The 144,179-nt window shown below is 39.8% G+C and overlaps 1 protein-coding gene across 4 annotated transcripts; it reads right to left on the minus strand.

Moving 5' to 3' along the window:
* Positions 1–5,906: 5,906 nt before the first annotated feature.
* Positions 5,907–78,475, minus strand: fat1a (FAT atypical cadherin 1a). 4 transcript variants are annotated; one of them, XM_041035335.1, is made up of 30 exons: positions 78,351–78,475; positions 71,751–75,040; positions 60,446–60,760; positions 49,910–49,971; positions 44,168–44,497; positions 42,921–43,137; positions 40,776–40,915; positions 34,163–34,438; positions 33,662–33,872; positions 29,006–33,079; positions 28,167–28,363; positions 27,905–28,058; positions 26,277–26,510; positions 22,266–22,652; positions 21,176–21,390; positions 19,139–19,276; positions 18,789–18,932; positions 17,229–17,426; positions 15,899–16,504; positions 15,010–15,232; positions 14,776–14,907; positions 14,535–14,692; positions 13,283–13,751; positions 12,360–12,513; positions 12,149–12,259; positions 11,401–12,044; positions 10,352–10,489; positions 8,920–8,979; positions 8,464–8,499; positions 5,907–7,260 (listed from the first exon to the last, which is right to left on the minus strand). In XM_041035335.1, exons 2-30 carry the CDS (start codon positions 75,010–75,012, stop codon positions 6,581–6,583), a joined length of 13,965 nt encoding a protein of 4,654 aa, XP_040891269.1. In that variant the 5' UTR covers positions 75,013–75,040; positions 78,351–78,475; the 3' UTR covers positions 5,907–6,580. The 4 variants fall into 4 exon arrangements, with proteins under 4 accessions (XP_040891269.1, XP_040891268.1, XP_040891270.1 ...); XM_041035334.1 differs by lacking the exon at positions 78,351–78,475 and adding an exon at positions 76,676–76,819; XM_041035336.1 differs by lacking the exons at positions 8,920–8,979; positions 78,351–78,475 and adding an exon at positions 76,676–76,819.
* Between the last annotated feature and the right edge of the window lie 65,704 nt (positions 78,476–144,179).

Consider the following 144,179-nt stretch of genomic DNA (forward strand, 5'->3'; position numbering starts at 1 on the left):
TTCCATGTTGGAGCCCACGATTCACTGTTTTCCCTGCTGTGCTTTTATAATCATCCGGAGCAATGAGACTTTTATCTAATGGATAATTGAAGCGGTTTATAAATCAGTAATTTCAGCGGTAGAGGAGCAAGCATAGAACATGAAACCCAACCCAAGACAAGTAATGAAAAGGCATCTGAAAGAGAGAGAGACATATCTGCAGGGGATACTGTGTTTTGTTTTGACTCTCATGCTTTTAGGGAAGCATACTGTCGCTACAAGGGTTTACTTTTATTAAAATGGTCTTAAAGAGTAAACCAGATTATGCTTTGGCACAGGATGCACCTATGAACACTTGCTTTATGCCACGTTGTATCATTTTAAGTCTTCAGAGGAAGATCAGGGGTAGAGAGATGAGACAGAAGTACTTTTTGTTGCACCTTTGAATTTAAAGTGAGTTTAACTGACAGAGGACAGGAGGAAAAGAGAAACGGAGGATTGTTATCTTATAAAAAATATCTTCAAAGGAGCTTTTTCACTTTATCTGCAAAACGGTTCAAAAAAAGGGAGGACAGCGAGAGATGGAGGCGAGATGTACAGTACAGTACATCACACCAAACAGAGAAACAGCTTTAAGGCAGTCGTTATGAGTTTTGTGGGGGGAGGAGGGGCACGTAAAGGGGAAGGGTGAAAGGGGGAAAAGGAGAGAGTGGGAGAGAGGTGCTGTGTGTGGGGGAGGGAAAGGGCAGATGCACCCGTGATGAGGATAGGAGGGTGCCAAGACACACACACACGCATTCACACACACTTGATCACGTCTCTCATTTGAGAGAGCTGTCAGCAAAATGAAGGAGAGGAGACAGAAGTAATGTAATGAGTGTGGGCTCGACACTGCCCCGGCATGTCTCTGCCGCTTCACTGGTCATCACTACATCCCACAGAGAAACAAGAGTGTTTGCTTTTATCTGCCGCTGTTCCCTCCTCCTCCTCCTGCACTCGGCCGGTTGCCATGACAACAGCGGAGCTCCACCCAGGAAAGAGATGTGTATGCTGGGAGAAAGAGGATTATTGGGGTCAGTGGTCTCCGCATGTATGTGTCTCTCTCTCTCGCTCTCTCTCACGCACATGCACACATGTTTTCTCACAGCATGTGATTATGCACAAACACATAACAATACAGTAACTGATTATTCAACATGAATGGGGCCAGACAAATAGGGGTTTTTTTGTTGTTGTTTTTTTGTTTGTTTTTGTTTATGTAATTCATCAACCCCCTGGAGAGTTAAACTAAAGATTTATTTTTTCACTGATCACTCACAGTCCAGTTTTTGTTGTTGTTTTGTTGCACCAGTATTACAGTGATTTACTATTGCACTTCCATAAAGCTGGAAGTTTAAAGCATTAATAAAATTCTGTCACAATGATGTATACAGTTGGTCTCCAGTGTATTACCTGACTGCGCTTGGTGCCTGTTTAAGTGTTTCCGAGTTGTTGGTATGTGTTTTTCTTTCATGTGTTCTAATTTGTGAATTAAATACATGCAAAATCATTCATTAGAAAAGTTTGAGTGAAAAGATTGAAAGCACTTTCATAAAATGAAATCAGACTCAGACATAAATGGCCTAATAGCCATTGATGTTCTTACTTTTCTGTTGGCTAGGCTGTAGGCACAGAGTAAACTAACTCTTGTAAATAGTTATTAATTTAGAAGCAAAATGAATCAGTGCCTCGAGCTAACAATGGGGCTTAGTGTTTGGTCATTAGGAGCACATTCACAGTTCATTCACATTTCTGTCTGGCTGTTGACTGGTTAATTAAAGTGCTGCTCTCTGCCACTCACTGAACACAGTCCATCCACAGAGGAATATTGGCGAGTGTCTTCAATGAAAGGAGCTAATCTCTCTCCAAAAGTCGCAGACTAGATTTGTCATGTGGTTGAAGGGGTCTTAAAACTTGCCAAACCAGTCCTAGACTCAGATGACTGAAAAGCATAACCATGACACCATCTGGGTTATTTTCTGAGACTTGACAAAGCTCCTCAAAAGTCACAAACAATATTATATACCTGTTTTCACAAGCTGAATAGAATTAACTTTACTGACGAATTAACAAATCATGGTAAAATTTCTGACCAAAACTGTTGATGTAAAAAAAAAAAAAACATAGCTCTGCAAAAAAGGTTCCTCCACAATGAAACATGTCTGTTTAAAACAGTTCAGATTGGCATGGCAGCCATCTTCGCCTTATTTTTACACCTGCTGCTTCTGTTGTGACCAGGCCACCTCAACAAGTGTCTTTGTTTTCCTACAGCAGTTCAGGGTTTTCTCCCTGTCTTCATTGTCTGTGGAGAATAATTTTGTGGCAGACAGCTGAGGCGGGTCGATGTTAATAGCAGCTCTGAGTCCCTCTGTATAGATCAGACATTTCTGGGTCTGAGGGGGGCTCTCAGCACAATTTGTCATGAATGACTGGGCAGATTTTCAGGCCCAGGAGGTTGATTTTTCTTTTTTTTTCTTCCTAGACATTCAGTGCTGTGTAGACATATTTAAACAATACATTAGCCTCTAGTTAATCACCGTCTTCCACTCTTTGCATTTCTCTCAGACACTTCACTTTGATCTGACTCAGTATTTGAGGTGTTTAATATTTGCATATTGTCCAAGAAATGAAGGCCTGCATTTGCATGAATGGTTTTGTGCACACATCCTGTGCAAACAGCAAATCATATCTTGAGGCATGAGAGATGAAAAACTAATCTTGCTGTCAAAAGCTCAGGATGACACTGGCTGTTTTAAACTTTCTGTGTGAACTGTTTTTGTTCCACGCATGACTTGCATGCATAAAAGATCAATGGAACAGTTTTTTAAATTTTTATTTCATAAATGTGCCTATTTGGCTTTGTGGGAAAAAGAGCATTAGAACTGATAGAGCTGTGTGTGTGTGGGGGGGGATCATGTAGAATTTGCAATCACCGTGCAAGTTTTTATACCAACTGATGTGTGAATTGGTTGATGTGGCTGATTTGTATTACTTCATTCAGCCAGAAGGATCTACTGAGTGAAATCATTTGATGAAACGGCAAATCTCCTACTGGGTTACTCCCTGTTTTGCCTCTCAGAACCATCCTGTCTTCCCACAGCTTTTATGAGCTGCCATATGCAGCCATCTTGTGGTCGTCACATTGTACTACAGACTCACGGCCCCCCAACTAAAAGCTAATAACCACAACCTCTGAAGCAGAACACCCCTTTCCCACAGAACTGCATTTGCGATTCCATAATATGAATAATGCATTAATAGGTATGAACATCTTCATTTATTTAAGGGAAAAACACCTGGTGCCATTTCCAGAGTTAATTGGATCCATCGAGCATGACATTAAGCGGCATGAGTGGTAACAAAGAGGTTTGATTATCCACCACTACTGGAGACTGGGACATACTTTTCTCTACATTATAACTCACAGACAGTGGACCTCTTTGAAATCTGAGTGCTGTTTCTGAAAATGTTTCTTTTTATCCCAGCGACCCAGCTGAGAAAAACTTCTGTCTGTTCCTGCTCTTTTTTTGGGGGGGGCTAAAAGAAGCACACAATTCTAGAGAACAAATGATCAGACCTAACTGAGCCTACACATTGCTGATCATTTTTAAATGTAATGAGACTTTCACCTTGCTATCAGAGTACTAAGGTACCTAGTAAGGTATACCTTTTAAAGAGTGTCCTAGTCTAGTCTTAACATAATGCTAAGTCGACTGTCTACTACTGGCTTCAGCTGCATGTTTACTGTAGAGATATGGGCAAGAAGGCGAATGAGCATGTTTCCCAAAATGTGAAACTATTCCTTTAAATGTTGAGCTGCAGGTTAGAAACTGAGAAATCTGTGATCCCTTATTAATGACATTTATAACAGCAGAGTGATGGCTCAAAGGGCCTTTAGTTTTTCATTTTATAATAAGCCATCGGTTCTGTAGTTATTATTGTTATAATGGGTTCTTCCACTACAATAATCCAGAGTCTGCAGCTCTCATCTTATTAAGTTAACTACTGTATATGTACAATTTGAAAATGTCCAACTTTGATGTCCCCCAGTGGTACTATCCCTAAAGACAGCAGAGTCCACCGCCATTTATGTGACTTTAGTATAATCGCATTAAAAATGTACTCCTCAGATCAGTGGAGAAATCTTCCTAATGAAAAGACATGGCGAGTTATTCTGCACAACTTAATTTGTCACAACCTTGCAACCCAAAAGTTGTTCTCACAAATTAATATAGTAGTAATAATTAGTATTAATAATGAATACCCCTATAAAAGCCACTAGTTGCTTAGTATTCCTCATTATAAAGAGGTACTGAGATTGTATTCAGTATGCCTCCCAGTCTGGACTAACTCTGGAGCCCTGTGCCACAGTGGGCACCACTATCAGACAGTCAGTCATATTGGTGACATAATAAGATTCATTAGAGGGAAGCTGACAAGAGATATATCTTGACAGTAGTCAGCCTATAACAGCAGAGTGTCCTGATTGGAGGTCAAAAGGTCATTCATTCACGACAGAGCCCAAGGAGGAAGAACAGTGAGTCCTGTGTGTAACCATGACCAGGTCAGCACAGTGCACTGTGCCAAACAGTGAGAAAACAAAAAGCACAGAGTGACTGTGGTGGTAGAACGGGCCTGGAGGTAACAGGGTCATGCTAGTTTATCAGCCTCGTGTGAGACGAGGGTTTATTGATACAAGCAGCGGCAGGGAGTCAGAGGAGGGAGGGGATTTGAGACCGTCAGACTTTAAGGTCTGAAACAAGACGTGGTGGAGGGTACATGACTTTTTTAACATGATACAGTTTCTTGTTTTGTTTCCCCTTAAATACTGAAGCTTTGTGATTGTTAATGACATTAAATAAGTTTTAAAGTAAAAAATGTCTATGTATTATGTTGCACTGATATCAGTTCTTACACGCTGCCCCTTTAAAACAACACATATGTTACTGTAAGATTATAAAAAGCTTCACTATGTAACAGTTTCACTGCAAAGCAACATCTGGATAAGCTACACATGGTCATTTATCATAGTGTATGCTATACTCGATTGTAGGGCTGCAACTAAAGACTATTTCCTTACTGATTAACCTGCCAATAATTTTCTCGAGTAGTCAGTTTATCAATTAATTGGAATATAAAGCCTTTTCTAAATATCTATAAATTGATCTATATAACAGAGAAAAATACGCATCACAATAAAGAAAAGCAACAGGTTGTCAGCATGTTCACATACTATTATATGAGATGGAACCAGTAAATATTGATCTCATTTTTGAGATCAAAATTGAGAAAACAATTATCAAAATTGTAGCAAATTAATTTTCTGTTTCTGTTAATGAACTAATTGTTGTAATTGAAGCCCAACAGAAATCCCATGGATTAAAGGTTTAAGTTTAGAAATACTGCCGCATTTTAAAGTAAAATAAAAAATAACCTGTTCAAAAATTTGTTTTTAAGTTTTTTACACAAATAAAACCCACAGCAGCTGTGTTGCAAACAAACAAAATTATTACTTATTACTTTAACTTGGTTCTATTCATACACATGATTTGGAAATAAATGCACACGGAGACCATAGAAATATTTTTTAGGAATAATTTATTGCCAGTAGGAAAGCGTGAGCTTGTGGCAGTATTCAATAAAAACCTTAACAAGACCATAGCATTGCTCACACACACACAGACACCTGAAAAAGTCACGTGTCCATGGATAACTCTGCACTATAAATATATTGGGTCCCATTTTCTTGGTGGAAAAATAAAGAGGTTCCAAAGTCAAAATTTACAAACAAACAAATAAAAAAACAACAACACAAGAATATGCAGTCGTTCACTGAAGACCCTTTTTGAAATGAGCAGGAGACGATAAACTTTACGAGTACACTGTGCGGGAAAGCCACGCTCTTCTCTCTCTTTTTTTTTTTTTAACATTTCTTTTTTGTGAATGTAAGCACAGTAAGGCTGATAATGTCACACCATTTAACTCTTTTTTTTGAAAATAAAAGCATAGAATATCTACAAAACCTAGTAAACTTTGAAATCAAAACTGTACATTTAAATTTACATTGAAAATGAGGACTTGTATAAAAACATTTTGCTTGGTTTTATTTATAGAAACAAAGATTTTGTGGTGAAATATTCTTTTTTTTTTTTTGCCATGATGTTTTTCTGGTTGTACATTGAAATGTTGATCCTTCAGACAATACACTTCCTGTGTGAAATGACAGTTACTTAAAGCAATGGCACCGCCAACTCAAAGGGGCAGGAGTTGGACTGAGCAGACGCAAAGATGCCACAGAGTCTCTCTTATAGCTTCTTCAGATCTTCTCAGCCGATTGGCCTTCACAACCAGTCTCAACAACCCCTGTGTTTTGACTTAATTCATTGTGTGTGTACATGTATGTCTGTGTGTGTGTATGTAGGTGTAGGTGTGTGTGTGTGTGTGTGTGTGTGGTGGTGTGTTCTGTGTGTCCACATACTGTGCGTGTTTAGTGTGGTTGGTGTGTGAGGGGCTAACATAAGGTGTAGGCTGTGGGTTCAGGCACTTTTGTTTGGATCCAGTGTCAGACTTCAGTGTGCTGCTGGGAGTCCAGCGCTGGGATGGCCAACCGCTCAAAGTGGCCCTCATCACCGCTTTCGTAGTCGCTTATCATTACCTCGGACTCCTCGCAGCACGCCGACATGTCCGAGCAAGAGGCTGTGGACGTGTACAGAGACATGGACATGTTGTCCAGAGCTGAGGAGTCAAAGTCCCGACTACAACCTAAAGGGTAGCCCCCTCTGTAGCCACTGGTACCCAAGGTAGAAGCTGGGGTGGTATTGGCTGAAGTGGAAGTAGCTCCTTGGCCCTCGGTGTCACCCCCGTCGCTTGGGTAGGAGTGCTGCGGCAGGTACTGGTTAAGAGTGTAGAGCTGGGGCAGGGCCGGACGCTGGCGGACCCCGCCCGAGCCGCCTGAGCCAGCCACAGACGGGTCCAAGTCCCTACCCATGGGCCGCAGTGTGTCACAGCGGTCACCATATTCTGGCAGAGGTGGCGGCGGCAGATCGTCGTTGGCAGGGAAGTCCTCTGGCGGTGGAGGGAAATCACTCTCAATGTCGAAGCCGCCAGGATAGTAGTCGGTGTCGATGGCACTCGGGTCACTGTACAGAGGGGCAGGCGACTCCACAACCTCATACTGTGGAAACTCCTGGATTCCAGGAAGTTGAACACTTGGCATCCAATCAGATGTGTCCCAGTGATATCCTGCCAAAAAGTCCAAAGCACACATTAGTGTTTTGTACCACAGCTAAATGCATCACATCCAGTTGTTAACATTCACCAAATGCCATCATGTTAATGTTAAAACCCACACCATGCAACAGGAACACAGTACCACACCACAACAACACAATGAGCTGTTCATTAATACACACTGAACTTCACACCACTTTGTAAAAGCAACTTTTTAAACATACTGCAGACACATTCACAAACTTAAAGACACAGTGAAATATAAATACATTTTCCAAGTTCTAATTCTACCTCACTGTTTTATTCTTTCAGTTATCTTTCATAAAATGACAAAACTATGTAGAAAAAACACTAGTTCTTTTCTTTCTGTCAAGCATGAAAATATTTTTAATGACTCGCAGGGGCAGGGACGTAAACATGGATGTATCCAGTCAAATATAATTTGGGACTTAACCCCATGCTTGTGGGTCTTAGCAGCTAGCAGAGCGATATCAGGGGTCGCATATCAGTTGGCAAGAGCTATGTTTACATTTTCTAAAGAGCATGATTCGATCTAACAGCACGGGTGTGGGAGATGTGGGTGAGATCCCACAGCTCTGTATCTCATTACAGCTCCAAATCGATCCAATCAAATCTACAGGATCTGAGTAAATCGCTCGTAATAATACGTCGCCCGCGTATTCTGATTCGCCGAGAAATACGTCACACTACAGTAGCTAAAGACGTTCTAACTTCTGTTTCACTGTGACTTTAAGGCAGAGTTGTCCTCCCCTTCACCACTTTAGAGACATGTTTAAAAAAATATTATGGAACTCTGAGGTTAAATGAACCCGTTTAACAAACAGTACACCTGCAGATCCTGTGACAAACTCTTCACAGTAGTTACACAGACACACACATATACAAACACAAATGACTGGGGATTTTTTCAGTTAGTTACTGAGATAAACCTTTGATCACATATCACTCTGATTAACATTTCCTCTAATGTTGTCACCACATCAAAGCCATGCATGTTTTTGGGGTGATAATAATAATCTTACAGAGGCAGCTTTAACACCTTATGAGGCCACTGATGCAGAAAGTGCTCAGTATCACACCAGCTTTGCCTTACTGAGGAGGTTTTACCCTCCTCATTAAGCTTTGGGGTTAGTGGCTGAGAGTTAGAGGGTGGGATCGGGGTAACATCAGGCAAACAAAGATGAAAAAAGTCACCTCTTGGGTTCTTGAGATCATGAGCCAAAAAAGACTCTTTATATGAGGCAAGAAGAAGAAAGAGAAAGAACAAGTCACATTAGAAACCTGAGAGGAAGGAACAATCGGCTTAAGAACACAAATGAAATGAGGACAATGAAAAACTAAGAGACAAAATAATGATAAAGAGAGTGACAGATTAATTAATAGACAACAGGTTTGCCATTTTCTTAAACAGACGTGAGGTGTGTAATCAAAAGTTGGCAACGATCAATAGCAAGGCTTGAAGGCAACACTTCGGTGCCTGTTTAATTTAGTATTTGCATATCTTTTTAATGAGCAGCTGAATCTAAAAAAGACTCACATCTGGGTTGGATGGGGTTTGTCAGTGTAAGATAATGGCAGCTCTGCAACCTACACTTCACATCCCAACACCAACGACAAAACTACTGGCAGATGGAAGCAATAAAAGAGTACCTTCTCCTTCCACCGTGTCAACAACAGAGTTGACAAGGTGGATTACTGTCACTATGGAGGCTTGTGAGAGGTAAGGGAGGGGAGAGTGGGTGGAAGAGATCTAGCATTAGTACAAATGGTTTCAGAATTCAAAAAGAAAAAAAAATACACATATGGAGTGCATGGTGGTGGGAGTTCTGCCAACACAAGCGACACTTCCCACAAATTTTGCTGTCCTTGTTGATGGACACACTTTTTTTTTTTTCCCTTTTCTGTGTCGACACTGAATGTCTGGGGGGCTTTCATGGCTGGGCACAAGACAATGGAGGAAGGCAACACAGTGTGGAGGAAGGTCTGGTTTTGTTTGTGCAAGATAACACACAACAACAACATACTGAGATGCTACGGGGTGCCATTGACAGTACAGATGGAAGAATCAGTGAAATTCCCTGGAGATATAAACGCATTTCCAACCCTAAACACAGAGAAAAAGCCTGTGTGCATTTGGGAAACAAACCGAGGAAACAGAATTACCTGTTGAGAACATATCCAATTTCTTATTTAGGATTCATTCGTTTTAGGATTCATTCTCTTTTTCGAGGGTGCAGATGCAGGTTTTGATGACTTATGAGCAGCAACAAACCCAATCATGATATCCCAGTGATGACACAGGGTAATAAGTATGACGTGGGGAGGGACTGGGAGAACATAAAATATGCATATATACCCTTGTGATATGTTCCTTGATGTTTGCTTTAAACATCCATTTGTGGCTTTGTTTTGAAGAAAAAAAAAGAGACATGCAAAAGAAAAAAAAACATGCTTTAAATGAAAAAATGAAAACAGACGTTTGTCAAAGTCAATGACCTTTCAAGTGATTTTCAAACACAACGTAACTGCAGCCTGAGAAAGTCATCAAACTCCTTTTGTTGAAGCTGAGCACAGGTAAACTGAGACTGGCTGAATGGAAAACAGGGTCAGAATGCTTTTTTTATATAATCCCAGGAGAATTACACAGTACAAGTTGTTGTGATTGCTTCCGTCTGTACCGGCAGTGATTGAGGACTTACAGGCTGGACCCCCCTATTTAAAACCTTGTTCTGGATCTGTGGACTGATTTGATCCATATGGGAGCTGAAGCCCCGCAGCAAAAAGAAAGAGAAAAGAACATGTGACCCCAGAGCAACCATTTGGGCCATCCATTCTGAGCATGCAAAGAAAGATTGTTAGCATTTAAATCAACAATGCTCTACAAGACAAATCAACTGCTGCAAAATCGTGCACGCTGATCACACCAAAGAAAAAAATACAAAACAATAATTCATCACAAGTGCAAAATGACATTTCCAACATGTATTTGTACAGTGTTTTTCCAAACTATCCGTTGGCTGTCTTGTTAGTTTTTCTCCATTCACTAAGAGGAATAGATTTAACATACTGAATGGCGCCATACCGTTATCATCACAGGACTCTGACTGGAAGGAGCTGAGGGAATGGACCTCAGACATGCTGCCCCTGGTGTTATAGGGGTGACAGGCACTGTCCTCTACAGGCTTCTTGGTCAGACATGGGTCCAAGTCCACCACTTTAGCTAGTAAAGAAAGCACAGTACAATTCTAGTGTAAAACCAACATATGAAAACATCTTGTGTACAGCATAGTAACGTGAAATCCATGAGTAGAGTATAACATGTGGGATGTTGCTGCTTTTCCATTTTTACGGGATATTTCTATATTTAAATAGTTGAAAATCAGAATAAAACGTATATTTTTCTGGTTGATGTTAATACAACGGCCTGGTTCTGGTTTGTTTATAATCAAATTTATATAACGTTTATGTAATTAACTGTGCCTCATGCCAAACAGAGGAGCACAGTGAAACACACAAAAAACCACAATAATTTTCTTAATTTTGGAATCAACTTGGACGACACTTTATTTTAAGTGTCCATTATTTCTTAACAATTTCCAAGCTTCCTGGAAAGAACTGCATAATTTGGAGCAAATTAGAGAAAATGGAGGCAAAGTTCTGTTATTTTGGTTATTTAAAACAGACTTTAGTCAGTTGTATTGAGTTTATAAGCAGCTGTAGGCTTCCAGAGGAATTTCCCTCAAAGAACTGCCCCATAAAAAGCAAAGTAAAATATTCATTCATTATTTATTTATTTATTTTTAGAAACTTAATCGTCCGCACAGTATATACACTGAATTGTATGCTTGCCCATAGGAACATTTACAGGTTAAACTAGCAAATAATTGCAACTAGAAGTGTATAAATTTAATTTCTTCTATAATTGGTACTAAATTACATTGTCCTTTACAGGAAGTCTGCTAGGAGGCTGGCTGACACTGGGCCACCCACATACAAAAAATATGTGCATCTATAATAAAAGCACATTCTATGCAGAATATTAAATGTTTTAAATGCAAAAAATGTTGTAACAGTAGTAATTTATAACTGGTAAAGGTAAGTGAAACCACTGCCACCTGGACGCAAACTTACCGTCATAATCATAGTCCCAGTTTGGCTTCTGGATGGAGTCACTGTCTGAGACTGAGTTGGAGGGAGGGGGTGGGGGGAGATTGGGTGCTACGCTGCACACAGCCACAGTCTTGCGGTGACCATGCACAGAGTCTGGGTTGAAGGTGCTGAACTCAGGATGCTCTGGGATGGCTGAGCCCTCAAATGAGTTCCTATCCAGGTTGTTTCGTGAGTCGCTTGGAATGCTGGGAGTGTAGGAGATGGGCCGCACAGGGACCTGAGGCGGGATGTCGGAGTAGATGTTCTTGTTGAGTTTGGTGTCAAAGTAAGATCTCTGGAGGAAGGAGTGAGGCACGTTTGAACCTCCAGGATGTTTGTCGTCATTGTTGGTCTTTGACTTGCTGCGGCAGGATTTCTTGCGGATGATGATGAAGAGGAGGACCAGGATGAAGATGCTAGAGACAAAGACCACAATACCAATCACCTCCTCCAGGCCGATGTTCCAGGAGGTGGAGATGAATTCATTGCGGATCTCAGCACGGAGTTCGCACATCTGCCCGCTGAAACCCAGCGAGCAGTTACACTTGTAGGAGCCGTATGTGTTCTGGCACTGGCCTCCGTTGGCACAGGGGTTCTTGATACACTCATCAACATCACTAAGGCACCTGGACAATACAAGTGAAGTTACAAGAGATCAGACTTGTCAGGTTGGAAACATTAAATCATTTAGTGAGTACAGTTCATGAATTTGGACTCAAAATCAACAAACCTGTCTCCCTGGAAGCCTGCTTCACACTCACATACTGGACCGTCCAGACTGTCAATACACTTTCCACTGTTTTGACAGGGGTTGTCTCTACAGTACGGCCCCAACTGGCACCTGAATTCATAACAAGTTTATGTAAGGAACGCAGAGAAATTCCATTGTTGAGATGTGTTATACAGTGCGAACGTTTTGTATTTATAAAAAGTTACAGTACCTCTGTCCTGAGTACTGCCCTCTGCACTGGCAGTAGAAGTCATCTGCACGGGGGACACAGGTGCCTCCGTACAGGCAGGGGTTAGAGGCACAAGGGCTTATGCCGATCTCACAGTGGGTGCCCATGAAAGAGGCTGGACACTTACAGAAGTAGCCTGTGGTATGAGGAAGAAAGCAAAGTGAAGACTCTAATGCTGAGCAAGTGTAAAATTCTGAGTTACAAAAAAAAATCTAAAACAAAAGCTTTGGAAATAATAGCTGGGGCTGTGTTGTCTGTTAAAACAAGCAAAGGTAAACCATGAATCAAGGTCAGGGGAAAAAAAAATGTACTGGTACTTTCATTTTAATGGCTCGCTTGGTAAATTCTGCATAATTTACAATTTCTTAGAATAAATGTCAACAGCACAATAACATAGCTATTATGTGCTTACCAAACTGTTGTTTGGGCTTTTATGTGACTAATGTGATGATAATGAAACTCAACACATCCTGCAGATGTTTTACAAAAAAAGCCAGGGGATGGTAAGGGATTATGCCTAGCAGGTTTTTTTTTGTGTGAAAGAGATGCAGATGTTGAGTTTGCATTAACAGCAAAGACCACAAATGAACACTTTCTTACTATAAATTATGCTGCAGCTAGTTACGCATCTTGAGTAAAAGCCTAGCTTAAAACAGATACATTTTAGAGAATTTATTCTACTCCTGTTTAGAAAAGATTTTCTATGACTGATTTGCAGGTAAAAGCAGCCATACACGCTCAGGTGAAAAATTTAAGGCACAATTTATATTCCTCTTAATCTCCTTCAGAAAATGCACAAGTACTCAAGTGTTACAGTTACAAAAACAGGAGGACCGGAAATTCAAATTAAGCAGCTTCAGTGGAAATCTGAGTGAGAGCAATGAGCTGAGCAGGACATTATGTACCTCCATTAGGCAGCGAGGTGCAGCTCCCTCCGTTGGTGCAGGGGTTGCTGGAGCAACTCTCAGCAGGTGCGAGTGCACAGCCTGGAGCCACGTCCACGATGTCTTCCAGCACAGCATGGGCCCGGTGAGCTTTGGTGTTGAGAGGCAGCTCCTGGCCATTCAGGGTGATGGCCTCCATGCAGCCGCGGAGCCCGTTGGTGACAGGAAGGCTGCGTCCGTGGCGAGAGGAGGCATGCTGGCGTACGTGACCGCCAAAGTAAATACTGTTGTCAAGGTTGAGGGTACGCAGGGTGCCCGGTGCTGTGCCTGAGGCGGCGTGCACTCGGTCCAACACCAGCTTAGCATAGTTACCATCCACCTCTAGTGAGACAGTGTGCCACTCCCCGTCGTTAACCTGAGCACTGTGGACTGACACGAGGCCGGGGCCACTGCCACAGTCAAACTTGTACTGCAGGCGGCCGTTCACAATCTATTGCAGAGGCAGAAAATACAGAGTTGAACAGTCAGTGAATATCAGACTTGATTAACATTCCACAAGATCAAAACTTTGGTGGAGAAACTGTAATCAAATCATCAACTCACTGTTATAAATCAGCCTATGACAGTGTCATAAATCACTCCCTATCAAAGGATGTAGTGTGCATCTTCATTTTTTTTTTTTATTAATATAATCACACAATACCAGCTTTACAGAAAAACAATAGCTTCATATAACAATGTAACTTCTGCTCACACCTCAAAAATAAACATACAAACTGTAGATATTAAAAGCCTTACATGGCAGTCTGATAAACAGTAACTGCCTCCTAGTCAGCCAGGTTTTAGTCTAAAGTTTGGCATGCAGACTGCTGTACCAGACAGACTCTAAAAGGAATGTGTGGAAAACTGCTTTCTGTTTCCCTCCCAGTACTAAAATAGCCCTTGTGTGTGATTTTGTCAACCCACCACCACATTCCCATAGTCCCTCATGTGAAAGGAGTTTTAAAATGGCTTTCTGAACCCTTCAGCATCATGGTACACATGACGGGATGGTCTCAAGGGAGGGCAGGTCAGTTATGTGTTTATTAAGCCCTTCTGATATGGAAATACTGGGTGGTAATATAAATATGGGCTAAGAAATGCAGAGGGACAGTCAGTCTAGACTTAATGATAAGCAAGGTTATCATCATCATCAGTATTAAAGAGGCTAAAGGAATAATTGTATAATTACTTCTGAGTAATAGGGGTGGTTTACACACACACACACACACACCTCGAGGATGCTGTAGTCTGTTCCTTTAGCATACATGACAGTAGCATGACTGGAGAAGGTCCTGAGCCTCAGAGAGAGTTTCATCAGCTCCTTGTTCTCATTCTCCATCAGATGATATTTCACGTAGCCGTTGCCACTGAACGTCAGAGAGTGGCCATCTGACATAAAGTAAGAGACATTTATTAAGAAAAGCATGGACAAAGACATCCAGGGACACGGATAAAGAGATGGGTGGTCTTACCAGAACATTTGGTCTTTTTGCCCTCCGGACACACACAACTGTACGTGGTATCTCTAGCATCTGCCACACACTCCATACCCTCAGGACAGGGGTTGTTCTCACACAGGTTGTTCAACACAGGACATCTGCCACCTAAGTACCAAAGTACATCCACTCAGATCGGGAGTTCTCACGGACAAAAAATGTGTAAATAAATGTGTGTGTCTATGTGTTAATGAGGTGCAATCAGTCTACCATCACACTGGCAGGTCGCAGTTCTCTGATGTCGTGGTGTAACGAAGCTGAGGCGAGCCGTGCTGTAAGTGGATATGGCGGTTTTATCCAGAGAGATGACCTCATCGCAGAAGCGTAGCGGGCAGTCCAGCCCGGCACACAGCTTCTGCACCACCCGTATGATCCTGACCCCCGTCATCTCCTCGATGACAGCTGCAGAGGAGTTCAGCTTACGGAAGACAACCTGAGAAGCATTGAGAAATGAACACCAAAAGACTCAATAAAGAGGAGTAGTGCTGAGATAAGTGCCCTATTAATCAATTAGCCAATCGACAGAAAATGAATCCACAGCAGTGCTGATACCTGATCACTGGCTGGAGACATTTACAAAGCAAAAAATGTTGAACATTCAAAGACAGGCTGAAACAATTAGTTGATTTATCAGTCAACTGGTAGAAAATTAATTTGAAACTATTTTGGTAATTGCAGTTGCAGCCCTAAAGGTAATTATAACATGCTTAGAGCTGTGGATTAATTGACAGCTTGAACGACAGAAAATTATTCAGCTGTTTCGATAACTGTTTTAGTAATCGTGCAAGTAAAAAATCTATAGTTCCAGGTTTTAAAATGTGAAGATTTTAAGCTTTTCTCTGTTTTACTTAATTGCAATATTCATGCTTTTGAGTTTTGGACTGCTGGTCGTACAAAATAATTGAACACAGTACCCTGGGCTCTAGGAAATTGTGGCATGAAGTTTATAGACTAAACACTTTAGTGGCTGATAGTCATTAGTTGCAGCTGAAATCATGTTTATAAAAATCTTGTTGCTTCAACAACAAAAGAAAATTTTGGAACCATCATCTACAAATAAACATCTCAACTCATAAAAGCTAATTCTGGTTGGTCTTACCTCTTGTGACTGATAGGGGCTGCCAGACCTCTCTAGAGTCAGCAGCACATCCAGATCTCCTTGCTCTGAAGGCTGGAGGCTCACTAACTGCACCTCACTCCTCCTCACCCCGGCAATGTTTCTCAGTGCCCGCTGGAAGTTGCGCCAGTAGTCCCCAATAAACTCCTCAGGAGCAATATTTGCAAAGCGTACAGCAATAGAGTTGTCCAGGGCCTGACGAGCTGCCTGCCGAACGTGCACGGTGACATCAGCGGCTGTGGTGAAGCGTCCGTCGGTCACTGTCACATTGAGAGGGTAGTGACCTACATCGAGCGGTCTTAGGGCGATGACTTTACCATCAGAGGCGGAAACTGAAAACAAGGCACCGCTCTCATCCGAGGATGAGGAGTAGGAGGGAGACGAAGGGGCGAGGCTGTAAGTGAGAGTGTCGTAGATGTCTTGGTCAGTGGCGTGGATCTTTCCCAGGACACCTCCAGGGTATTCATCGCCAGCAGTAGAGATGAAAATGTCCAGAGGAAGAATTGCGGGAGGGTAGACGCTCTCCTCGATTATACGTACGCTGATGAAGGCGGTGGAAAAGAGCGGAGGCTTGCCGCTGTCTGTCACCTGATATGAGAAAGGAGAAGGAGACACAGCCATGAAGAAATAATATGCGCTTCAAGTTTTAACTGCAAGAATTATTTTTTACAACAGCAGAGGGCAATCAAGCTCTACCACTGCTGCGACATAAGCCTGAAGTTGACAGCTTCTCCATACTTTAGATTGTACAACCAACAAAACATCTACAGATCATGCACTTTAACATTCACACTGTCACATGGCTGGTCATCAGTTCTGCAAGAAAAAAACAACTATGACTCAAGTATCAGTGTGCATCTTGTGTGTAACAAGACTTCACACTTACATCTCATATCCCATCTGCCCACTCTATTTTTCTCTGTTCTTTCCTCCGAGGTGACACATCAACACGCAGCAACACACATAAGCGTGCCAACTCAAAGCAAATGTGTTTTATTTATGCTTCTATGAGATGGACTCTCATGCAACATCTTTATTGTACGCCTATTTCAATTCAGCATTTCATATGCAGTTGTTTGCAAGGCTAAAAGCTGTATTTAAAATATATTCAGAGGGATTAAAGGATGGAGACCCAGAGACAAACACTGACTTGTTTGAGATGAAAAAGAGTAAGAGATAGCAAGTGAGTGAGGATGACAGAAAAGGTACAGAGAGGGAAAAGAGGGAAGACAAATAGATCAGGTTGCTGTGGCTTGACAGTTAAATCAATACAACCTCTCAACTCCGGTGTCTCCTCAGCGCTGTGACTCACCTGTGCTTGAAGTAGGTAGTGTTCTTTACTTTTCCTATTCAGCGCCCCCACGGCTACTAGAGCTCCCTGCTGATTGATGAGGAAAGCGTCGCCCTCGTTCCCATCCACGATGGCAAAGGTGAAAGGTGGGCCATTGTGGGAAGCGTCCCGATCGGTTACAGTGAGCTGAAGAACACTTGTGCCTTTTGGTCGATTCTCCTGTGGGATACAAGAGGGGAGAGTTTAATGTTTGTGGTGAGAGGAGGTGGCTTTCATGAAGCTATTCAGTTGTGCGATGTGTAACTACAAATGTTTTTCCAAAGTTAAGATATTCGCCCACAGAACACTACTGATGTGGGAGAAACGTGTTGCAACAGTAACTGTCAGTCAGGTCAGTCCACGCCAACCACTGGATGAACTGCCATGAGATACTATACACAGAGGATAAATCCTATTCACTTTCAATCTGTGACTCTGGCTCTACCAGCAGGTCTAATCTCAGGGCCTACCCAAGTGGACTGACATAAAATCTTGCAGTGATATTCATGGTTTCCAAATGATGAATCCAAATGACTGTGATGACCCATGACTTTTCTTCTGGCACCACAAAGAAGTTCACATTTGTGTTTGTGAGTGAAATGTCTCTTTTATTTAACTGTTTAACTTTTCATCTGGTGCAACTGTCAGTCTAAAATCTTCCAAGGTGAGTTGATGTTTCTACACTGGTACTGGTGTTTACCAGGTGTCCTTGTTGTGGCTAGGCTTCTGATGAGTAACATTCAAAGGGACCATGTCAGTTGCACAGTTTAGTCATTGTATTTTGTTTTTCTGTGCATAAATGGGCTTCAGATCTGTCCCTTCTGGTGACTCTTTCATGACTCAAAACTGGGCTGATATTCCCAGTGGTGTGTACAGTATGGGCAGGCCCTGTGTTTTTGTTTTTCTTGTTCTGTTTTAGAGTGATTTTGTGTGTCGCTTTGATCAAGGCTCCATAGTGAGTAAAATAAAGCTAGTCAGGATTTTTTTCCAGGGCAAAGTAATGTTTCATCCTGTGGTGATTGAGCTGTTTGCAGTGTGTACTGAGTATCCTCACAGTCTCTCTTAAATTACTTTTTTCAGTTTTCTAAACAGACAGAAAAACTGGAAACAAATCACCTTCTGTCCTACTTTTGGAATAATTATTTTTCCCCTTTTTATTTGATTTCCCTCAAAAGGACACAGGTGTATCTCCCTTCATGCGTCTCATCCTTACACATTTTCCCTTCCATTCAACAATCCAGTCCACCATCTATTATCAGCTTCAAATGTTCAGATAAATCCTTGATCTGCATTCTCATACTTAAGATGCAGCCAATGTCTTTCAATTCCCTCGCCCTCCTTCTTTCTCCCATCCCCTTACCTCTGTTATTGCTCCATCCTCCTACTTGCTTCTTGACATTCTAGTCGCACAGTCTCCCATTATTCCTCCCTGTTAATCCCTCTCTCTGTGTCCACTGCAATCCCCCTGCACCTCCCCCTCGCTTTCTTCCTTTCCATCTACCTTACTCTCATTCTCATTCTCATTCCCTTTTCCCCTCTCACCTGGATGATGAGGCTGTAGTTGGCCTGGGAGAAAAGGGGCGGGTTGTCATTGACGTCCGAGATGTCGATATTGATCATGGCACTACTGGAAAGAGGGGGTACCCCATTGTCTGAGGCTACCACCGTCAGAGTGTAACCTGAAGTCTGAGAGAGAGAGAGAGAGAGAGAGATTACCATACCATACATAGGCAATGCAGATTTTGTAAGCAATAGTGTAGCGGAGATCGGGAAACAAGCTTCCCTATTAGGCCTGACATGACTCTGCCTGGATTCCGCATAAAGTGTAATTAGTTCCTCAGTGGATTAAAGACTGTGTGTACAGTCAGCATTGTGTCTGCGGTTTCTCTTACTCTCTCTCTGTCCAGTTGGCGAGCAACTTTTAGCTCTCCTCTGACCGGATCGATGGCGAAGGGGCTGCCTTGGTTACCATCCACGATGGAGAACCGCACGTGATCAAAAGAAGGCCCATCAAGATCCTCAGCCATCACCTTTGAATCAATCAGACAATCAAAACAATGATTAGCTTTAAGTGACAATTTAAACACTTTGCTTGTTAATCTTATGTATGTCTTGTGTATATCTTGTATCCTGTGCAGATGTGGATGGACTTACTGATGTAATGTCATGTTACATTAGTTTCTGTGAAAATATGGTCATCCCTCACAAAATGTGTACAGTCTTCTCAAATCTCTAAAACTATCGAATCAGAAGAAACTAACCTTTTGTCAAAGGGACAGCACTCAAAAAAAAAAGAGGTGAGATAAAAGAAAAGAAAAGTGGAGAGTGAACTGAAAAATGGCAGCATGGAAAGGCATCAAATCCATGGTTGGAATGTAGATTAAAAAGAGGAATGTGGAGTGTTTTCATATTTCTGACAATGAATAGGCAGAGGAGTGAAATAGGTTTAATTTCAGGCTTGATGCACACAATTTTCATCATGACCTCTCTGAGTTTCAAGACAGGGTACAGGGCTGTAAGATACAGGATGATAAAGAAAAATCCTGGTCCTGACTGCACTGGAGGTAAACTCCGGAAAAGCTGTGCTACATAACTAAGCATCATTTTTAGGTCTATATTTCAGTGTTCTTTAGAACAGCAGAAGGTAGCCAGACATTGGAAGGAATCTACCAAAGCTTCAGTGGCTAAAGTCACATCACCATGGCCATTAAATGATTACTGCCCCTGTGGCTTTTAACTCCCTAGACATGAGACATGAAAGTTTTAGCGTACTCTACTCCATTTTACGTTAATTTATATGTTAAGGCTCTAAAAAACTATTTCCCCAATTAGCTTCTTCCACGTTTAGAACAAATCTGGTTATTTTATAGGAAAGATTTCTATATTTCTGTTTGCCTCTGGGCTCTTAACTCATTAAATGTAGATGGGATTCATTGGAAAAATGTGATGTCAAATGCCTCCATGCACCAGTCAGGATACAGCAACATCTAAATTAAAATAAATAAATATAAAAAAAAATATAATTGTGATAAATAATAACTACCAACATTTTTATTACTCTTCATTAAACACTTATTGTTTGAGACAAATACTTTCAATTTGAAAGCCAAAATTTTTATGAGCTTTAAAGCCCTACTGTAAAGCTTTTGTAATAATAGCTAGTTGGAATCCTACTATGGAAACATCATACTAATACATATGACCTTTTCCTTCTCCCATTCACTCTCCTCCAACATACAAACACACACACACATATGCACACACACAGATTCTGACAACCCACCAACCGTCACATATTGAAAGGAATCCCCGGGGAAATCAGCAGACAATGAAGATTTACAAGTACGAGACAATGGCAGGTATTAAAATCGAATTTTACGATCGATAATTTGTATCCAGGTACAGTAGACGCACAGATAAATGGCCAAAAGCAGAGGTCATTTATGAGGGAAGGCAGGAGAGGTGAGCAGTGGAGGTAGACAGGAATAGATGGGGACGAAAATTTATCATGCAAAACGTAGGAAGAGCCTTATCTTGGATAGGTGCTTAATGAGTCAAATGCCTTTTAATTAAAGTGTTTGAGCATGTGTGTCAGATAATGCACGAGAACAGGGGTGCAGTGAGCATGAAGAGCTTTGGTCCTAATTTAGCTGTGCCACCAGATGGTGATTTGCCACAGGTGCAGATATGTGATAGTGTATTCAGTGAGTAATGGACGGAGAGGAGAAAGGCTATGAGGGAATAAATGAACAACTGAGTAAGAAAGTGAAGGAATTGACAGATTTAACTGGGGGAAGGTTAAGACAGAGAGAGATGAAAACTGCCTCTCACCCACATGCAGCTTTAGTAGTATAATTATGGGTTATTTCCCCACAACAAGCACCCACTGTGTGCAAACATGTCCCTAAAGCTATTATGTATATTCTTACCAGCATCACAGTCTTTCCCAGCTCTGTGTCCTCGCTGACGACGGCTGTGTAGACATCCTGGCTGAAGACAGGTTTGTTGTCATTGACATCAGTCAGGTTGATGTTCACAGTGGCCATGTCGCTGAGCGGCGGCGAGCCACCATCTGTAGCCTCTATGGTGATGTAGTATTCATGGGAGACCTCGTAGTCCAACGGCTCTATCACAAAGATGTCACCTGGGGACATAGAGACAGAATAAAGTCAGGAAGGGAGAGAGTGTCCTGGCATCAAATTACAAGAATTTCAGGACTCCTCCAGGAAATCTTCTTTGAGTAATTTAATATTAAATCTATAAATGATACAACAGTACACACACAAAAACAACTTATTATGAAATTTTACAGAGCGGTCTCCTACTGTAAGCCTTTCCCTGTTTTGCTCCTGGTATAACCTTTGTCATCTGGTTTATAACTGTACATGCAAACATTTTCAGCTGTAATGCAACACAGCCGCAAGTCAAATCATCAAACCGTCAAGTTATGCTTAGCTCAGCTGCTTTAACTTGCTTAACTGCTTGCAGCTGGACAACAGAGCAGTATCCTATCTTTTTTCTTTGGTGCTGTGCTGCAGTGACGCAGCAAGTCAATCACAGGCCAATCTGAAACAAAACAGGGTGCCGCTTTTGAAATTTTGAAATTGAAAGTAATATTCAGAGAGGGCTGACCAAGGTTTGCAGTGAGTTTTATTTGCAGCTGTTTCTTGTTTGTAAATGTTCACACACAAGATAAGGTGTCTGGAAATGCTTGTTGATTCTGCCATTTTCGTCCCCATGGGTTTTTAGCATGATGCCATGATAAGTGTTGAGATAGGAATGCACTGTGTAGACTCAACAATAACGTAATGTTGCTCTAGATATTTCCCTCCACATTTAAGCAGTGTGTGAAGATGGAGGAACAGAATTTGTTAAATTTATTAAAATTAAATTTAAAGTTTAAAATGAAAGTTTTAAGAATTCATTATCAAATTTAATTGGATTAGAAGTAGCACTGCACTGGTACCAGCATTAAGTTAAGAGCACAAGAAAATTAATCTGTCTCATAATACCACATACCAGTATGTGGGTCCACACTGAACATGCCATGCTCATTCCCACTGATGATGCTGTAAGAGATTGCTCCGCTGGCCTCCGTGTCCCGGCTGGCTGCCTGCACTCTGAGCACCTGTGTGCCCACAGCCACGTCCTCAGACACAGTGGCTGTGTATTCACGGTGCTCAAACACTGGTGGATTGTCGTTGATGTCCAGGACAGAGATCACCACCTGGCACAGCGAGGAGAGACGTGGCGAACCCTGGTCACTGGCACGAGCTTTCAGCTCATATACTGACTGCACCTCACGGTCCAGGGTACGCTCCAGGCTTATTACACCAGTGTGCTCCTCAATTGAGAAATATCCATCAGCAGAATCAACCAATGAGTAGAGGATGTCACTATTAAGACCTGGAATGAAAGAAAAGAAAAAAGAAAACTTAGGCTTTTTTTTTCCAGCAACATGGAGCTTTTTATCGCTTCTGGCAAACGTTCCTAGTGTTTATGATGTGATGTGTCTCAGTTTACAACTGAGTCTGAGTGTCTGACCTCTCATGGTCCTTAACCTTCCACCCATATCTAAGCAATTAAGATGGTGAGTAAAATGTTATCATCACCAATAAGACTGATGGAGACATCAACAGAAATACTCCTTTAAGTACAAGGCGTAAACAAGCATATTGATTCTCATATTGATGTATTGATTCTAGAATGATTAAAACCATCACCCTCCACTCTCATTCCAAAACATCCATCTTTTACACAGCCTCCGATAAACAGGAGCTGTAAACGTCTGATCCATGCCATCCTCATAACTCATGTCCTCCCACTAGCAAGACGCTCCCAGCAACAAGACAGAGACGGATCACAATAATAATCATAATGCCTTTCTGCAGGTGGCCCCCATTTGAAATATGCTATTATATTCCCATTTAAGTCCCCCCATCCTCAGTGGATCTCATTATCGTTCTGGAGAGACTACTGTGGGGAGCCCTGCTTATACGCTTTCCCATCACTTTAATCTGGTTTGATCATCCTTGTGACAACTGCTTAATGGTAGTTGAAAGAATTGTGCTGAGTTATGACTGGCTATATTGTCTTATATACATATGTTGATGATTGTATGCTCATCTAAGTCCCATATCCTGGAACTTTTAATATTAAAGTAGAGCTGTAATGATTAGTTGATTGACATGAAATTAATTAGTCCTTTTGTTTTTTTTAATTGGCAATATTTTTGCAGGTTTCATTTTGTGGACATCTGGTACTTTTTCATCAGTTTTGGTGGCAAGATTGTCAAGAACATGGACAAATCTGGCAAAACACCAAACTGGACAAAGCAGAAAATGATTAAATTCCTTGACAATAGGGCAACATGAAAAATCGAATGAAGAAAATAACAAAAACAACACGGCAGCGCAGAGGGCAAAGGGAGACACTGGGATCCAGGCAGAGTGATAAAGGTCAAAGCAGAATCAAAGAAGGAATGTGTACTTGCATAACTGTAGTTTATCACAGATCAAGGGCACCAGTCTGGGTCCATTTGTCTGTCTGGTTCATAACCATTCCACACTGATAAGTGCTGCCTCTAAGAGATTGTAGCAGCAGGCTGAACTGAGGAGCAGTGATGTGGGTAAGTATCTAACGTCTTCCAGCCAAATGGGCAGGCGGATCACAGAGGCTGTGGCACACAGCAACTAGTGCCAAGAATGAGTCCACACTGAGATATGCAGAGTCAAATATTGATGGAAGATAAAGCAACCCTTTTCTCTTAGGAGGAGGGTTGCAAGAGGCTTCGCATTTTGATGGTTGGCTGCAAGACAGTTGACTGGAGCCTGAGAGAACTAGGTCAAAGAACGCCTATTTTTTCTTGTACACTCTGTACACCCCCATGTCTGTTTGGGACTTGCCAGTTGTGCTTCAAGCTTGCACCTAAGTCTAAGAAATTCTAGAAAGACATGAAAAAAAAAGATCCCTCAACGTGTGCGATACCCATGTGTGTGAGAGAAATACTAATCAAATCCCCTCTGCCTTCACTCAGTGTAACTCTAAATAATTATTGCTCCTGGCTAAACTGCAGGGAGCACCTTTTTTCTCCACCTTCCTTCAAGTACCCTTATCCTTGATATTCAAAATGTGAAGCATTTTGTGCCAGCAAAGCCTCAGGGAAGAAATGTCTTAATACCAGCTCTTTCCTTTTACCATTTAACATTTCTCTCTGAGGGACCTAATTCTGGGATCCCATTCATTCTGTCAAGCTGTCAGTCCACCCAAAACGAGGGACCAGAAAAAGGGGAATAGAAAGAGAGGGCGTTGATCGTCTGACAGTGAACGGGATAAAATGGTTCTTCAAGCTAGAGTGTCCTGCTCCACTAAACTAAAGGTGCAATCTGGATCGGCAGGTCCAAGGGTTTCCTGGATAACGTCTCAAGGAGCTTAAATGACTGTTAAACTTCTCTGTTAAAGTTCTCAGTCTTACCCATGTGTAAACCTCTCTGTGGTTGGCAGTGCTTGCTGAAAGGTGAAGACGCCTGAGATAAACATGAAGCCCTGTGGCCTTGCACCAGGCAAATGGAAAATTGCAATCATCCCTTTTGAGAATTCAGCTTGGAGAGAGAAGAATTTCATTAGAGTGTAATGGAGCTTTTAATTTGAGGGGTTTATCATTCATGAAATTCCACATTTGTTATCCCTCCCTCTTGCCATTTAGTGTAATGCAGTTGCATAATGGAAAGATAATAACCTGTGCATTGTTAGTCAGCACTGAGACAAGAAACATATGCATACTGTATACCATGATGCTAAAAACCTTTTGGAAGTATTCTTGAATTATACATGCATGCTATTTTTGGGATTGGGATGCTGCTAATTGCATTTAAAGCACAATGTATGTGCATTTGTGAGTTTATTGTCTCGTAAATTAACTTCCTATTGCCTCAGCAGAAACTAAAACTGAATGGAAAAAGATTTACCTGGGAGCTCCCAGTGTCTCCAAAGTTTATCTAACACATAGTTCTGATACTTTATTATTCATTCAGTGCACTGTGGCAGTAATGCTACAGCACCTACAATTAAAAAACAATAAAAAAGAACTCTCCAAACAGGAAAAACATCATTAAGGTCCAGAGTTTAAGAATCATATCATAATGGTTAGTAACTGAATTGCTGTAGTAGTAGTGAGAACATTATTTTCAAAATTCAATTTCAAAAACATATTTTTTTCTATACACTTTCTGTTACTTTTTATGGCATATTTTACACACAGAAAGAAATAATGAGAAAAATGTTTGAAGTTTCTAAGATTCTAAGGAAAGGTTTTTCTTTTTGAACTATATTTTTAACATTGCATTTTTAAATGTTTTCATAGTAAATGTGATATAATATTTAATAGTTTCAAAATCTGAATTTTGGGTCTAATTGATCATTCACCCCTCCCCAATACCTGAAGAGTTGAATCATAACCCTAGGCTTGGATTTCTCCACACGTTGATGCTTTCCAAAACCAGAGTCACAAGAGCTGATGATCCATGTCTTGTACAAGGATCATCAACTAATGAGGATGCTGAAATATTTATGCATATTTACAACTGTTTTTACAGGGTTGCTATTTTAAAACAAGTCAGCTGGAAACATTAAAAGTGACTTCAGCTGAATTAGGTGGCTAATTACAGCTGGTAAATTCTGCCCCCATTATCACTGTAAACTGCATATGTACCATGCAAGAACATAAAGTTTGAGTAAGTATAGCAGTTGCGTTTAAATATATAGATAAAGGTTTTTAACAAATTTGCAAAAACAAACTCAAACTCATATTATTTTCATAATATGATTCACAACATTATTTTTAAGCTATTAAACGGAAAGATCTCCCAGTCAGCATAGACCTCAGAATGAAGTAAACTGAATCCATTTTAGTACTAGATTCACTTACCCTATTAGACATCATTTAACTTGTTTTTAAATAATAGATGATTTAGTTTCTTGTGGGTGTACAAGGCAGTGGAAAAACTGTGCCTGAGAAGAAAAAATCCTCACCAGTGTCGATGTCATTTGCTTGCAGTTTTGCCACATATGTGCCCGTCTCTGTGTTCTCGAAGACTGTAATGGTGTAGGGGTCGGATGAGAACTGCGGCGGGTTGTCGTTGACGTCTTCCACAGTGATGTGGATGTCAGCCTTGCAGTACCGCCCTCCTCCGTCCACCGCCCGCATTCTGAACCTGTGCTCGTCTTGCTCCTCTCGGTCCAGGGGCTGTAAGGTCTTCAGCTCCCCTGGGGGTGAAACAGAACTGTCTTGAACAAAATGCACAGAGACATACACTCTACTGGGAGTAGAAGGATGTCATTTGGGATAAAAGTAGCAATGTCAAAACCCTTTCCCTTTACAGACAAACAAAATCTGCATGAGCAATTAATCAGGAGACTGAGTTTGTGTGTAAGAGAACAAACCATGAACAGTGTAAAGAACTGTAGCTTCCTTGTCTACTGTCTACTGATCAAGTAAAAAGCATCTAAACAACTAATGGCTTTCAAGAGAGAGAAGAGATGGAAATAAAAAAGTAATTGAAGCGCAAGAGGCAGGACAGAAAGGCTAAGAGAGTGGGGTGATGAAGGAAAACATCAGTGTTGGCAGCTATGATCAGCTTGGAAGTGAGGCAGCCAACATTACCGCAGGCTCTCTGGAAAACTCCAGAGCCTCTTGGCGGTCCTCATCTGCAATAATCCTACTTGTCTGCACTGAGAAAAAAAAGATTCCTCTCCATAACAGTAGCATTGCTGCTAGAGACTCAATACTGAGGGTTGCCAAAAGACAGCTGGATGGCATTGTTGCCTTATTGTCTGCCTTGGTGTCAGTCTCCCAGCATATTAAGGCTGAATTTTGCCATTACTTAGGGATTCTTTGCAGCAGCAGATGTACTGCATAGCTGTTTAAATCTACTGGCTTAGTTTATTTTGTTCGTTAAGGATTTTATTTTGCATTTATTTTAAAAACAGGTTGGTGGTGATTAACTAGCATTGTTTTTTTTTTTACTTTTTCTTTCTTTTTTTCATCCCAGAAGCCAGCTGGAATGTCTGATTTAGAAGGTCTCCCAGAAGAAACTATTTGCAGGCAAGAAGTACAGCAGCCATAAATTCAATTTAAATGTTACTCTATATTTTAGTGCCACTGTGGGTCTCTCAGTTGCCCTGCAGGGGAAGGTTCTTGGCTCTTTCAAAAATGAATAAGTAAATAACAACTGGACAAAAGAAAACTTGCTTGCCTCCTTCATGGCTGACAGTGATTCGCACACACACAAAAACCCAAATATAAAAAAACAACCATTTTGCAGAGAGATGACAATTCCTGAATCTTAGGATTGTAAAATGTAAGTCTGCTGTCACGCTGAGCTGCCTTTTTGATTTTGTGGCTGGAAGCAGATGGCCAGTGTGTCTGAGTATTTGATGAAAGACTTTATCATGAGCGTCCCATTTACTGCTTCCTAAAAGTCAGAATAACCTGCAACGCAGTTGCAATGAAATCTTACTCAATGGCTGAGAACACAGAAAAAGAAAAAAAAGACAAATGAATCAAATTATATAAATTACTTAAATACTTCACGGTTTTACACTGACCAAAAACACCACACAATACTTCTACAAATGGGTGTTAACACACAGATACACACCTGTATCAGAGTCAATGACGAACAATTCTGATCCAACTCCCTGGAGCTCGTAAGAGATTTGGGCGTTTGAGCGAATGTCAGCATCTGTGGCAGAGACCTGCAAGATGAGCCTGCCTGCAGGGGAGTCCTCTGGGACGCTCTCACTATAGAGGGACTGGGGGACGCACAGATTCAGAGAAAAATGGAAGAGGGGAAGAAATTAAAGTGAATACTAGGAAGAAGTGGGCACAACAAAATGAAATGAATTGAAAAATTACTATACCTTTTCGCATACAGGACTGTTGTCATTGGCATCCAGCACCTTGACCTCAACAATGGCTTTGGCAGTGAATATGCCATCGCTGGCAGTAATGTTAAGGAGATAATTGTCCTTCTCTTCACGGTCCAAGGGCTTCCTGACAGAGACTTTCCATTCATTCTGAATGTGTTCAATGGCAAATTGGCCAAGTGGGTCTCCTCCTGTTTGGTGTTAAAAAGAATTTACCACTTTAGAATGATCATCAACTCAGAAGCAGCCCGAGTGATTAAAAAGATACAAGGATAAGAATATGCCCTCAATTTTAAACTACACTCCACTAAATATCAATTAATAATCACTGAAATCATCATTTAAGTATTCAGCACTACTTCAAAAAGCAAATCCCTATTTCTAAATCAAATGTTTAGTACAAAAGAAATCCTTCAAACCAAAAAACAGCAGAATATTAAAAAAATGTACATGAACTAATGATAGTGCTGGTTTCTGATTCCTCTTGATATTTCCAGACTTGGCATAGTTATTCACACTTGCTAATTAGCACCAGAGGAAGTATTTTTCCCCAGTCTATTTCAAAGCATTATTCAGATAATTATACATTTCTGTATTATGATGACCTAAATATTTGCCTAGAGCTTGGGCAGATTAGGCAATAACTTAGACTCCTAACAGATAATAGGACTGTGTAATGTTTCAAAGATGAGATATTATCATCATATTTAGTGCCATAAATGGATAATCCCCCCCCAAAAGCTCTGTTTATGAAAAACTGTTACACAAAAGAGTAGGGAGTAAACTCTCTGGGCTAACTAATTATCTGTTTTGTGAAATAATAAAACGCCCACCTGTGATGAAGTAGTTCACTTGTTTATTGATGTCCTCAGAATCATCATCCGTGGTGCTAAGGATAGCAATCACCCCGCTTGGAGGAGGGTCATCTTCACTCACTGTGCCTTTGTAGATCTCTGCAGTGAAGCGGGGTGGGTTGTCATTGACATCAGCCACTGTTACCTCCACTCTGGTGCCAGTAACATGCTGGACTTTATCCCCTTGGTCTGTGGCCAGGACAGCGACAGTGTATTTGCTCATCTTTTCGCGGTCTAGCTCTTTTAAGGTGGTCACCCAGCCAGTTTCACTATTAACAGCAAACAGCTCTGAGATCTCCTGGGAGTTCTGCATAGGGTCGAGACTGTAAACAACATGGCCGTTGGTTCCAGAGTCTTGGTCAGTGGCTTTCACTTGGATAACTTGTGTCCCACTGGGAAGGTTTTCCACAATTACAGCCTCATAAGGATCAGACTCAAAGACAGGCTTGTTGTCATTAAGGTCTTTCACTTGGATGTTTAAATTTACAGATGCAACTACCTCATAGTTGTCATGTTTGGTCTGGGCAAGCAAAGTCAGTTGGTACCATTTGGTTGTCTCGTGGTCGAGACTCTTCTGAAGTTTCAAGGCTCCACTGTCTCTGTCTACAACAAACACCTCATCTTCATTGCTCTCTGGAGTGTTGCCCTTCACAAGGCTGTAGACGACTGGTTGCTCACTCTCTGCCTGAATCACATCGATTTCTGTGCCAATAGGAAGGTCTTCAGCAATAGTGTAACGATAATGTGGTTCCGCAAATTTGGGAATTGGGGTCTCTGGTGTGACAATTCTGATGTAAACCTGTACATCTGAATGTCTGGATGGATTTCCAGTATCCTCTGCCCTCACAAAGAATGCATAGAGCTCATTTTCAAGTCCAATGAGACTCTCTTTGGTTACAATGACCCCAGAGGTTCGGTGGATTTCAAAGTTCTCCTCCACGTTTTCAACATCTGCTTCGATTGAATACTCTATATCAGCATTGCTTCCCTCATCCATGTCTGAAGCAGCAATTTTAACCACAGAGGTTCCTCTTGGGACATCTGACGCAATAGTGGCTTTGTACTCAGCTGCTCTGAATTGTGGGCCATTGTCATTGACATCTGTGAGAATGACATTGACAGTACAAAAGCCTACTTTTCCACCGCCATCCTCAGCTATGAGAGAAATAGGAATAACCTTCTCAATGGTGTTCTCACGATCAAGGCTCTCTAAAGTGAAAATCTCTCCATTGTCATTGACAGAGAACTTGTCCTTTGCGAAGTCATTGACAATGTGATATGTTATTTGCCCATAAATGCCTTCATCGTCATCTGTTGCCTTTGCCTCTGCTACCAAAGTACCAACAGGTGAGTTTTCAACAAGCTCTACCACATAGTCCACCTGAGAGAAGGTAGGGTTGTGGAAGTTGGCACCAATAACTGTTACCATGACAAGGGCTGAGCTTCTGAAAACACCATCAGAAACTGATACATTGAGGTTGTACTGAGGCTGCATATGTGGCCTCCGGTGGTTGGAAATAATGATGGCGCCTGTGCGTTTGTCTATGACAAAGTTCTGATCTTCATTTCCAGATATAATTGAGAACTCCAACTTATTTGAATCTGAGCTGTCAGCATCTGATGCTTGGACTTGGGTGATGAAGTGTCCACGTGGGGCCAATTCGCTGATCGTGGTTTTGTAAGTGTGCTCTGTAAATGTTGGAGCGTTGTCATTTAAGTCAGTAACATCTACTGTCACAATGACATCGCTGGAGAGGGCTGGAACACCTCCATCCACTACGCGGACTCTCAGCTTGTGCTGCTGCATCTCCTCGTGATCAAGCATTTGAGCTGTAAAGATTGTTCCTGTGTCACGATCGATGGTGAAATAATCTGAGCTTTTTCCCTTTTCCTCAACCAACTGAAAGAATATTTCTTGGTTATTACCAGTATCAGAATCTTTAGCATCAACTTGCAAAACTGATGTACCAATGACAGACGCCTCAGAAATATTGGCATAGTAGGCCTTTGACAGGAACACAGGGGCATTGTCGTTTACATCTTCCAGTATGATATCAACAAACACTTCTGAATGTGCTCCAGTCAGAGAGTCTGTGGCTCTCACGTTTAACTTATAAGCAGGGTGTGTCTCAAAGTCCAAAGGCTGAATCACATGAATAACACCTGTGTTGAAATCAATTGAGAACTGTTTGAAAGGATCTCCCTCAGAGATGGTGTACACAACACGAGGGCTCTCAGAACCATTGGCCTGTACATGAAGCACGGGTGTGTGTAACTGAATGTTTTCAGGGATTTCAATGCTGTAAAAAGGCTTCTCAAATATAGGCATTGCTTTGTTTACCACTGTTATTGGCACTTCTACTTCAGCTGAGAGTGCTGGCTCCCCATTATCTTTTGCTATGACAATGATGACAAAGTCCGTGTTGAGTGACTCCTTCTCAAATTTCTTTTTGAGGGAAATTTCACCAGAGGGGCTAATTTGGAAGTGCTCCTGATGTTCCTTCAGGTGGTAATGGATATTTGCATTCGAACCCATGTCCTTGTCCACTGCTGTGACCTGTCGGATGACCTGGCCTTCCTCTGTGTCCATCTGGACCAGGGCATGATAGGGAAGGTTCACGAACATGGGTGTGTTGTCATTCACATCTTCCACTGTAACAGTTACTAAAACGTGAGCCCCATCTTCTGATTTGTCCTCTCTCGTGACCTCAACAATGATATCAAATGTGTCCTGTGCCTCGCGATCAAATGGAATCCCAGTGGTTGAAATTACTCCAGATGTGTGGCCGATTTCAAACCTGCTGTCAGGGTTCAAAATTTTATAGAACAAAGGCTCGTTCAACAGGTTGCCAACAGCAGCAATAACCTGGAGCGTTTTCTTCTCAGATGAGTTTTCTTGGACGTAGGCTTTGTAGGACTCCCTGGTGAGCTTGAGCTTGCTCCCCTTGTTTTCTTTGACATTTATCTTTACTGTAGCAACAGTGGCGAATCTACCATCTGACACCCTAACCTTTAATTCATATCGGCTCCTCAATTGCGTGACATTCTGAATATAAATAATGCCTGTAATTGGATCCATCTTAAATTTATCGCCAATATTACCCTCAGAGATGGAGAAGAGAAGTTTGGAGTTAGGCCCAGAGTCTGAGTCTGTAGCGTTCATTTTAATGACTTCCACCCCTTTGTATGTTGGCACTATAACAGTTGTCTCATACAGTTCTTGGCTAAAAACTGGTGAACAGTCATTAACATCAATTACTTCAATGGTCACATTGGCTGCCATCTCTGCAAACAGGCGTGGCATTCCTAGATCATGGACCTGGACTGTGAAGCGGAAAACACTCCTCTGTTCATAATCCAAGGCTGTTGTTATTCTGATAGCTCCAGTGCTTGAGTCAATGGCGAAATAGTTGTGTGCAAAAGGTTCGACAATTTGATAGATGAGCATGGCATTCTGGTCACAATCAGCATCAGAAGCGCGAACGACAAAAGGAGTGTTTTCATGGGTCAGAACAACACTGTTGATGGGAGCAGACTCGCTGATTACTCCTTTGAATTCCCTCTGGAGAAAGATTGGAGCATTGTCATTTTCATCCTTTAGATGAATCTGAAGTGTTGTGTTGCTGGCAATTCCAGCCATATTGGTGCCCTGTATGATGAGCTTGTATTGAGATGTGGTCTCATAATCTAAAGCTCTCTGGGTCACAACCACTCCAGAATTTGGGTTTATATCAAATGCATTGTTGGTGTTGCCATCTTTTATTTGATAAAAAACAGACGACTGGCTGACGGCTGTGACCAAGCTCACAAAACTTCCTGGGTGAGCAGATTCACTGACTTCTGCAGAGAACTCCTTTTCAGCAAATCTGGGAGCTGCATTATCAGAAACTGTTACAGAAATGTGTACCGTGGCTGTAGTTGACAGTGGAGGTGTTCCATTGTCAGATGCCTTAACAGTGAGTTCAAACAGGGTCTTGCTGCTGCGATCAAGTTCTTTGGCTACTGTAATTGTCCCAAGAACAGGGTCGATGGCAAATGAGTTTGCAACATTTCCTGTAAGACAGTGAAGACAAAAGAATAATATGCTTCTGTGGTTGTACTAGAAATGTTTTTCATCCTGACTTGTAATGGCAACTAATACAGAAAAGACATGTTCACAAACAACTGCAGTTTGCCATGTGTTGTACCAGGAAGATGTGTTTGATGAGCATTTGAAATAAAATGTTCAAAACATTTTCTCCCTTGAATATTAGATTGTAAAAAATACTAACTTCCACTTTAAGCCCTCCAAGTATGCTTGTATTCCAACAAAAAGCTAATCACCACGTGTTTCTTGTTCTCATATAAGAGCTTAATGTAGGAGAAAACCACTGTGGGAAATTCTGATGGGGGAATCTGCCCATCTCCCACGTATTTGGAAATCATCTAGACAAAGTCTTCAATATTCTCCTAGCTTCTGTGAAGTATTTCATTCATGATCAAGATCCAGTGGGCAGCTGGACTCAAGATGACTCATACATTTTTAAAAGCTGATTTCATTTGCATTATTTTACAATGGAAGCTTTCTGCTGTGAGGAAAAAAAAAGGGACTCTGTGGCTCGAACAGGGTGGCACAGCAAGTTTGTGTATATTTACCTGATTCAATGCTGTAGACAATCTCTGCGTTATAGCCCTTGTCTTTGTCAAGAGCTGTGACCTGGAGCACAGCTGAGCCTACGGCAGCAGATTCAAACACACGGCCAGAGTAAGGTGTGCCTATAAACCAGGGTGCATTGTCATTGGTGTCATCCACATTGACAATAACACGGACAAGGTTCCTCTTTACTGGGATGTCCTGGTCTCGAACCTAGAGGAGAGAAATTCAGAAAGAAACAGACAAACAGAGAACAGGAAGAAAAACAGAGAGGCAAGAGTGTGAGAGCCCTCAGGGGATAAATCCTTTCTGAATACTAACATCATAACGTTCATACTCATATTTTTAAAAACACAGAAACAAATAAACTTAACTTAATTTCATGGATATTTCATTTTCTAATGAAGCAAACAATTCCAAAATAAACTCAATTAAACCATATGTAGGAATGCCTCATAATTTACCAGACTATTATAAAATTGCCTGTGTTCATTGATTCATACCATGACGGTGAGGATGTGATGATGCATAGTCTCATGGTCCAGTCGCTCAGCAGTGTACAGGGTGCCTGTTCCTGGGTCTAGTCGGAACTTCCTCAGGCTGAATGGATCAGTGCTGCTCAGGAGCGTAAAGGTCAGTTTGTTCTTCTCGTCTCTGTCCACAGCGCTGATCTGCATGACCTCACTCCCTGCTGGTATGTCTTCAGGGACATTCACAACATACGCCTGCTGAGAGAACTGCGGCCTGTGGTTGTTGGTGTCAATGACACGGATAAGCACCTATGGAAGAAAAATAAATTGCTGTGAATATTTTTTAACAAATTGACTTATTATACATGTGATTTTTTTTCTATTATCTGAGCCATTTCTAATTTTGTCACCCTGAAAAAAAAACCTGAATTAGTTGTGTGATCCGCAACATGAGTTAAGATTTCTCCAGCAACACAATAATTACCAGACAATACAGCAACAGAATAGTGATAAACAAGCAATAAATTTTCCTGTAGATGATTAAAAATAAGATAGCTGCAAAACTGGAGCCCAAAACACTCAGATGGTCAAATGGTCCTTTTATCTTTATTTTCAGTTTTTCAGTACCTTTCACCTGTGGGCACACACACACACATGCACACACACACACAAAATAAACTTTCCAAACCCTTCTCCTACACTCTTGCGTTGATGTGTAGAAATAGGCCAGATCAATGCATATGATGGCAAAAGCAATACTTTAACTGAATGGCCACTTGATGCTGCTAACAGTGAAAACAAGAAATCAATGCTGAATAAACACAATGCATCTAAATGAAATCTCAGGTAGGTACAGGTGCAGGTGACTGAACTGTGACTACATGTGTGATAAATCATATGAGAGTGAGCATCAGCTGTGGAAACAGAAGAAATATATTAACTTTTACTTTGCTTAAATATGTTTTGTGTTTTAGTGTACTGATGTATTTACAAACAACTGTTCAGACTCAAATCCATGAAACAAATTTCTACACATCTGTGCTTCTTGCTTTGTAAAGTGAAAAGTGCAGTGCTCTTTTCCCCACACACAACAAAGAATCTAAACTGTAAAATTCCACTGGGAGCATGTTTTATCAACACCAGCCACTCGTCTACTGGACTTCCGACAGAGGATTATGGAGAGCTGCTGGAATGCCATCTCTGCTTCCCAGACCAGCGAGGGGCTTCTACCGTTGCCAAACATGGGGAACAAAGGGATCAGCCCAGATTAGACACCTGCATACCAGACACCAGGGGGTGATGTCCCGTAAGGAAACAGTCGAAGCCGAGCTGTTTGGTGCAGGAAGAGTGAAAGGGACTATAGTCACAAAGGCTCTGACCAGTTGACAGCTCACTAGCTGACCAGGATTTGTCAGATCTGTGGTCAACACAACTGCCCGCTGTTGTTTTTGGTCATAACACTGTTTGTTGAGCACTGTGAGTCTATATCAGAGACAAATATAGACTCAACCTGACAGAACTGATAACATTTACAATCTGCTCTGTGCTGTGATGTTGGCAATGCTGCTGAGGCTCACAGATGTCATCTTGCAGGGGGAGCGCTGGGCTGCATGCTGTCTGTCAGCGCTATAAGCTGGCTGTTTGCCACAAGTCATGTGTCATTAGCAACCCATGCCACACTGCTAATCAGGACATATAATGTAAAATAAATACACTTTTCTAATGAGACATTAACCCTGAAAAAAACATATGGAACTGGGCCTAAAGTGTATGTTGCATCCTCAGAAGCCTGACAGCTTATCTCATTCCAAACATGTCTTCTCATGTCATGCCAGACATCATATAGCACCAGATCCCTGATGTCTAACAATCCACCTTTTATACACACAGATGCACATGCACACACCCACACACATAGCCTCGTAAAATATGCTCTTCCACACACATCCACACAAAGAAGCTGTCCAGTGTGTCTCTATCTGGCCAGCGTCAGATAACGCGTCTTGTGAATAGTGAGTAAGGTGGCGAGGCCTGATAGTGCTGTCAAGAAGCAGAAAGAAATGGAACCTGGTCAGCAGTAGCCACAGATATCCATAATGTACTATTTCATATGTTTTAGAAAGCACACAAAAGACTATTCAGCCCTCTCTCCATCCCCCACATGCGCACAAACTTGCCTTTTCCTTTGCAAGGAGGCTCTACAACACTTCAAAGGAACTTTGCCCCCAAACATCACAAAGCAGCATGATACAGCCTGACTGCAGCAGAAATGCTGGTGTAGAAGAAAACTCTGTAGTCTTTGTATAAGGCTTCCTCTGGGAATGCTGAGGAGGAACAAGATTGGGACTGAGACACAGACGTGACAGATGGAGATACTAAAGGAAAAAAAGTGCTGTGAGGGTGAGATGCGAGTAAGAAAGAGAAGTGACAGTGAAAAACCAAAGAAAGCTAAGGGAAATGGTCAAATTTAGAAAACACAGGTTGTGGGTGAAAATGAAAGAAACACACAAACAACAGATGTAGCTGAGAATAAAATGCAAAAAAAAAAAAAAAAAAAAACACCTGAAAAAGAGTCCTAGCTATAACAGTCAGCTTTGATACTGAAGGAAAGAAAACATATAAGCATGACTGAGGTGAACTTTCGAGTGAGACATAAAGAGAGTCCTGGGAAACAGGAGACCAGGAACAGATTGTGTGCAGAACAGCTTGAGGTACTTCTGCACGGCCAAGGGAGGATGTCATATAGCTGGAGATGGGGGAAGGGAGTCTGGGCTGCATGCCGAGGCTGCCTTGTTGGCGCAGCTCCTGGCTATGAGGTGCCCGAGCTGGAATGCGGCACCCCTTGTCTACATCAGCTGATCCTTCAGAGACGCCTTCATGGAGCTACAATGGTCAAATGGAAAGCACACAACAGAATGGCCGACTGTTTTCCATAGACCTCCCACAGAACAGGATCCCTCTGACTGATATCACCACTGGAGTCACAGGACGGCTGGATTTAAAATCATTTTCAGTTTTCATCTCAGATTTATTCACTGTAATTTGAAAATAAAGACATTTAAGTACAAAAGTCTGCTTAAGAGACCACAAATAAAACAATGCCTTCTGAATAACGAAACACCTTTTGTGTGGTATTCTGAACAGGACACACGGGAGCTCTCATTGTACTCATTGTCCTCTTGTGCCATGCGTAGGAGAGGAAGCCCCCCTGCCAGGTGGCAGGTTCTGGGCAAAGGCAGGGCACTGGCACCAAGCACTCGAACATGTTCCCAAAACAGGATTAACACAGCCCACTACCCACAGAGATCCAGCACTCTTGTTTGTGCTTTATTCTACCCAAACAGAATAATCATCATCCCTGCATGCCTGGCCAATAAATGTGAAGATTTTTGAAAATCAAAGAGGGAGAAAATCAGAGAAAAAGACAAGGAGGGAGTGAGGAAAAAGAAAAAAAAAAACATTCCAAGGAGAGAGAAAATAGGCCAGCCTGTTGGGCAGCAAAGCGTCCACATGACTTTGATTTCAGGAACAGACAAGAGCAACTTTGAGCTTTCACGAGGTGCACTGCATGTGCGTGATCGGGTAGATCTAATTTGCAGTGAAACTCTGCATGACTTGTTTTAAAGGTAAACAACACACTGTCCCCAAAGAAAACAAATCTATACTCCATAGCAAACAATGACTTGTTTGCATATGTTTTCCTACTGAAATTCAATTTTCCTGGATTTATTTATGTGGCAAGCACAGACACAGGGAAAACTGATTATTTAAGATCATTTTTTTCCTATTATAAGCTACAGCTTATAATATATCTCAAAGTATTTCATGGTTAATCCTAATAGTATAAAATCAAACAGCAAAGTGACCTCATGAAGTAAATTAATACATTTCAGTGTGGTTTATCCAACCTTTTCAAAATCTTTGCCCTATTAGTTATAGTTACATACGCAATACAACTAATATGAACTTCCCAGCAAGAGGTGTGTTTACAGTTCCTGTTAACCCCCCACTAACACACCAAATACTGTCAGTGGTGAACAATGTTATCGGATAAACAAGTTGGTAGCCAAAACACAGATGGCTTTCCCGAGACATGTCAAAGCGCACTGTATTCTGAATCCTTTCCCAAACACGTGCAAGTCAACCAACTGGAGCTATATGTGATATATTAAATATGCAGGTATGCAGTTCAAATTCGGAGACTGGATACAACACTGAAAACAACAACTCTTACCTAAATGCTGATCTTGAAAACATTAAAGCCACAGAGGTCTGGAGAAGTTAGTGGTCTTTCACAATGCTATTCTACGGAAAATAATCTGTGATAACAATAACTGTTCAGTTTCAGGGGCACATTTATCACTAAGCAAACAAATCTGGGTAATTGCTGTAGTTTCTGTTAGGACTGTGGGCCTCTTTCAGTCACCTATTGGGCTCACAGCATATCCCAGACAGCTGGCCTACATCACTAAGTGTGGTTTATGGAGCATACAAATTCAGTAAATCCGTTCACTGGACAGAAAACAGCTGACCTACAGTGGTCAGCTGGGTATACAGTATCTAACGCTCTAGCACTCATCTGCCAGAGAGCACTAATAATATATTTAAAAATATGCACATTCAAAATCTGCAGGCAATGAGAACTGTTGCTGGCAATAAGCACTTATATGATATACCATATAAGTGCTTATTCTTTGAACCATTTCTTGTCTGAAACTTAAGGTTCAACCGAGCCGTGATGGCTTGTGAAATTGGAATTCATAAAGTTGATCATCCAGCAATTCTTACAGTGAACGCTGTCATTACCTGGCATCCCTGCAGGAAAATGAAAGCAATGTAAGTTCTGAAACAAGATTGTTATCTGAAAATCCACTCCAGGGCGTCAACATTTACTGCCAAGGTCATTTCTGCCAATATAAATACATCACATCACAGTCTAAACTGTGCTTCAGCTTCAAAAGAAATATGTGCAAATGTGAGGCAGTCTTCAAAAAATCTGTAAATAAAATGTCAAGACATCATTGAATGTTATACAATTTCACTTTTTTTGGGGGGGTCTCTGGAGTAGCCTGGAAATAATACAGTCATGCAGAGAGCAAAGTAAACAAATTGAAATGAAAGTAGGTAAGTTTGGAAGTCCATTAAATTATTTTGTATTTTTTATATGAACACTAAATCATGTAATGTGAAAGGGTTGCTAGTACAGCTGGTCCCACTGAGATTCAAGCCACACTGAGAATTAACCTTTGAATGTAATGAATTTGACTTAAAATGTCACTGCATGCAGCATTGCCGAGAGGCTTTTAAACTGTCTGTTGCCGGGGCTTTTAAGAAAGTGCTTTATGGGGGGAGAGAGAAAAATCATGGCCGAGAAAATAAGTACTCTGTGGCTGTTTTTAAGGTTCTGCACTAAACTAAAGGGCTTGCTGCTTCCGTGGATGAGCTGCAAAATGCCAGCGAAGGCGGCGCTTCATCGGAGGCTCAGCGGAGCACAGCAACCAGATGATGAAAGGCTGTATTCATACGGAGTGACAACAAATAGATTCCTTTCCAGCTACAGTTCTCTGAAGCTCCCCTTTGAGGACAAAGGACAAAACATTTTGAATGCCGCCATCCCATATGACCCAAACTACCATGTAATAATGTTCAAAATCTCATGGACAAGGCATGACCATCTGAACAAAAACCAAAGACAATTTGCATGCTTAAAAGCTTTTATCGTGACTGTTCAGCTTTGGTATCAGCTGGGGAGCAAGATATATGCAAGAAGGATTGAATTAGCATATTAAAATATTAAAATGCAAGTATGCAACTGCTTGAGAAGCAATTTTCATATTTTCACCACACTAGCTCACATAAGATCATATGGTTTACAGTACCCAATACTTTTTTTTGTTCAGACTTTACCATGTATGTGCGGGTGTAATATATTTAGTTATTTCTGAGTCCATTCAGAAAAAGCCGAGACAATCTGTTCCTCTCAGAGAGACGTAAGAGAAGGTTCTCAGGTTCAGCGAAAGACACAGCAGAGGGGAGGAGTGGAGGGGGCTCAAGAATGCACACTTCAAAAAAAAAAAGGAAAACTGGCTAGACGGCACCATCATCACAGCAGTCTTGCATCAGGAATGAGACAATGGAAGATTCCTGGCGCTCAATGTTAAACTGAGATGGTAGAACAGATGAGGTGGAACATAATTTGAAAATGTGTTGATTCTTTTTTTTGGCTTTCTTAAGCACCACTCTCATATCTGAATGGACCCATAGTTTAGCTTAGCATGAAAGCTAAAAACATAGGGAAACAGTGAGTATGGCTCTGCCAGAGGGTCAAAAATCCACCTATGAGAACCTCTACCATTTTGTATCCCATATTTCTGTATTATCTGTCCACGTTTTTTAAGGCAGCATAAGACAGAAGTCAGGTCATGTCGGGATGCAACGAGACTCAGGCGCATGCTGCGCCATTTTCCCTCACCAGTGGTGAACAATGATAGGCTCACAACATAAATATATCCCAATAAACAGGACAGTTTGGCCACTGCTTCACTCATTACCCTTCCCTTTCCTTCTGATTCTTCTCACATGAGAAAAACAGAACCATGACAAGTGCCTCATCAGCTTCCAACCGTTTCATTAGTGTTTCAATTACCTGGGTGCTGACAGTTCGTGTCCCATCTGTGGCTTCCACCGTCAGGTTGTAATTTGATTTCTGCTCAGCGTCCAGGGGCCGTGCTACAATCAAGGTTCCACTGGCCTTGCCCACGTCAAAGCGGCTGTCATAATTACCACCTGTGGAATTATTTTTTGGACAAACAACAAGGAAGGATGAAAGATTAGTGTCAAATCGTCACTTAGTTGTGTGCATGTGCCAAGGTTACACAAACACTAAATGGGGGTGCTGAGATGGACATACAAACATCAATTTTTGCTGTAACTGTGCTGATGTTATGGATAATGATGAACACTGACGTTGATGTTATTAAATATCAATATAAATTTGTTGTTTATCTAAACATTATCCACATACTAGCTATTTATGCAATTAACCCTGACACCCACAAGTGTGTACACATAAATACAAAGTGGTGAAAGTATAACAACACAACATCTGCTGTATAAAATGATTCTAAAATCTCAAGGATAAAGCACACAACAGTGGATATAAAAATAGAGTTCTAATTCGCTCAAGGTAAGGAGAGGAGGTTTTCCTGGCCCTCATGAGATTCTCCAACAGGTCACAGGTTTTAAGGGGAACAATGTGGCACAACACAATTCAACCACAGCCAACAGGCAGCACCAACAGACAATGAATGATGATCTCTTAATACAGCACAGCCTATTAGGAGATCCCAGCAGCTACCTTCTGCTGTACAGTTGTGGTCACAAGCCATCTGAAGGATGTAAAACATCTCAGTATCCTCTATGCCGTCTTGCAAAAATCCAACCAAACAGAACATTCCAGAGAAAAGAGGAAAGCAGTAGCAGAGCACAGAAAGAGAGAAGAGAAGAAAAGAGACGTGTCAGTCAGACATTGATTAGAGGGAGGACAGGCTGGGAGGAAGGGAGAGGAGGCAAGCATTTTTTGAAAGGAATCGGTTTAAGTCTTCTCATGCACATAGTGTCTAGTGTAGGAAAAAAATAGAAACACATTTAAGAGAGGATGAGTTAAGTTCTAACACTACAAAACATTGCTGCTGATTAAAACTGTCAGGAAATATACTCTCTCAATTGCCTTACACAGGAAATCTGGGATAATATTTATTATTTTGTACCGACTGATTCATGATAAAATTAAATTGTCTAAACTGTTGTACACAGGCAGACAGCAATAACTGTAGAAGCAGTAAAACTGAGAAAAACCGTTTAAGGTTTTCAGACTGGCTAGTAAACTACATAGAATATAAGTTGTAATGCCTTCAATTTATGTGTTTAGGCTAATTAAAGATACTGCACTCTGCCTTTGAATGATTTTCATAGGAAAAACAGTATCTTGTTTTTAAGAAAATAAACTTTATTAGACTATTTACAGTGCATGACTAAAGGGATAAAACATATCTGTTTTGCTAGTGTCTGTGTCTGCTATTCAGTATATTGACTAATAAATGAATATAAAATTTAATACATTCAAATGTATAATTTTAAGGTGGCTTGACCACAGCATGAAATCCAGTCAAAGACTGAGATGGCAATTACTGCTGCTCTGCTAATCTTGTTAGCTTTAGCTGAATATCTGGCTTTTTTCTCCATCATGATTGGATTTAGCTAAATCCTCATTTAGTTATGTAAAATAAGACAACTCAATTACCAAGAGGCTGGTTCATCAAAATGGGTATTTTTGCATATTACAGCTAGAGAGAAGCAGCAAGTAAAATTAGTTTTAGCTTAAGTTAAGGCTAGGTGTGGCTATGTTTTCTGCAAGCTTACACTTAATATATCTTTTTCTTTTCTTTCTGTGGCAACCTTACAGGCTTTATTCACAAAAATATACACATCTAGGGCATAAAATCTGTTTATATGGTCACACAAATCCTGTCCAAACATAAAGTTACTGCCTTTTGGCTTTGTCAGGCAGAAAACATAACAAAGGGAGTCAGATGCCAGAAAACATACTGGCCATTCAAATTTGACTTCTCACTGCCATGAATATAATAATATAATGTATGTATAAAACATATGCCTTCTAAATTGTTGGTTTTTTTTAAATATATATATATTTTTTATTGCCATGTTGCCCAGGCATTTCACACACAAACACTATGTTAGTTTTAAAGTCTGCATGTGCAGGAGGCAGTACCTGTGATTTCAAACCACACAGGAACATCAGAGGATTCGGTGGCAACGACGCCCACCATGTGAGCCACAGGGTCGCTTTCCATTACAGAAAAGGTGAAGGGGGACTCCTCAAAAAGCAGGGGAGCTGCATCGGCTGGCACTTCTGGTTTGGGAATCCACTCGATATGCAGACGACAAGTGGAGGATTTCTGAGGACGTCCATTGTCGACGGCTTTAATCTGAGAGAGGTGGAGAGTGAAAGAACGTGTTACAGTGTTATACAACATTTTTGTTGCAAATGAGTTTCGGTACAGCTGCCTGAATCTTTTCAGAATATACAGGAAAGTTTGGTTATGCAGCTTGGTAGTTAAAGCTTACAGATAAAATACTGTAATAAACCATATTAAATTTTAAACACAGTAGATGCATAAATCAAACCATTGATTTGTGGCACAAATCCACAGAATGGGTTGTGTTTGAACTGTAAAAGCATTTCCGTACTCTGAGCTGTCCACAGAGTAAGAAAACCTCGTACTCTGAATAACAAAACACCTTTTGTGTGGAGTTCTTTTGTGATTCCACCTTTTGTCAGGATTTCAATTACAGTAAACTGTGGTGAGCAGTGTCTTCTTGCAGCAGGAGACACAACATTTAGAAACATAAATCTGGATTAGATCACTTTAGGCATCACCACTGAAAGTATCACTGCATTTTTGGCAGCCAACTGTGACGACTAACCTAGAACAAAATTCTTGCATTTTTAGCCTCACAGGTGGAAGGCTGACAGATAACATTAATTTTCACACATATTACACAGTGTGATACTAAAACTATTCAAAAAACAACTGTCATAATTCTGAACACTGTGAAAAAAACTAAGAAAAACAACCAAAGAAGCATCACATCAGTGACTGACAAATGTGACTGCTGATAACCAATGCATCACAGCAACAGAATCATAGCAAAAATGCAAACATACATAATGTCCTTGTCCTAATTCTAATTATTGCTGGCTGGTGTTTGGAAAGCTCTCCCTAAAATGTTTACCATGTTTATGGTCCAAAAATGATGTGTGCAGACCAATTAGCCAGAGACTTTTTTTTTAAACTGCATTTTAAACACAAAAATTAAAAAAGGGAAAGAGTAACAAAGGGGGCTACAAAACATGAGAGGATGGGAAGTATAATGATAAAGCATCTGTTGTAAAACTTTACTGCTCAATGAGAGACAGGCTTAGGACAGAGTGAAGGCCTGGGATTAGATACGTACTGTAAGAATGTCGTATTCTCCAGCAGAAGAGAACTTCTTGGAAGATACCAGGCCAGTCTTGGGCTCGATGAAGAACTTGCCATGTTCGTCTCCCTCCTCGATGCTGTAAGAGATTTCAGCGTTAGGCCCCTCGTCACGGTCCGATGCAATGACCCGATACACTGGATCTCTCTTCAGGGCTCTCTCTTTCTCTGGCCTCTCCCGCTCAGGGAGTTGGATCTTGTAGATCTTCTCCAGGAACAAAGGCCGGTTGTCATTCTCGTCAAGAACTTGGACGATGACGCGGACGGTGGTGGATTTAGCGGGGACACCGTGGTCGGTGATGGTGACCTGAGAAGAAACAATAAAGGTTTCAGAACAAGAAGTATATTGACTCAAACACTTGGGGCTGACAACAAGGATTATCACAAAAAATATCCACAATATTATCACACTGAGTATCTCTTATCACTTCAACTCAAGATATCACAATAGTTTTCTTTTAGATACAGATACAGTAAAGACCAGAATTCCTTCAATAGTGACAGTGTTAGAGTTGTGGGACATGAGGCCATCAATACTGCCAGAGATATCATTGAACATTATATAAAACTTTCCTGGGAATTTGTAAAGATCAAGACACTCAGTTAGAAATTCATCATTTCAAAGCCTAAAATTAATCAAAGAAAAGATGAAAAAGGGAAGCATGCTTTTTCCCTTCATCATCCTTTCATTCCACTTCTTTCGCAGCAAGTTAAATGGCATATAAAATTAAAGGCAATTCCCTCTCAGAGTTACTGTCAGGGGGTCTTTTCTAATCCATATTCTTTAGTTAACAAAATAAATACACATCAGTAACAGGCTGCTATGCACTGTTCTACTGCTGGATACAAATTGTGATCTATTTTTAACCTACTGATCTTATCTGCATATTATGACACATTCATAAAGTACTCAATGATGAAAAATGTCTTGATATTGTAAAAAACTTTTTTTTTCAGAACTACAAATGCAAATCTCTGAGTCTTGTAAGGCAAATTCTCCCGAAGAAAAATACAAGGTTAAATTGGGTTTTTGTGCAGCATTTTCAGCCGTGCTACAGACAGTGTGCACAAATTTAATTGCAGTGATTTTGGTCCCTTTGTTGTGCGATTGTTCAGTTCAGACTACTTTTGTCTGGTTGGATGCATAAATGGATAAAAGGTACAGTTACAGCATAAGCCCATACAGCATAAAAGGTACAGTTCTGAAGCACCCACATCTGGTGATTTGGCAGTATTCTGGGGGCACAATAACAAAATGCAAACACAGAAAATATACCTTTCAGTGTCAGCTCTGACACAAACAATGAGACAGACAATGTAATTAACTATCAACCATTTGAGAAATGGAATAACATAGAAAATGTCAGCTTGAATATCATTTTTGTAATTACACTAACCGAACACAGTTTATCTTTAAGATAATACTAGCCCCCTTGTTGCCCCTGAGGAGTTATAGGCTACAGTTGGTGTATTCAGGTAAATGATTCGTTTCACCTGAAAACTTTTCTAATATGAAACAACGTTTAATATGTTTGCCTGTGATCATGGTAACAGTCGGTTGTATGGCTGGTACACGAACACTCCACCAAAGCTAATTATTTTTAATTAGCTGCACCTCTTCATACTGTTAGTACCAGCTGCACTGACTCTTCTGCTGTGTGTCAAACTGGCAAAATGACTTTACACTGCTAATAAACATTAAGACTTACTCCCCTCAACTAAAGACTGGATTTTTTTTAAAACCCCAGAAGTACTCACTATAAAAGACTGTGTCGCAGAACTGCATCATTAGTGGAGCCTTAATTTGAGCCTCGACATCAAATGTTACTGGTGGCATGCTGACGCTTTGTAATTTGTGCCATGATTTAACACTCCGTTGTGTCTTTGGACATTTGAGTGTACAGTTTGAAGGGTTTAATGAAAAGCAAAGAGCCACACGCTAACACAATTTTCATACGGTCCCAGAGAAGTGGGCTGAAATGTTGTGTGTCTGAGCACTGGCAGAGATATGAGCATTTCTAGCTGCATAAAAAAAAATGTAGAAAAAACACAGTAGAAGGGCAGGACAAATGTCACAGTCATTTAAAACCATCTGCTAAGTGCTTCACTAAAAACAGTCAGGAGTCCAGGGCCAGGCACACACCATTTGGTACCATAGTTTCAATTACTAAAATAATGTGTTTTTGTTTTTCTCACAGTGTCTGCAGCTGTCTGTGCTATTCACATGAGCAGAATTAATTAAAATGGGACGACAAGAAACCTGAGTGTGAATATCTCTCTGAGGGAGGATATGATGGTTCCCATCCTGTGGTTTGTGATGAAGATTTTCACTACAACCACATGAGCTTTTTGGCCTCATACATGTAGGTAAAGAGGCCTATTTCGCTCATTATATAAAACACCTCGAAAATTAACTCTGTGTATGAAGAGATAAAAAACTTTTTTTTTTAAAACTGCCCTGTGATGTCATGTCCCATCACTGTTCCTAATCACAACTGCTGTGTGTGAGTCTGTGTATGCACTCTATAGCTCTGCAGCTATCCATCACCATGTGTCTCTCTTTGGAGCACTTCATCAGAAGCCTTTGTTCGATAATTAAGCAAACTGCACAAAAGGCAGAAAAGTTACACCAGAGGGAGCGTGTCTCTTTTCATCAGTACAGCACTGCTGTGAAGCTGCAAGCTGAGACACTGAGACAACCCATTATGTTCTGATTTGCTAATGCAAAACTTTTAGCTTTATCTGACCGGCCATATGCAAGTAACTGGGCTTTAATGGATTACACAGAGAACAAAGACAATATCCTATTACAAGACTGCTACTCCAAAGATGATTCCACTCCAGGAACTTTCCCAGGGGAACTGGAACCTTTTGAGGAACTCAGGAACTTCACCGGTGTTTCAAAAGGAGTAAATGGACTCATTGAGTTTCTGTACTACAGTTCAAAGTGGCAACACACACACACCTCTATTTACTTAACAGTATATATGCAACAGTATATTCGCAACAGCAAATGGAAAGAACAACAAGATGACTGCATCATATCCTCTGCATTTCAAATGCCGTCATCTGTCTAACATGCCCAGTTCTCTGAGTTATTCAGACATAATGGAAACTCAAGCAGGAATGCCTACAGGGGAATTTTTTTTTTTTTTTAATTCCTACCGTAGTTTACCTCCTGAGTGTAGCCCATTTGGCTCTGTAGTGCCTGGAGCTATTTGGTCAAGAAGGGCTGTACATTCGTTTGCAAAACTTCACTCAGTAGAATATTATGCAACAACAATTTTGATAGGCAACCATCAGTAATGGATTCATCACTGAAGACATTTAATTTTAATAAATGAAAAATATTCAGTGGTTTCTGCTTCTCGTTTCTGAGGATTTTCTGCTCCTCTGTTTTATATCATTGTAAAATGAAAACCTATGGTTTTTGGAGCGCTCGTCAGAAAAATCAACCGATCTAAAAATGTCACACTGTGCTCTGAAAATGTATGATAAGGACTTTTTAATATCTTTTGACATTTTACACATTTACTGATCAACCAGAAAAAGAAAAGACCTGTCCAGGGTGTACTCTTGCGTCTTGCCAAAGGCATGGTGCAATACACTCCAGACAACAGATGTGGGCAGACCATTCACCTCTGCTTTTCTATTATAATGTGTTCCCTACAGTCCCAGGCCTGAATCCACAGCATGTCCTGGCATGTCCCACTTTTGCTATTTACCCACCCCCCTCCTTCCTGGGACGGAGGCCTCTCATCCTGCCGCTAGAGCCCACACAGACCATCAAGAACAGCCTTGCCTTTTCTCAAATTCCCCCACTGCCTTTCTGCCTTTAGCTCTCCCTCTCTCTCTTTCTCACACAGGCACACGACAACTACCAACCCCCATCCGTCTCATCATAAAAGCTGAAGCCCTCTGTGCTCCCTCCACCTCCTCTTGGCATTTGGTGCAAACAATGCTGACACAGCCCCCACCCTAATTGCTCCACATGTTCCACATGGCCCCACATGTTTCATTTCTTCTTCTACAACAAGCTCATACAAAAACTTCAACACTAGCTAGGACTTTAATTTGATTTGCTCTGCCAGCATTCAGTCCACACACAAAGGCATGAGAACACATGCATTCTTCTGAGTCATGATTAACCATTAGTTAGCCGCTCTAAATATATGCTGAGGTGTATGTGTGGGGGAGTGGGGAGGTCTAAATTGCAGGTTTAAAGGGTCTGTGCTGCTCTACGAATGTATAGCCCAATAAAATGCTTCCTGCTGGACTCCCAGTAACCAGTGACCAACACGCAAAAACTTCTTAAGTTGCCATAGTTACACATCTCTTCTCGGGCTGTGTTCATTCAGCCACTTTTTAGGTCAAATGTTACTTGCTTTAATTTATCCCCCAACTCATATTGAAATTGAATAAGAATGCGCAAGAGAAACTTAAAAAGACATTTTCCTGGAAGAATTGTGCTTCTTAGTGCAGTGGAATAACAGTGTCTGATTAATCATAGTAAGCTTTAGTAATAAACATCACAAAGAAAAGCAAGAATATAAGCACGAAGAGAACAGGGGTGTTGAATTTGGCGTAACATTAAAGTGTAACAGAGTTTGAGCTGAGTGTTTAATGTGGTTATTAAATGTCTGATGTCTGTCTAGAGGCATTTTGTCAAATGAGACAAATGAACAACATTCATGAACTCAGCTTAGGTGGGATTTTTTTTTTTTTTTTTCTTTCTTAAAGACACAAAGACTTTGCATCAGATGCTAATTCCAACCCAGTAATTCAACAGCTTTCAACCACATGTTGGAAGCAGCAATTCTACGTCGACAGCAAAACGCTACAAGGAGGAGCTTCGAGTTTGCATGGGAACCTATTTCTGGCACTATCTCGTACTCTTCACAAATTTAAAAGGCAAAGAAGTATTGCAGAGTTGTACTGCTTGCAAATTTGTTTTTTCATTTCATTCATTGGCTAAAAGTCTCCCTCCAAGAGTACAGCCTTCCTTTATTTACCACTTTCATCCCTATCATTTACTCTGAGTCCTGTAATAAAATTAGTGCAGTGTGATGTACAATCACAGTATGAAATACAACACCGCTCTGGCACCAGATGCACCAGCATTAACCGTCACCCAGCGATCACTGAATTGTGTAACTGCTAACAATAATTAAAAGGCGTCCAATCTGCTCCCTGTCAGCACCGGAAACACAATTAAAACGCCTATCATCAACCTAGGGTTCTGTGGTGAGAGAGAGGGAGGCAAGCATCAGGAGAGAACAGAGCCAGCTCAATTAAAACCCACAAGTTTAGACACTGGCCTATTGGTCTGACAGCAGTTTCCTGTTCCAGCTTGCTCCATCCACGAGACGGAACAGTGGGAAAGAACAAAGGAACAGTTACCAGGATCTCCACCATGCCTCCCACCTCTCCCTCCTACCCCATCCGGAAACAAGTACAAGGAGAAATTATTCGGAAAAGGACACCTCTTGCATATACAAGAAGATGTTTTTGTTGGCAACATGTGGCATGCGGCCAAAGTTGGCAGAAGAAACGGTTCAGAGTTCAGAAAATCTCCTTTTTGAACTGTGGAATTAAACAAGTTGACAGCGGTTTCTGATTATCATGCTTATCATTTTCACATAAATAAAAGCAGCTAACACTGACCTGTCTCCATTTTCTTTTGTTCAGAGTTGAAAATGAGCTAAAATATAGAGCTTACCTCAAGAATGTGCTCATCTTGCTGCTCTCTGTCCAGTTTCCTTGAAGTAGTTGTAACCAGACCTGTTGAAGGCAAACAATAATAATGAAATTAACTATACAGATTAATTACAATTAGATGAAGCAACAACCAAGCAACATCAATTTTGTATTGCTTTGTTGTGTATGTCAACAATCATTAAATCGCAACCAAATCAATCACTCAAAATCCTGTATCAGGGTCCAAAATATAAATAGGCCATGTCAAAATACTGGTATATGTCAAACAATAAGTAAGAAGAAATTTCAGTAGAGAAATGTCAAAAATATGTTAGAGGTGGTTTAGAAATGTCTCTCCAGTTCAGAGAGAAAGTTTTTTTTTTTCACACTACAAATCTCCTTATCAGAAATGTTTATTTATGTTATGTTATCAGATTTTAAAACTCTCAAATGTTGAGATTGGTACGGACCTCAGAAATCCTTCAGCTACATGCCAGACAAACTAAATCACAAGCTCCTGTTGTCTTCTTTTCTTTAATTAAAAAAAAAAAAAAAAAAAATCACCAAACTGCCACTTTCAACAACCACTTGGTCAGTGCAAAAGGGCAGAAACAAGATGTGATTAATAAAACTCTGGAAAAAAAAAACAATCCTCCCACTCACTGTTGGGTGACATACACTGAACCCTGCTGGTTATCTCATCAGTCACCCATGAGTTAAGTGTCAGCATCTGGAGGAGTGCTGTCCCTTTAAGTCTTCCTTGCTTTTGGTCAATCCAGTTACCAGGCAGACCACCATGCTGCCTTACTGTGAAATATCACGACGGTCTGCTAATAGTACCCAAACAGAACCATAGCTTTGACACCCTGCTTTTAGTTCTTCCACAAGCTGACTAAACAGACAGCCAGTAAGGCATCAAGGAAACAAGGGAACGTCAGAAAAGATTCTGCTGCTAGCTGAAGTGTTTCAAAGGCTCTATCATTCATTTAAAGTAGGAAGATCCATGTTGTATGCCATCAATCACACAGAGGGGACTTTGTTGAGCCAGGCTTAGAAAAAAAAGTAAAAAATAAAACAAGCTTGAGTTCCTGGCTAATTCCATTTTGAATCGAATTCTCAAACAAGGGAAGAAAAGAAAAACAGGGTAAGATATTGCTACGTAGCTACGTTATAAGCAGCGTTCTGTTCTCACTCCCAGTGTAATTGCGACTTTGCAGAGACACCGAGTGTAGACGTGCCAGCTTCGACCGCACTGGAGCTGTCTGCTTGCCACACTGCGCCTGATTAGCATAAAGCAAAGGATTTCCGAAACCCAAACCCATCAATGGCACATATGCCTGCAACAAGAATAGCAGGCCACAACTTACAGGTCCCGAAATAGCCCTCCCCCAGCACTGCAATTGAGGCATATGAGCGAGGCGCTTTTGCTCCCCCTTTTTTATCATCTCCTTCTTAGGCTTTATTTAATCCTCACAGTGAGCTGCAGTCAGATAAAAGTCGACATTTGGTGAGGAAAAACTAAAGAGCACCAAACATTTCCTGTAAGTGTGAACCACGTTTTTGCTCTGCTTACATAACACGGTCACATATTGAATATTAAATGTTAATTTTAAATTTACAACACACAGAATAGCACCCGCATCACCCGTGTGACAAATCACGTTGAACACGAAGGGGAAACCTGCCTCTACCACCCTTTCCCAGTACGGTTACATACACCTCCTCACTTTGCGGAAAAAGGTGTTTCAACACTGACAACACAAAAAATTAAGCAAAATTTATACGACCTGCAGGAATTCCTCTCTGACATGCTGCATGACATCTGTTAAAAAGTTAGCAGAGGATCAGCATAAGTTACATGAGCTAGGGAGCTGGAGATTATTGCCATCAAAGCTAATAGTGCTGATATCAAAACAGCCCACAGTGACTAATTATTCATGTGCTTTAGCAAGGCTAGAGTTGATGGATGATAATGTTTCTAAGGTCCCCTGTGTGCTGTGTTAGGTAACTTTTTATCTACATGTATTATAGAACAGAATACAGATGACAACATTAACCATACAAAGTCTAGGTCTCTGATTTATAATTCCTCTGCAAGTCAGCTGCCTAATCAAAGCCTGGCTAGGCGCCTTACCGCATATAGTCCTTGCAGTGTAAACAGTATACTCTCAGTGCAGTTGCATAGCATTCTGCCTCGTACGGAAAGTCCCATTTCACAAACAGAATTTACACCTTGATGCTGCAACAGTGGCTACGCCAGTTAATGACACAGGACAGAACATTGCTGTTTGCCTTTTGTTTCTGGGTACACACACACACACACACACTTGTTCAATAATCATTTTGGTTCAGGTGTAATCTCCATCTCTTTCTCTCTCCCACTATTTCTCCACTTGGCACACAAATTAGCACTGCCACCTCCAGTCATAAATACGGATGGGAAATGTTATTTGGTCCTTATATTTCATTGTGGTTACTTGCAGAAGTAAAAATGGTGACAGCTAAAGCTCTCAGCAGCCTTCCTGTAGAGCGCACGCTCAGATTTCATGAACTATACCCTGCTGAAATTTCATCGTCCAGAGTGACACAGTCAGGAAGCTGTTTGATAAGGACTCTTTCCAGTTGTGCCTTTGGCAACAGCAGGTTGCCCACCTTCTCACAGCAGGGTGACAATGATTCCTGCCAACATGTGAATTTGAATACACATCTTAAATACAGCAGACAATCCTTTCATACAATGAGCATCCGCTTTTAATCCTTCAGGTTCTCTTAGATTCCTGTTCTCATTCATATAAAGTGTGCTACACAGGTGTAGTGAGTAGTCTAGGGCTGTAATCTTGAAATTGTTTTCTCAAATAACAGATTGTGATCTATGAAACACCAGAAAAAGCCTGATGTGACATCTTCAAATGAAATGAAAAGTACAAAGCCCAAAGATATTCAATTTACTATTAGATAAAAACCAAATCTTCAAATTGGAGAAGCTAGAATTAGGTGTGTTTTGCATTTATCTCTAATAAAATTACTTTAAACAATCAATCATTTCAATCACTAATTATTTCAGTTCTATAATAGTCAGCTAAGTGGTTTTGGGGCATGGCTGCACGGTGAAACAGTCTGGACCACAAGCTCAATTTTAGTGCTCGCACATTTTTTAAGTTAAAGTATTTTAGAATTTTGATGGAGCATGAAACCAGCATCCGTCTCAAGATGTAGAGATGTCTGAGATGAGAATCAACATCTGAAATGCAAAAAATATGTTGCATCTGCTGTGGATGAATAAAAGTTATTTTGATACATGTGGTGTTGTGGATTAAACTGCTTTTGTTTGCTTCTGTTCCATTTCTGTCCGACACGCTTTCAGCTCGCTGCCAGATCTCTGACCACCTCCCACTCCAATATCCAAGCACTGATATTACTTTCAGAGAAGCAACTGGTTTCCAAAAACTCCAAAAACTAGAATCTATTTAAACTCATCCTGCAAGGCTACATGCTCACCAGGAACGGTCCTTTTTATGCAGGACTTTGCTGACATTAGTGTTCCAGTCAATAAAGGTGCATACCTCTCTATCTCTACCTAAACGTTAAGGAACTGTAAAATGATTGGTTGGTAAGCCAGAGCTCACCAAAGGAGTCTGCACTTCCAACCCACAGTTTTTGTCACAACACACACACATGCGCGTACACACACAAAAGCCATCCTCAGGCGTGGGCTGAGCTGGGCCGACAGTAATTACAGCCATGCTGTTTTGAGAGGGGGAGAAAAACAACAGCAAAGCAGCAGTGGCACTCTCAACCATGTCCTTGAGTGCTACAACCACTGCTCCAAAATGGAGGCCTGGAGGGAGTTAAGGAGTCCAGGACATTGTTGGGCTCGTTCATACCCAGGCATTAATGCTGTGATTAGCAGTCTTGAGAGTGGTACACATATTTATGTGACACACATTTAGCTGTGACTCCAGACAATCAGGAATGTGCTGGGTGTCTGCAGTGGTTGGACTCGCAGTGCATTTTTGAAGTCCTTGAGATATGACAGTAAGCTATGAAAATTTGATATTTAAACACTCACTATTTCTCTTGAGTGATGAAAATGAGGAACACAGACTGCAACCTTTCCTCTCCTGAAACCCAGTGTTCAACCCCAAATAACTATAGCAATATTCTCAGCTTCATTATGATTTAAGCGTCTGCCACTCGAGCCTGAAACAACACTGTGAACAGTGTCTATTTTCACTGCTCATGGTGCCATCAGTACTGTCAAATGCAAACTGTGGGACACCAAATCCAAAGGACTGTGGGAGTTTAAGAAGGGATTGGTACTTCAAAGAAGAAGCTATTTGTCCCTCTCTTTACAACCAAGCCTCCAAATTGTTGCTAAACAAGAGCTACTGATCTTTGCAAAAATTAGCTTTAAAAAAAAAGTATTTGGGGGGTGAGCACTGTTTACATTAGGATTTAGATATCTCAGCACCTCACAGCTGCAAGGCTAATTTGTAATCTGAAAAGACAACCACGTCATGGAAGAGTGGTGGCTGTAGGGGATTCAGGTTCCCAAGTGCTTGTGAAAGTGAATGTTATGCGGCGTTGTGTGAATGGATGGGATGTTTGGAAGTTGTGGAGCAGCTGAGCCACCATAGTGCTTACTGGTAGTTTTGACCTGTGTAAATTCTGTTATGTACACATAAAATCTGGGAGGTATGTTAGGCTTGGCAGTAGAAAAATATCATAGGGGGTATTAAAAATGTTGAGATAGCTGGTGGATTACTTGGTTTTCATGTATACTGAGTGGTGTGTACATTTTAAGGTGGTAATACATGAGAAGGAGTCTGATTTTAGTGATTTTCTGTTCTGCCTCGTAGAATTTGGCGGATTTCACACTGATCATTTGACATCTGTCAAATTTATGGGAATGTAGAACCAGCCAAGTCCCATTGTTGTGCCTTGTCTTAGGAATAAATCTGCAAGGCCGATTAGACTGTTGATCCTGTGCCAATCAAATGCTTGCAGATGAGTGTAAAAATGATGAGAGCTGAATTAGTGTGTTCTGGAAAGGGAGATCGTTAAAAAAAAAAAACATTGAGCCTAAGAAAGTAAAGTAAATTTTTTGACAGACTTAGTGGATAGGAAATTTGTCTGTATAAAGGATAAATTTAAAACGGGAACTACATTTTTTTGACAAAATCAGTTTATACTGATCACCACGACTGGTAGATTCACCAGTGGCAAAATCTTTTTTTGTGCTGAGTAAATCTGACAGCTTGGACTCAGAAGCACTCTTTGCGGAATGAAATCATATACAACCCTGAGAACAAAATGCTAGGGAAGAGTATATGGCAAATTAGAGAAAAGAGGTGTCTCAGAGCACTTCCACATTAACCCTTGAGAAGGAACATTTTAAGTGACAAGACATTCACACTAAAACACTGGACATTGTAACTTCATTGTGTAGTGATGGCATAATGTTAAGAGAAGTGTTTGATCTGCTCGATTGTCTCACTGCAGAGTTGGTTTACCTCAGCTGACCTCTTTGTAAAAGAGACAGTGAGACCATGCATCTCTGTTGTGAGAGATGTGTCAATAAACTGTTTTGACTACTTCTGTCAACACCGCCTTTAAAATATGAGCAGAGAATCCACCAGGCTAATTAAAAGGCCTCACTTGATCTGTGTTGATGGCATAAATGGTTGTCATGGTTACTATGCCTCATTTTACACAGAATGAGCATGCCTACTAGGTCGAATCTTATTTCTTTTTTCTTGCTTTTATGTCAACTGGTACATAATGGTTTAGCATTTGCACATTAATCTATCCAGCTACATTCTGTACTGAATAAGTCACAGCTCCGTTATTTAGGTGCATTTTCTTCAATCTCATGTTCATGGAAATCAGTCATGATTCAGTTAAAACTTCATGCATCCACTATGCCAAGACACGGCACGACGAGTGAATGTCACATGTTCCCAGTTTAAATTTGTTTCCCAGATATTGTAGTTAAACTGAATCTTAGACAGCTAAGCCACCATGACCACTCAGAGAAAATAAGCAATTGTTCATTTCCACATTTTCTCCTCACAATCTCGTTTGAGGGCTGCAACAATTGTTAGGGCCCCAAATCACCAGAATCATCAGGAAGTTGTTGGAAGTATCCATTTCCTATCTCACTTCCCCTGATAGTCGTTGGGGCTTTTGTAAACCACTGATAACAACAGTGTGTGTGTGTATGTGTGTGTGTGTGTTTTCTCTCCCAAACAGAGGAGGCGTTACTGAAAGTTGAAATGAATGCCACAAAAAGTGGATGATTCGCAGCTGCAAATCCCAGTAGCTTTTTCCCCTTACGTTTTTATTCAACCCCCGGTGTTGACAAATACCCGTCAAAGGTTTTACAGGTATCCAAGCTGGCCAAAGCATTACCCATGGCATTCCTTCAACTGATGAAAGAGAGCTTTTGGCTTCATGCGAAGAAAAAGGATGAGCTAAAATTGCTCAGTACAGTAAGTATTCACTTAGGTGTCTCTTTCTTCATTTAGGTTTAACCACTGGAATGAAAGCTGCCATTAAAGGGCAAACACAATCAGGTACAGACAGCCATATCCTATTAAAGGCATGCTCTTGTCAACTATAACTACACCATTGTCTGGCGACGAATACAGATAGGCGCCATTATTATAGGGTGTAGTTTTCAACGGGCATTGGGTGCTCCAAGCAGAAATCTCATGTGTCTGGTCTATACAGACTAATGATAATTTGCTCTAAAAAGTCAACAGACAACACAGGGGAGGAATCAGAGAAGCTTTCTAAAGTACTAATACCAACACAGAGAAAGGTAGAATAGCAGGAAGTAGAGTAATGAGCATTCAGCAAGATAAGATAACAATCGCAGTGATCTTTGCTCCATCTCTCTCTCCTTGGTTAAGATGTGAAAAACTTCCTGTGTGTTTTTGTGTGTGTGTGTGTGTGTCTGTGTGGTATGTGTGTGTTCTGACAACATGTTCTGCTTGGTTGCCCTTGTCTAACACATGCATGTTCCGGCATAAGAGTGCCGTTCAAAGTCCACTAAGTCATAGCACAGTAGAAGTATTTCAGAGAAGAGATGGTGATTCACCAGGTAATGAACATAGCGCTCTCTCTCTCTCTCTTTCACAGAAAAGGTAGGCAACTCATGTCAACAACCTCAGATGAACTAGCTCAGAGTGCTGACAACTCTTTTATAAAGAGAAAATAAAACTAGACAGCTGGTGGGCTGGCTGTCTCAAGAGCTGTATGTGTAGACAAAACCATGCTTTTTCTAAATTTACACCTAAGTAAGAAACAACCTTTGGTTACTCTACAATACAACCATGGGTCATTTTACACAGCACAGCACTTACAGTTATGTGTATGTCCCATATACCGCTGTGACCTGATAACAACAAGCGTATGAGTCTATATCTAGGAAATGTAATTCTCTTTAGCTGCCAAATGAAGGTGTGTGAAGGAGCCTGGAACCACTGTGGTCATGTCTGTGGGTGGGATGAGATCTGTGCCACCAGACAACTGAGCACTGGTTCATATTTAAAAAATTTAGCATTATCCAAATTCACTGATCTCATACTGATTTAGAACACACAATTCATATCTAGCTGACTGGCATAATTTTCACCCCACGCGGCTCAGCCTCATTTTTTCTCTCTCTTTTTCAAAAGCAAGTCTATATCAAGCCGTTACCTTCTGAGCTCTCAGACACTGGGATTGCTATGGTTTCGGTTAGAGAGAAGAGCTGGCCTTGCACTTACTAACAAACTAAAGTCAGAACAGCCAAAACAGCAGGACCTGTTTACTTGACAGAAGTAAAGTAGGCCTCTGCCTTTCATCCTGGGCTTTACTGAGCCACCGTGAGTCTGTGCGGAAAAAGGGCAACCAACGCCACCCAAGGCGTCAAGCAAAACCTTTATATGTGTTTGAAGCTTGACAGGCTGCTTGGAAAGCGGCACAAGGCCATAGCCCATGATAGAAGGCTAGCTAGTTAGCTTGGAACACATGCCAACAAAGTTCCAAAACCCACACACAAAACATAGGCCTTAACGTCTTTTCCTTTTTCCCACCCCTTTGCAGAGCTTTGTAGATATGCCAAAACAGGGCCTATGCTTCCAAAGCAATTTTAGAACATGTAATTACAGAGACTTGCATGTTGTAAATTTAAACATTTTCAAAAACCTGTAATATGCGGGCAAATGTCATATTGAGTTGATAATGTAGAGAGATATCAGGCCTGTTTTGATCTTGCTTAATACCACAGATTTACATAAATAAAATATAATTTGTATTCATTCCTAATCCTTAGGAGAAAACTGTCTAGTTATAAATGCTGCTGCCTTTTTAACTGGCCCTCTTCATAAATCACTGTTATTTCTCTCATAGTCAGCTCCACTTGGCTCCCTGTTTTCTCTTGTTTTCTCTGCCCACCTACCTCCCTACCTCCACTCACTGCCATAAAACTTCAAAAACAAAGGAGGAAAAAAAAAACCCCAAAGCCTCAGAGAAGCGGTTTAATGAAGTTTTCTTTGTCCAAACCACTCTTTGTTGAACCTGACGCAAGGGGCTCTTGTGTCCCGCTGATAAAAGTTTTAACATGCTTTGATATGCATGAATGGGTCTTATCCTCATGCTTCAGTGTCTTCTGTACTGCCAGTTTTTTTTTTCTTTAAGAAAGCTCTTCTGACAGAGAACCACGTTCAGATGCAGCCAGTTCTACTGTAAAGAGGTTCTGCCCACAGTGGACTTGACCATAAGCTTCATAAATACTCTGTAATCCTGGGAGTAGGAAATATTTACTTCAGATATGTGAGCTAAGAAGACTTTATTCTACTGTGGAATAAGTGATGCACTGTAAGTTTACTATAGGCATTTATAGTGGAATATTTCTTACAAAGAATTCATCAAGACAGAAGGGCATTCTCTTGTCGGAAAACAGATAAATATAAAGTCTTGCAACAAACTGAAATACCTAAATGCAGTGCAATTCAGTTTAAAAGCAGCTGCTTCAGTGTAAACATTCCTTTCCAGCTCTGGTCTTGTATTTCCACAGGTTTCTCTTCGACAGAAGGACAAAAAAATCATATATCTTGAAGACACAAATGATTGCAAAGATATTTTCTCCACAGCTCAAGATCTTCCTATGTTATTAAATAGTGTTAATTATAACTGCTTGCTTTGAAAATAAATATTCAATTTCCCAGCACTTTCCTTTTCCAGCATCCCCAGACTTGTTATCAGCATACGTAAGCTGATCTTGTCATGGTTGCAGACAAAACACCAGTCTTAGTGTCCACATACCAAAGGTTTCCCCTTTTCTTTATCATTTTCTTCTTTCTTTCTTCTTGTTCACTGGGGAGTGCCCAGCAATACTACGAGCCTTGTTTGGGAGGCATGCTACATGATCAATCCTTATTTGGTCAGAAAATTCACATTGCCACTTCCAACAAAAATAACTCCAGTTTGTTGATGTGACTACCTTGGGAAACAGGACCACACACACGTCAGGGAGGACAAATTGGAGCAACTGCTCCGCTACCCTTTCCTCATTTCAGTTTAATGAGCACTTGCATTCAAAGCAATAAGAGACCTGTGTGTAAGCTAGGTAAGAAAGAAAAACAAATTCAGTAATTTGCACGTCAAGAGGCAGACACAGAGTTTATGGCTCTCGTTTTGCTCCTGTGATCTATGTTAGTCAAACTGCAAGTCATTTAAATTCACACTAACTCATGTCTTTGATTTATTTTATGTTTTGATAATGGGTCATCAGTGACTTGAGTCCAGAAATTAACAATAATAAATCTGTAAATGTACTAAGCAGCTCTGTCTGCACATGGATCTTCAACTTTGCACCTATTACAAGTATTTGTTTCTGCTGCTCAACTAAACATAGCCTGCTCCAGAACCCAATGAAATATTAATCACGCCATTTCCAGAGTACGCATATGAGAACACACTTTAGAGTGTTAGAGTGGAAAAACCCCTGTAGGCTCAACCCACTCCTGTCCTGGGTTAAAATATTATGTTCACACTGCTCTTCCTTTTCACAAGAATGGAAACAGGAACCTCACAGAAGCCCAACAAGCACTATAGCCATACACTACAGTATATCTCAAAACCATGCCCTGAATTTCAAAGGATAATTTAATATGTGGAACACGCGTTTTTTTTTTCCACATTTATGATGTTTAAAGCAGTTGACTTCTTTAGATGAGGAAAATATATGAGGAGCTAAACAGCCAGGATACCTCAACTGATCCCTGCTTTCATGGAAACTGTGAGATGTGACTGTAGTGATATAAGACTGCATAAAAAGCTACTGTTAGTAATATTTATTCATTTGGACCAATGGTTAGTTGACTGAAAAAAGGCCACCTTTTGGATCTAAGCACTCTGACCATGTTTCTCTTTCAAGCTAGCAGCTATATTCAAGGCTGGAGTTTGTCCTAGAATACAATATAAGCTCATGACTCAGAGCAGGGACTTCCTGCTTTGAAGATGTAATTTACAGTTACATGAATTGCAATCCCAGTTACAGCAGTCTTACCTGTCTTGGCATTAATGGCGAAGAAACCCTGGGGGTTGCCGCTTGTGATCCTGTAGGTGAGTTTATCGCTGGCCTTGTCATCTGGATCAACTGCATTTATCTTGATGATTGACACATCTTTAGGGGAGTTCTCCATGACAGAGGGGTAGTAGACAGGTTCTGAGGTTTGCGGCGCATTGTCATTGACGTCCTGCACTTCGATGTAGACCTCGACGAAGGCAGAGAGGGGGACCACGCCACGATCCATGGCGTAGACCGTCAGCCAGTAATGAGGTGTTGTCTCATGATCGAGCAGCTCTTGCGTTCGAATGACACCTAAGAGATGGGAAAGACATAAACAAACTCTTAAGACTTCACCATGTCAGGGATCATTTTTATGTGCAACATGCATGCAACGTGTCCTGACTCTCGAATTACTACCTGCAGCTTCAGTAATCTGTGAAATCAGTTTCTGGCCTGCCCCTGAATAGGGAGATGTAGGGGTTGGTTGAAGGCTTCTCCACTAAAACATGTCAAGGTGGTATATTGACAACACACTCACTGCTCCCCTGTTTACATTCACTGGCAGGGAAGTTTTTTTTTTTACTGCCATGTGGGGGCTGTAGCCTTCAGCTGAGCAAACACAGAGCTTTCAGAAACATGAGTCCTATAAGTTGACAATGGTTAACTGGAAGTGGAGGATGGGTAGATTCTACAATCTGGAAGAACTAAAAGGGAATATATGAAAATATAGGACTGACTGGGAGTATAAAAGAGTTTGTGCAAGGATGCCACCATGCACTAAGGCAACAAATCTGTTATACTTGTAAAACAAATTGCACAGATGTAGGTTTTGTGTAAATAAGGTGCATTTTAATGACATAGAAATGCTTGCAAGTGGTTTTAAAAGAAATACACTTCTACAGGACATGTAACTTCCTTGGTCAATGACCTGCTTGACTAAAGTAATACATCAATACTTACAAATGTCAGCACTAGTTTAGATGTTTAAACTCCCCTAGTGGTGAGAATGTTCTAACTGGTCTTTCTGAGGAAAAGCTAACAGCAAAGTTCACAGGAGTGAATTTGCTTATTTAAGCAATGGTAGGTATTTCAGTGTGGGAGGGAGGATGTGAATGCCAAAATACAGAAGTTACCTTGATTGGTTATTCAGTCAAATCAGTGTGAATCTAAACAGACTGAATCATGATAGATACTAATGTTTTTTTCCTTTTCTCGCTTCCTCAGTTGAATATACTGAAAGAAGAGTACGGATAAAACAAAGGGCAAAGTCCTCAGAAGGCAAAAGTAATGCAAGAAAATGAGGAAGACGCTGCTGATAATGCGGCAAAAGCATATTACTTGGATAACTTGCACATGTGAGGTTCCATTATTTCAACAAGCTCAAAATATAAGGCTGTGAAAGGGAACATAAACACACCAATATCTTCCTTACAATGGAAACACTGACAGCCTTTATAATAACAGCCATTTTCATGTCTGTGTTATTTGCAATACCTGTATAACTTTGATAACTGCAATGGAAATTTATAGCTATATTTGACTGTATTATTATCTGAAACCAATAAAAGTGAATCATGGTATGAGCACACCCGTATCATTACCAGGTATGGGTGTTGTCCATTTTCTACAGTTTGAATCGATGACACACTACCAGTCACTGCTGGCCCAGATAAGGAGCCTCCACAAAACCATATACATAAGGAGACATTTCAAAGGTTAAAACAGTTTACACAGACTGTCTCTTTGCTGCTGCTGCCTTTGTTCTCACACTGTAACTTGATGATCTGCAATGATGGTGTATAACTTTAAAGCAGCCAAACCTCTTGCCCTCGGTAAGATTTATCGGAAAAAGAAATACCCCTGCCAAATGACCTGTCACAAAAATCTCAAATGTAACACAGGAGGAGAGAGTTTGTACAGCTAATTTATTCTCTCACTCTGCCGTGGTTTAGCGTCCCTTTTTCAGGGATTCTCTCTTGCCATTTGTCATTACAGCTCTCTCAACTTAGCTTGAGGCATATAATAAGAAGGGTAGTCAGGCAAAGGAAAATAGGTAGCTCCCCAACAATTCCTGAAGCCAGAATTCCCGTGGCAAAAACAACAAAGACCAATCTATCAAGAATGCAAATTACCTGACTCTGTCCAAGCAAACTAATGGTGTAAAGCTGACAATACAACAAGAGAAAATCAACCAAACATTTAGAAACTTGATAAAATAGGATTAACAGATATAACATGATAGTTTGATCTAAATTATTTAGGAACTGAATAACAAGGCAATGACTAATTTATGATCACACTGAAGCTGACTTGCAGTGGATAATAAAGATCGCTACTGGAAGAAAACGTACAAGAAATTACAAATGTTACGACATAAATAAGAGATGCAAATGATTATGTGAGGCATCTTGAGAAGAAACACTATAGAATAAGGAAATAAATCTTTCAGACGCCCACAGAGAGGGAATTTGAGGAGAAGGGCACGTTACATATAGAATACTTAAAACGAATGAGAAGCTGAAAAAACTCTGGTTAGAGTGTAGGTGTACAGAGAGGAGCTGCAACAAAGCAGAGGTAGTCATGTGTGCACATGCACAAGTGCTAATAAGACAAAGTACAAGTGAAAAGAAGAGACTAACGGGAAGGTAAGAGACATCTTCTGTGCTTTTTCTAAGGAGATGCCCATGCTTGAGTGCTCATCTGTTTGACTGGCAGTGTAAGAGAATAATTCAACTCTCACCATGTTATTTGCTCCCAGTTTTTCACCTTCATATCAGCATAGAGGAGATAGCTTAAAAACCTGCAACATGAATACAACTGCAGCTGCATGAGCAAAGTTACCGTCCATGCCTTTTTCAAACTAAATGTCAATGCTAACTTGCACACTAAAGAGTTTCTTTGTTCAAATTTATCTCTGAAGAGACTCAAAAACAGACCGACTTGACCTTAAAGCACATAAAATGAAAAGGTATCTGCCCTGGCCTTTGGGTGAATAGTTACTAACAAAGCACATGAAAGATGAATCTGAAGAATTTAGTTGCCACACCCATTCCATATACCTAAGCAACCCAGTAAGGCAGAAGCAAAACCTGCCCTGAGGCCACAAGAAAAAAAGAAAACAGACCGTACTACAGCTTCTGCCAGATTTGCTTTCCGCTTTTTTCCCCTGCTCTTTTCTTTTCCCTCTGGCTTTGTTCTTCAAAGTTACTTGAGCACAGTGGCAGTGAGGTGGAATTATCAGACAGCCAGTGGATTATGAGCTATCAAGACCAGTGGGTATTTTACATATAAATATACTTAAATCAATGTCCTGTATTCAACAGCAACCTATAGTCACCGCAAAGGTGCAGTTTGCTTTGAAAAAGCTGCTTGAAACTGTTCACTGCATGTCACAAGTTGTCCAGTGAAACAAAATAGAACGTTAAATATAGGGTATGCTATCAATACAATATTAAGACTCACAAAATCTAGTTTGTCTCTTCTGCTTATTTTCACATTTCTGACTTGACTCTGGAAGCCTGCATTTGACAACCAGCGACCCAAAATTTGTGATTTGCGCAGCCAGTTCAACATCTACCTGGACTTCCTTGTTCACTCTGCAGCTGAAAAGCTGGGGATTGCTTTGAACTACCTTTGTTAATTCGGCTCACCCCTTCCCCACATTCCTCGGCCTTCTCAGGCCTCTAGCTCACATGCTTACATAAACTTTCTCAGTACCCCACCCCCCTTCTCTTTCCACAGCCCTGGCAAAATGCTTCAAATTCCACCACCACATTGTAGGGCCTACTGCAATAGAAAAAGTCCTAAAGTAAGCTTTCTGTTACCCAGCAACTTAACATCACCTCATCCCAAAGTTCTTTGGCACCTGAACTCAAGATCCAGATTTAAAGATTTGTAGTATAGTCCACAGCAAAAATACATTTTTGGTCTTACATGTTAAAAACATTACCTGCAGCATTTAATTTTTTACATTTTTTCGTGTAATATAATGGGTTGGTTATTAGTCATAAAAGCCCTTTAAACCTTTAGTAACTACAAACTACAAAACTAAACTACAACTACATGTTACATATTACATGTTTTTCCCGCCTTCGATCTTAATTCAGTTAGCTAGACTAGCTATACCTGGCAGTCAGTGGTTATAAATATTTAGTAAAGCATTAAATACTGCACATTTATTGCCATGAACGGCCATACAATGAGTACTATTACTTGCTGACTTGAGTTAATGTCTGTATTTTGTTTGAAGGACAAACAGGGGTCATGAGACATTAGGAAAGGTCTCAGAGATAATGATAAAGATGATACAGTGTCGTACAAAAATAATCTCTATCTCACCTCCTTCAATATCCTGGACAAACAATTACAGCCTATTGAGCCAGTGAGCCATTTCCACTTCATGTATCACTGTGCACGCTATTTACAGTCACTACTGGCAGAGAAATGGCTGTCAACTGCTGGCTTTAAAAGAAAATGGTACTTAAGACAAGCTCCATCATTTCACCAGCCTAACGACGGAGAACACTGATGCTCTGTTCATCAGTGTAATGCTTGTTTTTTTTTGGGGGGGGGGGGGGGTTGTTTTATAGTGAGATATAGAACTGCTTCACCGCCAACACTGATTATGAATTCAGAATTTCTTCAGCCATAATGAAAAAGTCGCACCCAAAGAAGACATGAAAATCACATATTTGTGATGGAGTGAGCACCGGAAAGAAACTGAAAAACTCTTTTGATGCAGTTGTTACATGTTTGTGATGCCTGAATGGAGTTTTCTTTGCCCGTTTAAAAAAAAAAATTGCCCATTAATTCCAGTTGAAATAGCTTTTGGGTCTTAGCTGACTGTACAAAGCTTCCATTGTTACTGAGAACAGTGTTATTTCTGAGGCCTTTGAACAGGCCACAGAGAAATACTCCTTGATTCAATATCACGGTATTATTTAGGAGCAGTTACTATACCTCCTAGTTCTAAACTACTCTCTGCCTGTGCCCTCAACAACAATGACAGAAACACAAGGTAACAAACCAACAGTATATAAAGCTCCACATTTGCGTCAATATCTATACAACAATCTATGTACCATGGTACACAATAACCTCTACTGGCCTAAAAGAGGATGCAGACTTTCTGCTGACTGCACAGAATTTTCCAGGACAACATAATGTGATGGCACATTCACACTATCTCTCCCAGATGTCACTCTAGTGACCAGGACATGATCCCCTGCTGGCTTCCCACCTGTGAAACCAGTCATTGTAGTGCATGAGAACAGATCATTTCCCCCCTTTAATAGCAGTGTTTCCCATACACTGATTTATCAGTGGCGGTGGGCCACAATATCAGTATTGACCGCCACATATTGATTTTCTGGGGTTTTCCTTTCCTATTCCAAATGGGTAAAATCTTATTTCATTGTAGAATTGTGGGTAGCACACTGATTCGCTCAGCCCCTCCTCGCTCTCTCTCACACAAACGTATTGACAAAAGATTTGTTGGTGAATAGCCTCTTCTCTCCATGCACAGTCTGAGCCAAAACGTGATCAGGTGCGGGACGAAGGACTGTTGTTGGCTTTTCCCCACAGAGAAGATGGCTAGCATAGCTGCTAGTCAATATCTACCGCTCATGCAAGTGGATAATGTTGATTGTTAATGGTTTATCTCTGATGCAGAATTTTTGCTCCCTGATGAGGTGCAAAGACAGTCTGGTCCAGGGGTATTCGCAAAACAGGGTTTCTAGAAACTTACGAAAACACACCTGGGAAAGCTTAACAGTCCAATCAATGTGATTAGCTATCCAATTAGTCTGTTTCAAATTTTTTCCAGCCTTCAACCAGTGCTGCTGTGGCAGCTGAAGCAGCAAAAGAGGGTCAGGAAGGGACAGCTGTAGCTAATGAGGAGAAAGATGTAGGAGAGGAACAGGACAGCAGCCAACATGCTGCTGTGGAAAGCTAAGGCAGAAGCAACAGGTGAGATCCACAGCAAACACAGAGGTAGAGCTATATATGCTGCTCAGTTATTTACTTGTCTCAAATTACTTCGCTATTAAATTATTTGCAGCGGAGCATACATATTGGGAAACGCTCTTTTTCTCTTTTATGTTAGATGAGAATATTATTATATGTCTATAGGTTAAATATGAAGCTTCAGCGAGCAGCCTCTTAGCTTGGCATAAGACTGGAAACAGGGGGATATAGCCAGTGTGGCTCTGCCCAAAGGCAACCAATTTGTCTACCTTCCCCATTTGAAGTCTTTATGCTAAGCTACACAAACTGTCCACTGGTAGTAGCTTCATATGTATCATACAAAAATGAGTGGTATCAATCTTGTCATCAATCGCTCAAGTCAATAAGCAAATTTCCCCACATTTCAAAACGATGTTCAAAACGAAGATGTTAATGTTATCAAAATAACACTAATATTTGTACTACTAAACTTGAAGTAATAAATGGTAAACTAATAATGAAATTGGTTTTTGAGTGTTGTATTAAATTAAATAAGCAAATGCAGTTATGGATTTGGAAGGTTCCTTGGTGGCCACTGTGAAAGACACACCTATAAAAATGTAAAAATCTGCATTGCTATCTACAGTACATCAACAGGAATAGAACTATAGGTCTAATTCATGAGTGTTAGCATGACATGAATTAACACATGAAGACGCACGTCCTTTGCACAAGGCTGCCTTAAGTTTCTTTAAAAAGATTTAATGGACTGAGAGAACAACATACTTTTAACGAGGGAAAGTGTGTTTTTCATTTAGCAACCTACAATCAACTTTGTCCCTCTGCACATTCCTGGTCCCGTCTCCACAGTAACAGCACTCAAGCAAAGACTATTTGGAATCATGTGCCACTTTGCAGTTCCACTTTTATCTAAAACATATAGAGACTAAATGGAAACTTAAAGACAGAGTGCAGCAGTTTCTGAGCTTTACCAAACTATCACTGAAGGCAAAAGACTGACAATAAAGAAATGCAAGCATACATCTTTTCACTGCAGTTAAGAGTCTGTTTACTTTGATGAAAGAAGTGTGGAAAAAGGAGTGAGGAACCGGCAGTTTTTGTGGAAATGAAAAACATGCTAACAGGACTTTGTCATTATGCATCAAACTGTTTCATTTGCTTTCATGAAGAATGCTTTCACAGCACAGGCTGCAAACAGCTTCAAGTGAAAGGGCAATGCATACATTATCTAACAAGAAAGGGCAATGCATACATTATACAATCAGCATCTGCGTCTCATCTAGACTGAACACACTCTGCTCTGGTTAACTTGTATACTGGATAATTTCACTTCAAACTGAGAAGCAACTTGCTTTGAACACAACTGTATCTAGAGCTATAACATCACCTCCATGGCAATATTGCTTGGAGCTGCTCTTCCTTTTCCAGTAGAAACGCACAAATTGATTATCCTGTGACCTACGTTAGCTGATATTGAATCAGGGCTTGGGTGATGTAGTGTAACATTCATATTACAATATACAGTATTGTACCGATTCTACATAGATGTACTCGCATGTACATTATAACATTATAGATATATACAGCAGAAAGGTAGGTATAATAATATGGGCAACGCATTTTAGGTAGAAAACATGACTTAACAGAAGTGTACCTTTAATTTATCTTGAATCAAGCAGAACCCCTCATCCCTCCCTGTCCCGTGAACTACAAACGTATTGTCACTGTTCTAGGTATAATTTAATAATGGTGTTTGGTTACAGGCATTTTAAACTCCAGCTCTTTCAATAGTTTCGCTCTCTTGTCCAAAAGGACAGCCGAGGACTTCACTGTCCCAAATGCCTAAGTTCAAACCCTAGAGACATTTTTCACCTAACCTTACTGAAAGTGCTGAAAAGAGTCACCTGTGGAGGCTGCTCTTTCCCTGCGCTTTAGATTAATTAAGGCTCAGCTTCCTGATTTGCACAATTTTCCTTAGTCACGCCAGACGACAGGAAATGCAAAGACAGTTACTCATTGGCAATAAAAACTCCCTCAGCTTTTGTGTCTGTTGATTTTTTGACTGAGGTAAGGTGTGTCGGGCGTAGCTTGAGGAGTGGAGACTTGCCTAGGTTCATCATGATAAGCAATGTTTTATTGCAAATCTGTTTCGACTAGCAGTGGAAGCTGACCTTAGATTGGTTCATGTGTTTTTCACCTGAATACTATTGTGACAGTTGGTATTATTTGCATTTTTTTTCTTTGAATTATTACTGATCTTATCATTTATATGTGCAAAAGTGCCATTATAATTAAAGTCTTTGGCTACATTCAATCTCTGGGCCGGGCACAAGAAATAATAATCCTTCACTACTGACCCACATGCATTGTGCAGCGCTCTTCTGGATTACACTACAGCCATACTGTCGGTTGAGAAACACCTTAAGGCATGTGTCGAGCCCTGGAGCGCCAGAATCTATTTCTATTGTTTTCAATTGATTTGAAGCACTTGTTGCAAAAGCCTCTGAAAAGGAAACAGGTAAAAAACATACCATTGCATTTGCTATGTGCCACACTTGCCTCTTCAAAATTGGCATCAGCCTTGAAAACCAATATCAGTTGACCTCTGGGGCCCCAACATGTACATCTGTGTCACTTATGACATTCAAGCACTCACAAGTAAAGTTATGCTTCCTCTCCATAACAAAATGGTACAGAATCAAAGCACACTGGTGGCTAGTATAGGAAAATCTCCTCCTGGCTACTTGGTAAACCAGCGATGAAAGCTGATACTGGAATTGTATTAAACAGCAGAATCTCCCTCTTACTCTATTTTTACTGAAAGTTGGCTAAACACAAGCACTTGGAATGCTTATAGTATAACAAGGTTCAGTTTCATTGCTCAGAGTCCTCATGGTCCTTATCTGTCAAAATCGCTCGACTATTAGCAAATTTTCAGATTAAAGCCAGGAATGGTAAATTTGGTCTACGTGGGAAGGGGCCCAGAAAAGAGTCTTGATAAAAGAAAGTTTAAATTAAGGTGGCACTGAGCCAGTGACCACAGAGCTTTTAATAACGCAGAGAATGTCTGGGCAAACAGTTGCCATGGACTCCCTAAGCAGTCTGACAGAAAAGGAGCCAGCCATATCTGGAGAAGACGACATGGCTTGCATTGAAATGTTTCTTTTAAGTGAAATCGATGTAAATGAGAACAGGATGGCATTCAATAAACAGCAATCACGGACAATATTTTTAAATTTAATCCCTATGTCTCACAAACAAACAAATAACTTGTTTGTTCCATGCATGGTTTGAGAACGTCAGTTAAGTGGGTAGCAAGCATGGCCTGTTTGCCTCTATGAGAATCACTCTCTGTCTCCTTGCATCAGTGACCACAGAGTGCAGAGCTTTCCACAGCAACACTTTTGTTACCCGCAAAGTAGTATTGTTGTTTTTGTGTTACTGCAGATGCCACTATAAGTGGAATAGCTGAAAGAATAATGGTTTTAACTGTGGTGATAGAACAAACAAAACACTACAGCACAGATTAAGACTGTGCAGCTGACTGATGCACTCTTCATAAATACATGTGCAAGGGTTTAGGATTACAAGCATCAAGTAAAACAGGAAACGACTTGAAAAGTCTTTCCCCACTCCTTCCCACTCTGAAAAACAAATTCCATAACTGAAGGTGTGAGGCTCCTGGCATTTTTCCTTTCACCACTATTTCATTTGTTTTCTAATTTTAAACCATTTTAAAACATTCTGGTTACGATTCACAACATGCAGCTGCAGCACTTGGTATATAGCGGGGTGTGCACCCGTGCTTATATTTTCCTTTTAGAAGCATAATACTCTTAACGCATATGGTAGTCTAACAAACCACACCCTTCATCTAGTGAAATCATAGGAGGGGCATTACCACCTTGGCTGTATTTAGTTGTCTACTGACCTCAGATGTAATCCATAATAACAGGACCCAACCCAGGACAATCCTATCATTGCACCTCCTGATAATCACTTAATATAGGCCTCTGGGATTAAGTAGAAGATCAGACCAGTCTCCCTGAATCCGTACCTTACACAGGATTTTGAGTTAGACATTGATGCCACTTGAAGGCCTGCATGTGGCACCATGTGACTGAAATCTGCAATATTCCTTACAAAATTCAGTTTCCACTACAGTTATTTAGGTACATAAATAGGCAAAAGAAAATTATGGCATAAAAAAGTCTTACATAAAGGCATCACAGTCACTAGTTCAAGCTTCAAATAACCCAGCATCTTTGTTCATAAAACAAAATCTTATTGCAAATCAGATGTACAAGCACTACCACACAAACAATCACAGCTGACACACAGCCCTGGAGGACAGCCTTCATAAAGGCTCATCACCTCATGCTAAATTTACCACACTGAAGAAAGTATTTCCCAACAGGTTCACCGAGGAGATTCCCTGTCAACTAACTGAATAATTCCCACATATCTGATTCTCAATAAACATTAAAAGAAAAACATAAAACACTTTTACAACAGTAAAAGTCAGCAGCAGACTAATAAATAGCATTTCCAGCTTTTTTATGTAGAGATGAACCTTTGAGGATGCGTGTGCCAAGAGAAATCAATGTATTATGCATCAAGTTTCACTGCCTCATTTAGGCATTAAACATGTATAGTGCAGAGAGAAATTTAATTTCAACTAGGGAAAAAGTTGCATTAAGCCGTCCGAGAATATGGTTACCAAGTTGAAAAGGAGGGCAGTGAGCCAGGCCCAAAACATCCAAATCAGGTGATTGCTGGGTTTTTGGGCAGGAACTCCTGAAATTCCAGACTGCCTATTTTGAGCTAATTTGAGTCAGCTGTTATAATCATACTGGGCAGCTGAGCAAGTATTAACATATTTTCAACAACATAAATGAGGAACCCACAAGTTAGTCCTTGCCATGAGTACATTACAAATATGCTGCTGATTTGACCACTGTTCAAATTTAAACTGTTTTAAAAAGGGAGTGTGTATTTACACAATGAGAGCATGACTAGGGAAAAAAGAAGGTGAAATCACTCTCAATTAGTGCCACAACAACTACTCAAGAATGCCCACACAGGTTTGAGAGACAGCTGGTCCATCTGCCCCAGCCATCAGTTCTCCCAGAGACAATAAATAAATAAACAAATCAGGAACCTTGCACATCTCCTGGAAGACTCCCTTACCTCATTGTTCCACAGCATGACATGACTAAATACACTAACTGCATAAAACTTTGCTTTTATTTAATTATTTCAAGCCAATACACAGCTACTTCTGAAATTAGCACATGCTTCACATAGGTCTACAGTGACATTGAGAAAAGAGACTCACCAGTTTCCTCATCGATGGTAAATACCCCCAGGCCAGATCCATCTCGTATGGAGTATCGAATCTCTCCATCTCGTCCTTTGTCTTCATCCTCAGCTGTTACAGTCATCACCGAAGTCCCAATGAGTGCATCCTCTTTTATAAATCCCTTTTCCACAAATGATCGGAACAAAGGTCTGTACAGATTCTCGTTTACATCGACCACAACCACCTCAATGAAGCAGGTTGATGACAAAGATATGGGTTTCCCTTTATCTTTAGCCTTTGCTGTTAGGTTGTAGACCTGCTTTGTTTCATAATCTAGGTTTTGCACAATCCGCACAGCACCACTGAGTTTGTCTACTTCGAAATTCCCATCTCCGTTATCAATAAGGCTGTATCGTACCTGACTGGAAGGTCCGATATCAGGGTCATGAGCCTCCAGCCACATAATTACAGTACCAATAGGAAGGTCCTCTCTCACCTTCACACGGTAATTAGGGGGGACAAATTTAGGTGGATTATCATTCACATCTTCTAAGGTGATCTTAAGTGGCACAGTGGACACTAACTGTGGCTCATTCACTGCCTGGTCACGTGCTGCAATTTTTAAGATGTAAACTGGATGGAGCTCACGATCAAGTGGCTTTGTCACAGTCACCACACCGGTTTCTTCGTTGATGGCAAAATGATCTGTGCCTCCCAAAATCGAGTACCTGACGACTCCGTTATCTCCTCGATCCTTGTCTGTGGAATCCACCTGGATAATTTCCGTCCCAACAGGTGTGCTCTCGCTTATTTCAACTGAATAAGAATCTTGTAAAAATTGAGGGCTATTATCATTGGCATCCAGGATCTTAACATCCAAGAGGCGTGATGAGGATTTCTGTGGAATGCCAAGATCATAAACTGTAATGTTGAGGGTATAATGGTCTGTTGTTTCCCTGTCAAGAGGAGAGTAAACCAAAAGCCAACCAGTTTCCATATCTACTATGAAGCGGCTTTCTGTGTCTCCTCCTGAGATAACATATACCAGTTTCCCATTGAAGCCACTATCTGAGTCTGTGGCACTTAAATGTACAATCCGGGCCCCAACGGGAAGGTCCTCTTTAACTTCTATAACACTGGGAAAAGATTCTGCAAATTGAGGAGTGTACCGATTGACAGAGTGAATGTCCATGAAGTTGTCATCTGGCTCTGTTGGTGTGTGGATTTTGCTGCCCTGAAGTAGCTTTTCAGCCAACATGGTGGCGACACCAGTTTCCACACATTTTAACTGGACAGGCTTGCGTGCCGTGATGACAGTTATGTTCATGATCATTGGCTGAGTCTCGTGTTCGCCGTCGGTCGCGATGATTTGTAATTTATGAAAGGACACTTTAGCTGCCTCTCCCTCGCTCAGCGTGTGCTTCAGGGAAAGCATGCAAGAGTTTGGGTTCAGTTCAAACAGATCAAGATCATTCCCAGCTTTAATATTGTACCGAACAAGCTGCAGTTCATCAGCATCTATGGCAGACACTGTTGTTATCTGCTCTCCCACGCCGTGGTCTCTTGGCACAGTCACTTCACAGTCTACATTTTCAAACAAGGGCTTATTGTCATTCAGGTTATTTAATGTTATGGTGACTGATGCCTCCACTTCCCTCCGGAAAGGGGATCCCCAATCTGATGCTCTGACTTTGAGATTGTAAATCCTTGGCATGAGCTCATAATCTAGGACCTCGGAGGTACTGATGACACCAGTGAAGAAGTCGATGACAAATGGTTGAGGGCTCAGATTGGTAATGCTGTAGGTCACATAGCCATTCTCACCTCTGTCTAGATCAGTGGCTTTAACCGTTACCACACTGGTCCCTATGGGTACATTCTCATCAACAGTGGCTTTGTAAGACGTCTGCTGAAACTCAGGCGCATTGTTGTTCACATCAATCACATCAACGATCACTTTTGCGGCCGCTTTTTTGTCGCTGGTCATCACGTCCAGCTCAAATCGAGGGGCAAAATCAGCGTTGATTGGTCCAGCAGTGCTGATTAAGCCGGTATCTGGATTGATAGTAAATCTGTTCTTGTCAGATTTGTGTCTAAAAGCATATTTTAGCTGTGGATACTTTGGCACAGCTGTTACCATAGTGACAGGTGTATGAAGAGGGGCAAATTCACTCAGATTGACTCTATAAACTGCCCTTTCAAATACAGGAGGACCCACTTTGAACTGTGCAGAAGTGACATGTACCAATTTAGCAGATGAAAACTGAGGGGGGCTGCCTTTGTCCTTAGCCTGTAAAGTAAGGTTGTATCCAAAAGGCTGGCTATCCCAGTCAACATCTTTGACTGCTTTTATTTTATACTCTTTGCTCCCGGGGCTGCTTCTTACTGCCTTGAACTGCTGAAGAGGGTCACCAGCAACGATACTCAGTGATGCTATCTCTCCATTTGGTCCCTGGTCATTGTCTTCCACTGTCACAATGGCGTAGGTGGGGTCATGGTCTGTATCAGATGGAGCCAAGGTTATGGCAGTGATTACAGGTGCATGCTCATTGGCCTGCTCCACCCTCACTGTAAGTTTGGCCATGCTGCTGAAGCCACTGCTGCCGTACAGCTTCATCCCTCTGTCCACTGCAAGGATCTCCAACTCATACAGCTTTGTCTCAGAGTAGTCTAGTTTACCAGTCAGTGTCACCACACCACTTGTCGGATGAACTGCAAACATGTCCGTCCACTCTCTGAAACTATAGTAGTATTCTCCATTCGTACCGATATCTGCATCAGTTGCCGTGACCTTGGCCACACTAGTGCGTATGGCAGTGTTCTCTGGCAGAGAGATGCTATAGGATGTTGGTGAGAAGAGAGGCCTCAGATCATTGGTATCCAGTACCTGCACCTTAACTCTAGCGCGACACTCTAAATTGGTGTTCCTCTCTGAAGCTTTAACAGTCAGCATGTAGTGGTCTTTAACCTCCCGATTCAGAATGGCAGTGCTGCCTCCTTTGGTCCTTATTCGCAAAAAACTGAAATCTCCCAACAGGTAGTCCTCAGCTTTGAATAAGTTCTCATTGTCTCCAGAGATGATTTTGTACCGTATCTCCCAGGCTGGGTCCGTGACATAGATCCCCATCTTGGTGTGACTCTCTAAATAGGTCTTAGCAGCAGAGTTCTCATATATGGTGGCATTGTAAACAGAGTGGGTGAACTGCATGGAGGCGGCCCTCGCCATCCTTTGGTTCCCTGCGCAGCCACAGAGGAGCTGCAGGAGCAGCGCAAGCAGTGAAACCAAGAGCTTCCCCATTATCGTACCGTGATCTTCACAGAACCACCTGCAGATAAACAAAATAATGATTGTTAATGTTATCATGCAAAATGTTAGAATTATATTAATTATAAAAACCTTTTGTAATTAACTGTGATTACAACAACAACACAATTTAAAAAGAAAATGCCCAAATGCAATCATCTTTTGGTGTACTCATTCCTTGTGTCCCAGTATTATTGCAAATCCCACTTCTTCCTTTATTGTGCACTCTTTGTGCACCCAGATTTTAAATATCATGACAAGTGATGGCTGGGCTGATAAATGGTTAAACAGGCTCCATGTGGAAAAGATGAGGCAGAGCAGTCACTCAGGTGACAAGATCTAAGCCTGTACTGTTCCCATGTCTGCACAATGCCATATGCTAGCTATGTGCATTTCATAACTGTGGAACCTCATTTATCCAAACATCAGCTTAATGAGTTCAGAGAAAGAATTGTCATCATGCAAACACAACAATCTTTAATTTCCTTATTGATGCAAAAAAATAATAATAATAATAATAGAAAAAAATATTTTTAATGTAAGACTGCACAATTAGGATTGGTTTAGTTTTCTCTTGCGCGGAAATGCATCGATTTTACATTTCTGGTCACCCACGAAGGATTTAACAGTCTAATCTAATTTACACATTAAGAAATAACTATGTGATACAACTTAAAACGGCACTGGACTTCTTCTGCCAGTAATACCAGCAGTTGAACGGAGAAAATCCGCCGTGCTGAATCAAACACAAGGGTGCTCTTTGCAATCTCGTCGAGCTACAATCATGGTTAAAACCCACTGGGGAGGTGACTGGGAAACTGCTTTAAAATTGCAGATTCATTCGTTTACAGCCGCTTTACAACGTCTCGGGCTGTGCGTGGGAGTCCGTACAAAGACAAATAAATGCAAGTCTCTGCTATGTCTGCGCAGGAGTGCTGTATATAAAACCCACAGTATTTACTTTTGGCGTGTCAAAATGACTCGACCGGGGTTTAGTTATCAGAGCTTTCTGTGGGGTTAATAAGTGACAGAGTCGAGCTCAGATCGCCTTAAATCCGAAACTATCGCCTGCAGGTACAAAAGAACCATCTGCTTGTGGACGACCATTGTAAGAAAAAAAAAAATCAAAACTAAAACTTGTGGTTTATTTTCACACAAACAACAAAAAACACTGTGCATTTGAAAAATACCATTTCTCTGCAAACTCTAACTAATGACCCGTTTTGTTTAAAAAAAAAAAAAAAAAAACTCACAAGAAAATAAGTTTAGGTGCTCCCACACTATTTCATTCCTAACCCCATCCCCCAACTAAAGCCATTCACTTCATTTGACGATGGCAGCCGTTTGCTTAAAAAAAACCCTCTTCCACCTTTCAAACACAATACAAAGCAACGCATAAACTCCTGTCAGAGCGGCCGATAGACATTTCAGCTCTCTGCGTTATCAAAAGCGACATTAAACCTTTAGTTTTGTTGAGGCTAAACTTCACCAAAGAGGCAGAGAAAGCAGCGGCGGCTGGTTTCTTTCACAGCCCGCTGCTCACAATAGCCGACCTAACCTCTCTCAACTTTTTTACACGTTACACTGATGCCGAAGCGAAAGATTAAAGACTATAAAAAGGTGCGCCGAGCGGAAAAAAACACATCGATTCACGTACCTCTTCTATTATCAGTCTCATAGATTTGGAGGTTTTTCATGTAGTTTATGTAGTCCCAATCTCGGCATGGTAATTCACGGACTTCTCTCTTCTCCGTTACTCCATCTACCACCACCAGGCAGCCTCTCTCTTTGCCTTCACTGCTTCCCCCTCTCTCTCTCTCTCTCCCACACTGGATCTGCCCGGTATCTCTCCGCGCTGCGCACGTCCGGATCTACTTACCGGGTGCCAGAGGGATAAAACCTTTCCGCTCTGTCTGAACCCAGGACCTGGGTACTTTGATTTATAGTGACTACATTATTTATTTGTGTAAAATATTCTGAAAATGGCTAAAAGGCTGTGCTTTCCTAAGTCAGATGAATCTTAATCTTATAACCACCACTTCACCTATAGCCTCAAGGTAGCCTATTCCTCATTATGGGCGCAATTTCACAGAAATAATTTGTTTCCATAACTTTCAAACCCCCGTACGTTCACTTCTGCAGGGAAATTGATGATGTCTCTATCTGCGCAATATTAACTTATTATTGTTTTTGTTCAAATTGCCCACATTTGGGCGCACAAGATGTAACCTTATGGCTATGTGACTCCCTGATGTGACTTTTTTTTTCCGTTTATGAATTTTAGCTCAATTTCATGTAATTTATTCGTATCACAACAATAATTCCAATTAAAGTGGCCTACAACAAAGTCCTTTTGGGGCGAAGGCACGTCAGAAATTCGTACAAAGAGCAAAACCTTGTCCTTCCCAAGTGGGACTAACCTTAATCCAATATTCACGTCCAGCTGCAGCACAAACCACTTAGTCTACGTGACGAGGTTATTTTGTGTGTGGGGGGGTTTAGTAGCCTGACCTCTACCTGGAGGTAACCAAACAAACACTATTAAACATATTTTCAATTACACAGTCATTTGTGGTCGCTGTGCAGAAAAGAAATGACCCGGAAATTCACATCACAATTTTGTTGTCAGAATAAAAAGGTGGACTATCTCTCGGGTATCCCTGATGGATGGATAAATGGGCTAATAGCCTCATCATTGCAAAAGCAAAGTTCCTTGCGCGTGTTGTTACATTATATTCGTTTTAACAACAGTTCTTAGGACAATCTTCTTCTCATTGTTCGTACTGATGCTATTTTAATGACCTCGGTTAGGCTGGAAACATAGCGCCCAGCAGTGCGTGCCTAGGTCTGTATTTTGGCATTAAAGCTGGGTGACTGATGATGGAAGCACAGTCGCCATGAAGTCGCAGATCCTATCAACCCCCCCTCCTCACACAGTCATCCTGACTGCTTCTCAGACCAAAGCTCCACTACCTTCCTTCTACAGGCACTCAGGAGTGTGGCTGCTATGCGATTGATGGCGCTGTCTCACTGCTCTTGCCCGGACTGCAGTGATCCAGCTGGTGCGCCTGCAGAAAGCCTATGCTGCATGCAGCTTGACAACTTGTCAACTTGTACTGCTTCTCTCTGTGTGAGTGTGTGAGTGCGCTAAGCGTGCGTATTTGTGCATTTGGTTGTTTGGTTGGCGCAAGTCAAACAGAAACACTCACTTTTTTTTACCGCCCTCTAAAAGATACTTTCACTTGAGAACAAAGTTTTAAGAGTAATTTTAATCTCATTCAGAAGCAAAACCACGAGTCCTTTGGCTTCTAATTTTACTCAAAGCTACTCACCAGACCAGCTGGATGATCGCCGGCGGCCGCTCCAAACTTCCCTTCACATAAATCTAAGCAATGTTTGGTAAACGCTTTTTGCGCGCATCTCTAAGATTAGCGAGGCTTCTGTTTGCGTGAATCCGTCACTTTATTCCTCTTCAGTCCCTCACAGCTTCAGAGCCCTGTGTTCCGCTCCGCTCAGAGCCTCAGAGTCATCACACATGGTGGCTTGATACAGTAGAGCTGTAGGCTATCGCTTGCCTCGCTCCTCTCCTCACCAACGGTTCAGGTGGAGTTTCATACTGTTGATGCCTTCAGGTGATATCGGAAATATCGTAGTCCTGATGGGAGCGCTCAAGAAAAAAATATATATTGAAGAGACACCAAAGTCGTGATTTACTTGTCTACAGTTCTCCCGTTCTGAAAAGTGATAGAGCTGCTGAGGGGGCGGAGTGAAAGGAAGTCACACTAACAACTGATGGAGAAAGTGATGTCTTTGATTTTTTTGCTTGTATTTTTTTGTTTTGGCTCTATGGGCTATAATTATTTGTTACTCAGATAAATCTCACATTATCTAAGTAATTAATTAAAATGTGAATTGTAGCCTGTGACTGATGCATATTTTCTCCCTCAGCATAGCCTGGTTTGATGCATTTCTGACATGATGAACAGCCATTAAAACATTTTGTAATAGAGTCATGTAAAAATATATCTTTTCCGTACCAAAAGCACTTGAAATTCATCTGAAAACCCACAAAGTTTGAAAGTAGGAGCAACATCCGATCTCCCTGAAGGCACCCAGGATCTGACACCTTCAGTCTGAGAAACGGCTCAGACGTCACGGATCCTTCTCTCATGCCATGCATGTACAGCTCAGCGTGTCTCCTGCAGTGTAGCTGTGTTTACTCTGTCCAAAATATTAGCAACAACCACACAGCATTTTTTTTTCAAAATCATTTTATTGACTCATTCTGTACATAAATGATGTTCTTGCACCTTTAAAAAAAAATCCCCATCTCGTTTTGATAGTGATCAGTAAATTCACTTGAACATCAGAGAAGCAAATGTCTTCATTCAGCTCTTCGAACATGTGGTTAACAGCTAAACTCGACACCGCACTGTGAAGTGGCTGCCAAAAAATGCCACAGCAGAGAGGGCTGCTGGAACCAGCGGTCCAGCGTGAGAATCTCTGCCTAATGTCCATTCAGCACTGGCTCATTAAAGTCACATTTGCCCACAGGCTGAGTAAACGAATGAGACCTATGGTGTGTGTGCATGTATGTGTGTGCAGGGGGGGAAAGAGGGAGGGTGAGAAAGATTGAGCTTGTGTGTCAGAGAGCAAGTGTGTAGTGTTTCATCTCTCTCTCCTCTCTTGGTCTCCCCTCTATGTCGGTCCCAGTTTTGTCTTAGACAATGTTAGGTATCTGGAACAGCTTTTTTCCCCTCTGTCTTGGCCTCTCCTCTGATCTGCCTGTAAAGCTTTAATTGAATTCAGGTCAGGTGATGCCCAGGGCTGGTTCCACTGCTTTGATCTCACCAAGTGTTGGCTGCTGGGGGTCAGGTCCTGGAGCCTTACAGACCTTATGGATGTATAATGTTTGCATTGGGGAACTCCTCCAGCCCCTTAATGACAAATTAAATCAACAGCATAGAAAGAATTACTTGAAGGCACTAAGGAGCGGTGTCCAGCAGTAACTCATTACTTAAACTGGAATTATGCTTCTCTGAAGATACACATGAACAAATCAAACTAGTGTCCTAATTCGACAAAAAAGCGAGTGAGTCCTGATAACTTTGAATCTTAATCTGTGATTCAAAGTGAGAATTCTCTGTTTACTCATGTTCTTGGGTTGGGAAATGCAGGAAAACCATTTTACCTCCACCTAGGAGGGTATGTTTTCGCCTGGATCTGTTTGTTGGTTTGTTTGTTTGTTTATTTGTCAGCAGGATTACACAAAAAAGTACTGAACCAATCCACACCAAATTTGTTAGAGGGATCGGGCGTCAGGGAAGAACATGCAATCCTACATGTAACCCAGCTCGCTGCTGAAGGTCAGTAAATATCTCCACACTACAGGCTGACTGCTTGTAGAGGATTTAGAGTTGTTTTAGGGTATCTTGGACGAAACTGTGTAACGAAAGTAATGTAATATTACTAATAACATTTGCTGTTGCACAATTAGTTTAGTAAAATTCTTTTTTAAAAAAATAAGTGGCATGTAATGAGTAATTTTTCAAGTAAGTTACCCAAGAACTGCTGTGGAGTAACATGCAACCAAGAGACTTTTTGTTGGAGGCTGTTTTCTTTATTTCATGTTTCTCTGACCGCATGTAGTGTGGTAGCTTGACGACTGACACATTAGTTTCTGCATCCTGTGCCACACGAGTGAGAGGCACCACAATTCAGTGTTCTGTCTAGGTGCCTCATTATGTTAGAGTTTACAGAATGCTGCATATTTTCTCCCATGTAACACACTGCAGGCTCAATTTCCTCTTAAAATCATACTAATCCGCTACAGATTGTCCTTGTGTTGTTGAGAGATGTTAGGAACAGGCATGGACTGGCATGCTGAGTGAGTTAGTTCTCCTTTCCCCGTGACTAATGTCTTAAGCTGTAGGTTCCCCTGCAACCTGAAGCTGGATAGAGATCTGGAAAAGATACAGATGATTTGTAGTGCGCCTGCAGCAATAGAGCACCCAGGTATCTGTTTCTCCCACCACCCAATCTGTGTAGAATCTGATTCCTGAGGCAGAGCTTAACTGTTAGAGAGATTAGAATAATTCAATATCTACCCTGCTGAAGTGTCCTCAAGTAAAGACACTGACCCTCTCTGAGCTGGTGTCACTGTTCATAAGATGACCCTCTGTGCAAAAAGAGAATACATTAAATGCTAAATGAACACAGAACACAAAAACAGAGATTTTGGGTTTTATACTTTGCTTTATTTGGTCAACAATGCACATGACACTATTTTGGTATGGGAATTTTAGAAAATAATACAAGATATTTATGGGAAATAATAATGAACAATTGACATTTCCCCTGCAGTTGGAGACAAAGTGCTGTGCTCTGAAAATAAAGTCTTCTGCTGCCTCAAGCAAAGCAGGAGATTATCTAAGCAAAGCCCCTTGGTTGTAGAAGCTTCCGTAATCACCTAAAAGAATGACACAAGAATACATTGTGCTATATCTGGAACAACCTGTTTGGAGAGTTAACATTACTGCATTATTCACTGGTGCTGTTACTTTAAGAGAGCATGCAAGTGAAAAATAAAATGTGTGAAACAGATTAGGGCAAGGCTATCATGAAAACCTATCCCTATCTTCAGGGAAATCAATATCCCCTTTTTTCCTGCTTACAGACTCTATATTTGACTCAGACTGTGTTGCATTTCAAAGCTCTTTGTTATTCACTGGTTCATAATCCAAATAAGATCGCTGTCCCTGGAGGAGTCCCCAGGTGGATCACAGAAGTGCATTCAAAATGTATTGTAAACAGGCTGTTTGCCTTATAAGCCCCGAGAAAAAAGTCCATCTAGTCGCCCTAGAACAGAAACGGCAGTGATGATGGTTTATAGAGAGCCAAAATCCTGACGTGACGTCTGAGCGAGCCTATGTTGCACTAGCTTCTGTGGCTCAGAGCAGTCTCTCACTCACCATTTATTTCATCGGCCTATGTAAAAAAAAACAATTAATGTTCCTTGGGATTTCTTTTGATATTCTAGCCACTACAGCACTGGCTGAAACCTTTGTGATTTTAATAAATTAACTACGTTAGCATCTGAAAAACTACATCTCCCATGAAATAAAACTATTTCTTGGTTTTGCACACATCCAAATTAAGTGTAAAAACAGCAATTCATGTTGATTAGTGAGCTTTGGAGTTACTGTTCAGCAGACTTTGTTATGTTTTGACAAAGTCAGACTAGCTGTTTCCCCCTGTTTAATTGACAAATGATAAAGTGGGATCAATCTTCACACTTAACTCTAGGCAAGAAAGTGAATAAGCACAATTCCCAAAATGTCAAACTATTCCATTGAGCTTGTCATAGAAAGTATTGTCACTGATCTTGTTTTATCACGTAGCTCAGATGCATTGAAACATCTTTTTTCACACTCACATTCACACTCAAATCTCAGCTCTTCTACTCCAGAGAGTCTGGACTCTGAAGTGCTGATTGACTAGTTGGTAGAGTAGGTGGCTTGGGGAGATAATATCTTTGAAGTGTACTAAACATATCATGACTGCTTACCGTATGCAGGGCAGCCTGAGTGGTGTCACTGCAAGCACACTGAAGTAGAATAAATTGTTATGATATAGGATAAAGTAATTCAATCTGCTTTTACATGCAGACTAACTCTATGGCTCAGCAGAATGTGTTGCTGTCACACGAGTACTACATCAACATACAGTCTTTGGTTAAAATGTTTCTGAAGCAGACGTCGCTGGGCTTTTGAGTGGCCAGCTCTCTGATGTGATGTAATATATAATGGCGGTGGGGGATAAACAACAAACTGAACACAACACTGCATGATATTTTTGATGTACTGTATTCCAGTAATTTTTTTTTCCTTTCTAAATCCTAATCCCACAGAAATTGTGTCGGGATTATACACAAAAGGCGCATTTTGGACATGGATTTGCATGGATGGATTAGTAAAGCCTTGTAATGGAGGCTCGTGTTTGTAGCAAAACCTCCATCTTTTTGTTGTTGCACATTAAAATGATGCGGTGCTCCACTTCATGTTAACACACATTACTCATTTCCCACCCTGGGAAACCAGATAATTTCTCATTGCTATAAAAGTTGTGAATTTTTATGTATCAGCAAGAAACAGATGCCCAAGTCAGAAATATTCTGCTTTACAAGGACAGTTTCACATGTCAACAATCCACTCAAAACAACAGACACCCAGTGCTGTATGTTAATTTACAACTCAAGGCTTTAAGACAGTGATACAGAGGATTGGGAGTGCTTTGAACCCCTGAGGATGATGTTGCCTTTCACTGTCAACCAGCTCACATTTTCCCTTGAACAAACTGGTGCTCAGAAAATAGAAAATTGCAAATAAAACAAAACCATTAAGTACCTCATAGTATATTCATTCAGGCTCCACATTGCTACTGCCTCAGACAGTTAAATATTCTGAACAAAAACAAGCCAGTCAGTCATCTGGCATTCATGTATGTATTTACAGACACATTTGCTTATCTAATAGGAGCCATATCACGTCTCAGATTTAGACAGCTTAGGGAATGCCCTGAGGCCCTCACACTGCTTTCTAATCCTCAGATCTGGAGGATGTCAAATCACTCATGGGAGAGAATAAAAAGGACCTAAAAGAACCAAAGTTTCCCTCGTCCTCTCTTTCTGCCTGTCTTGTGTACAAAAGGGAGAACATTTGTGTGACTAAGTGCTGGAATAATGTGTGTACGTCCTTGGCACAAGCACAGCAGAGGATGTGTGCTTGGTCCTTGCCTGCAGACAATATTTTGTGTAATCACATCTGCGGCAAACAGACAAGCCACCATGTTTAAACCATATCCTTTTTCACAGGAGGTGCAAATTAAAGTTGTGTAATTATTGGTGTCTTGTTGCTGAAATCTGTGAATCACCAGTTCATTGTCACTGGTAACCCAATACTATGGATCACTTTTATGCTAAATTAACCACTCGCTAAACCACTCCCCCGAACAGCAATTGTCCAGTCATAGCTCAGCAACTGTAACTTGGCATGGCAGTCATGTCAAGCTTTGGATTGTTTCACATGCTGAGTGAGTGTGCATGAGGCTCAGTTGGAGTGATATTCAGCATGTAAATATTTTTGGAGGGTGGTGTCTTTTTTAGCTTTTCCAAAACCACAAACACAAGAGAGACAGTATAAGGAATGTATTAAATAGTGTATTTTTCTACTCTAAAATGAGGAGCAAACATTAGCATACTTGCTAACTAGCTTACTAACCAACCCAGCATTACTTCCAAAGTCAAGGAGCATGTCATTGGTTCACTATATTATTTTGTTCCCCAGACTTACTTATATTCAAGGGACATGAAAGATGTATTCTCATGGTGAATTATGTGCATGAAGCTGATACTGTGAGTTCTGCCTCCTCTCCACAGACTCTCAGCAGGAAAATAGCAAAGTGCTTTGGTGGCAAATAATCTGCCCTCAGGACACGTTGAGCGAGGGCTGCGCTGGTGGCCCTAAAAGTGTTGTCATTGTAATAAGGCAATATGTTCCTCCTCTGTGTGTGTGCCTGTGTATAATGCTTGTGTGCCTTAAAACGTGTAACACTTCATTTAAATGAGCTGGCTCGAAGATGCCGAGTTTAATTGACGTGCATTTGCGTGTTTAAGTCCCCTCTGCAAGACTCGGAGCTGGAAATCGGTGCCAGGACAGAGATGCAAATCAGTGGAGCAGCAGGTGGAGAGTGGCATTCATCAATGTTTGATGGGCTTCTTTCTTTCTCAGTGGCAGTCTGGTGAACTCATGACAACATGGACTGATGAGCAAGAGGCAAACACAAGCAGCCAAACTGTAGCACAGAGGGTCATTATCATATCATGTTTTGTCTAAATCAATAAAAAAAGAATAAAAAGACCATGAAACAATAAATTATTCCATTTTCAAGAGTGAAAGCTCTTTCTTCTGTCTGTCATTCAGTTAAATATAATGGGGTAAAATGTGTATGCTTGCAGGCGCACAGGGTTATTGCAGATGCATCAGTTTCCACCCTCTGCCCCTCAAAGGATGACATCAGATACAATAGTTGCTGACATTTTAATACTTGTTGCAGAAAAGACTTGTCACCTTTTGAGCAGATTTACTCAATAATCCAATTGTAAAGTTCTTCTTTTTTGGGGGGAGGATAAAAAATATAGTTTTAAACCTTGGAACTGGTGGTGGTGCCAAAATATTAAGCTGACTTGATCATCAACACTACACTTCATTAGCATAAGTAGTAGCTTAGATGGTTCTCATGTTTTACATACTGTGTATGCCTTCTTAAACTGAATTAATCTTATATAGGTGTAATGCATCATTGCATACAAAGATGCCTCAAGAAGCAGGAGTCTTGGGATTAAGATGAGGATTTCTGAGGAACTCCATATGTTGTGTATCCGGATTATGTTCAGATCCAGACATCCAGAGAGGGACAGTTATTCACATCTGGCACTAGAATATGTTTCATATCATACACATTAGGAAAATAGGGACATTGCATCTGTGGTGTCACATGCTACTTTCTGAACGGATGTTTTGAAGTCTGGAGTTGAGTTTGATTTGCTAGCTGTCGTCTTGGCAGTTGTTAAAGCCTGAAATTTTAAATTTGGAACCTTGGGACAAGTAATAAGCAATAAGCGCTGCAGTTTCAGAAGCCTGTCACTCAAAGAAAACACACCTCAGTATATATTCTGTCATTTCTTTTTGATGTCACTATCTTCATTTGAAGTTAAAATTAGTTATCAGGAACCTAATGTAATGACATCCAAACTAAATTAAATCCAAATATTGATTTAATGTATTTAAAAGATATTCACTTGTGATAAGATCACCCATACAGTACCCAGTAGTACAAAGATGGGGCAGGACCTATGGGGTGCCCTCCGCAAAGGAAATACAGCAGAACAAAAGGCAACTCCACATGTAGCACTTTGTGAGCACTGATCTACAAAGGTACCTTTTAGTTCTCAATAAAAAAGAAAAGACAAAAAAAAAAACATAAAACAGACAAGGAGACAGATAGATAGAAGTTATTATTGTGGAACTACCCGACTAACTTTGAACGTCCAAACTCATGACTAAATTAACAATGAGAATGATCTGACCCAATCACCAAGAGGACTATAAAACATCACATGGAGTCTGCTGAAAGTACATCCATCACTTTCTGGCCGCCTTCCCTTAGACTGCAGTTACTAGCTACTTAGCAGACATTAGACGGGCCCTCGTTAGCTAATGACCTGCCACACACAACTTCACTGCTGATTCAGCACAGATGTCCAGCCAAAGCCAAGCTCAAGTACTGCACATAATACAACGGTGTCCATGAAATGAAAATAAACTTCCAGCACTGAAATAATACTAAGCTAACACGATTAATGCCATTGTCTGCCTTTGCCCTCGCAAAACTGAAAAGTTCACTGTCTGTTTTTTGCTTATCTAATAGCAATCACCTTTCAAGTGCACGACCTTTTCTGAGAACAGGGATCAATACAGCTTGCCATGATGCTGCAAACAAACCACTGTTTACTTTACCTTAGTGTATCTTTCACTCATTTAAAAAGGTCAACAGACTCTGTTATACTGATAGGGCGAGAACCCTGCCCTTTCTTTTTTGGATTGATCTGCAGGCTGCTGTAACGTGGACTGTACTCGCTCCTGCTATCCATCTTTTCCCTGTTTCATTTTGTATGTCTGCCTGTGTGTGTGTGTGTGTGTGTCAATGAGAGAGGTTGTGCAGTGCATGTGTGCTCAGCTTTTTGGTACAGTTCATGTATTGTAACACTCTTCAAAGAGATGGGTCAAAACAGTGTTTTATCATCAGGCAGGCTCGGCTTCCCTTTGAAGGTCTAACGAATGTTTCTTGCAGCCTGGGCCCTCTTTGGGTTTGTGTGCAAAACATTACAGGGGCAGTTGTTGTGGTGGAAGTGGCAACAGCGGCAGCTATTGAAGTTTGGAAAGAATGAAGGCTGAGGATTAGGGTGTTCAAACATTGCTGTCCTGTGCAAGTCTTGATATGACTGCACCTGGGAACAGGCTGTGCTGTACAGTGGCAGTTTCCCAGAGTCCAGGAGCTGTACTGTCAGTGCAACAAAACTCAAAACAGGTAAAGAAATGAGCAACACATCTTGTGCACATCTTTTACCACAAAATCTTATGTACTAATATCATGAAATAGGTGCAACATTTATTTTAACTGTATTCATAGTTTGTGCAACTTTGTTAGAAAGCATAAGGTTCTGTAAAGATGAAAGTTTTACTTACCTAGAAAAACTTTGCATTCAGTAAAAATGAAAGCTATAAACCATCCATCACCCTGACCTCTCCAGCTTTACTCTTTACCGCTCTACTTTGGTGTCAGTCTATTTCCTTTTTCTAGGTGCATTGCTAATCCTGTTGGGATTGGAAAATGTAATTCTCTCATTTTTCCTGCACAGGGGAGGCGAGCATTTTAAGAAATTGTGTTCATTTCTTGAAAGTGCCGGAGACCAGGCAGGTCTTTGTGATGTCAAGAGGCTCATGCACAAAGACCAATGCCAGAAAGAATTCAGCAAGTTAAAATGGGGCTTGTGTTGAACATTTCGCTTATCACTCATTACATATTAGTTACTTTTTTAATTACTTTTATATGTTTATTGTTTTACTTTGACAAAACCAGCACACAGTTGTTGGTGTGTGTAAACTTTGGAAACTGTTTTAGTTTTGAGGTTCCAGGTCAAACTATGGATGTTTGCTGAGAAATATAGGACTTTTTTCTTCCTCATAAAAATCACATCAGACTAGAAGTACACCTGAGAAAAGACAGAATAATGGTTTTGTCTTGGAGCTACATAAATGAAAATTTGCCCTCTGAGAAAACTAAATTCAATATTTCCAAAGGGGATCAGATATTCATATATAATGATCAGGGAGAATTCCAACTGAGAGGGAAAATGATAAGGTAACAGAAGTACAATCGAAAGACTGCTGTGACTAATCTCAAGGAAAGCTTTCATCTCCTATTTTAAGCTTGCAGCGTATTTCAGGTGAGTAAAAGCAAGAAGGGAAAATTGGACTAGTTTTATGGCATACAAGGAGTGGTGCTGATGGCGGTGGTGTATGTTTGTGTGAGGGTGGAGGTGGGTGGATGAGGTTGTCCTCTTTGCCCATTTGTATAAATCATCTCACACCACTACTTTGGAGTAACAAAAAGGCAGTGTAATTTGTCCATTTTCCACCTAAAACATTTCCCTTAAAGAGTGGGTTTGTCAAAGTTTCCTTTAGAGATTTCATGATTTATGTTCCTGCATTAACAAGTACAATACATACATTACACTATTATATATGGATACACAAACACACAAGCTGACCAAACTGACTGAGTGCTCCCATCAGAGTCAATAAGCCTGCATGTTTAGTTGGAGCATAATTGATGAAGGGCTGTTGTGCTTGTGGATCTTGTGGTTTGATATGGTGCTGTGTAATGCTACCTGTATCAAAACGCTGTTACAGTCAACTCCCTGCAGAGAAAGGCTGCTTTGTATTTCTGTCAACGCAACAAAACACAATTTTTTTTTCTGCCTTTCTTGCTGGCTGGAAATAACAAGGGGAATATCCCCTCACTTGTCTCATTTTCTTGGTGTACCCCCTGCTCTTCACAGACAGGAAAATGCCAATAGGAGAATATTGAACCAGATAACAGACTATGACAGTGTTGCTTTAGTGAGGTGTCAGTGACATTACAGAGGATTGCTCCTGAAAGTGGAAAATCCAATCAGGCTGTGACTCTCCCTGGAGCTAAAGGCCCACAGACTACAGAATGATTCATTCAAATTCTTTGATCAGACCGAGTTATCTCCCAACTCCACTGGGACTGAAGACAAACTGAGGGGATCCGGACCTTGAGGAGGGAGACAAGAAGTCATCTTTATACTGGGATAATGTAGTGCGAATGTAATGCAGTGTAGCACGGAATCATTGCAGCTATACTTTATGAAATTGTCAGAATTAACAAATGGGTTTTATTTCATCTACATGGTCATTAGTACACAGTCCAGTGATGTCTATGTGCTCAGCCTAAAGGAATAATATTCTTAAAATAATGTGTGCATCATGTGAATCTGTACCTTTTTGTGAGAAGTCCAAAAAATAATCAGCACGGAAGTTAAAATATTGATAAAGAATAATATGACTATTTTATCATAAGCAGTAAAGAAATCATGAAAATTGCACAGGCCTTGCAAAGTTAGTGAAATTGAAGTGAATATTTCATTCTTTCATTTCATCACAGAATGATATTATACAGCAAACTGGGCATGAGTGACTGGAAAGCCTTTGGACATGGCTGATACTGGAGAATCAAAAATACATTAGATAGGGCAAAAATATTTCACATAACTGCAGGGGTGACCTGGGATGTTATTATCATCATCATTCATTTAGTTCCACCCTGAAAATTGCCCTTGGCTACTCAGATACGCAGTCCACTCTTCAACCTTTTAAAATCTCTGGCATGTTTATGCCCTTGGTCTTTTTTCATTGTGTGAATGGCTGGGGCTCGGCCATCAAGGCGTGTCATTAAAGGATCGTGAGCGCGTGACCAAGGCTTACAGGTTCATAGTAAGACACAAAAAAACTGCATGTACTGTACATTTATACATTTATGCATTTCACAGATGCTGATGTTGTGACCTGCAAGTCAAGGGGAGGGCAACGCTTCTGCGGTGACATCTGGGCATTATGCTTGGCCATATGTTGTTATGTTCCTTTATTATGGTTCTTTCTAAAAATAATATATTGAAATGCTAGTCATAGGGTTTATTGGGGACTATTTTGATGGCTATTTCATAAAATGTATTTATCACAGTTTCAAAAATGTTAAAGATTAAATTAATCAGGAAATCCTTTGAAGACATCTGAGGTTATTGATAGTAAAAGCAGGTTTCCACCTCTGATATGGGAGGGTGAAAATTAACATTTAGGCTGACAACACTTAGATTAAGCTACAAACAGTGACAATGGAATGCATGCATGCATCTTTTTAATCTAGCCCTTGTTCATAGGCCATTTGATTCTAGCATAATTCCGACTGACTCCACCACTAACAATACAATCTACCGAGTGACAGAATCGAAACACACTGAATAGCCATTACTGAAAAAAAAATGTAGACCTTAAATAGTCTCAGAAACAGGATTTGACTGAATGAACACCTTGAAGATTACAACGTGACATCACAGAAACCCACAGGAAAGGATTTCTTTATGTGCCATAAATGTGAAAATGTCCTAAAACCATTTTTTTCTGTTTGGCCTCTATCCATTTATCTGTCAGCTGACCCCTATTATGAGAAATAATAACAATCTATAAAGGTAAGGTTGTCTGCTGTTCTATCAGCAATATAATATAGTAGCCCACTGGCCACTGCACAAGTAACTGCTAAATCTTGATCTACTTTACACTACTAACATGCTTTTTGCACAAACTGTTTATCTCTAAAACTGGATTTACTTGTCAGGGTTTATCAAGACATCAGCTAAATGGTGTCTGAGCTTTATCTACGCAGTGAAAAAAAAAAAATCAAACAGTAAGAGTCTCCAATTCAACTCCATAGACGATAACAATCTGAAATTACAACTTTCAATTTCCACTGAGACAAGAAAAATTGGTGCTGTTTGCTTGCAGTACAAAATTGCCACGATACATTTATATAGTCACCAACAACCTGTATATTTCCCATCTACTGTCTGTGAACAAAAAGTACAACCTTTCCTTTTTTCCTCCAACTCATTTATTCTTAAGATGGTGCTTCCACCATGAGTCTTTGTCAGGCTTTTATTTTCTATTGATCCCTTAAGTTGCTAAGTTGCATTTTGTTGCTGGGGCCATCGTAGAAGTGTAAGGAGACAAATTAAAGGAATTGATTTTGTGAATTTGAATTAGTCATTTATCTTTGGATGCCACACTTCAGTATCTGCATGTTCAGTGCCTTCTGTGTTGGCATGTTCAGTGCCCTGTGTTGGAAAGGCTTTGGTGGTCTTAAAAGCTGACCGACTAATGTTTTCTTCACTTTGACAGAATGCAAATGTTGCAGTTCTTATAGTATATGGACTTACAATGCAAAGAGTTCCCTCTGGAGGATATATCTTTTCATTTGTCTAATTGTCCCAAAGACTAATGCTTTAGGTGGCTTATACAGTTGGGTTTCTTCACCAGACAGTGTTGACATTATTAGTCTGGTCGTTTGGTTTGGCTGGGCAGATAGAGTAGTCAATATATTAAAGTTTATTTGTTAAAAACAGCTGCCTGCTGCTGCTGCTGGAAATGGTTTGATGAGAACACTGTGAACCAACCATACAGTAAAAGCCAAAGAATGAGTTTGAAGAGGAAAAAGAAAAAATCTGCAGAGCAAAGTGATATTTATCTGTGTCCATCAGTATAAGTGACTATGAGTTAATATAAATTATATTAATTCGTCGAGCTTTAAGTTATTCCAAAAAAAAAAAAAAAAAAAATAGAAGAGACCGTGTAGAATGTGTAAATTGTTGATTTGGGTTCCCTGGGTTCCCAGGTGGCCATTGCACTCTAAGCAGCCATTCTGCTTGCTAATGCCTCAGCAGCTATTTTTAATGATGAAAGATACGATGAAATTGCTCTTCCTGCCACTGCATTTAGCTCATTAGGCTTCCACTACAGCTAAATGGAAATGCCCTTCACTTGAGGCAGTAGACCACCCAATCTGGCCCCTGGTGAATTTATGACAGCTTCCTCCCCCCAAACTTCCGAGCAGTTGTACCCTGAGGTGACAGGCACGTCACCATTATTTACCCTCATGCCACCACCCGCAGAATCAGCAACTGGCTCAAAGGTCAGCAGGCTGTGTCTGTCTGCGCCTCAGCCACCAGACGCTCTCTCTTTTCTCAGCCCGCCTGTGCCTCGTGGACACTCCAGGGAAATCTGATACCCCCACAGCTGCAGCTACCAGAATCAACAAGTACAGATTCTGTGCAGTCCCACAGCACATTTGTGGCAATGACAAATAGACCTAATTAATGAACAATTCATTTTAATGTGATCTCTGCTCTCTGGATCCCTTGATCAGCTGCTTTTCTTTCCTTTAGAGAATACAGTGACACCAACTCACTTGGCTTGTTAATCAACATTAACAAGTGAACCACTGGCAGACCTGCTAATAGTATATGCTGTCTATATAGAGAGACACAGCTTGTGCAACAGTGTGCTGTCATAAAAATACCTATGTCTGCCTTACAATCAGAAAAGAAAGCCATTTACCTCCACCACGACTACTTCTACTAATACAATCACAACTAATATAACATTAAGAGATGAAAAACATAATATGTCCAAGATTACATAAAGTTAAAAATGGCATAAAACACGTCTGACCAACGTACAAACTCAAGCTAGCCAGAGCCAAACAACAAAAGACAGTAGAAAAAAACACACATTTTTAAAACAGTAACTTCTGATGGAATTTGACTCCACACATATCATGTTTAGACGAGGGGAGTATCATCTACCATCTACCTTTCTGATAGTAACGTATTGAGGACAGAATTATCATGCAAACGCCTCTATCAATCATCAAGAGAAACATCTGGGGTCTCTTCTGTCAACTTCTTTGTGCATAAGTCACAAAATGTCTACTGTTCTACTAAACAGAATGTTTGCATGTATTTGGTATGAGGTTTTAACATTATTCTCCTTGGTTATGGAAGTGAGAACTCATAGGGAAATTGAGTTTGAGAGATGAAAAGATAGAAGAAAGTTGATGGCAGATTACTGCTCGAAAAGACAGATGAACTAAAGATAGTGTCAAGCTTCTCACAAACTATGTAAAACCACCAAGACTTTGTTTAGATGGTGCTTGTAATGTGTCTTCAAAGCAAAGCTGACATCACTTTTAAAAACATTAAAAGATTTGAGTTAAGATACTGAAAATGTCAGCTTTTTTCATCTAGAGAATGTAATTTGCTTTATAAATAAGGTTATATTCTGCTTACATCCATCATCTACAAGTCTGGAGGGAGTGTGAACTGTAAGACAGCTGTTCAGTATGTATGTGTGATGTCTGTATTTGTGTGTGTGTGTGTGTGTGTGTGTGTGTGTGTGTGTGTGTGTGTGTGTGTGTGTGTGTGTGTGTGTGTGTGTGTGTGTGTGTGTGTGTGCGTGCGGACCAGTCGTAGGCTGGTCAGTGATATGACACAGACGCTGGAAGCTATATGAAAGAAAATTAAGCATCGGCCATTGGTAACTCCCACATAAAAACTGTATTACACTAAGGGCAGTGATGTTACACCCCATTGCACTTGATTACAGCTGTAACTGCACTGCTCATGGCCACCTACATGTGTATGTGATCACTGTAATCTTGAATATCCCACAGTTATACTATTATCAGCACAGGCATTCTAGGTTCTTGCCTGATTCCAGACCTGGACTTTAGGCCGTTATTTTACAGTATGTCCCAATAGGCTTGATAGGCTTGATCTGAAAGTGTGGTGCAGACTCTTAGAGAGAAAATTAGCCTCAGTGCTTTATGCCAGGCTGCTTACCAGTGCTACAGAGTGAAAGTTTGTGGTGATGATGGCAAAGGATGATAGGCAACGTCGGAAGAAACGCTTAAGTCTGAGCAGTCTGAATCGTGTTCACCTGCCAAGTGCAAGGCAAGGACAGAGTATCGATCATGATATCATACTATGTATGCATGAACAGTCTCAGTCTGGCTAATGGATGTTATGGGAATTCATGGTCACAAGCGACTTCCAGCTTTTCATTGTTTACTTGTTTGTTTCATACTTTTGGGAAAAATGAAAACTTGAACCACTGTGGCCATGAACATAGACCAAAATCAGGAAAGACTGCGCACCTCTGCCAAGGCTGGACAATCTGCTGAATACATTATTGTGATAAGAAAAAATGTTTATTTTTATCATTATTATTTTTATTGTATCTGGTTGCAATGTGCATACAAAAAAAAAACTGTTCTTGACAATCACAGGACACTTGTGCAAAGACAAAAATAAAAAATGTTATAGTTGAAAGGAGTGTCAACAATTTTTGACTTCTGTAGTAATTTTGTTGGGGACTATTTTCAGCCTTAGATAAATACACACCAGTGGCACAAGATAAACACCAACTGGTCAAAATAAGCTACAGTTGTGCTTGTGTATATGGAAGTAAGTTGTCACCCAGATATGTTTTTATGTTTTCGGACAACAATGGACATTTATGGCTCAGAGGAATAAGCTATTGTACAAACAGCCTTGGTTACAGACAAGATAATATTTGTTAGTTGGACCAATTCATTGTTGATTATTTTAATAGAATTTGTTGCCAACAAGAGAAATATGAAATATTGCCAGCCTTGTCCTTTAACCTCCTCAGTGGAGTCTGATTTAAGGAGAGGGAGGTGACTCTTGAAAATAAAAAGCTGGATAGGGCTCATAGTTCTAAAATTTAGTAGTGTTATTTTATTTAAAAAAAAAAAAAAAAAAAAGGGACCCCAGTAACATGTTCTTTCATCTTGTCCAGGGTTGCTGTACTTAAACTCAAACAAAGGTACACATACTAAACAGTAAAACTCTTCACCCAAAGCACAAATTATTTTTAGTGCTTCCAACAGCGAAGATCACAAGACATAAGTATCAGCACATCAAAAGATGTGGATGTTCCACTAATAAATATGTAGTGAATCGTGAATCGTGCTAGTTGAGCCATGTAGATCATAGAATCACAGCTGTAAGGCACAACATCACAGAACAGCCATAATGTATGAGCTGACTTTGACAACTTGGAAACACTTTGACAACTTGATGTCTAAGTCAGCCCCACAACTGGCCAGCTGCCTTAGAACATTAAGAATGATTAGTTGTTATTATTAGTGTGACAACATATTACACGTTTGTAGCTGCAAATCTAGAAGATAAATACTTAAGCCATAAAACCCAATAAAGCAAAAGTCAATTTTGCTGTGTGATATTTGTAGAAATTGTTTAAACAGATATTTTCGCCAACAGTTCTCAAAACTGTCCAATTTCCTTTTGTAAAGCGGCCAATTAGGATGAGAGGATTTATGTGTTGTCTCTCTCTCTCTCTCTCTCTCTCTCTACGCACACACCCCACACACACATACACCTACACACACACACACACACACACGCACACACGCACACACAGAAATCCCAGGAGCAATCATGGCAGATAGCAGCTGGCATGGCTTGTTGGCATGTGTATGCAGCAAAGGAGTGCGAAAAACAATCAGAGGGCGATGCTGGTGACCTCTCTGCATCTGCACTTCCACTGGACCATTAAACACACAGCATCCACACTGCACTAGTTAGTGTGAAGCATTAGACGAAGACATACACTTGCAGTTACCAAAAGAAAACGAAAACCTTGACTCCAAAACTCCAAAATAACGCACACAGGTTGACCTGCTGTAACATGCATTCTGGAAATATTTGCATATAAGATACAGTCACTCTTTTTTAATAGCTTCCCTTAATATGCTTAACCCAAACATAAATACTGTTAAATACAAAATTTTGGTTGAGTGGGTATCAATACAGGCATGGTGGAATGTAACCTTTTAATATTATACAGAAATTTGCCAGCATATATATATATATATATTTTTTTTTTTTTAATAATGTGAGAGCTGGGTGGCTGTTTTCTTATACAGAAAGGCCTCTCACATTTATGTGGTGTGTGTTTGTGCTGAAACCACAAAGCTTTGCTCTGTGTGGTGAGACACACATCCTCAGAGACTCTTCTTCATCCTGCCTGGAAGCTTAGTTAGCTGCATAATCACTTGTTTGCCTCTGAAGAAGAGAAAGGAGGTTTGTTAAGATACAATGGTTCTCATGGGGCAACAGCCACACACACACACACACACACACTGTGTGGCTCTGTATCCTTATTGTTTTCAACATGACTCGGCATCAATAAGTCACTGTAATTGATGGATTACTGCATCAATTCATCCATCTGTCCACCCATCTAATCATCAAACATACACCCAATCATTCATCCAGCCTCTCATTCACCTGACTGTAAATCTGTCCATCCTTCCATACACATCCATCTGCATCGGTCCTTCCATCTGTCCATCCATTCAGTCATTCATTCAACTCATTCATTCATAAGTCCAGGCATAAATCCATTTATCTGTCTGTCCTTCTGTTTGTTCTCCCATACATACATCCTTCATACCCTTTTATTCCTATTGAGGTTCACTGAGTCTCTCTCATTGTGCACTGGGCAAAAGGTAGTTATGTTATTACACGGCTACAAATAGGATTATTTTTAGTATAACTTTCTCACTCTAGCAATCTGATCTTAAAACACATCAGGGATAAATGGATCAGAGTTACTTACAGTGCAAAACAAATACCTTACTTAGGACTCAGAGTTAATGTTTCAGGGAAGCTTCTAGCTCTGAAGGTTTTCTAGTTTTTTGATTCTTTAGATATATCTTGTAGGCAAGAGAGTGGTGAGTGTGGGCTTACAAACATTATGATGTAAGGAGGTAGGAAAAGGCAGATGTCTTTGTCCTCCACTCTAATACATGTGGGAGAGACTGTCATATAGATGTTATCTGTAAATGTCACATCTGTACTCCAGCCTGTTTTACAGAGCCATTACACTTCCCTCCTCTATGATTCATTGCTCACTTAAGGGAGGTTTTAGTCTTTAGAAAGATTCTTTACCCAAAGACCTATGGGCTCCTGTCAGGCCCTGCACTCTGACACGAGGCACCAAACGAAGGCCAAATGCAAATACATTTACATATGTTGTTTGTGGATCCATTTTATACATGTGTTGACACAGCTAGAGAGCAGTTACTTATGCTCTAATTCATTTGGAACTATGTAACTGTGTAGACCAGTGTGAAATGTGGCGTTCCCAAATGCTCACTCCTTGGGCCTCTTTTATTTGACACTAACATATTTCCATTGCACCATATTATACAGTTATATCCCCAAAGATTTTTTTTCACAAAGGAAATGAACAAATTAAAGATGGCATGTGCCAAAATTGTGCCAAAACTGGTTTTGATGCAAAAGGAAACAAGTTTTTCATCTTGAGTCTCAATGTCTGCTTTTCTCATTGTCATCTTTAAAACAAAGTAAGAATCACATGTTTCATGTCTGGGTACAGCCTTAGAGAAAGTTTTTATTTCCAGCAAGTTGAACTATTGTAACAGTCTTTTTTCATGTTTCCCCAAAGAGACTCGCAGGCATCTTCAGTTCATTCAGAAAGCTGCTACCAGGATCCTAACAAAGACAAAGGAAGCAGAATACATCACACCCGTTCTCAGGTCTTTGCACCCGCTTCCCTTTTCTAAAACTCTCAGTGGTTTTGACCAGAACACATCTGTGACTCTCTAATACACCTCAGGTTTGCAGGTCTGTTCCTGTTCCCAGCATTCAAAGTAAACATGGGGAAGCAGCATTTATGTACAGATCCACAGAGGTGGGACACATTGCAAAAAGATATAAAGACTTGCCCCAGTTTTGACTACCTTTAAATTTAGATTAACAATTTTCTTTTTTGTTCACTGCCTTTTACTGAACATTATTATCCACCCTGAAGCATCTTCAATTTATTTTTGCTTTTATCTTTTTAATGTTTTTTAAAGGCTCTGTATCCTCATACTCTTAATTTCATATTTAATGATTTTGATTACCCTTTTGAGGAGAATGTGCTGCATAGATAAACTTGCATCACCTTGCCTTGTCATGCCTGAATGTGTATAAGTATATTATACGTATTCTCAGATGGAGATAACATTATTCATTTCTTTATTTGTGTGGGGTCATAGAGGTGGCTCATGGAGGTGGCTGGAACATATTCAAACATGCAAAGTGGAAACATGAAGAAAACCTGCAAACACTGCTGATGTATGCATGAAAAACATGAAGTTGTTGGTTCTTTCTTTTTTCTTTTTGATCTCAGTGTTTTCTTGATCTCGCCAGGACCCTCTGTTATTTTTATGTTCTGTGCTTTATTATGTTTTCAAATGATGAGTTTATATGAATATATGAGTTTGAAAGAGATATTAATTTTAATCACAGATTTTACCACACCAGTGCTTCCTTGTAGCACAGTATTATAATAGAAATTATATAGAGGTTCATTTGTTCCTGAGAACAGCACAGCATCTTTACTTGATTTGTTTTACACTTGAAACATTCAAGGATTCAAGCATTTCTGAGCAATACTTGCATTTCTTTAAAAAAATCTTACAATGTTCTGTACTTCTTCTGTGCACAAGGGCCACATCATATATTTATATCTATGTTCGGCTATACTGAGGTAGTGCATTAGAATCTGTGTGTTTGTAATAAAATATGGTCTCTCTGGTCGCAGGCTTGCAGCCATCAGTACTCTGTATCCTAGTGAGCAGAACGGAGGAAGAATCTATTTCCTTGCCGTTTCTTGCTTGTAGGGACAGATTTGCGGTTAACAACATCTGAGCAGAATCTCAGAACAGCGTGCTGTTCCACCTGCCAAGGGACTGTCAGCCATACACTACAGAGCTGCAGATAGACAGGGAAATAAGAAAACACACACACATACATAAAGTCATATTCAAACGGAACAGGCTTTTTTTTGAATAAACAATACCACTGCGAGCAGAGAATGTTGTGAGAGGTCTCTATGAAGTCCCCATGTATTCACTTTCATCCAAAAGAAAAACAACACTATAAAATAATAATTCAGTTTCCTTCTGATCACATCTATAAGCTACAATACACTGTCACAAAGGGTAGATCACATAGCGCACAGTGAGTTAATATACTGCTGGAAATAGACTGCCAGTCCTCCACTGTGGTCTGAATTGGCTGTGCTTGTGCTCTAAACAATGGCTTGTTTCTCCTCTGGAATAATGAACTCTCCATCTGTAAGGAAGGTGTGTGTGTGTGTGTGTGTGTGTGTGTGTGTGTGTGTGTGTGTGTGTGTGTGTGTGTGTGTGTGTGTGTGTGTATTATGTGGACTACCCAGCTGCTGACTTATGTAAGGGGGGTTTAGTGTAAACACATGTCCACGGTCAGGAAGGTGTCAATCCCTCTCTTTTCTTGCCTCACCTTCACAGCTCATTTACTCCTTCCATGGGAATCAAAGAACAGTCCAAGTCACCTGTAAGAAAAGCCTGAGAGTTTCCTCTCTTCTCTGATAAGAATCGGGCCTCACCTTTTGGGCAGGAACGATTGGAGAAGGAGAGGCAATTACTCACTGAGGCAAAAGTCTTTTATCAGACTCACAAGGGATTTTTTTTTTTTAATGTTTGATATGTTACACAGAACATCCATACTGCCATAAATTCCACATCCTTGTTAAATGCTCTGATATCACAAAGCCTGCGAATTATACATTTTAGTTTGCATGTAAAATAGTGCTCAGCAAGCTCTAATCTCTGACCTATAAAAGTTACTCAGTAACTAACCAGGAAGTGTATGTATGGTGAATGATATATGATACTGCTGCAATGGGCTTTACTTGATTAATGACTTGGAATGAACTGTGTTTCGTTTGTGCAGCAGTGATCACAGCTGTTTCTACACCAAGGGAAGGGTTAAAGCTTTACTGGGCAATTTTCTGTGGTACAAATACACAAATTACATGTGACTAAACTACAAAGTAGTATCAAATGTCCATTCCTACTAAACAATTTCATTTAGTTTGACCTTATTTGATCAAATTGTTTTTGTGTGCTGAGTGTGTCAAAATGAGAGGTCAAAGAGGTCAAAAACTCCCCAGTGAACCTTTAAACACACTATGTTGGAAAAGCAAAAGCAAATAAAACTGGACTCAACAGTTTACAACAAGTTACGTGTTGTCCATTTCGTGGAGTCCATACATGTCTATCTATCTATCTATCTGTCTATCTATCATGTCAAGGAATCTTTAAAGTGTTGTTACTGGCATATATCCTAAAAATAGTAAAACATATTCACTGTTAAAAACTCTACTTATAGTGTGTAAATATAATATGTTTGCCACACAATATAACAGCCTTGCAATGATACTACTACTTTATGGATAGCTCTATGTTGCATTGTATTGCATTTTTGTGATCACTCACTGTATATAGCAAGTGTGTACTTCTGCACTGCTGCACTGTATGATTGATATTAAGTAAATTACAAATTATATGAAATTATTAAGTACAAATGTTCAGTGATTAAATCCAAGAGAAGTGCTTGAAAGTGTACACTCCATTCACACACTTTGTGTCAGCCAGGTCAGTTTAATATGAAAAATATTTAGAGCCTCTCCGTTAATAAAAGCTTTATCTGGCACATCAACCCTGAAGTGCTTCCATTAATCCCTTAACTGTGAAATGTTTAGTGTTATTCAGTTCTTGTAATAGCATTCAATTATTATATTACGTGACTTAAAAAGGTATTCCATCACTAAAAGAACTCTGTGTTTATAATTTAATACATCTGAGCTTTTTTCAGAAGTATTATTATAATTATGCATGTCTTAAAGGCAGTGCACTGTTCACAGAGGCAGAGGATTTTTATTTATGAGTGATAAAACAACCATGGACCTCTAAGGAAAATGGTTAGCATTACAATTTATCCCAGGCAGACCTCTGAACTAGACTCCTGTGTGGACATTACAGAGTTGGTGCACTCCATCTCTATCCATTCTGAGTGCTGCACGCAGCCCACTCTGTCTGTCATACTGAGCACACAGATTTATCTCTGACAAATAAATTGGGAACTGTGATGATGGACTCTGACTTAGTCATGACTTGTAGCCTGCCTTACCCACTCATCGGCCACCAATTGGCCTATCTGTCAATCAACGGGCTCCATGATTTTCATGTGCCTCAGATTATGTATCGTTTAGCATCTCTGCTCATCCAACCCCTGCAGCTGTCTATCATTTAACATAATCATCTCTCTCTCCCCCGAGGAAGTTCGCCTGTCTGTTTTCCGACTCCCTCTTGACTAATTTTTTCCTGTCATAGGCAAACTATAAAGTCTACCCCTCTCCTTCTTTTTTCCACATCTTCCCTCCCTTGGTCCCTGCCCTGGATTTAAACCTAATGAATCCTTTACATTTCCCCTCTGCCTCCAATAACAGTCAGGACTGTTTCAGCTCATGAATGGAATATCAAATGTGTAATTTAAGAACTGCCTCCACAGGAAGCCTTTGGCCCCACAATAAAGTTCTAAATGTCCTAACAGAGGGCAAAGTCAAAACAGGCAAAACACTCATCAAAATGCCATTATTCACCGCGTGCTGCGTTCTGTTGATAAATTCCAAATCTCAAAGGTATTGCAGAAAGTCATTTGAGATCGTACACCTGCACAACAAAGGAAATTCTGAAGCTTTATCATTTTTTATAAAGGTGGCAGTGTCAAACCATACCAATGCAAAGGTGGGTTTATCCTGATGTCACTTGCACAAAACTCTTAAATTGCCTAAATTCCCATATATTATATAAAAATGGACTCTTTTTCATTTGCAGACAGATCAACAGACAGACAGATCAACATGATCTGCGATATATTCTCCAACACAATACACTAGTGTGACAGTTCCTTTTCAACTCAGTCCTTGACCTGTGTCCGACATGATCGACCATTAATGGAATACTGTTGCTGCTTGTGCAGCAACCCGTGTGGATGATCCACCTTGTGATCAGCGTCCCTGCAGAGTGTGTGATGTGGGTCACTAGAAGAAAATAGGGGTTAATGTGAAATCAGTGATTAAATGGCTGATTTACGCAGTCAGTGTACTTGCTAATAAATAAGGTGAGCCTCATAGGAAACAGACCAAATATTCTTGGGCGAAAACACTACTTATCATTAAAGTAACTACTCTGTAATCCCTGGTGTTCAGCGTTTATCATAGTCAACCCATGAGCTCTTGCACATCGCTGCCGAAAGTGGGGAGGGGGACCTATGGGAATCACTTCATATCATCTTCAAAAAAAAATGGTGCTTTAATCTCTTCTGTGACTCATGCACAGTTTTCAGTGTACACTGTTTGTAATGTGGTTTAGTATATAGCCACATTCATTTCCATGTGCCTGACAAATTAATCAAATGTCTGGTATTGTGTGTGCTATAAAACTTGAATTTTGCTCTACTTTTAACAGCCTTGTTAAAAACACCTCCTCATTACTTGGGTTACATTATCGAGCCAGCAATGTAGATGACAGGGGATTTATTTTATAATAACAAAGTAAATTCACTTAACTAATATTTTTCAGTTTCATTGTTCAGTGACAAACCTGAATTTATTGTCCGCTGCGCAAATCTCACCAGAAATTACTGTGTCGTAAAAAGTTTCATTTTCTTGAACCTCTGCAGTCAGATCAATGCGAACAATTAAATTTTCCAACTAAGGGTGAGGATCAGGTCTGCTACCTGCAAAGACAGAGGCCTCTAGTTTGAGTGTGGAAGCATTAAATTATATGTTGTTGGCAGCATTAGTTAGTTGCTGACACAGGCATCGTCAAACACCAGATGTAGTGAAATGAAAATGAAAGGCTAATTGGAAATAATGTGTGGGTCGTCTCTATTGTAGTCTTGTAAACTATCATCAGATCTAAAGCCTAACAAAACTTTAAAGTTGCTCTAATTGTCATTTTTATACCAACAAATGGATCAAAAATAACTATATATAATGTTAAAGGTGGTGTTAGTGATGTACCCTCAGAGAATTATCACCCAACTCTGCAGTTTCTTTCAGCTCTGTGGAACATTTTAGCATTTGTTTGGCATTGTTTGAGTTTCAGGGCCAGCAGCTTTGATTGACTGTCACTGCTCTCATCAGCTTTGTTTTCATCAGCATCAGGTAGCTATTTTCAGAAAAAAAAGACCCTAAAAAACCAACTGCATGCTAACTGTCCAGCACCAGAGAGCATACAGATAAACGACTAGCTGGTGAGCATAGTTGAGCATTTAGCGGCTAAAGAGGCAGATGTTCACATAAAATATGACTCCAAATGAAAGCTAATGTCTGCTGGATGTAAATAAGAAACTGTCTGGTAAGCACATTCACTGTATCAGTTTCATAAGGTTATGTATGTATGCTGATGCAGTTTGTTATATTTCACCCAAGAAGCCACAAAAATTCAACCAATGTGAGTTTAAAAGTGACTTTGCCATGACCACAATCTTTCCTTAACCTTATTATTTATATAGCATCAAATCATAATATACATTATGTCAAGGCACTTTACAGAGTGAGGTCAAGACCTTACAGTATTATAGAGAGAAACCCAACAATTCCCACCTTGAGCAAACACTTGATGACAGAGAAGAGGAAAAACTCCCTTTTAATAAGAAGAAATTTCAGACAGAACCAGATTCAGAGAGGGCTGGCGTCTGCTTTTAGCTGCTTAGACTTTATTTACCTGAACCACATCCCATTTCATATATTGTCCAAACGACTAAAAACGCTTGTAATTTACATGCTTGTGTTTTCCCTACTCACTATATTCAGTGTATTTTATCCTCAGAAAAAAATTTAACTTTTGTATTTCTCATCTCTTCCTATCTCTCTTCTTGTCCCTGGCCTGTCATGGTTAATAAATGTATGACCTAATGGGCTGCTGTGGTAAAACTTGAAAACTGAACCACCGCATAGCGTCTCTGGCATCAGCCCAGTCTCAGAGAAAATTTCCTCGCTGCCAGCCAGCGACTACTTGAATCAAGTGGAGACAGAGCAGGCTGATATTAGGGATGAGGGGGCGCAGAGAGCCTCTTATATACGATCTTCATATCTCATCACTGGTGGAAAAAAAACCGAGTGTGTGGGTGTGAGCACATGCAAATGGTTTGGGGAGGGGCAGACAGGCGGATGAATCGACAGATTGATTTGAATTGTGAAACATTCCTGAAGACAGCGAAGCAAAGATATATTGAGGAATGAAGGCAATAGTAAGATCAAAAAAATTCACTTTAATAGAAAAAAATTAATTTGTAATTTTAGAAATTCTCACATTCAGTCACTTTTGTGTTACAGTATCAACATAGAAAAGACACACATTTGATTGAGTGGTTGTCATCTTAAAGAATGGAATGGTTCCTCCAGATCTTATGAACACCAGTGGCACATAGCTCCCTGATCTCAGAACTGAGCACAGTTTAATGAGAGACTAAAACTTAGTTGTTCTTCATTTAATGATTTTTCTCCCCTAAGTTTTCCTTAATAATGTAAAAGAACAGCTGGGCAGAATATGGGCTGCACATTCATTTGAACTCAAGGAGCTGTAAGCACTGTAGTAGATAAAGAATGACTCTTCAGTAAAGTGGGATTGTCATTACTCCTGACTCCTGACTCATTTAACACTCATTACAGATGGACATATTGTGCATAGAAAATTATGATCTCCTCATTCATTCACACTTCTCCGAGACTCACTTGACTTTTGACCTAGGATGTAAATCTTCTGCAGGTGTCCTTCATTAAATGTGAGTTGCAAGTTAGGTATCATTTAGCAACTTGTCCAGTCTCATTAGATTTCATTACAGTGATATTTCACGCAAAAGTCAATAATTCATTTTAATGGAATGGGGAGTTGGGGTCAACGGATTAGATGTCAACAGTAACTTAGATCCACATACTGTACACCTTTTGTTTGACACATGAATTTGTGCCACTGAAAACAGCGACCTGCCAGTGTTGGAAGTGTTGTGGTCCAGTACCCCAAGGAATTATTTATATTCTGGATGATTCCACACCTTGCAATTTATGTACAGTGCCAGTGTGCCCTTAATGTAGCCTGGTGTAAAGCAAGGGTGTGGAGATTGGAACAGCAGATGGGTGTGTAGCATGGCTGACTTACAAGCAGGAATTGCATCCAGTCACAGACCTGCAAGTACCACTTGCCTTTTTGATTAACTATAGCCACAGTGTTTCCCCAGCCTAGGTGTTTACCTAACCTTCGCAGTACTTGTAGTATAATAGTACATAATGTCATACCACCAAATTATCAGCATCACCTTTCACAAGGATGTACAAATTTACTTTGCTATTGCATTTTCTGATGCGACAATGGAACTATATGTTAGGCCGGTGAAATGGTAATGTCAGACTCTTCAATTATTGGAGGCCTCATGCTCATCAGTAGATCTATACCACAATCATTATCTGCAAAAAGTTCTGCACTTTAAATCAGAAACTGCAGCTTAGTGCACAGTAACTGCAGCGGCGTGAAACTCAGATGCATATGGACCTCAGATCAATAAAATCAATTCCAATTTCATCACACATCGCCCAGCAAAAACTGCAAGGTCAGTTTTAAGAATGTCTATGTAAATAAAAGAAAATAGATTCAAGGGGAATAATAAAGTTTCATGGGTAAGAGTCGAAACTTTAAAGAGCTACCAACTGGGATTTTTTGCACTGTCAGACTTTGTGGTGCAAGTACCCTTGACTGCAGCGAAATAAGGCATTATCTGGCTCTATTGTTCACTGAAACTCCCCTCTTTGCTCTTCTTTTTCATTTATTTCCTTCAACCTGTCTAAGTACTGATATTTGTACTTCCCCCTTCCTACTACATTGTTCATTCTAGCGTCCAGCTCATAAAAACACAGGCTACCTGGTCAGAAAGCAGACACCGTCCTTAGCTGGCTGTTTCCTGCCCTGAATTTTACAGGTGAAGTTTTACTGTTGCTTAAATGTCAACTTCACAAGCGCAGCCCCCCCCACACACACCTACACACGTACCCACACACCCACCCACACACATTTTATTAGCCCTGTTATCCACATCTGGAACATATGTAACATGATTAATAGTTATTAGCATCAAAATCTGAACGAAATATTCTGTAGTGCAATATAACTTTGAGTAGATATTAACATATTGTAGGATAATTTACAGTACACAGTCACAGTCAGACAGTAGCTAAACCTTCACATACACAGCATATATTCATTGTAATGAACAAATATGCAATGTATTAAAATGGTTATCATCTGAATACACAAAAAAAAATGAATTTGAATTTTGAATTTTTTTTTTTTTTGCCTATAACAGCAAAAATAAGTCTCACAAAGTATTCCAGTGTAACCAAACCACTGACTTTATGTGCTGCTAACATTAGTCACATTTACATATTCTTTTTGGCAATCTTTTTCAAAAGCCCAGTATGAGTCCTGTATTGAGTAAACCTTACAGTGACTGTAAAATGGTCAGCTCTGTGTCACACTGCCAAACCAAAATTCATCCTCTGACACCATCCTTCCTGCTTCAGTTTATTATGCCTTGGATGTTGCACCTTGACACTGACTGTGTAATGTATTCATGTCTGAATGACAAACCGGAGCCTTCAGTTTTTATGGCATTAGAAAAACAATGAGCTGATTACAGTGTAGATCAAATATGACTGGTGGATACACTGTGGCCATATTTAGTTGAATAATGACCCTTAAAAGGCCAAGCTTAAAGCACATCAGTTTTGATGAAGAGTTGCTCATGATATAAATCTTCTTTTGAGAGCAAGAAAAACACACAGCAGTGCTGCGGAAACATTCAAGCCAACTACCAACATGTATTAAATTGCTCTATGGAGGTTTTTTAGTAACAAACAAAGTTATTTTAACATTCAGAGCTACTCATTGAGACACATTGCCTGCATAATTATGGCCTAACAAACACACTGATGCATTTCCTTCCTCATCAAACTTTTGCAAAAACATTTTTTTTTTCATATTTAAAACTGTGCATTGTTTACACCAATGTTTTCTTCTCTTAGCAGCAAGTGAGAATGATGATGAGTGACATAAAATGGGTATTGAATAAAAGCACACACTGTACTACGCAGGTCGTTGCTCACAGGGGGCAACGGCCTGTATGTCTTGAACCTAAAGTGAATGATCCATTCACTTGTTTGCAAGTTGGCATTAAGCATGTTTTGGAGGGTCCCATCACATGGGACCATAGACTATAACATCAGGAGCCCTGGTGGAGACTGGCTCCTAGTATTGGTTGTTATAGCTGTTGCTTTTGTATTAACACTGACTAGAATTTCTTGGAGTTAGTTTTTCTGTGTCTCTAGTTTTTCTGTGTGGAAACTTGGTCAACCATCATTAGCCTCCACAGCGGAGGGTTAGTGCTGCAATGAAAATAGAGGCTCACAGACAACACTAAAAGAAATATGATAGCATGGGCATAATTAAATCCACATTTCTCGGGCTTGAAAGCTTTTGAATCACTGGGAAAAAAATGAAGAAAAGCATGATTGATAGAAATGTGTTGTTGCAAATACAAAAGTGAGTGAGTGACATCCAGTTAACAAAAAGTTCAGTAATTCACTGAGGTGAGTGCATAAATTAGACGTGGCTAACAAACACAAATCCAAATGTTTTGAAACGCTCTTTATATCTTTTAGAAACGGAATATTGTACATTCCATTGAGATTCAAATACATTTAAATTCAAATACAAAAGGGAGAGATAATATTATTCCACCACTATCTGTTATCACTGGAGAACAGCCCACAGCCTTGAATATGGATATAATAAGCACTGAATAACTGGCTTATTTTCTTTAGAACAACTGATTGGTTCTGGTGGATTTGTCATTCTGTGTAGACTTTAGATGTTTTAAAGAAAGGCTGAATTTAATTACATAGTTGACAATACATTGCACCTGTAAAGGCAAAAGCAATAAGGCAATACATTATTTTCCATGAGAAATTCAGAAAATGAATATACTGACAAACCTAAGAAAATAGACTGCGTCACTGTAAGTGTTTGGGCCAATCCCATCTGACTGTGGGAACTCTGAACAGCTGCCCAAATATTACTCTATTACTCTATTACTCCGAGCAGGGTCACTGTTCCTGGTCAGTAGGCATTGGCGTCGACTGTTTTCACAGATTTGCTCTCACTTTGGCAGTGGTGTGTGCCTGCAGTAGAGAGCCTGAGAGGCATTTTGGCCATGTGTTCTGTGATAGAGTAGAAAGTCTCTGCAAAGTACGGCATGCCAAAATTCCTCTTTTGTGACAGCAGAAAAATAAAATCCATCACCTGCAGGTGATGGATTTAAACTCAAAACAGTAAATAGTACATCTCTTATTAGGGGAAAATGTTTTTACTGACATTTACTGATCAAAACATCGGGGGGAAAATGAACACTTTTGTATCTGGAAGTAGTCTGCACGCAAACCCCTAATGTGTAAGTAACACTTTCAAATATCTATTTGTTGCAAACATACTTGGCTTTAAATACCGTAGTAGCCTACAATCATGGACGTTTCACAGTCAAACAAATCAAATTTCAGTTCAACTTAAAAAAAAAAAAGGCTGAAACTACTTTTCAAATAGTGGATGTCTTATTCAGTACTCTTTAACTCTTGATACTGTGTACAGCTGTGTTAAAAAAGCCATTCTATCTCTGTTTGAAGGCTATAGTTGTCGGTTGTCGGTCAGGACTGGAGGGTTTCTTTTGCTCGGTATGCTCTCAGTCCTTATCAGCTTCCTGCTCGGTGCTGAGAGCTGACCTTCAGACATTATCTTTCCCCACTCTCTTCTCATCAAAGGAGAGAAACGATAAGAACTGACTGTGTAGTGATAGAAACCTTCCATTGCGAGTCCTCCTCACGTGCTCCTCCCTTACAGCCTGCAGACTGGTTGACTCTGTTATGGGGGCTCCTCCAGCAAGAGATTTACTGCATCAGTGATCATCATGGGAGTACTGGGAGGGGTGGGGTGGGGGGGTCATCATTCATAGACCCACATCAAAAATAAGACATGACCTTGAGGTCAAACAGACAGGAGACAAGGTTCAATAGGTTGTTGTATAAGGTAAAACTGACAAGACTGATAGAACTGGAACACTTCAAGTTAAATCTTTCACATAACTCTTTTTAAAAATTCTTCATTATTATCTTCATACTATTATTATTATTATTATTATTATTAGATTCTTAACATCAAATAAGTGCAAATGTGTGCTACAACACGAGTAGCAGCCTCATCTCAGCAGTCTTGTCGAGCAAAAATGTCTCTTGATCCAAAGAGAATGACAAATAATTATGACCAAGGGCGTTCCTGAATTTTGGTGTGAAGCCACGGCTGTGAGGTGGCATTCACACACACCCATCTGGTTGCAGCACCTGGTGTTGGTATGCTCTGTTCGAGTGGGACGCAATTAATGTAACCTACAAAGGCAGGATTTGTTTGTGCTCATTGGTTGGCCCACCTGCAGCTGCTTTTGGCAGGAGACTATTCTGAGAGTGGCAGTCAGGGGAGATGGCTCCTTCTCCATGTGTTAATTAACAAGGAGGTGACTGTACAAAGAGGGCGTTTTTGGCTGCTTTCTGCTGTGGAGGGGTTACGAGAAACCATCCAGCTCTATCGAATAAATGTGCTCTCATGTCAGCTTGTGCAGGAAAACTGTTTAAAGGGGCTGTTTTTTAGTTCATCAGTTTGAGGGATGATTTGAAAAGAAACAAAATAAAAAAATACTAAGAATAAAAAAATATATATCTCACATGACAAAATTCACATGAACTATTAAGTAAGCAGATACTTTCAGTATAAACTGAGCCAAAATCTGTGTGCCAATTAAAAACTTAGTTTAGAGTTACATGCTAGACGTTGATGCCACCCTAACCATCTAAATTCATTAACAGCTTGGCATCTTTAACAAGACTCATTAATTCCTCAGAGAATAAAAAAAACATAATGAACCCAGAGATAACTGGAGCTGCAGCGCTCAAACTGGGAATAAACAGTGTCATACTGCACATTTAAAGCATTGGAAGCCAGTGGAAGAACTTGTAAATTTTAAGCATGAAATGTCAATCATCCTGACCTTGGAAATAGTAGTCGGACAAAACTACCATTTTCAAGGTCAAGAAAAAGAAAATTGGACCTCAAGGTCCATGTATTAGGTTATTAGGTTTGTTTTTTACATCCACAAATCACATTGTTACTTATTTTTGCTGCTGCAGCATGAATAGCAGTAATCGGTGGTACTACTAGTGAAGAGTAGGTGGAAAAGGAACTGCCCTATCGACCCAGGACATATGTCTTCTTTCAGTTTCTTTTTCTCTTTTTCCTTTTTCTTTTGGGGGGGGGGCATGTTTAAGAATTAATTGAAATGTCAACTCTTGTTATCCTGTAAATATATTAATGTGCTCTGTAATTGCTAAATATTCAGTAATTTAAGTAGTATGTTTTCCCCTTATTCCTTAAAGCCTTTTTTGATACCCCCAATGTACCAGAATAATTACACTGAAATTTCCGAGTTGTAATCTAACGTGACAGAGTAAGTAATGGTATTTCAAGCATTTGAGTCATGTATGTGCAAGTATTTGCTTTTGAATCTATTCACATCATGCAGAATATTCACAGCATCAGAAAATTTTTATACATACTGGAGATTACAAGCTGTTCATCTCGATGTGAGCGCCATTGTGGTAGGTACCCTGCAATGTAGTGCATCTGTTAATTTCCCTCCAAGACCTGTCTGTTATGATCCCCGCAGTGTAGTGATGGTGAGTGGGAGTTCTATAGGAGAGGTAGCAGTGGGCTGGTGTAGAGCGACAGTCCCACTGATTTATACCCTTGTGGGTCATTTTCTGGGAAATTTGTACTGTACTTAACACAGATGACTCACATCCACTCCAGTATGTTTTTATGCTCAATGCCAAGAGAGTCCTTCATAGCAGTACTGTACATCTTTGTAACAATAGAAGAGAACTGTCAGGTTTATTACAGTATCAACAAATCTAATGTTCTGTCTGGGTAGAAATATATCACAATAAAAGTTCAGCAATGTCTGAAGTTTGAAAGTTCTCTGTAGCTACAGATATTTTAATTTTAACAAAATTCAAACGCTACGTTATTTGTCAAATATTATGTTTTTGGGGTCCTGATTTCTTCTTCTTGTGTTGTGTATGCTCATGGAGACACTGACTCACATTAGTTGTGAGTTCATAAAATAGTGAATAATTGCCTGACTGATTTTCACTGAAAAAAATCCACCATTGTTTTACACGTGTGAGCGCAATTTTTATGCAACAGTTACTTCAAAAAGGACAACAACAAAACAAAAGACAATGATAAAAGACACTTATTTATTAATACTTATCAGCTGCGGCATACATTTCTGCAGCGTCAGTGAGTAAAATACAAATTCATGTTTGCTTTGTTTAAGAGATGACAAGGTTGGAAATTCTACATTATTGCACAGCAAATTGAGACAGTGAGCACTGTGTGAAGTGAGATAATTATTAATGCATTAGCAATGGGATTTTGCATGGTCTGAATACCTTATATGGACATTGGATGTCTCAGATTCAAGCAGACATATTAGTTGTTTTGCTGGAACAATTACCCCCTAAAAGGCCTCTCCAACCAAACCATGCAATATTCATCATATTCTTCTGGCTAGCGGCCCTTTGAGATTGCTTGTTTTGTGTCCATGCACAGGGATACTACAAATTATGAAGCAAGGACATCATTATTGGAACAGCGGCATGTCTAGACTTATTTAGGCCTAAAAGGATCCATAGAGCGGTACTGCCCTCAGTGATTTCAGTAGCAATAACTCCTTTGCTTTTGCTCCTTGCTTCAGCAAAGGAAACTCTGTGTGTGATAAATGGAAGTTAGTGAAAAACAAGTTAGCTTGATGTTGACTTGGCTTTCAGGTGTATGAGTTAAGATGCTCTGCTTATTTACATAAATTCTTACTTTCCTGAATCACTCACTGGAGCAAGCTTCAGTGTGAAGCACTAAAGATCCAGTGATGGTCACAGAACAGATCAATGCAAAGCATCTAGATTTCGCCCTCTTCTTCTCTTTAACTCAACTGCACCAGCAGCGACCCAGCTGTGTAAATGCGATTGTCTGCCACTGAGCGCTGACGTTACATCATTGAGTTGACCAAGATTATATTGCTTTTCCCTGTGTTCTTTTTATAATTCCTTTGGAGTAGCATTTCTGGCCACTTGGTCCTTTTAGCTCCATTTTTGGTCATCACCAAGTGTTGTAGGAAAAATGTGGCTCTTTAGCCGCTAAATAGCAGTTAGCTCCCAAATTTGTCTCTGTCCTGTTCAGTGCTCAGGTAGTAAATGGAGGATTTTTTTTTTTCTCATTTAAAAATCAGCTTACTGCAGTCAAAAACAAGGAAGATTTGTGCAGTAAATCATTTCATGAAATGCTTTGTATGTAAAATCCTAATTTGTAAAGTAGTAGTAGTAGTAGTAGTAGTAAACTAGTAACTATAGCTGTTAAATAGAGTGAATCATAAAGTACATTTGCCTGTGAACTGCAGTGAAGTAGGAGAGTAACGTATATTTTTAAATACAGAGTAAAAATGCATTGTTTTTTTTCTAACTTTTTTCTGCCAGAGAACTCTGTTTCTCTCTGATCCTCTATTAAAGTGTTTGTACTTACATCAAATGGCAGAAATCAATTCTACAGTTGTTTGTTGTTTTAAAGTCACATGATATTAACATGTGGTGTAAAATGATCCCCCCCCCCCCTGTATGTTCACTCAAATGCCAGCTTTCATGTATAACCATGTTTCTTTTACATCATTTGATGTATTTTGGTCTTGGAAAGACCTTTAATTGTGTCCAATACATACCTAAAGGTCAGTGTGATTCTAGAAATAACATGGTGTTGGAGAAAATTAAATCAGAACAGGTAAGCGAATGGCCTAGACTGATGTTTTTTCTGTCTGGCAGACAGCTGTATTTAATGAAAAGGAATTGAAAGGAATGAAAAGAAGCTCTTCTTTGCACTGATGAAAAAAGTCTTGTTTGTTAATATCTCTATTTTCCGGGTCGGCTATGTTTCAGCGGTGGCCAATGTATGATTTTCATCATCCAAAATTAAGAACACAGCATCTACAGAGCATATTAAAATGTGATTTCATCCACAGAGAATAAATGCATAGGTGTCAAACAAATACAGATTGCACACCAGCTTGCTGGTGATGAATGATGATAGTGAGGCCATCTCACCAGCATCCTTCACTTCTGCTGAATTTAGATAGTTCAGTAGAACCACTTGACAGATAATCAGGGAGACATGTTCTGGTCACAAAGCATTCAGAAGGTCCTGCTTCTCCCTTCCTACACGCAGACCATTAGATCACTATCATGGATCACTGCTTAAAGAGCTGTCACCCTACACAGGACCTGATCAAGAGTTTTTAGGGGCCTGTGCAGGACGTAGTTTGAGCTTCTTTTGATGATTATATAGCAATGTCTCTATTCATTTTCCAACTGAGGAAGGGAAATCTGTTTTTCCACTGGTGATGAGCAGTTGTGTTTTTGGTCAAGTCCGGGCTCGGACCAGGGACTCAAATGCACAACTCAGTGCAAACTCAGGTGAGTAAAGGCAGGTTTAATATCAGGCAAGGGTCGGGACACGGCGGTCAGTAGAATCAGGCAAAGGTATCCAAATCGATAGGCAAACACAAGGGGAAAGCTAGATCAATAATCACAAGAAAAACACACTAGGAAAAACTACTGGAACACTTGACTCAAAGGACAAAGACAAACTGGCAGAGAACAAAGAGGAAGACAACTTAAATACATGAGGGGGTGGAGAGACAATGGGAAACAGGTGCAACACATTAGGGAGGAGCCAGGTAATCAAACGGGAAACACAGGAGGGTAGGAAGTAAATCTGAAACAAGACAGAGGGTTAGAGCTACAAAATAAAACAGGAACACAACAAAAAGGCTTAACTTGAATCAAAGGCTAGACGTGACAAAAACAACCTTTACAACAATTTGTAGGTTTCCAGGGGACAATTTCTTGGCTGTATTGGCTGTTCTGCCAATACACATTCTTTATAATTGGTTAATAAAAACAGATTAACAAAAAAGGTCCGCTCAGTTACTGGAATTTGCCCAGTAGTAATGAAGTTGTAGATGGCAAGATTTCCTTGTTTTTTCCATTGTAGCACTTTATGAACTTCTCATTAATGTCTGATTAAAAGCTAAGCTTTTATGTTCATTCTTGACCTTGAAAAGAGTTAAAGCGTTAATGCATACAGTTTCACCACAAAGTGAATTATTTGTCCCATAAGTATTATGCTCTGCAGTTAAAAAGAGCAGTTACCATCATCTCACAGCCTGACCTGTTGCTGCAGTCAAGGGAGATTATTACGATGGTAGCCCAGTTACTGAATGGATGCAGATTGCCTACAAATGTCCTGCAGATTTCAGCTTAATGTTACTGAGTTTGATCTGTGATAGCACAAGGTTTGGACCTTAAGTACTTTGTGCCATGAGATCAAAACAATAGAGTGGCAATTTAGAGTGGCATAATAGAATAAAGATTTCAAAATAATGTTAGTGTTGGAGTATTCTTAATTACCCTTCAACACATATCTTTCAAAAACCTGTCTACGCTGCAGTACTAAAAGAGAGGAAGCTCATTCATTTCTGTCAAATAACTGAACAGGTGAACCACTATAGAAATTCTCTTGGGAGGTTTAATTTATTTGAATGCACAAAGTTGAAAACGTAGATAAAAGCAAAGTTTGTTTTTTTTTCACGAAATATCCTGCTTGTATGTCTTTATTTAATCTCTCAACCACAACTGAGTGTGAAGAGAAAAGCACAGCATCCACTCATGGAACAGACTCAGAGCCTCACACTGGGGGAGGCCAGAGTGAATAACAATGTGGCCATTCTCTCTCCAAAGTATCAGAGACAATTTGGCTCTATGTCCATTGGGCTTGTGCTCTGGCCATCCATCCATTCCTGAGTACAGAGCCCTAACCTAAGAAGTGTATTATGGTAAACAAAATGGCTCAAATATAGGACCACTCAAGAATGAATTCAGCTTTCTGGCTATTTGTGGGGGGGCTTTGACCAACCAGGTGTGATGGAGCTGTGAATGAAAGAAAAACATGTGTGACAGAATTCAATTTTCCATTGGGAAAGAGGAAGAAAAGAACAAGAAAAATTTAAATAGCAGTTTGAAAACCTGCCAAGACACGCAGTGAAGTCAAATTCAATTAAATGATGAGTTAGGAATGTTTTAACAGAATTTCCAAATTTTTTCCTCATAAACTACAGACAGAGTTAAAATCCTGATCTTGAGAAGTAGCAGGATATTTTAATCGCTTTGAGACTGTAATTGGCTATTCTCCACTTATTTGTTAATTCACACCCACACATATAAGCAAATCTGTGCTTGGATGGATAAGACAAAACCACAAGGCAAGTTTTACATTTCAAATTATTTCAAAAGGCTCAGGGTATTTATTTTTTGACATGCCAAAAATACTTGCTAATTCAAGTTTTCCAAACAATTCCTTGACAAAGGATGGAGGCAGCTATAGTGAGATTGCTGAGATTGCACTGAGATCATCCACTGAAATCAGTTCAGCTGAGACTTACATTAAGTTTAGAATGAATGGCTTACTATATGCATGTCTGTGTTCTGATAAAATGATGTTATTCGACCTGAAGCATGGGTTGTTAACTTGCATGTTATCCCAGGGTCAGACACTGATCCATCTGTGCATTACACTCATCACTGCAGTATGATGAATACAGCTGGGTGAGATATTCTAAAGGATGAATATGGAATTCATATTATGAAACCATGTAATACTACAATCCTCAGTCACACTTATTCACTTATTCACTTCACACTGGTTATTCATGATGAATTTCACTTCAGAGGACGGCACAGAAAAATCTATCTGCATATCTTCATGAAATATGTGGTTCAAGCTTGGTGATGTAATGGCTGCTAGCAGGGCTAGTTGCTGAAGTACTGTAGTACTGATGAGCTAACCACTAGCAAGCTAGCCAGCTGGGAACATGCAAATAAAACTAATAATATTTCTCAGAGCTGGTGAGAACTGTGATTTTGAAGGCTAGTTAACTTGGTCACGCAGGACAGTAAATTCACAAGAGCAATATTCAAGAGATGTATCACAGCTCACATCCTGAGTTGCATTCATGGTTAGGTTTGGGAAATAAAAACACTTTGGATAAGGAAAGATTGCGGTTTTGATTAAATACTGTGTTTGAACTGTGAACTTTTTTTGTTTTAAGCCAGGCCACAATTTTTCCTTGCCTTTCCTTGCTTCAACCAAATGCTGTGAGTCCAAACAGTACATGGACATTGTACTACAAGATTTAATATATTGACAGGAAATACGTATGCTGTCCGTAAACATTTTACTGATATGTCCAGTATCAACATATGTAAAATAACAACATATCCTCATTACATTAATAGGAAATCTAATCCAGTTGTAATTATGCTACCTACAAAACGTATTTGCTGTTGCAGCTGTTTATAAATGTAATTTTGAGAAAACAGTGTTGTGGTCTTTGGTGTAACTTTGTAAGTTAATCAAAGTTGAACTCGATGCAAGAAATTTGCTCTGATTTACTTCACCCCTGCAAGAGAATCCACTGGTTGCATTAAAATTAACTGATTTCATTGTGACGTTTTGTCATTTTACATGCTGGAGTGAAAGCCTTAAAAGGCATGCTGCTGTCACTGTAGTCACAATGCATCATTTCACTTGTGTTAAATCACATCATAAGAAATAAATTCAGTTCAGGGGAACAAATGCCTAACATCACTCAAATGAACTTTGATAGGATGCTTTGTCTTTGACTTCTATCAGAATCTAAGATGGCAAGCTTTTATGATTTTATGCGTATGTGTTTCCTAAATGTCACCACTTTTATTAACTTAGGGAAGTTTGTGATGTTTTGTTGACCAAATTTGGAGATATTTTATGTTCTCTGGTTAAGACCTTATCATCCTTTTGGAAGACATGTTAGAAGTGGAGGTTGTTTATGGTGCAATAAAGTCTGTGAGTGTCATCATCGCCTTGCATTATGGAGGCTGTAAAGCCCAAAGGGATTCACGAAGACTGCTTAGTGACGCCAAGGTCAGAAAGACAGGCAGGTGGCTTTCTTACTGAAGGACTGACCATGAGACAGCAAATGCTGTCGTTGCTGCAGGATTCAAACGTGTAAATGATTCCTTGTTTTGGAGTAAATGCAGCATAATTTTGAATAGTTTGATCAAAACTCTACACACATTATAAATAGATTTTTGTTATTCTGGTTAAAATATCACTGTGCCAAAGAATACTTCAAATACCTTAATGGACATTTACTCATTTAAAAAAAATTTTGAGGTAGTTTCCATTACTTATCAGAGAAGAACTTATATAACAGAGTTAAGGGTAAATTCAAAAGCAAATCAGCTGAGTAGTAATAAGCACATGGAGATATTCTATCACTGCAGGGTTTTAAATCACCTTCTTACTTTGCTTACATGGCTGAGTAGATTTAAACCACAAATTGTCTGCAGGACAAGGCACATGTAAGGTAATAGGAATTTTGCCTTCAGCAATGAAAACACCTCTCAGCAGCAGCGCATCAAATGTCCTCAACATCCTGACAACCTGGACCCTCATGGGTGCTAGTTACACTGTGAAAAGAAAGAAATGTCACTAAAGATCTTACTACACACAGCTGTATTAGCAGTGAATCATTTTGTATTCCTCCTCTTTTTTGTTCAACCTGGATTATGTTCTGTCTGCAGGCGCACAGCAGAGCTCATCAGCAGTCAGAGATCTGAAAAGGTAAAAAGAACTCAGGAACAAACACCTTTTGTGCATAAATGTGTCTGAGGCTACCATGGTCTTGTTTCCAATCAGGACACGTAGATCTCATTATCGAAAAAAGCCATCTAAGAAAATCAGACTTTAAAAACATTATTTGTAGCTTACACATTTGAGACATGATGAGCTGTATTTCTCCTAAGACACAGACTGTTTCCTAAAAACTCTCAATGGAGCAGGAAGCAAAATAACTTTTGTAACAGTCAATCCAGGAGGGCACCACTAAAGAGTAGTGGCATTTTCTGATGGAGAGGGGTTAAAACCAAAACACACACACACACACACACACACACACACACACACATATATATATATAGCATACAGCATGTAGCATATGTAGCACTGTAACAGTGCTTCTATTATTTACTAAATAAATCTGAAAGGACTTTGTCTCAGACATGGAAAGCACTTGAGTGCTTGCCAGTCGAAGCAAAAAAAAAAAAATCAAAGTCAAACCCATCTATAATGAATTTTTCTCCTCGAAATGTGCAGATTGCATTTTATGTCTAAATTACAAGTCGGTTGGGTAAAGGGAAAAGGCTGGCAGCTATTCCCAGGAGAGCTACAAACATTACTTCAGAAGAACGATGGCTCATAACTTCGGGGAATCCTTGTCCTTGAGTGTGTTGACATCTGAAGGATTTATTCAGTGAGGATGAATATGCTGCTCTAAACATCAATCTCTAAAGGTAAGTATAACTCACAAGGGAGGTCTGTGGCACTGAAAACTGAGTGGTGTTATTAAAGGTCAGCCTTTGGCTCAAGCTACAGATATAATAGTTTACTAAACCAGCCAGTCCACAGAGAACAGTCCACTTTACAGTGATAGATACGTTTAACGAGCAGCGAATTCTGACGTTCAGTTTAAGCACATACTTTTTTAGCACCAGATATCCGAGTACACGTCTTGTCTCAGGCCAGTAGCTGAGGCAGTGTTCTTAATATTTAGCCACCGTAATCTTTCCTGGACCTCAACAAAGTGTCATAGTTACCTAACCTCTACAAGACCTTGCCAATGAAAAGCATGGGTATCACCCCATTTATTGTAATTCAGCGAGTGGGGAACATGAATGTCTGGCAATAGTTGTTGAGGTATTTTATTTAAAGGTGTCAGCTTCATGGTTGTGCTAGATGCAAAATCAGGGGCTCACCAAAGCTGTCAAAGCACATCCTCTGGAGACCATACATTTATATACTAAATTTTTGTGTCCATCCATTGGTTACGAATTTTCAATCTACCCCAAAGTAGTGAACCAAATTACCAACATTTTCACCCCTAAAAAATATATCAGATTAGATAGGGGATGGGAGAAAACTAAAAGTTGCTTGCTGCTGCTAAGCTTAATGCTGTTTGAGTTTCTCAAAGTGACTAAAATGGTCACACTATTTCGCATTTTAGCTACAAATGGCAATTTTTTCAATGTTTCAAAATAAATAAGTTCCTTTTTAAAAAATTAAACCTGCAAACTAGGCACGAGGAAAGCATTTTAGTGACTTAGTCGACTTTTGTCACATAAAAGCTTGGGTACACTTACACTCACACACTCACTCACTCACTCACTCACTCACTCACTCACACACACACACACACACACACACACACACACACACACACACACACGCACACGCACACGCACACACACGCGCGCACGTACTGTATATGGTCCATTTGGCATATGCTTCTTTCCTGTGTGGTGGAAATGAAGTTGAAGGGGAGTTTGTCAGCTGAGCTGAGAGCTGGCTAACTGTGTGGAGGAGGAGAAGGAGAAGGAAAAGGAGGGGGGAAGCTGACTAGCACAACCATATACCACACCACAGCCCGCAGCACTAAAGCACAGAAAGAGGCAGTAGCCATCTACATACTCCATCTGTGGAGGAGACAAATGAACTGCAGTTTTATAGCTTATCCTGCTGAGCCGGAACATAAGAATGTGCTGGAGGTTTTTAGAGGACCAATTGGTAGGAAAAATGGTGAAGGAAGTGCTGACTTGTGGGGAACTAAAAAACATACCAAACAAATTTTGCTGAACAAAATGGAGATGGTTGGCTGTTTAAAAGGCTATAATCCTGTGATGAGAAAAGGGTAAATAAGTTCTTTAACTGACACTGTTAAAAACACCCATTTGTCTTATGCACTAGGCTATATTTTCTCTAACAGAATATTGGAAGCAGGTAACAAATTCTTTTAACCATTTGATGATCTATAAAAATAAACCTTCATATGTTTCTCACCACATTTACATACTGCAGTCCCCTTTTTTTGTGGCATCAGGTATCAGCATTGATTTTAAGATGATAACGCTCACGTTTAAAGCATGAGTACATGGCCTCAAGCTATACTTTTGATTCTCGTCAGTATGCATCCTTAGATCCTCATGGCGCTTTAAACTAAAGGTACTGAAAGACTTTGAAAAAAGTTGCCCAATTAGCATAGCATCCCAGAATTTGTAAATGTTAAAACACAAATTTTAACACAGCTTTTCTTTGATGTAATGTCTTTCATTTTTGTTCTTTGCATTGTGATATTTTATCTATATTTAGGTTTTGTGGTAACCTTAAAGTTTTTTTTTTCTTTACATTAACACAGAATGAGAGAGGTGATGACATGGTTTGACAGCATCAGAGGTATAATATTAAAAAGGCATGGTCCACCCCCACAGGTGTGTTCAATTATTCACCTGATTAGAGCCTCCCTCAGGACTGTGTGGGTGTGCAGACTGTGGTTGATTGACATCTTCCTCAGTCTACTGATGATTTTGTTGCACTTGTTAGAACAGGATACCTTACACCTTTTCTATTTTTATAAGTACATGAACAGTGTCCCAATTCCATACTACATGCTCTACACACTTTTTGAGTATGTCCTATGTTGTTCTATTTTTGGCTTGACTGCAACTGCCTGGCTAGTCCTACGAATGCGAATGTCTGTCACCGAGTCCTGCAGTCACTCCATTGGTCAGATGGTCGAGTGTTGAAAATTCCTCATTGGCCGTTGTCCTTTCCAAATGAATTTAATTACTCCATCTGGGGGGCATTTACAGACAACGTTGCCAACTTTGTTGCTAGATTGACCAACTTTTCAGCAGTGTCAGATGATGTTGTGGTTATAAAATCAAGATTTCAGCAGGACAGAGCAGCAGCTTGGAAAGTGACTGCATGTTAACATGTAGTTTTAAAGGGCCGTGTTTTCGTCACTGTTTCATAAAAGTTGCGGTGTCTGACAAACTGAAACAGAACAACATGCAAACGAGAACCTCTTTGTTTGGAAATAATTAAAATGCTGTACATGTGAGAACAGAGAGTAAAGAGCTGAAACTGGCCGACACAGAATGCAAATATGACGCACTGACATCAGGAAAATGCTAATTAGCGACTTTTTCAGTGGACAGTGGCTACTTTCCATTTAAAGTAGCAGTTTACAGTAGTTCCACAACATTTAACTAAGTCCTCATTTTTGTAGTCACCATACATGGTCAAGTCGTTTACTAGGTTTTGACTTAAGATAGTTTGGTCTCTATTGCTCAGTGTGCTCATAAAAGTGATTAGAACAAAATACATATGTACACAGTTGTGAGGCATTGCAAAGGAGACATAGGAGCTACGCACAGCTGGAGACACTTAATAAAACTGGAGGTGGTGGTGGTGATGAGGCAGCCACAGAATCTAAAAAAACAAAAATATATAAAAATTTTGGACAAGCATTTTGTGAAGTTTAAGGAGCAGTGCCATCCCAAAGTCACAGTTTAACTTCTGTCGTTGGAAGTATAAAGCTGTAAAGAATCTTTTTAAATTTTTTTTATAATTGATGGCAAAAACAAGATGTCCCTTAATATAATAATAAGATAATATCAATATAAAATATAATATTATTATACTAGAGTACACAGCACATAGTATGAAGTATGAAGTTGAGACAGTTCTGCTGAGTGAGTTTTTTCAGTAGTTTCCAGCATAGACCTGAGCAGAGGTCTAATCAGCCTAAATGAAAGCACCTGTGTGGTGAGCATGCAGGTGCTTTAAAAATACATGATCCACCCAGAATCACTCTTCTGAGTATGTGACACCCGTTCCATGTTAACTGCAAATTTGTCTATGAAAAAGTATGTAGTTTGCTTCTTTGCAGACAACTGAGGTTGTGATAAGTTTGAATGCAACAGTTTTGTGTTTTGAATGCACAAAGATCAAAACCTCTACAGAAGTGTCTCAAACCACTTTTGCAGCATGTGCATACTTTCTGCCAAAAACTGCCATACTTTCTCCAAAATGACTAAAAACCCACTTCATGCCCATCCTCATGCACAAACCTGTCAAGCTCTCAAGGAAGGGTGCTCATTGACTGGCTGATTGCCATACTTTTATTTACATTAACAGATCAGTCTCAGTCCAAGATTCATTTGCATGCAACTCAAAGAGCCAGACAAATCCATTGCCAAAATAATATACCTCTTGAGGGCTCTGAGTGCCTGAGATTTTCAGATGTAGCACAAAATCTAATTGGAAATTTTTCATGGTAGAATTACTAAATAGTTTTCAACAAAACCTAAAGACCTGCAATAACTACATTTCCATGGATAAAAGGTCATTTCACTAAACAAATGCCTCTAATCAGAGTATAATTTTCATCTATTTGGTTCGTTTTGGTCAGGCATTAACATTTTTAGTTATCAGCTCTATGTATTATGTTGACTGTACAAATACAATTTTCACCTTGTCTGAACCAAATTCAACCAACAAATTCAGAGAACGTCAGACCTCAGGCTTGTTACAAACTCAGGGTCATAATTCTGTGATGGAGCTTAATCATGGCAAACTCCTGAAAGCATCTGTGTAATGCTGTGTGTTGGTGTGCGTGAGTGTGTGTGTCTGTGGATTCTGTTGGCTCGATAACAGCGGGTGAGAGCTAAGAGTAAATCTTTGTAGAGGTGCTTGGCTCACCTTCTTGGTGCTAACTGCACACCTGCAGAGCATAGATTAGACCTGAATTATCTGAGGAGCGAACCTCTGCTGCTGCCTCTTCTTTCTTAATCTCAGCTTTCATCTGAGGCTTGTTATTGCTGTTTTCCTTCCTCTGAAGGAACTACTACAGGACTCTGTGTCTCTCAGATCACCTTGGGTGTGGATAGCATGTTAACTGCCATACAAATGTTTGTATTACGACACCCGCATCTGCTTTACAAAAAAACTGAAATGAGAGCTACATACATAGCTGTGCACCTCCGGCATAATAAGGTTTTTTAATTATAAATTCAATTAAGGTTCTGACACAGACTGTACCTAAGTAAACAGGAAGGGCACAAATGCCATAAATTCTAGGTTATAAGGTGGATTCATGGATGTGGAGAGGTCAACCACATACCACCTGTGTTACCACCTGCATTCACCTTGATTGACCTCTGTCACATAGAGGTAAAACCATATTTGAATACTGAATATAGAAGCTTTGAAACTACAGGGCCAGAAAAACATGAACACATTTGTTCCAAAATCCAACTGTCACTGCTTTAAATTAATGTTAAAATACAAAAACCTAGTCAAGGAAATGTGTTGAGGCAGGATGCAAACGTTGGGTGAAATGTATGTCCATGTGCTAATAATCCAACTGCCTTCCAGCTGGTGTTTGACCAGCAGCTCTTCTTTTGCTTCTCTGCTTGGCCAGTTTTTGTTCACACATCCCACCTGAAGAAGGCTGAATCTTGTACCTCTTCTTCAATTACTAACTTATAAAAACTCAGCTTCCTTTTTTTCCCTCAACATTGTGGCATACTGCTCTTAATTCCAGTAATGCAAATGTGTGATTTGATCCATCATTGTCACCGACTGAGATGAATCAGTGATGCAGCTTGTGATTAAACTGAGATGATAGTGTTAATAACTGGGCAGCAAAGGCCACATTAAATATGTGGCCTTTGTAATATAGTGTATTCTAAAGATAAATACTTATTTAAAATATTTTTTATGACAGTAGTAGTCTTTATTTCAGGTGAAGCATCAGTTATAATTTTCTGTGGAGAACCCTGACTATAAATATTTTTAAATGGTTGTTGCCATGGTGTAGGTAATTTCAGAAAATATTTCAAATCCATTAAATTGCATTTGTTTCTGTAAAATGGTGTGTTAAAATCAGTTCTACGAGTACAAAGTTCAGGCTTCCAGCTGGTAACTGGCAGGCAGGTCGAAGTCAAACAAATATGGAAACAATCAGCAGGTGAGCAGAACAGTAAAACTTAAGAACAGGATTTCAGGCAGAAAACAGAGGAATAGGAAACAGAATTGGCTGGGGTGCTAAGATACAGAAGAACATTGATTGATTGGCAGAGAGAACGTGTGAGCAGCTGACTACATACGGCACACTGGGGCTAATGAGTGATAGGGAGCAGCTGGCCAGGGAAAGAATTAGGTCAGGTGGTGAGCCAGAGGATGACGCTCTGCAGAGGAGGCTAGTGGACAGGTGAGGAATAGCACACACCCTTTTTCACACAAGACAATTTAACTTGTCACAGGAAAAGCACAGGTGTCACTGATAAGATTAACGAAAGCTCAGTTCAGTAAGACTGAGGGTGAACCAGCATGCCCAGTACCAGGAAACCAAAGCAGCAAGATGGAATTGGGCCATCACTAATTTATTATTTACACCTGTGCTCTTCTGATTGTGATGTTTAAAAATGTGGTCTGTGGAAAAAGAGCTAAGTCAGAGCCATATTGGAAATGCAAAGCTTGATTTACGTAATGCAAATGTAAGCCTCTATAGCAAATGCTATAGCTGATGTGCGCCTCAGCAAAAATGAAACTGCATACTGGGGCTACAATACTAAATAGGGGAGCCACAAGAACTCAATCTACTGCTATTCACAAACAAATCGTCTGCAAACCTTCAGCTCACTGTGATCACTGTGACTGCACCACAGCAGTCACTTACTCAGTGATGAGACATGGTAAAATAGATTTTACCTGGATGTTATTTCAGTTGAATAAAAACATCCATCGTTCACCATCAGTGTTTATTACGAAGTAAAATGAAAAGAGTGTAAACAGAGTTACTGTAGGAAAAATGGGAATAAAAAAATATAATAAAAAAAGCACATGAGAAACATCTACCTGCAGTGGTTACATCAGCGGGTGAAATCCAGTGTTGAACTATAAATCAAAACCTACATCATAAGCATACTTTAAACTGGTTGAAGAAAAATACATAAATACATGAGGATAAAGCAGATAAGAGAAAATTATTCCATATACCAGATCACGCACTGGGACTGGAGGGTTGGACTGATGCTTAAAAGGGGGAAGTCAACAAACTATTTTTTGGTATTTTTACCATTATTGATAGTGACAGTGGACAGGGAAAGGAAAGGCAGGGGAAGTAAGAGGGCAGAGGGACAACATGAGGCAAAGGGCCCAGGCCAGATCCAAGTGCAGGCTTGGTATGCCCTTAACCAGGTACACACCTGTAAAGTTTCATGATTGTATCTTGCAAGACTGTGATGCTATCGCAGCGACAAAATCTGTTGAGACAGCCAGCCAGCCAGTTGTGAAACTGCCTCTGTTGTACTCCTCATTACAGTGGGTGTCTCCAGGACCACATTTTGCCATGAATACTCACAAGGTGAAAACAATCCCAGCCACACTGTCATCCTTGGTAAAAATGTTCAATGGTTAAAAAAACAAAAACAAACAAACAAACAAAAAAAGCCTATACATCAAAAAACTTCCCAGGAAGCATGAACAGTTACATCTTATCTGTATTTCATATATATAGATATATATATCTCCTGTAACTGTTCCTGGCAACACACACAGACGTACATATATATATACATATACATACATACATACATAGTTCTCTCTCTCTTTCTCTTCTCTCTCTCTCTCTCTCTCTCTCTCTCTCTCTCTCTCTCTCTCTCTCTCTCTCTCTCTCTCTCTCTCTCTCTCTCCCTCCCCCATGCAGTGTGCCATGAAATGTAGCATGGAAATATGGTGCAGGGTGTAGTAAATGTGTAGGTTTACAGCACCACATTCCATAATAGATGGCACATTTTATGGATCACCATCTGTTTAAGACACAGGGTGTTGGCTGAACATGTTTATTTTCATCTGAATGACTTTCAGGAGGACGAAAGTATATTGTGTGAGTGGGTCCAGCATTTGATAGTAAGTCATGAGACAAAGGTTTCAGGTTTTGACAACACAAGAAACGTTCCCCACAGGGTTTTATCCCAAACCAGCTTGGTCTCATATTGTTTTGATATCCCCATTCGGTGTTTTCTAACCATCAGTCCATTAATCCTTGCGTGAGGTTGCAGGAAGAAGCAGAGGCTGGTTAGGATGAGACCATACTGCTCCCCCCCATGCTCAATCGAGCATTTCAAGACTCAGCAGGGAACTGCTGGCCATAATCTGGGGATTTCAGATGGCAGTCAAGTGTGAAGTGTCTGACAGACAGAGAGGTCAGCTGAAACTGCAGGGAACCAATATCACTGCCCACTATTTTGCCAAACACAGAGGGGGCACAGCTGCAACAAACACCAGGAAAAACAAGGGTGATACAGAGAAAAGGAAGTCACAGGTTATCAAGGTGTGAGATAAACAAATGTGTAGAATTTTTCTTTCACCATCAAGGACATAAAACAATAAAATGTGATGTATCAGAAATGTTACAATCTCCTGGAGGACCTACAATAGAGAATTCCTAGAATAGTGCAATAAATTCAAGATAGTCTGTTGTGTGTTATATTTTAAATATGGCCCAAATGCAGTTGCAATAACCACATTCATCAAAATCATTTCATTTGTAACCACCACATTGTTCCCACATTCACCACCTCCACAACACCTCATGATTTACCACATCCATTAATTGCGTTTTTACCCAGAATGGTGTTCTGTGTTTATATATTCATATATTCAGCATCTTTGGGTACAGAGCGTGAAACATAGGGTATTTTCTTTATATGACAGAAAGAAAATACATTTTCAAATGGAGCTCTTTATATGTGCATGGATACTGATAATGGACATCCATTCTGCCATGGCCATGACCACCCTGTTCAGCAGGCATTTAGAGGGAGAATATTGTAATGGTGAGAGTCATTTATCAGCTGTGATGGCTCCTCAGACAATGACTCTGTGATTTCAGGACCCCACTGACACAAACAGCTCCCACAGCCTTTTCTCTACAGGAACACATCCAGAGAGGATGCTCAGCGGCTGTTCTTTCCTCTACTTTTCTCACGCACACTACAGCCCTGTATTCCCCTCCTAATTAGAGGGCAGAAAGGATCAGATGGATGGTGACAAATGAAGACATAGAGCACCTTTAGTGGTGCTTTCCCATTGTAACCATGCAACTGTTAACAAGCTTCAAAAGATTACCTTTTTTCCCCCCTGTTTTTTATCCACCTTGTTCATCCTTAGCTGTGAGAGTATGATGAGGAGGGGAGAAGAACATGAGTGTTTTTTTGGCTCAGAAGGAGAGTGCATGGACAAATATTTGAGATCTGAGGTGCTAGTTCACTCTAAATATAGTAAAAATAAATAAATAAAAAATAGGTGTACAAATATAGTAATTTAGACAGTAATAGAGATATTTACTTAATTGACCTTTCATTAAGCCCTGCTCCTCTCAGTTAATGCTGCTACACTTGTCAGGCTTTCCATTCTTGCATGGCAGATGTGGAGTCTACATTTATAAAGAATGGAGATTTACTACTGGAAATACATAGAAATATTTAAAACATTGGGTCCTCGATTTCAGACAGTAGTAAACAAAAGCAGCCTTTTTATTTCTAGCTGGTGACCATCAATTTTGTCAGCTGAAATTATCACCCTCGCTGGCAGATAGCTCATTACACAAACACTATCCATTAGTTGGTTGAAAATGTGTCTCTAACTGGTTTTTTAATGTTTCCGGGTGACTCATTTTAAAATAGCATCCCTGTAAAAGAGGTCAGATATGATGACTACAAACGTGAGATAGTGCTAAAAGACTAAAGCTAAAGTTCACAAGTCCCAGGGAGAAAATTCAGCATCCTCACCAGTTGATGGGCCACGTAGAAGACATTGAAATAGAACATTGGTTTTGTGTTGCAGTGTGTACATCTTGTTAGTTGTAGTATTATGATGATGAAATATGTAATCTCTGACTCCCATTTTATTCTAACACGATGCTGTTTAGCTCCCATACTTGGACAAGCAACACACAGGATATAGATTTATGCTTTCATATTTGTATTTACGGTATCTTTCCCTTAAACAGAACTTTTTTTTGTTTGTTTGTTTTGTTTGTTTTTATGTAACCAGTAGTCCCACAAAATTTGGTAGCTACTGAAATGCTCCTTGGCCTTGAAAGAAATGCTGGGTTAGATTAATGAATATGATAGTTTGCTAGCTAGCTGGAAAGGCTAATGTTTGCAGCTTATAAGTATTTAAGTATATAAGTTTATAAGACCTTATCCTATAAACTATTTCAGCAGAATGCATTTCTTTTACAACCGCCTCATGCATTTTGCCATGTGGAGAAATTCAAAGCTTGAAAGTCCTGCTGTCTTGTTACAGTAAGATGTGGAAATTGCTGTTCAGGAGAGGGATTTAGCAAATGATTGATTACTCAAAAATTTCCTTTCACTGCACAGTTAAAAGAATAATTCACCAAAAGCTCACCTTACATACCCCTGACTGCAGATGTTTTTTTTTATTCCACTGCTTTGAAAATGGAGATCCAAAATGCTAAAATAAATAAATAAAAACCAAGAACACTTAAAAACGACAACAAAAAAAGATGAGCAGCCTCAGTCTTTTCATATAGTTTGATTATTTAGTTCCATTCATACTGATACATGTGATCAGTAAACTGGCAGACATCCAAATGACCCATCTGCTTAGATAAGATTACATGAGAATATAAGAATCTTATAATTCCGAATGCCTGATATCCAATAAAATATAGCCTTTGTCTACTAATCTGATCTGATCCGATAAAATAATATGCTTTGAAAATACACAAGAAAACAAGATGTGCCCAATACAGAGCTGCTCCCACATTTGCCTGCCTGTGACCACGTTGAGGATCAGTTTCTCAGAGCTCACCCTCCAACCCGACAGGCCTATGGTGGCCTGATCTGTGCAGGATTGACCACTGTCCCAAATCTCTGAGGAGGAGCTCCAACAGAGTATGATCTCTTCTGCTGGGCAATGGTCATGATGTAGCTCATATTGTACCAGAAAATCAATAAAAGTATATTTTAGAAATGTTCTAAAATGATAAAAGTTGATTAACCGTGGCACAAGAAAAGATTTGCCACACTCAGGCACAAATAGGTTTAGTTTCATAATGTCACAGTGTACAGATACTCAGAGACAGTAGAGTAAATACATCTGTGGCTGAAGAATCTGTCAGCTCAGTTTACAGGTGAAATAACACTTTCCCCATCAGCTGACAGACAATAATTGAATGCTACCTCAGAGAGCATGATTTCACTTCACATTCAGACAGGTGCTGAAGATACTGCGATTACTCTTTGACCCTGAACTTAGGCTGCAATGACAAACTACAGACTCCAGTAAATTCTTAAAGTACACTACTGTAAACTTGTTGCAACCAATAACATGAAACAAGAATATTGAAACGATCTTGATTCAACATTATCTGCCACTGTTTTACCAATAGAGTTCACAGTAAAGCTGACAAGATGTACAGTTTATTGGCCTCACAAACTTAACCTGACATCAGCCTGACTGCTGTTCATGAGGGAACTCGTTCAGTAGCAGAAAGGACTTTCCTGATGATTAGCTAATGTCTTTAGCGTACCTGTGAATAGATTAACCCACACCACAGCCTAATAAATCCTCTTTGGATCCCCCACTTTGTGGATTTGCTCATGAAGAACAGCAGACGCATGCCTCAGAGGCATCAGCTGATAGGGCTTACGGGAGGTAATCAGGGCTGAGCCCAGCACTGAGCTCCCAATCCATTTGTTTAGCAAGATTTGCACCTGTCGCTCTCTTGTTTCTGACAAACTGAATGTAAACAACAATCAAACACAATTATCAGTTCTTTGGTAAAGAAACAAACTTCAAACTTAACTACTTTGTGTAAATGTGAGTTACTCTGACAGAACATGCAATGCACTACATCAAATCTTTACACATTTTATTAGTTTCACCAGCAATATGTGGAAAATTTAAAGTCGTTGGTAGGTCATAGGTCATAGGTCAAAATCAAAATCAAAATCGGTTTTATATAAAGCTCAGTTTGCCTTACATAAATACATGTGAAGAACTTTGAAACTGCCCTGTAAATAAATAAAAAATCTGAAGGGGGACAAAACCTATGAGCAGCAACTCAGTAGACAAAGTGGACATTAAAGGATGCAATAATGACCATGTTTATCATAAAAAAAGAGGCATTGTGTAAACCCAGAAGTGAAAAAAAAAAAACAAAGCACATGCATTGACATGTTTATTTTATTTTAAATAAAACACACCAGACAGATGGTTGAAAAATGTAATTCTGGCCCTCATAAAAGCATTATCGACTTTTCATTTTCCCAGTCCCATTGGAAACCCACTCTATCACGCTGCCACTTCTAGTGATGTTTGCTTGTTGACAGTGACTCTCCCTGCAGGGCCCCTTAAATCACTGTGTCCATGAGTCCTGTCTGTGGAGGAAAAATAACCTCTAGCATTTTACCAAACAGTTATTATCATCCCATTGGAGAGAATAAATGAGTTCTGACACAAAAGTAAAGCTCAGGGTTCATCCACATGATTGCATGAAGAAACACCAGACACATTTTCTGAGACAGTCCTCCAAGAAAGAAAAAAAAAAAAAAGTACCATCGCTTGTTTCAGCAATTGCTCCAATATGACATTTGTATGTTTGCATTCAAATGACAAAATCTGTTTTCTTCAAGGAGCAAATGAAATCATGTGATATTGTTAAAGAGCAACAAAGTCACAGGAGGAAAGAAGCTGGAGTGGTCAGATGGGTCTCCAAAACATTAGAATTTAAAAAACAATTTCCTGCTTCAGCAGATGAATGTGAGAACAGTGTCTTCATGTTAAACTCCTCACATATATCATTCTGCACAGAAAAACCTAGATATCCAAAGGAAGTAACAATAAGAAAAAGACATTTTTGAATGGAGGGGGACTGCAACATTTATTTATTTAGCACACTTAGACAATTAAATCCATTTTCCTAATTCCCACAAGTGAGTACAAAGGACTTTAATAGTTGGTTTGTGTTGTATCACGTTGAACTGTTTAAATTGGCAAGTCAACTTAAATGTTCAAGATAATTACAGAATGACTTAAGAACCATTAGCACTGTTTTGACAGTTATACCTCTATTAAAAATACAAAAGGCCTTTTTTAACATTTTACCCAGCATGTATATTTAAGTGATTGTTTCCAATTAGTCATTTAGTTGGGGTCTTTTTTTTTTTGTGGGAGTTTGGTTTGACAAGGCATGCTAAATGAAACATTTGATCTATAGAACAAAGGAAAAGATAAAAAGAACATGGAAATGGAGCAAATAACCTGTAAAATGATAGGAGGATATGATGAAAAGACATGTACTGGGAATCAAAACTAAACTGTATTACTGACCTTCTTAAGACCCTTTTGAAGTCTACATGTCTTTAATAACTGAGTAGTGATGTTTAGAATACAAGAAAAGAATGAAGATGACTGATGGTCTTAGACTGATGGCAAAAAAGAACTAGAGACCCCCCCCAACTACCCACCCACCTACCGCTCGCTACAGTGGATCGAACGGTCCACCCTACCCACTTTAACCCCTGGTCAGACCACATCTGGTCCCACTCATCCATCATTTTGACCTCAACCACACACCTGTAAAGTTTCATAACTGCATCTTGCATTGTTGCAACGCTATCAATGTAGTAACAATGTCCACACACACACACACTGGGCCACATTTTGCGATGATGACACACACTCACTCACAAGCTGAAAACAATACCAGGCATGATGTCGCTGTGGTAAACATAAAAGTTCTCTGCGGACTCTCTTTGATCTCTCTGCTGATAACAAGAGCACTAATACAAAACTGCTGGAGGAAAAAGACAAATCAACTGCTCAGTAAAACCCTGCTGGTTGCTGGCTGTCTCTGATTGGATGAGGTCCAGATGAGGCAGTGGTCTCTGATCAGTACTAATAGGCCTTCTAAAGCCTGATTAATGTATCGACAATCCGGGGAGTAATTGATTGCACTCAATAGGATTGTAGTCATCAGCATTCTACAATAACTGTGATTCATTAACACTTGACACCAAGATTCAGACATCAAACTGTAGTGTTGGTTAAGTTATCTGTGATGGAATAGGGCAAACTAATATCTTGGTTCGATCTTGTGCCTCTGTTTGGTCTAATTAAAAAATATATAATCTAAAAGACTTTCATGAAGTTTCATGGTCTACATTTTTTTTTTCGATATATTTACATTCAGGAGTTACTTCTCAATATTGAAGTTTCTTTATTGGTAGCAGCAGGGTCTGTCATTCCCGCACTGTCCTCTCACGCATAAGGGATTTACAGGAAACACAGCATGCATGTGATCCAGCATTATTCTTTCACTGATATCAGCCTCACTGTTTGCTATATCATGTCAGAACTGTATTACGTTACTGCTAATGCAAACCAAACATTTCCTACTGCTACTGCTTTGTATTAAAAGGGCCACCACATAACGTGGTGCTAATGCAATGTATTTGAAACCAAGGTTACCGCTGACCTTGATCATGATCTGAGCTGCTCAAGGAGCGTTTGCTTTAGTATTAAACCACACTTGCTGTCTTGCTGTTCCCACTAGGAAATTTTAAAGATAAGGACTTTAAAGAGTTTTTTTTTGTTTTGTTTTACCCCAATTATCCTACTCCTGCTGCTCAAATCTTAATGCAACAGGGAAAAGAGCACACACACACAGCAGCCCAGCTATATTTTCAATGAAAGTGCTCTGATTTCCGTCTGCCTTAACATACATGATATTTTCCTCCCTATGCCTTTATCGTTTAGGAAGAAAATAGTGACAACACAGTTTGACAGTGCTTGAAGATCTTGGCTTGCTATGGCGTGCCATATGTCACTGGATCAGTAGAACACTGGACAGAGACAGAAATAACCCTTGGAAACCACTAAACCACTTGGCCCACTCACTGAGGGCAAGATTAGTCACATAATCACAGGCTAATAATGCCACAATCTGCAAGATTAGTATTAAATCATGTTAATCTGTGCACCAGCAGTACTTCTTTGGTTGTTTTGGCTGCAGATGATTATGTTCCATCCAATGTAAGGAAGCTGGTTGAAGTGTCATATTTATACAAACTTTAGAACTTGAATGACTTTGTAAGTACTTGCCAAGAAGAGGTATTGCAGTTGCTTTAATCTAATTTGTAAAGTACATTTATCAGTGACAGAATGTTGTGATAAAACTGTGATAAATATCAGCAGTCAGTATAAATTATCAAGCAATATTAAAGACTGACATTCCATTAACTCAGGAAGTTAAAAAAATGTTGTGACTCCAACAACAAAAAAAGGGGCAATTATTATCTCTCTTACTGCTAAAAGTGACAGTTTTCTTGTTTTGATTTAGAGCGGAACTTAAGGGAAAACTTCTTCTGACATGCTATTTTTTGTGCCAATAACTTAAAAAAAAAAAAAAAAAACAAGTTATCAAAGTGTTTTTTTTTCTTTCTTTCTTTTATCCCTTTTCTTTTTTTTTTCTTTTACTCTGAACTGGAAAATAAATGGAAAAATTATGCAGCAGTAATAGAACTGGTCGCACTATTAATAACATTACCAGTAATTAGGTGAATAATCAATTTTTTTTCTGACACTACACAAGTGTTCTTTATGTCAGCAGCTGCTCTGCAAGTGTTAATGAATGTTCTTCTTGTGACTTTTGTTCTGTGTTGAAGTGTTTGATGGCGAAATTGTTTTGTTCACTTAAAGTGTTGATAAAGCTTGGGGTGAACTTTCAAAACTATCTGAAAGTGTTAAATAAGATCTGTTGGTCTATGCTAATAAAATCACTGGTAAGTACTTTCCTTAGTTTCTAATCCAATCAGTTCGGTGCAGTCCTAATATGCTATACATTTATCAATTTGAAACAGAACTTCTCTTCTTCAGCATACTATATCCAGTGACCTCCATAAGTACATAAGTCTGCTCTCAGACACAAATCGGTTGTTCCTCTTGAGATGTTTTTATCTGACTTGGGTTTATTTTGGTCTTGGCCGCTGGTCACCAAGGCTAATGTGTTTTCTAAGAAATGTCATAACGGTATGAACATAAAAGAGTTGAGGAGGTGAGAGACAGTGTGGGTGTTTGCGTGTGTGTAGCCAGAGGATTATTTTGTGAGAGAGAAAGGAGGTGAGAGAAAAAGGTGATGTTTAGCTCCCTCTGGCAAAAGTGTCTTTTATCTCAACTGTATTTTCTCATCCTAGGGGGTGATGATCTTTGCTGCTTAAGGGCAGATAATCTGTAAAATTTTCCTTCATGTGTGATAGAAACCTAATTTTAAAACAACTGAGAATATTTTAATTAATAACATTACGCAATTTTGAGGCAATTCTGGTGGAGTTTCTCATTCAGAAGGGTGCATGGGTGACACGGCTGTGTTACACCCTGCTGTGTATTATTTTGATCGATAATTAAAGGTGTGACACAATCATCTGACACTTTTATCCTCTCAGGCATCCAAAGTGTGAAAATTGACAGAGTGAAAACATTTAAGTAAGTCATTTATGTTTAGTAATTATTATTTCCAGTGGTTCAGACAGCTAGATAAGAGGCATGTGCTCTGTGTTCATTTGAATCTGGAGGGAGACCCCTAGTCCACAACAGAACACAACAGACAACTAACATAAACAGTACTGGAAATACCAAACTGAAAACAAGGTAAATTCTCAAAAACAAAACAAAAAACACAGCGCTTTGTATTATGAATTATTAAACCATGAAGGTTCAATACACTGTTAAAATCAATTCAAGTGTGTAACATCATTGTAATTCAAAGTGTTCAAAGAGATTGTCCGGGTCTAATATGCATGTGCAGCAGTCTGCACCACATGGAAGCAAACAAAAAGAAGGAAAAACCTTCATGGGAATGAATAAATGCCATCTTAGCACACCTGAGTAAAAGGCAGCCATTATCTATGTAAGAAGTGAGACCTGTGATTGACAGGCCAAAACTAGAAACTGGATGGCAATCATGTATTCAAATACTAATAAACAACTAAATAATAACATACTTCTCAGAAAAGAGGTTAACTTGTTTTTACTTGTGTCAAGGAAACACACTTATTCAAAGTGAATTGGATAATATGTGCAAGGTTATACAGATGACAGTAGAATAAAAATAAGAACTTCAAGGGGATTCAAGAGACGCTTATAAAGCTTCATTTACACTTGAATGTGTAGTGGAGACCGTATTTAAGAAGTGTTCCGGAGTCAAATTGCCAAAAATTGTGAAATTTGTTGTGGCCTCCAAAAGAAAAGAAAAGAAAAGAAATTTAGCTAGAATTAGATATCTCCAGAGTGTCATATTTGAATGGTGACACTGACTAATTAATTAAAAGGCTACTGGCTAGTAAGAATACTAAAGGTGAAGAATTACCTCTTTTTTTTTGCTGAAAAAATCCCACAAATCACTAGGTGACAGCTAATTTTGAGATATTAACGCATGCACTACTGAGGCATAAAAGTATGATTTCCATTACAAAGAATGAACATTTGATTGAAATGACCAATTATCATTAATAAAAGCCTAATTGACTTTGCAAATTCAGCACATATGTGAAAGAATACTTGGGAACATTAAAAAAGACTAATGCTTTAATTTCATTTTCTGAAAATGCGTAAATCATGGTGCCACATTTATGATTAATTAAATACTGGAGGTTTGGAGTTACACGCACCATATGGCTTGTGCCAATGAACTGTAATTTCATTGTGGATTACCACAGCTACTCTGGTAGCATCAGGCCGTTTTTCATGGATAAATGAAATCCTCAATCATGACACTTTAGCCTCCATAATTAACAACAAGATGTTTTTTTTATTCCTGGATGTTTCATAAATTACAGGCTATAACTGTGGTGTACATCATCCTTTAAATTAAATCAGTATAACAGTGCATGCAGATTTTAATTTTTTTTTAATTAATGTTAACCACTCACATACACTATAGGCTAAATGACTTGACTTGACAGCTTATATCACTGTTTTCTGTTTGTCTTACATTTTTATGTCCAGAGATATATTTTTGTGGTTTTATCCATATGGATTTCTTGTGATTGCAAGTCGCTCAGCTTTCCTTATGTTCCTTCCTTGACAAATTCTACTTCAAATTGGCTCCAATGATCAAAAGACTAATAAAGAAAGCGATTGGATTGACTCTGTTTGAGTCACCGATGTGGTGTTTTATTGGCAAAACAGTGTCTCCACATTTGTGTGTTTTTTTTCCCTCTCTTTTTTTCTAATTTATACAGCTTTCGTTTCTGGTTTTATTTGCAGTGAGCCATAACAAGCTTGATCTGCCATATGGTCTGAGTTACAAAAACAATTAGAAAGAAGTTCTATCCTCCAGCTTCTTCATTACTGGGCTACTCTCTAACTCTTTTGTCTGTTACACACACACAAACACACTCACATACATAATGACACAACTTTCTATCTGTGTTGTCGTCTGAGTCATTCATTTTTTCATCTGCCTCACACTAATTGAATTTCTTGCCATGAGTCAGGAAGGTAAGACTTCAATGGTTTGTGTCTCTCTCTATGTGTGTATGTGTGTGTGTGTGTGTGTGTGTGTGTGTGTGTGTGTATATATATATATATATATATATATATATATATATATATATATATACAGAGAGAGAGAGAGAGAGAGAGAGACAAAGACAAAGACAAAGACAAAGAATTTGGGCTAACTTGAGCATCTGTGCTTCTGCTACCGGCAGAGAGTCTCAACAATGGATCATCCATCACTCCTTAGTGGACACATCAGTGTGAAGAGCTGCCAGAAGGCTCTCCACCACACATGCCCTTTGTGTTTTGAGTGTATTATGGGTGTGTTTACAGTCTTCTGTGGATGTTTTGTTCTGGGTTTAGCGGTTTTCTGATGTAGGGCCCAGAAGAATTGGGGGAAACTGCTTGCAAGAGTCCCCTTTCTCACCATTAGAGCTTAGAGGTCCAGCTTCTCCCACAGCTCTGATTGAGTAATACTCCTCATCTGTCCACTAAAGTTATCCCTTAGACTGATTTATGGATCAGTCTCCAGATAGTAATTTGTTACGGATAAAACACAAACATCTGGCTTTGTTCTTGCTGAAAATCTTTAATCATGTGTCCACCTCATGTATTATGATAAAGACACAGTTGTAAGAGGAGGTATTTAAATGTAACGTAATTCAAATTTGGATTCTTGTGTGCCAAAAAGTTAAGTCAGTCAAAATGCGGTTTAGAAAATCAGTTTATTAAACAAATGTCAGGCTGTATTTTCTGCTCAAACTAATCAGTCACTTGACTTTTTCTTTCTACCCTTTCTTTAAAATGAATGACAATTCAAGTATACACAAACACACAAACAAATTATCTCTCAACCACACAGAAAGACCAAGAGTCCACAGCCACGCTAACAGCTCTGTAAGGGTTGTACTGAGGCACAGTGGTGCTTTGAGCTAAATGCTGACATACATGGAAGCATGCTCACAAGGACAGGGCTGATGTTTAGCAGGTATAATGTTCATCATGGACAACATCTGAGTTTACATTACAACATCTGAGCAAATTAGTACACTAATGAACCTGAGGCCAAAGTATTGGACAAATTTGAATTTTGACCTGGTGATGGTCATCATAAGTCATCATCTGGGCAGCATGGATATCTCTACCACTGTTTTGTTGTATGGTTGTTTAGATATTTTGTTCCAAGCCAAACTCTGAACCTTACAGTGGCACTAAGGAAATAATCTAGGGATCTCCAAAGCCTTATTAACTGGGAAGCATGATTATCTGTACAGAATTTTTTGCCAATCCATTTGGTGGTTACTGAATTATTTAGTCAGAGGCCATGAATATTTGTACAAAAGCGAAAGATATGCATCCTGTACAATGCAGGATGCAAATGCTTCATGATAAAAGAAATATCAAACTCAGGTTCTTCTGGACGGTTGTTGTACAAAAGCCTCTTCATTAGTCTCAAGATTAAAAGTTCACAGTTGAATGCTGAACACTGTGTATAATCCAAGGAATACTGTGATAGGATTCTTCTACAACCCATTAATGCACAAAGGGCAGTCCCATGAAGTGAATATGGTAATTGAGACCACAATGTAACCTAATATTGTGTGAAATAAGAGAATTGTGTGGGACAGACAACAGACTATGGACCAGTCTTGTAAGTCTCCATTTTCATTACAGAGAATAAAGACAGTGGAAGCAAACTAAACAGTAACATGTGCCAATAGGGTGGCTGATTCTTCCATCTTCATTTGGACTATTACAGGGTTCCATTAGGAAGTAAATGCCACATTGATCCCTGACAAAGTCCTTGAATAATAGAATGCAAATTAATGTGGAGAGGGAGGAAATTCTGTTATTACAGAAGACAGAAAGAGCTGCATTTGTCAAATGTCACATCAATGATTTGTCTGAAAATTACTTAAGGAACATTCAGACATTTTCTTTATTGAAGACATAACACAAAAGGAGAACTAAATTTTGCTATGGCTCTAAACAGCTGCATACTGCTACACCTACCCTTACATGTCAGTTATATAGAGATTCACTTGGTATGTTTTCCAGGTACAAGGCCGATCTTGTCTTGTCAAATTAGTCTTTAAAATTACATCGTGCTGACAAACATTACCCAGGACTGAATTTATTTATTTATGCATTTATTTAACTGCAGCAGTCATATGAAGTGGTTGGGGTGGAGGGTGGATCGGTTAAGGTTAGGGGAAAATTGTGGTTCCAGTTAAATGTTAATAAACACATCGTGTCATGTTCAAGTCACTGCAGACTTTCTGTGTTAAACCAAGACCATGATCTTTCTCCAACCTTAAAAGTGCTACCATTTCCTAAACATAACCAATAATAGTAAAAACATTGTAATAACGCTGTAGTTGCAACATGCAAATAATGGATGCAAGAGTAGATAGTAGATATTTTGCCAGAAAACAAACAAAATACTTTGCCACTGAACATTTCGCTCATGCACATCACAGAAATTAGATAAATGTGTTATATGGCAATCTCCTCCCTGCAGTTAAGTACCAGATTTCTATTTTTAGCCACAACACGTGAAGTCAGCAAATAAGGTGAGGAGGTGATGAAAAGCAAATCATAAAGCTGCAGAACTGTAACTGGCAGAGAGAGAGAGAGGAGAAGAAGATCGCTGCTGGGGAGCTGAGCTCTGCGACACATAAAAGACATGAGAGTCTATATCAGGTCACTCCTTTTGAGCCAGCACCCACTTGTACTAAATTTCTAATGTAAGAACACAGGAGGAGCCACGCACGCTAGAAAGCCTTGTGCAAAAAAAAAAAAAAAAAAAAAAACAACTGCTACCATTTTGATTTGGAAGTACCCTGATGCTGATTTAGCTGTACAAAAACCTTGATGTGAAAAAGCTGATGTGAGAAAGGTCACTAGTCTATCACACTGTTTGTCTTACCATATCACATCCTTATAGGTTTAACACTATCGGCATGGAACCATATTAGCAGTGAAATGTAGCTTGTGTATTCTGATGGTAGTTTTATGTTTTAAGTGTAGGATGGTCACCAACATTTTTTATTGGCCTGTAAATGTATATAAAAAAAACCTTTGAGTAAGACTGCTTATTAGAGAAGATAAAGAGGTTTAATAGTTGCAGAAAAAGTTTTCAGAAGAAGCTTCTATCACGTGCATATTACATTGCCATTGCTGTCTCTCTTATAAACATACATATCCCCTCCTTCACCCTTGTGGGTTTAAAATGTCACAAAATTTTAATCAGCAAATTTATCACTCTAAATAAGTGCACCACTGGTTTGCGGTGGTTTGTGTTACGGAAAAACCCCACCAACTGTGTGATGGCATTTTAAACACATCATTATGCCAGGAGCGAATCAAGTGGAGTAATTGCAATCACATGGTTCTCATACACCCTGATGATACCGCTGTGCCTGACAAAGTCCTTGTAGTGGAAAAGATTATAGTTCCAACATTAATATTTATTCTGTGTTGACAGTGGTAAACACACTAACAGACACATCTTTGTACATCAACACTGTCAGGATGGTGCCACTGTTGCTGTCTAAAATGTAATATCAAGTTCAAAGGGACAATGTATAAGACTCAGCGAGAGACTGAATGAATGCATCAATTAGTCAATCAGAGGGTAATTTAGTGAAATAACAATTATTTCATTACCTTTGATTCAACAATTCCTCTAAAATTAATTAACTTTTGACATGGCTTTGTCATCAAGGAAACTTGCTTTTCATATCTCTTTCTAGCAGTTAAAATCATAGTCACCAGCATCAGACTGATAGGATTTTTTTTTTTTTTTATCTGTGAATACCAAATTAGGGTCAGAGTTAGAATTTAGAGTCCTTGACATATTCCAACTTCACTTTTGAACTTAAACAATAGCTGGGTTTCAGTCACGTGATCGTAATGACGTAGACGGAGCGATTTCACATCGAGGGCAGGAAGTTACATGTCAAAGCCAATGGAGGAAATATTAGCAGAGTCTCTGTATTGTACGGGTTTAGATCCCGTGTCGAGACGGAGATACACACAATTAATCAAACAATATGTTGGACGTGACCCGTAGCCTACCTCATGAAGATGAGCGAGTTTTCAACGGACGTTAAAGATTTGCTGACAATCGAGGCTGTTGAGATCACCAATTATCTCGTACTTCAGAACTCTTGTTATCGTTTGGTCTTCGCCAGGGTGTGTGTTTATTCTTATGCTGGTTATGTATAGCTAGCAGCTAGCAATAACGGCTATAATGTCAAAAAGTCTCAATGAAGTCCATATTAGACTACCGGCAACTTAATAATTATTACTATGTAAATTAGCATTAACATAGCAGCACCGGTAAACTACACAAAACAGGCATTTTCCACACGGTAGATTCTCAGTGTGTCAGTCAGCTAACGGCTTAAACAGTTCCTGCGCTCCATTTGAATTTGGCGCCCTCGCGCTGCTGTGTCGTGACGTCATGTGAAACCCACCTATTCTTGTAATCCCTCTAGGAGTTTCTTGACGTTTTTTTATCATTCAAATATATTTATCCAGAAAGAACTTTTTTTTTTCCTCCTGTGCTATTTTTCCGGGTTAAGAACATCTTTGAAGAATCCCAGACTGCTTCACAGCAGTCTGTAGCTCAGGAATCAGCTTAGAAGTGACAAATTATCTTCTTTTGGAAGGCAATGCAAGAAACTGTGCCATCCTCTTGCTTTAATATCTGGTGTAGCTTCTGATACAGTGAACATCCAGGCTGAAAGAATTTTTTGGTGTTTCAGTTTTAGACTGGTTTTAACATACTCATCCCATAGAACTGAGACACTTTCACTAGCAAGTTATTCGTAGGCCTATCTTCAGCTCCCCTTTTTATGTGGGGTCATGTGAGGTTTTTATTTTAGGTCCAATTCTCTTCCTCATTACAAGTTCCCACTAGACCAAATCATTCAACAAGACTATCACAGCCCAAAGCCATGCTAGTGGCTCTGTGAAGCTGTACTTATGCACACCAGTACTCTTAGATAAATGCTAATGTCAGCATGCTAACATGCTCCCAGTGATAATGCAACATGCTGATGTTCAGATGGACATCAGCAAGTCATTGTAGAGTCACTGAGGTTTTGCAGTGACTTGAAGTCCCACACATTACAGTCCTTGTTGCTGTGGGGTAGGTTGTGGTGGTGAAGATTCCCACTGCACACACACAAAATCACACCCATTTAGACAAAAAGTCGGCTGATCAGGCAGCAAGACATCTTGATTAAAATGGAACAGTTCTGATTTCCAGCAGAGTTTTGATTGTCGTAAAAAGGCAACTTTTAAAGTGATTGCTGTGAAATTTTCAAGTGGAAGTATACTATTACTGTTTTAAAGGAAACTTTATTTCTGTCTCTCACTCTTTTTGTGTGTTACTTACTCTGGTGTTGTAAGGGAGAGAGGAAGCTGCAGGACAACAGACTGGCAAGCTAAGAGAGACATTTTAGTAATAATAGTTTTTTGTATAATTAAATTATTAATTTATGGTTTATGTGCGTGATTTTTTTCCTCCATTTGTTAATCATATAAGAAGTGTTGAGAGTAGACCGTAAATGTATTCAAGATAACTAATAAGATTTTTTTTTTTGCAATTTGAAAAACCTTGGTGATTAATGATGTCTGGGCTGTCCATGCTGCTTTTAGCTTTGCTGCTGTTGTTCAAGTATCACCTATAAGCTAAGGCTCATGCTATATAGCAATATGATATTTTACTGTACATTAAGTCAGATCTATTCCACTCAGTATGATAATCGGTGGCTGGTCCATTACTCCTAATTATATCAATCATCACCCGTAGATTTAAAATGGCATGTTACACCCTGCTGGGAGCATTTATGGCTCTGTATTCATCAGAGACCCATTGAAATTCAAAGCACATGAAGTGCAAACTCAAATCACACCTCCTGCATCTCTTTTGAAAATGTCTTATTTTGCAGTGTCTGTCTTCATTCTTCTTCAGTCACTCAGTAAACACAATGAGTCTGTACTAAAGGCACTAATAAGAAATCTTCACAATCTGCTGAAACACGCCAACCCACTATACAAGTTTGATGTTATCATGTTGGCATGTCTGCCATATGGCTGGACTGTTTCTTTTTTGTTCTCTACTTTTCTCTTGGGTAATTTTCCCTTTCCTTTCACATTTTAATTCATACCTCTCACACATTGTCTGCAGTAATTTCATGAGACTGTCAAAAGACTGCAGCACGCATTCCCTTATGTCATACCGCCTCCCCCTCTGCATACTGCTAAAGGAACATATGTACAAAGAGGAGGTGACAGAAACCTGTCACAATGTGAGAAGAGTAAATGAGTAATGGAACTGGAACAAACGTGGCAAGTAAAGTCATTTTTTTATGAGGAATCAACAGCAGGTCTGTCAATGTGTAACAATCAAATTCATTAAAAGAACAGTGGATTGATCTAGTGTTTTGTTTTTTCATAAATATATGATTTCCAGGAGTGTTTATCACCTTGTGTCACCTTGTGTGGGGGGTCGCTCTCTGAGCTAGAAAGCTTGTCAAATCTCATTTAGCAGTTTCATCAGCTTGGTTGCTTATGAGGCAACAAAGTTCACACAGTTTATTCAAAAGACACATTTGTACGTTGAACTCTGCCTGAATGAATTATTGTGGTGATTCCGTGGAATTTAATTGATTTGTCTGTGAAATATTTATGTTTTTAAATTCTGATTTGAGAATACCATAATTTGATGTGGATTACTCCACATCAAATTATCACTTCACAGTTAAAATACTATTGATGATTCAGCTGTGTAGTGGGGGTTTAATACATGCATACATGCTGTGGTTTAACATTTTCAATACAGAGTGGAAGACAAAAGAATTTCTTTGCAATCATTTTGAAAAATGTAAAATGCCTTTATTTTACAACGTGTTAGATTAATGTCCCATTTCAAATGATCATCAGAGCCAAACTTTCAATACAATGTGGAACTTTGTTTCCATACAAACAAACACATAAATTTAAATCAGGAGAGTTCTGTTTTATTATATTGTATTGTATTGTATTTTTGGTTTTCTGGTTGAAAGGCTCCAAACTCTAATTTTCTGCTGTATGTGTTGGACCTGTACAGAGTAAATAAATGCATTGTGATAAACATGCAGAAACAAAAGTGAGCTATTTCAATGTATCTGGTAAGCGATACAAGTGTCTTTGAGACCTCACCATCCTGGTAAGTATAGTTTCTAGTGTGTCATCCAACTTAACTCTGCCATCTGCTGAACTCTGCCTCTGCCTACACTGACAGCCCTCACACACACACACACAGTGTATCTATGCCACCTCACTCTTAACTTTCCTATTAGTCCTATTATTGTAATCCTTATGCAATGTATATATTTGCTTCTCCTTGTATTTATACACCTGCTACTTTTATATTCTTTACTCAGTGTATTTACATTGCTGCTGTACATTGGCTCTGACAATTGTGTTAGCTATATGGTAAATGATTACCATCTTTCCACAGTTAATGTCCACATTTTACCGCACATTCAATTTGAAAAGAATAGAAAGTAATCTTCCAATTATTCATAAAATCAAAACAATTGTACAAGTGATAGCATCAACAGAAAGACCTCAAAGGCCTGAAGCCACATTGCAGAGTCAAATCCTAACCTCCTTACTGTGTCTGCTAAGGAAATAGTATCATGTTCAAATTCTGAATCCTTAATTCATGT

The sequence above is a fragment of the Toxotes jaculatrix genome, chromosome 4, assembly GCF_017976425.1.
Source record: "Toxotes jaculatrix isolate fToxJac2 chromosome 4, fToxJac2.pri, whole genome shotgun sequence".
Classification (NCBI taxonomy): domain Eukaryota; kingdom Metazoa; phylum Chordata; class Actinopteri; family Toxotidae; genus Toxotes; species Toxotes jaculatrix.

What these genes read in the sequence shown, in the direction of transcription:
- fat1a (XM_041035335.1), bottom strand. Translation starts at nt 75,012, where the DNA reads ATGGGGAAGCTCTTGGTTTCACTGCTTGCGCTGCTCCTGCAGCTCCTC. An exon ending in TGTCTACAGCATTGAATCAG is followed by an intron (nt 33,080 to 33,661) that starts GTAAATATACAC and finishes ACTGTCTTACAG; the next exon opens with GAAATGTTGCAAACTCATTT. An exon ending in ACTACCTACTTCAAGCACAG is followed by an intron (nt 16,505 to 17,228) that starts GTGAGTCACAGC and finishes TTCTCATATCAG; the next exon opens with GTGACAGACAGCGGCAAGCC.